The 144179-nt window shown below is 39.6% G+C and overlaps 3 protein-coding genes across 28 annotated transcripts in view; 2 read left to right on the forward strand and 1 right to left on the reverse strand.

Annotated features, from left to right (window-relative positions):
* The first annotated feature begins 32398 nt into the window (after positions 1-32398).
* PPM1B (protein phosphatase, Mg2+/Mn2+ dependent 1B) lies at positions 32399-94696 on the forward strand. 14 transcript variants are annotated; one of them, XM_030034507.1, is made up of 11 exons: positions 32508-32625; positions 48725-48840; positions 51060-51157; positions 58845-58989; positions 59467-59559; positions 63871-64029; positions 70355-71218; positions 73033-73150; positions 81978-82089; positions 85018-85075; positions 91040-92132. In XM_030034507.1, exons 6-11 carry the CDS (start codon positions 63997-63999, stop codon positions 91343-91345), a joined length of 1491 nt encoding a protein of 496 aa, XP_029890367.1. In that variant the 5' UTR covers positions 32508-32625; positions 48725-48840; positions 51060-51157; positions 58845-58989; positions 59467-59559; positions 63871-63996; the 3' UTR covers positions 91346-92132. The 14 variants fall into 14 exon arrangements, with proteins under 14 accessions (XP_029890378.1, XP_029890367.1, XP_040984147.1 ...); XM_041128218.1 differs by lacking the exons at positions 32508-32625; positions 91040-92132 and adding an exon at positions 92871-94696; XM_041128213.1 differs by lacking the exons at positions 48725-48840; positions 51060-51157 and having other exon boundaries at positions 32522-32625.
* A 12219-nt stretch (positions 94697-106915) lies between these two features.
* SLC3A1 (solute carrier family 3 member 1) lies at positions 106916-124411 on the forward strand. Its single transcript, XM_030034670.2, has 10 exons — positions 106916-107510; positions 108736-108915; positions 110612-110766; positions 111815-111940; positions 115299-115418; positions 116438-116562; positions 117874-118072; positions 118904-119050; positions 121475-121591; positions 122405-124411. The coding sequence occupies exons 1-10, from the start codon at positions 107084-107086 to the stop codon at positions 122843-122845; spliced, it is 2037 nt and encodes a 678-aa protein (XP_029890530.1). The 5' UTR covers positions 106916-107083; the 3' UTR covers positions 122846-124411.
* Positions 124412-124531: 120 nt separating this feature from the next.
* Positions 124532-144179, reverse strand: part of PREPL (prolyl endopeptidase like) — a 22891-nt gene continuing 3243 nt past the window's right edge. For 4 of the 13 annotated variants that reach the window (XM_030034654.1, XM_030034664.1, XM_030034662.1 and 1 more), the window contains 13 exons: positions 143620-143817; positions 143040-143106; positions 142173-142379; positions 140046-140169; positions 137513-137729; positions 136745-136930; positions 135108-135311; positions 134188-134363; positions 132511-132727; positions 132176-132325; positions 131078-131204; positions 129904-130010; positions 124532-124637 (listed from right to left, as the gene is read on the reverse strand). In XM_030034654.1, the coding sequence (XP_029890514.1) occupies positions 124557-124637; positions 129904-130010; positions 131078-131204; positions 132176-132325; positions 132511-132727; positions 134188-134363; positions 135108-135311; positions 136745-136930; positions 137513-137729; positions 140046-140169; positions 142173-142379; positions 143040-143106; positions 143620-143817 (2061 nt within the window). In that variant the 3' untranslated portion in view covers positions 124532-124556. Of the gene's footprint in view, positions 124638-129903; positions 130011-131077; positions 131205-132175; positions 132326-132510; positions 132728-134187; positions 134364-135107; positions 135312-136744; positions 136931-137512; positions 137730-140045; positions 140170-142172; positions 142380-143039; positions 143107-143619; positions 143818-144179 lie in introns of those variants that run through there. The other 9 variants (XM_030034665.1, XM_030034663.1, XM_041128282.1 and 6 more) reach the window with 7 other exon arrangements.

The raw sequence follows: 144179 nt of genomic DNA on the forward strand, positions 1-144179 counted from the left end.
AGCTATCTCTTTCCACTCTTAAGCAGCAAAACTCTTGCTTTTCCACCATCCTAATAGAGCCTCCTGAAACACTGTGTAGAAATCCGAGGTCATAAAGTATCTATAGGTGGAAGGTCTGGAGCTGCATCATTACTTCTTCTCTCATCTTAAGCTTTCCAAGAAATACACCCCAAACTTCCCACATGCTGTCCTGACCTTTGCACATGCGCACAGCCTTCCGGACTGGGAGCTTCGTTACAAAGAAAATCTGGACTATGATCAGTAGAGGCAGTCCTTAGAAAACAAATGCTTTTTTTCATCTTTCCTTTTCTGACTTTCCACAGTTGTTCTCAAAATCCCTCTCTCTGAGAGGGCAGCTCTCTTGAATAATATTGTAAAGAAGTATTTTTCTGTAGAGAATTCTATAGAGAATTTCTACACAGTTTGGGATAAGACATCAAGGAAAACCTAGCTGATCTATATCGATGAACTGTAGGAAGAAACTGAGATAATATCATTTGCATCAGCAATCACCTTATAAACCACTGGAAAGAATCTGGTTATACTTCATTCAAGTGTTGTAGAAGATTAAATGAAATTATCCTCATTGCAGGACTAAAGAACCTTGCTATGCTATGCTAAAACTATACTATGCCTTGAGTAACTGATTCATCATAGCAAAACCTCATCTGTGTACCTATGAATAATGTGAAATGGCCTAAAAAATACAGAACTAGGGAAGTTTTTACACTGTGAATAGCATCATAAGCACAGACTCTGTTCAAAATAGCTAACATTTTGTAACTTTTAAATGTCTCCTCCATGTTTTAAGGGTGGTTGAAATCCTAGATTTTTATGCTTAAGAAAGCTGATTAGGTTTGGGGTTTTTTTTGAAGCTGTAGCAATCTGCAAGAAATGAACAGACTTTTGTGAGACCTCCCTGTTATGTGGCACTAACACAGCTCAGTCTTTGCTTAGCACAGAATTTGTTCCATCCATATGGGACTTCTGAGTTCAGGCCCTGTGGGACCAAAAGCTTGTCTGCTTTTTTCCTGCAACTCTGTCAGTTGGTTTGATAAGGTACATCACCTCTTTCTCACAAATGTTGCCTTCCCACAGCTGCAATTACAGAGATCTCAAATTACTATGAAAGGAGCTTCATGACTGTATGTGATGTTGCAATAAGAGATGGCCAAAACTGTTCACTGCAGGTGAAAAGGGGCCAGTTTTGCCTAGCATACCTTGAGCTGAAATGTCTGACTTAAATAAAGGTTCCTTAGACAACCCTGGATATATTTGCAAATGGTGTCATGCTGAAAAACAATAATTTAGCATCAGCTCTGACAGAACAGCTGAAGGAGGTAATACGAAGACAGCATGTGGGACCTGTGCCTTGAACAACGATACCTGAGGGAATCCATGGCAAGGGACCGCTACCCAGGACTCTGGTGGGTTAAGTGCTGTAGTCACGGAGAATTACTGGTTATTACTTCAAATCTCCAAATTAATATTCTGGTTTTCTCTCTCCATGTAATAAAATTTTGTATTTTCAGAATCTGATCAAGCAGTTGTGAACAAGTATTTGTGAACAAGTGGAACAATTATCCATTGTATGTTCGACCGAAAGATTGATTGGTACATCTAACCAGCTTTTAGAGGATGAGGGGAGAGGTGCATATTGAGCTGCATTTGCTTTGTAACAAAAGCCCAGATTCCAATCACCATGTTAAAAATACACATTGTAATTCCTGGAGTTTTGGGGGTAAAGGAAGTTACCTGAAGAAATCCTTTTGTCTTTGTCCTTGTGTGGAAAAATTCAGTATTTCTGAGCAGTAGTGGTAAGAAACACTATCATTAAAAGGTCTAGCTGAAGTCAATAAAAGCTTGCAGTTTATTCAACAGCACCAGCAGTTCACTCCTAAACTCTTGGAAGCTGCTGTGATGACAAAACCAAAGCAAAGCAAAATCATGGTGTCTTGCTACTTACTGAATGCAGTGAGCAGGCTTAAAACAAACAGTACCCTGTTGCTTACTGGGCCTTAATCCCAAAAGCACATATGCATGTGCTGCTCTTCACAACCATAGACCTTCTAACTGATTTATGTAAGACAGCTTTGTGGAAATGTTTTCAGAATTAAGACCCTACATCTACTATGGATGAGCTGCAGGACATACTCTACTGATTAGCTGCACCATGGTAGAATTCTTATTGATTGCTTATGTTATTGGTGTGCTCACAATGTACTAAATGCTGGCCTTAGAAGACACAGCCCCTCCTACAAAATGTAATAGTCTGAAAAGGGATGAAACAAGGGATGCAGGGTAAGGGAGGAAGGCAGATGAAACATGAAATTAAAGCTAGACACAGTTCCAGTCTTCCAATACTTGCTGTTCCTTTTGCTCTGGCAAACTAGGGAAACTATCGCAGAACGTTTCTGACTGTATGAACAAATAACAGTTTCAAGGTATGCAAGAAAAGACTCAGAACCTCAGCTAAAACCAATATTATTTGAAGGCATCATCAACTATCTTAGAAGAACAAAATTTTTACTCCCACTGATCTAAACCTATTATACTTGCCTTCTTTTTTTCAGGTTTTCTACCCGTCATCTTCCCACTCCTTAGACTTCATTGCATAGCTATTATTTAGTAGCTTACTGAATGGTTCCTCTACTATCCATGCATTTGGTAAATATTATCTAAAATTATTCCCAGATTTAAGGACAACAAGAAGTAGAAAAGCAGAGAAAAAAATAAAACCTAAGTATATCTTTGCATCTCAGCCAACTCAGGCCCATGAGTACAGCCTATAAAAATGACCCACTCAATATATTGAACAGTTCCTTTTGCTTAGAATATAACAGATGCCAGTGAAAGGTGCAAGAAAGTGACCTTCTAATTGCTAGATCTGTCATATCCATGCATGTATGGAATGCCTCTACTTTCATATTCTGCAGCAGTGCAACATGAAGTGACGTAGTAGGAATTTCTGGTGAATGAATGGACTTACAAGAATGGATGTGGGAAACTAATAGATGTATGACATGTCAGTTTGATTCTGATGAGAAAGCAATATTCACACGTCCAAGCAGAAGTAAGAAAGGAACCACTAAGCTAGGCTTTCACAGAGGAGCAGCTACACTGCTAGATGGAATCTAATCAATGCAAGCCTGCTTACAGGGAGGTTGGCATCAAAACACAACAGCTGAAGTGTAGCAGATGGCTAGATCTGAAGGAGATGTAAACAGAGGCTGAATAACTAAGCATTGCATTCTGCAGATGTCAAAGTTTCCAGGCTGTAAAAAGTTTAGTCTAAGCGCTCTCCTGAAAGCTCTTTTTGGTTTTGGCTACCTAACCCCAAACTCTACCCACTCTCTCTCCATGTGATATCTTAAAGGCATCTGAATTGTTGTTGATAAGGAGTTGTCCCTGAAAGAGCATCAACCACAGAGGATTATCGTTTCCCTGCTCCTTGTATATGGATCCTGCCAGTACTGGGTCCTCCAGGGATTTTACTCTCAGTAGCAAGGGGATATTGTAAAGGTGGGGAGAACACTGACATCGATATGGTTAAATCATAGAGAAGCACAGGGATGGAGTGGTTAATTTCAATTTTCTGCAGATCGGGGAAGTGACAGAAGTCTCTTAACACCCTTCTCCTTCCTCGCACATTCACAGATTGTTTATAGGGCCTGTGTATGAGGAAGGTCTATACCTAGAGAATGGCAGAAAACCAGAGAGCAAGGCTGTGTGCAGGAGTCAATTGTCCACGAGGCAAACAGATTTCTGTGTAGTCCTCCAAAGAAATAAACAGACTTGAAAGCCTTATGAGTCAACCCTAATCTGTTCTACACATTTTCTGCTGCCTACTTCTTTTGTCATCTTCTCCCACTTATGACTTGCACTTCTTTTCATATCACACCTCTACTTAGAACAGGCCACTACTTTGCAGATTATAAGCACCATTCATCTCTTTCAATCTTCCCTTAAAACACTCTGCCATTGAAAAGAAAAATTGTGAGATTTCTTCACCAACAGTAACTGGTCTGTGCATCACATTCTGCAAGCAAGATAGTGAGTTGTTCATTCTCAATGTGCTTTGTAAAGAGTATGTGCATACTTGATGCTGTGTACACAGCAGTATCTTCCAAAGTTGGGTAATTCAAACTGTTAGGGCAGATGTTTTGACTAGTCTTCAAGGAAAGGACGGCAAATGGCAGTGCAGAGGGGAATAATAGCTCATACACTGAGCCACTACCCAGAAACTGATACTAAGAAAGATCTATAGGGAGAACGTCGCTTCCCAGCTTAGGAGTAGTGGAGAATGAAGTTCAATAGAAAAAATACTGTGAGAAAATTAACTCAAATTTAAAAGATTATCTTTAGTCCCTTGCTCTCATCTTTAGTTAATTGCAGTTGTTCTTGATGGGTAGGTGTATCATAAAAGCTTTTTGCCTCATTTCTACCTTGCTTTGCAGGAATTTCAACTTTATGCCCTCTTAACTTTGGGCTGCTGCCAGCAATGTAGCTTAATTAGCCTAATATGCCTGTCTCCAATCATCAGCAATGCCATGCTATGCCTTCTACTGTTCACTTTGTGAAAGGTCATCAAACAACACCCTACAGTTGTCTCTTCAGCTCCTGGTCAGCAGGAATCCTTCTCACCTCTGAAACAAGGATTTTTAGGTCTTCCTTTGGACTCTTTTGTCCCTCTCCATGGCTTAAAGATGAAGTGTATTGAAGTTACAATTGGATGCTCCCTGAAACTGCCTGAATAAAGGATAATTTTAATAGTGACTTCAGCTGGTATAGATGATCTCAAATCATGCTATAAGGATATTTATGGTACCAAAAGAGATAGGCTTTACTGAAAGAACAAAAAGTGACCATGCTTCAGCTAGCATTCAGCTTGCAGTATTAGAGTGATTTGTTTCACTTTGGCAATAAAGCTTTAGGTAACCAAATTCAATCTGAGACAGAATGTCATGGTAGAAAGTAACCATGAATGACATGGGCCAGTTCAATGACTTTGTTGGTGAAATTACTATTAAAGCTGACAGTTCGGCTCTGGGACGTGGAAAACACTATGTTGTAGCCTGGACCACAGACCACATGGGGAAAAGGAAAGTCTACATCCCTGAAAAGTGTAATTGTATAGTGTCTGCATAGACTATGGGTACATGTCATCTATGGTTTTAAATTCAGATTCACATGTAAACATTGCCAGTCGTAAAGGTCTTTCTTCCAGCCGTCTAAGTATTTTTAAATGCTAAAGGTGATCGGAAGTAAAATTCAGATCCAAATTGAAATTAACACTTTTCAGTAAAATGTGTGTGTTCAAAATGAGGTCCAAGTTCACATTCATCTCTAGCTAAATACTCTACCTTCTCATCTTGAAAGGAGGAAGATTAATGAATTATGTAATTAAAGAATTAATAGAGTTAAGCAGAGAAAGCCAATGACTCTGATTGTCTTTGAAGTTCTGGCTGTTTTCAGGCAACATGCTTGAAGCCTCTGGTCACTGACAAAGCCACTACTTTACCCTTAGTAATCCATTTCACCTCTCTTTCCTGAAACATACCATATCACTGAGACTTTCTCATTACCCAGAAAGCCCAGGTGCTACACTGATGGACACCGGCAGATTTGAGAGATCGGTTTGTCAGACATCTCTGGACCTAGTTTTGTCCTTTTGTACTCACTGACTCCTTGCTCCTCTACCTATGCCTTCCACCGCACACCTTTCATCGCAAGCTTTCTGTGGATTCCGGCTATGAATCAACACTTCAGTCTTTTGGTGCAAATTCAGTCATTCTCAACTCTAAGGCACTCACTTAGGAGTGCTGCTCTATGGGATGCTGCACACCGTTGGCCGAGGCCTGATGCAGGATGGAGGCTGTGCATGAACACTACGAATGTGAAGTCTGTTTTTGTAGTTCACCTTTGTAGACATGGGCCAAAATTGTCCTTCCTTCTGCTGCTATGGGGTGAGTTTGGCACCAGCCGACTGCTATGCTTTTCCTTAGGGAGAGCGGTATTTCAGACAGTGCTTCCTACAGGTATATTTATGTACACATAGATACATATTTATGTACATCCACATCTGTATATATATGTATAAATATATGTTACAGCTTGTTCAGATTTTTTGGGGTAAATGCTGCTAACATTCTGTTTTCTAAGCTTCAAGTGTGGCTATTTGCCATATGCAAGGAAAATGTTATGACTTTGTTTAATAAAGCAAGGAAGAATTTCCAAGCTGGTCCAAAAAAATACAGGATCTGACCCTGGCCAATATCAGATGCTTCAGAGAAAAATGTAAGGGATGCTACGGTACATATTTCTGGAATAAACTCATTAATTATACAGAATAAACCAAACGTAGCTGCCACAGTTAGGGAGTGAATATTAACCATGCATTGTAAAAACACAAAACATGAGTGGAGTCAGCTGTTACGACCCTGAGTGATTTATGGAGTTTGAGCAGGTCAACACAGTTTCCAGCTCACTCCTAACTTTCTGCTTCTGCTTCTCACACAGACATATCATTTGCCTCAGTACGGCAGCAGGGACTGCACACCCGTGTCACTAATTAAACTGCAGGGTTGTTTGTCTCTGCGTGGTCATGGTATAGCTAGCTGTTTACAACTGAAGCTTTCACATATATTCTCATAAATCTCATTCTGCTGGTCGCTTACCCAATTCTTCTCTGTGGTGTTTCTCAAACATGCCAGTTAGTTACAGCCTTTGCTTTCAGTTTCTGAAACTCCGCAGCAGGGAAGTTTCTGTACACTGACAACCAGATACCATTACACGCAGTGTATGATGAACTCCAAAACATCCACGAGCTTATCCTCTGTTGGACAGCTTTGTTTTAATATCCCTTAAAGAAAAAGTGATGGTACATGGCTTAGCTCAGAAAATGGGGTTTCCTTCCCAGAGGCTCAGAAATGCCCTGAAGTCATGTCTTTTCCCCAGTGGTTCATGTGAGTCTGTGGGACTTTCTGTTAGCTTACAGTTTCACACCAGTGAGTGGGTCGTGCCGATCAAGCTTCAGTCTCTCACTGCTCATCAGACATGTCACCAGGCCTGACTGCCACCCAAAAGTGAATTGGTGCATGTCTGCCAGGGATCCACTCATAATGGCTAACTTGCTTGATTTTACACTGCCCACAGTTACAGTTCATCGTAACACAACCATACCGTCAACTACCCAGAAAGGCAGCTCAAAGACCAAGTGTGGGGTCAGTCAAAGTGGGTGGTGAGGTGTGACTGCAAACCTGCCTCACTGGACTCTTCCTCCTTCCCACACCTCCCACACCTTCAGAAGGGGAAGGATGGAGGAGAGAGAACCCAGACAGGTCCCTTTGACTTCCCTTAGGTCTGAAGTCACTCTCCTGATGAGCATGTGCCCTGAAGAAACAATACAACTGCAGCCATTGTGGTTTGGGTTATATAATGCTGAGTTGCACAGTTTTCACCCTGCGCGCTTCTCCCAGGGGCTGCCAGAGGAGAGAACAAACCAGCCGCTCTGCACGTTGCTCCTGCACCTAGGCACTCAGGCATCTGTGTTGCTGAACACATGCTGTGCTAGGAGAGCACCTCTCAACTATTCAGAATTTATATTTGTGAATTAGTAACTATGAATAATAACTTATTTTTACTGAAGAAATAAAAAAAGCCAAATTAAAAGCGTGTGTCTGATTTAAAGAACAAAACCCCACAAAAGCTGAGAAGCATCTTTGTGAGGTCTGTTTAAATGTTTGGAGGCAATTCTGAGGCAAGCAGCTAAATTTAGTCGAGTGATTCAAGAGTTACATTAGCCTACATGATACCAGCCCTAACTTGTCTGGCAGACAGCCAAAGCTGCAGGGCCAGATTGTGAGCTTGTCTTACTTGTCTTAAGGAAAGCAATGCTAGTTGCTTTTATTCTTTTACATGTATATTATATGACTAAAATATGTTCAGAAAGAACATAGGCTATAACTAATACCAAATGCTCTTAATTTCTGACTCGCTGACATCCAAGTATTTTAAATGCTCCGCAAACACCTGGGCATTTAGTTGCAAACTTCATGTAAGGCAAGCAGGATGCTTGTACAAATAAGTACTCTATAGCACAGCAAAATTAAGATACTTGCCCAGTATTTCTGAATAAGTGAATGTATGTTCTTTGAAACAGTGGAAGGGTACTCCAAGAACTTAAGTTTATTAGAAGTTAAGTTAAAGATCTCTCCAGAAATGTTAAGTCACAGCGGAAACTTCCTAGGTGACGATTCATTTACGCCTTCCTTCTGACCTATTCTTCCTCCTTGTAAATGAGTGTCTTGTGTGGAATTGTGGACTGCTGAAAGAGCTCTTCCTGATCAACAAAACAATCCTGAAATTTGCAAGGCTTTTTGAAATCTTCCCCCATTCACCTCAGCTGTAGTCAGATTTTTCAGCCTTTCTGAGATACTGGAAGTCTCAGCTCAAAAGTTAGGTCTAGTCCTGAATCAACAAATCCTTTCAAAAGCAGGCAGAAAAGATTTTCCTTATCACAACCCATTTTTTGGTGAGATGCATCAGGAGTATCAACCTTGGGAAGTGGCTGCGGCAGTCCTACTTCTGGCATTTCTGTAAAAGTGTGGGTGATGCTAGGCAGACCTGGATGTGCAGCAGAGCTGGCTCCCAGGCTCTGGAGCAACTTAAGTGCAGAGTGGGCTTTGTGGCAGGCTGCTGTGCCCACCGTTTCACCAACTCAGTTATCTGTGAGACAAGCCATTAGCATTTCTAATTCCAGGACACTTTATCCAGACCCTAGGTACCTTGCCCTATTACATTATTAATTTCTGTCCCAGCTTTGGACACTTTCACATACCGGAGACTACGCTGTTTTGTAATTGCTTTATTAAAAGTGCAGATGAAAATCAGTTAGAGCACTACTGGCAGCAAATGAATTTCACTTAGAAGCTATTACAGTTACCAACCCCAAATTATCCTCCATCCCAGCTGGAGTGGTGCCTCAGTCAGCAATTCACCTTTTAAAGTGTTCTTTGTGTGAATAAGAGAAAAAAGAACATAATTGGCCTTTGTTGTAATTTTTATTGGTGCATTTCCAGTGGATCTTTCTGCTTAGCATTACAACAGACTAACTCAGAAGCTCAGTGTAAATGAAAGTAACCACTTGGATTAACATCACTGCCATGGAAAATGGAGATAAACCCTCAGGGTGGAGATTCAGCACTTGGCTCCTGCAGAATCTGATACAAACACTGAGAAAAGGTGGTTTCTTTCCTAAATTTTTGACAGGTTTTCAACTTGGACTAGGGCAGCTGTGGCCACATCTCTGGTGTGGGATTCTGGATGCTTTGGTCCAGAAGAGTGCTGGTGAGTGCTATAAGATACCCCAAGCACGTGAAGAGCAGTCCAGAAACCCCTCACACCCCTCACTCTGACAGATGTTTTCCCCATTGCTCCAGAGCTACCTGTTCTTGCTGTTCTTTGTACACAGGAGAGTTATCCAGAGGCTGCACAATCCCTGTTCTGGACTGGTCATGGAGGCTCTTTGCATAGGGAAGGCCATTTGGGTCTGAGGAAGCTGAGAAATGCTGTTCTCAGCCACCAGCAGTGCAGAAGGCAGCTCCATTCCTCCCTCTTCCACATGGGTATGGTGAGGCGTAGATCCCAGTTCCCTATGGTGATCACCAGTGCTAGCTGCAGAAATGCGGAGGGGCTTAAATTTCCAGTGAGTGCTCAGGATACTCAGCACTTTAGGAACTGTTAGAAACTTGAAGGTTCGGTTGCTAATACAGGACTTTTCAGGCACATGCTCCTTTTCTGCTTGCAGAGATGACGATAATTTAGAGAGCACGAAGTGCAAAAGGGAGGACGTAGCAATTCAGGGACACTTCATACCACAGCCTGTTGGAAGCCATGCTCTACCAACATCGAACTAAAAGGCTTCAGAGGTGCTTGGAGCTTGCAGGATCTGTGTCACACCAAGACAGGGAATAGGTACAGGAAACACCACATCACCCTTTTTATTACTTGCATGACTTTGACTTCAGTGGCAAAACATCTCATTCACAGAACAGGACAGTTGTAGAAAGAACAAAAAGGGGGCCAAAAGGCCTAGTACCTTGCATTTAACTGAGCAACCAACTAATCAGTTTGCTTCCTTTGGAAGGAACCGTATATTCCTGGCAAGTCTCTCCACACTCAGGGTGAAGCAGATCATCAGTAGCTGTTGTGTGCAGCAGTGATAGGAGAAGGGCTTGCAATATGGAAGTGGATCTGTCTGAGCTGTCTAAGAAAAATCATCCTTCAGGGAGATTTAACTTATAAGACTCTGAACAAATATAGTCAGGATTTGGGAGATTTCCATTTCACTGGAATGTGGTCATTTCAGTATAATTTTATTCCTTTGTTAAATGTGTTACATTCTGTTCAGTTATTCCTTGTGTTTTTCAGTTTAGATCAACTCTTACAGTGAGTTTATTCTCAAAATGATGGCATTATGTGACCCATGGCTACTAATTTCCATATCTAATTATTCAGTTTGCAACTAAATAAATGGGCTTTCTTTCTGCATAATCTTATCATAAAAATTTCATAATAATCAGCATTCATGGCCTGTCTGATCTTTGGAGCCCTTTGAGCTATGACAGTTAAGATATACCAGATTCTGGCACGCCAGAGAGCCATGTAGCTAACATCTAATTTGTCTGCTTTTCACTTCTCAGCCCAACAGCGTGTCTACAGTTTTGAGAGGAGACACTTTTTGGAACAATCTCAAAGCCATCCTTGTAACATCCTAGCAACCCATTTTAACCACTCCACCATTGTACTCCTATATGTTCCTGCTATCACTTAGCTTAATGTGGCATTTTAAAACCACAGTTTGCTTATATACCAATATGTTTTTGTGAAATATTATTTTGCAAAATGCAAAAGCCACATGATTGGCAAGAACCTGAAACTGGGATGCTTATTTAAGTACTAAGCTTCAGGTATTAATTAATTATTAATTAATTAATTAATTCAGGTATTATATTTAAGTACTTATTTCAGGTATTTCAACATACAAAGCTTTTGATGCCTTGACAGCAGTTCTTCTCTCCATATAATGAATCCAAAGAGCAGACAGCAGCTCCTGACCTTACTCTTATTAAAGCCCTGTTTTAAAGGCATGACCTGGATTTTTCTGTCATCTGTGATAGGGTTGCATGTTACCCTGCCTAAATATTGGTATTAGGAGGAGAGAACAGGAGATGCTGGGTACTTTCATCTCCTTTTCATCCTTTCACCTACCCCAAAACTACTCTGACTTTGGGGAAGGAGGAGCAGGTGTCTGCCTTCTGTAGCACTTCTGCATGGCTGCTTTACTCCACGTTGCAGAATAACAGGTCAGGTAGACAGTGTAAGGAGGTTTTGCACTGCAGAGCGTATAGATTGCAAGTGTTGGAACACCTCCCTTTATGCAAAGATGGGCAGGAACCAAAATAGTAAGAGCAACACGGGTTTCACCCCAATTTCATTAGCATGCACCTCTTCTGGCTCCACAAGATTCCATTCGCCTGAATAATGTTTGCTATCATTGGAAAGGGGTTACTGCTGGAACCAGCTTTGTCTCTTGGAAAACCCACACATTTCAAGCGCAAGAGTTAGGGGTTTTGTTTAGAATCACTGGGGAAGTTACCAGTGGCATAAGATTTTAGGGAATTCCCATTTTTCTTACAGCAGAGAGAGGGTCTATCAGTCCTCTCCTTCCGTGTCAGGACCATTCCTTGACCGATAACAGCTAGTGCTAATGCTTCCCAAGGTGTCTAGTTAGGGACAAGGTCTCACTAGGCTTCCTGTGTTGACTCATGGAGAAAGATAGACACCTTTAGAAAATGCATCAGACCTTAGGTGGACTGACTCAGTCTCACTCATGACTAACCCTATGCAGACACGGGGGCTACTACTTACCCTTTTGATCAACTCAAACATTTGCCTACAGCTAGGTGAGATGAATCCAGACCTAAGACATTATTCAGATATGAACCGTGAAAACTCAGCCAGGATCTCAAACTCAAACTGGCATCTTTCAACTCTTGTCCTGGCAGTGACAATAGAGACTCTGTCAATTTGCTCTTCAGCAGCACCTGTGCATGGGTGGTTTCAGTCTTTGGTGAGACCAGTATAAATCCACTGACTCTGCTGGCTAAATGAGGTTGCAGAAGCACAACTCTATACATTAGTTATATATAGTATAAGTAATAGAAACGTAATCGTGATCCTCTAGGTGATACGTGAGACAAAGGAGAACCCAATTAATTCTCTCCTACTCCTGGCAGTTTCTGCAGAGGTGCATAAAAGTAACAGGTGGTTACTTTTGTAATGAAATTGTGTTTGTGATTCAGAAGACAGAAACGAACAGGTCTGTCCCCTCAAATGGTAGCAGTGTTACCAAATAAGTTTCATAACAGGGTTGCCCTCTGTTAGTCCAGTAGAAAATAATTTTTTTCAGCACACTGTTCCACTTTCTGAGGCCAGCTGAGTTGTATTGTACTTGCAATTGTATCTGAGAAGATGCATACAATTAAATGATGGTGAGCAAAAATAAAGTTTGTTTTGTCTCCTTCTGTGATGTGCTAATATTTATATGAAAGACTTCCAGTTCAGTGCTCAGTATATTTCCACAATCTCCACATCTGTATTTAAAAGAGTAACTGGAATGATGATACCCAGTTGTACCTTAAAATAGTCAGGACTACCAAGGTGAAGTGTCATGAAATGACATTTAGTAAAAACTATTCTCTCGTCCACAAGCCCTGTTCCCTGCCATGTCCTTCATGCCAGTTATTGATCAGATCTTCACTCGATGCAAAAAGCATCTCTTTGAGCCCACGCTTTAAATGTAATAATAAAGTAGGTCATTGATTAACTGGAAGTATGACAGACAACTCCTCCAGTCAGGTCCTGACGTACTGTAAATCTTAAGGGAGGAAAGCAAGCGATGAATCAGTGATGTGAAAAGAAATAAAGCCCACCGGTTTTAGCCTTTTGGGAGGACTTCTCTTGGCAACATAGTTAGTAGCATTACCCTCAGCAAGCTGACGGCTATGCAAATTTACAAGAGAAGCTTTTGGGATTTCCAAAAAAAGAAACAGAAGAAACAAATGTGTAAGATGAAATTCACTTACCCAACTACAGTACCTAAGGAGTTTTTTACTTTGCAGGCAACTAACTTACATCGGCTACTCCTACTCATTGTTCTCTACATTTAGATATAATATATATAATTAAGCACTGTATAATTAAGCAGTTTTACACGCATTGGTTTCCACTGCACTGTCTTCTGGCAGCACTTCCTCAAGAGTCCTTATCCCCAGGTCCGCTCCATGGCTGCCCACTCTGTCCTGGCCTCCAAGCAAAGCAGCCGTCAGCAGGAGAGTATGTGCATCGGCACGTTCCGGGGAAGTCTCAGGCTCACTTAGCTCCAGCAGCACTGTGCAGGACAGTCCTGCACGCAGTTCTGCCATCCTACACACCTCATTGTCCCCATCTACCCATTGCCCGCAAGCAGCACAAACATCCCCTTATTCCCTTTTTCTGTGCCCTCGCACTTTCCAAGCAAAAATTGCAGCACACACAAGCCTTTCATTAACTGGTTTGCACCATTAGTAACATCTAAGGAAGGATGGTGCTCACACCACAGAGCAATTCCATGTCAGACTCTCACTGGGAAAAGACCAGAGATGTGGCTTTGACTGAGCCAGAGCTAGCCTTATCCTGACCATGCTGAGTAGCCAGTATTCCCTCTTCCCCTGCCCCCGCTGGCTTTTTTTTCTCCAAAATTGCTCATTGTGTGCCATGACTGGAGTTGCTAGATGTCAAATCTGCTCATCAATCAGTTCAGAGAGCAGAACAATGTTGGCTCAGCACTATGCACTGTGACACCCAGCAGCTTTCACACACTCGTGTTTGATGCATTTTTTTCCTAAGCATGTATAATCTGCAATTTCTACTGCTGCCTCCTCACTGCCTCTCACTTTCCCACCCAGTAAACGCTAGCTCAGCCACTCGCACAACTTTTTTTTCAGACACTAGCATTGCCCACAGTCAGTCTGCATAAACATATTGGTGTGCAAAAAGAGAAAATGAAACAACAGGCATATATTTAGCTAATTTTTATTTACAGCTATGCTCTGTGGACCTCATCATCACCCACGCATCTCAAGCCTTTCTGTCTCTCATGTCCATGTCCCCGGTGTCCTGCCAACTCCAGCCCTCCACTGTCTCTGCCTGTAGCTGCAGTAGCCTGAGCTAAGCAGTGGCTACTTTCATAGGCTTAAGGGGGAAAATTATGCATGTGAATTAACCAGGTAGCATTGACTAGTTTAAAGTCAAAGCTATGATGTTTATTTTAGATCAGAATTACACAAATATATGTATATGCATACAGTCCACAAATATACATGTAGACTTGTAAAATACTGTCAGATTCCCCACTGCCCTGCATTTTATATAGTCATTATATTAGTGCAAATAATTGAAGTGATATTAAATATTGCCAGTACTCGTCAAAGCACTTTTAGAAATTTTATTTGACATTTTATCAAACAAATAGGAAAATTAAAGGGTGCTGAAAAATAATTTAACATATTTTTGTTTGTTAAAAGTTATTTTACATAACAAATTAATTAATGAAAAACTTTAGCCCAATCTTTTTTTCCAGAGCTTGCTTGCTTCATTCCTTCCTTTCCTTCTGTTCATTCTCTCTCTCACTTTCTCTCTCTTTCTTTCTTCGTTTTTTTTTGTTTGAAATATCAGCACTTGTACCTGAACTTGACATCCAATTTATCAAAGCTGGAAAATGTAGCAGTAGGTGTGCATGGCAGAGCTGAATGTTTGATACTATCAGCAACTCTTAGCTAACAACTACCTAAATGCTACAGGCATGAAAATGATGCTCTAAATTACATTAAATGAAGCAGCATACTAGAAAATGACCAAGATTACTCAGCAGTTTCATCTTAGGAAATCCGCCTGTTGCTAGAGTAGAAAAAGCCTTTACTAGTCCCTTTCCAGCAAGGACACAGAACGACCACATATTTCCTTAGCTGAATTCATGCACTGTCTATTTAGACAGAGAGTGATATCATAAGTGCATTCAGGTATGACTTAAATCAGAACAGCACTACAGGGGCTACACAGAATTTTAAGAATAAGCATCCCAAACCCTTGGAGTAAGCCCTCCTGGAGACTTGCAATGTCACCCCGTTACCCAGTCATGGGAGCTGGGATTTCCTTGTTCAGAGTCCTATGTGAGGTCCCAAGGGGACTGAGGGACCTAGATGCTTTTTCAGATCCCCATTCAATGGCTGTGTACCTGAAGTGAGGAGCAGCCTTAACCCCAGGATATACCAAAGACCTGGGCATGAACTGATCCCACCCTTCCAGACAGCCTGAACAGGGGTGAGCAGAAACTGCCAGAGCACTCGGGATCTTCCAACCTCCACTACCCAGGTAGCTAAGACACTGAACACAGACAGCGGCTCTGTCTGGTGGCCCAGAGATTTGTTTTTAAATGCACCTGAAAGCATTTAAGGGTGGAAAGGAGATGAACACACCTGTGGTTTTCCCTCTTGTATGCCTACTCAGTGGATTACTTGCACAGTCTCCATCTGTGTAGGTCTGGCTAGAAGTTTTTAGGTGTGAGTCTGTGAACTTCAGTTTTGAGGTTTCTCCTGGGAGAACTTGTGGTGAAAGAAAAGGAAATTCCATGCACCTTCTCCAGGCTCTGATAGCCTCTGCTGAGAGATTCTCCCTCAAAGGTAACTCAAGAATTATTGTTCGGTATGTCATCTGCTGCAGCTAAGTATTAAATAATCTTTGACAAATCCTTTGTTCTGAACCTGTTGTATGGTTACCAGAGTGGATTTTCCCTACTCATAGTAAGTTTGGAAAGAAACTCCCCCTAAATTACAGAAAATGTTAATTTCAGTAGCTGATAGGAAGCATAAGGAAATGGGAATTTGCCTCATTTTTTATAATTTAAACTAGTGTTCATCAACCCACTTTAATTGTAAGGAATGCTGAAGAAAAAGCAATGTCTCAGAAGACTGTTGCTTCCAGCAACATTTGACAATGAGTTTACTAAAATAGACGCTACTTTACATTTTTGTATAAAATACAGCTTAAAATATACAAAGCATATTGAATATTGCCTTTCTGTGGGAAGACTACACGCTAAGAATATGTACATACACATATCTTTTTAGAATATAAGTGTATATTGCCTATATACTTCTACAATAATGAGTTTTTCTGCAGAAGATGTTTTCCACTCTCCACTGTTTACAGTCAAAAAGCAGCAATGTCCTACAAGATTTGACTTTGAGTAAAATATTTGAAGTAAAGCCATTATTGAATGGTATTATTGAGTGAACACGGTTGAAGAAAAGTATTTCTGGTTTTCTTTGCGTGTATTTTTTGCAATATGCTAGCTATTATTAATAGATATGTTGCTAACTGATCTTATTTACAACTTGGGTTAAGTGCTGAAGTCTTGGGGCTGTGCGTGGGGAGTTGGCAACCCTGATTGCCCAGTGAGTAAAACAGCATTGGCATTTGGTAAATGTGTCTTTGAGTTTGTCCTTGTGGCTGTACTTGAAGACTGGAAGCCCAAATCCAGCACTAAGATCCCTCTGATGCTCCCAAAACACTTTGCCTGCAGAACTTCTTGCAAAACCTTCAAGGGGCTTATGCCCTTCTGCAAGGTGTGCCTAGGGTTACCTATCCTAATGACACTAGTTCACTCCTCAATTCAACAAGATTCGCAAAATTGATGTTTCCTCATCCAGCCAAAAGGCCCTATCCAATAGACAAGTTCCAACTGTGGTTAATACCTTACAAAAATAGGCAGAGGCAGCAGCACTGGCAAGTGTACCGTCCTTTACTCATTGTATAGGAGTCAATATATAATTCACAGGAGTAAAAAAATAAACAAGTTTTTACTAAGACTACTAGCACATAGCAATAGCACATGAAGGGCAATATTAATTGCCTGAAATACTAAGTAGGTGATATAGAGACAACTTACCTGGGAAAGGAATTAGTTAGTAAACCAAAACATAATAGTTAGGAGTAAATCCAGGAAACATCCTCCCCCTGAGAATGATGAGAGAGCAAATTCAGAATGCATTTACCAAGCTATAGGGAGAACAGGAAACAAGAGTCTGAGGCCTAAAATAAGAGGTTAAGCCATTTCTATTTACACAGATTTTGATATATCTGATAGAACCAGGGCCTCTGTTTTGTAACTAGATTAGCTGATGTAGATCTGGCTACAGCTGTGTGGCATCACTGTAATAAGTGGGATCCAAGTGGATGACTAATTGTGGCAGTGGATTTGGTTTCCAGACTGGGCTGTGAGGTGGTCAGTCAGCCAAATAGCTGTGTACTTATATGCCTATGAGCAATCCTAGTCCATTCACTAGATTGTACACACAGCCATATTACTTGTGACATTTCCCTAATCTTCAGCAGAACTAAAGAAAAAGTAAATATTAGAGCTCCCGAAATTAATATGAGAAGGAGTGGAAAATGCTTTTCCTATGTAGCTGTACAAATTGGGGTATGCTGGGTAATTATATATTGTATATGGAATGATAGGCTGGAAAAAAATGAAATCTGTTTCAGAGGAAAATGAAATATTGAGTCAACAATTTAACTTTTCCATAGAAATTAAGAAAAGTGGAAGAGGAGAAAGCAGAAATAGTTTCAGCCTTACAAATGCTTATCTACTTTGTGTTCAGTCTTTCAATAAGATGCCACAATTAAAAAGTCTTTCGGAACAAAACTGACACTATTTTGCTTATTACACGGTTGGTGATGTCAGCTAAATAACTTCATTTGTCATGGCATCTTATTACCCCCTTGAAATTTTGAGTGATGGAAACGATTAAAATTGGAAGAGAGAAAAAGAAACTCCTTGTGTTTCAATCAAGTAATCAGAAATCCACCTGGAAAGTAGCTGTTGCTCAGTTGTTTGTCAGTGTAATGCGACTATGTAAATGATTTTATTTACAACCTGAGGCTTTCCTAACAGCTTTTCATATTTGTGTTAGCTTTGCTTAATGAAAATACCAAAGTAGAGAGATTTATTTTTTTTTTTAACCTCACATGTTGAGCTGAGAACACCTACAATATTTTAGGAAAGCTGGGGCTGTCATTAATGACATCTAGACAAAAAGCAGGAGGATGGCATTATTTTGTTACTGTGAAATGTTTCTAAATGTACCTTGTGGATTCATATAACCGTAGGATGGTATGTCTGCTGATGACTCATGCTGACTCACCTACTGAGCCAGAATTTACTGAGCCTTCTGTGCCCACACACAGTGATATGATTTCCAGTCTGAGTGAATTCTTTAAAATTTAATTTAGTAGGCTTTAACTACAGAGACAGATACACTTCTTCAATAGTTGCCTTAATTTGTATTTACGTCTTATTACATGTGTGTTCAGATTATGTTTTGCAGAATCCCTTGAAATCAATTTTTAAAATAATGTGGATAAGTGTAACTGTACTTTCCAAATATGAGTGTCTGTCTGAAAACACTGCAGGAATATAGAAGCAGTGGTAACTTCCTAATGCTATGGACCTAAAGGCCTAATACATCATCACTGCCTTTTTGCTATGGCTTTAGAGCAGTGCAAGTGGGCCTCAACTGCAATAGGTCACTAGGCTTAGGCAATGAATAATTAATAAAAAGACAAATTGACCTGATTCTGGTTTTATTTTTAAGACTGAAAAACATATACTACCCCACTGAAGTCAACAGAATAAAATGGTATAAAACTAGGTGTGAAAGCAATTCTTTAAATGCTACTACAAATACCTTCAGACTGATTTTGCTTTTTCTGAAATAAATAGGAATTGTATGGCAGACTTTAATGGGAACACGATCAGTCCAATTATTTGTCTCTCTCCAAGTTCTGGTCAAACTGATGCGATGTAGCAGCCTGAAAAGTAATTATTGTTGTTACAGTACAAACTGCAGTGACTGAAGAGATGAATACCAGTGAGCTTCTCTCTTGGAACCAAATAAATCCTTCTCTTCAATCTCGTACTCTTTGATACAGACTCATATATTTGTTAAATCAGGATTTATGATAGTCTCATCCTCACTCCAGGATTCTTTCCCCTCCACACAAAGACAGAGAAAAAAATATTTTGCTTGGACTACTTCTGCACGATTTGCTTTTTAAACTCTTCTGACAAATGACTAATGAATGTTCAGGCAACAGAAAATGAGAAGCATGTATCTTCCCTCAAAAGAAACACAATCAAATGCCTCAGTAAACTGATCGAGGTCTCTAGACTTTTCTCCACCTTTCCAATATTCTGAAAGAACAGTTGATGCCCCCAATCCATGTACCCTTCCCTCTTTCTCAGGGAATTTATGTCATTTCTCAAAAGTATGTCAGCTTTGCCAGTGTTTTGGGGCTGTGTGTTTTACTTCTCTTGCTCCTGCAGTCAGTCAGGCATGATTCCTAATCTGCAAGAGTTTGTCTATGATTCTGTCTTCTCATCTCTGGGATTCACTAAATTGCCCTGTCCTCTAAATCTGAAAGTGCTGGATGAGTGGATACTTCATCCCCTGTGGTTTCTGCTTCACTGACTTCCTTGTACTTTGGGTATACAGTCCTTTGTTTTGCTTTTGGAAAACAAAAATCCCAGACTTTAAGTCTTTAGTCACACCTTCCTGCCCGCATCATTGTTCACACAGGGCTTTCTTGTTAATTCTGCCACTAGAATTCAGAAGTGGTTGGTTTTGTGGTTTGAGTTAAATGTGCTTGAAAATAGAGTATAACTTCTTTTTGTTACTTCAACCCTCAGTGGTCATTAAGATTTTGTATGTAATGGGGCATGATACAAGGAGAACCACACAGCTGTATGACAAGGTTTGAATAGAAGTTGAAATACGTCTTTCTACCTCAGTCCCTGTATGTTCTGCCTATTAATGTTCCATCTCTTGCTGTTGCACTGCTAGTAAAGGTCTACATTTTATCTGAGACCATCCATGATTTCTATCAAACAGGCATGCACAAAGGACTCTTCTGAACTCCTGTCAGATGCTCTGTAGTAGAGATGCCCACTTCTGAGATGCTACACCCTTCTCTAGTGACAGGAGAGGGCCATATACTGCAGTCCATCCTTTGCTGCAGGACACAGCAATTTCCTGAAAGTTCCCTCATTACTGAATATATACAACAGGTTGCTTGCAGGAAGTTTCCCATGCTGAAGAGATGAGTGGCCAAGAAATACAGCAGCTGAGAGTAGATTAGTATTGCCAAGTAATTCAGACAGCTCACTGTTGGTCTCCTTCTTTCCAAGTAGTGCCATGGACCTGTGGGGAGAAAAGAGTGATTACTGGATTAATTGTTCTGACAGTAGCTAATTTCTAAAAGCCCTCTTTCTCAGGGGGCTCTGGTCCTTTCTGTGTTTTATTGCTGGGCAGGGAAAGGGCCTCTGGAAGAAATGGTGGTAAGAAGTAGGCTACTGCCACTACCAGAGCAAGTCTTCTTGCCTACAGCCTATTCCAGAGGGCCACAAACTGAATAAATAAACTTGGAAGTCATAGCCACTGGAGACTGAATGCCCCTGCTCTTTTCAATGTCTCTGCAAGTACTGTATCTTCCTTTCTTTTACTCCTGATTTGCAAAAAAATATAATGATAATGTCATAGCAACATGCTAGTAATTGAAAAAAGTAGCTTTTTTTTCAAGGAGTGAAAATTCCCAAGCCCCATCTAGCAATGCAAGTAAGCAGTTTACAGTGTTTCAGCTAACACTGGCCTATCTTAGATAAACATCCATGATTGCAAAGCCTGTATCCAAAGGTCCCTCTCTAGCTGAATAAACTGGCATTGAAGTTTTCTGTATCTCTATAGCTTATACACTGCTGGCATCCAGTTTTAAGCATCCTACTGTGATGTGACAGTGCCAGCAGTGTGTTTGGCAGTGTCCACTATGTACTTACCTTTGCACTTATTACACTTCAGCTGTGGAGCCTCTCAATTTTTTTTTTCCAAACACTTTATGGAAAAGCTGAGCTTGTTACCATTGAAGAGCTTTGCACAGTAGTGCTCACCAGTTGTCATTCTTTCTTTTCCAGCTTTCAGAATTTTGTTGTTCTTATACCCCTTTGCAATGGAATGTAATATTTACATTTCTTTAATCTTTTTCTAGATGCAAGATACTCACTTGGCTTATCCTGGCAGCCATACGCTCTGTGGTTCCCTGCGGCACTCTCGCTTGACTGTCTTGGAGTTCCACCTATTCTTCTGCCTCACCCCTCCTTCCCTATGATGCGTTGCATTCTCGGTAGTGCTAGAGCACTGTGTAACCTCCAAAAGATTTAATCTCAGTTGGGCACCTGCAATTGTGCAATCTCACGTGCTCAATAAATGCCGCACTGGAAAGACTTCTCCCCATAGTGTAACACTGACTCTTGCTATTTGTTAAGAAATGCCTTGGTTTCTCAGATTTCTCCCAGGTTGTGGGTATCCTAAAGGTACGTGTGCCAACTCATTTATTTGGACTTGATGCTTGCTTAGAAATAATGTTCTTTGTGCTTGCCACAGTTACTTGAAATCACTATTATTACCAGGCAAAGTTAAATAAGGAAAACAAAAAAAAGAATATACTAGCAAAGCAAGGGTTAAGTTTCTGTTTACAAAATGGAAACAAACTTAAACACACAAACAAAAAGCATAGAAGCAAGAAAATCCAATTTCAATATGTACCTTGTTTTGGCAGTCACCCACAGCTTGCCTCTGGGAACCAAGGAACCAGTACAACTGTACTTCAGGATGTACTTCTCAGTTGGGTTTTTGCCTGCCTCCACCCAAAATATGAAGGACTTCCCTACTGCAAGGGAGGGTAAACCTCAGAACACTTATCTGGACCATCTCCCTTCCCTTGCTTCCTTCAATTTAGAGAAAATTCTAATATATTGTATGGTAGTTTTGATCAACCTGAGCTATTTAGATGAATGCAAATGAAATTTGTTTATGCTTGTCTCAAACTGAATTCTCTCTGATATGCAGTGATCCTTTGACACACTGATTTCCAAACTTAGATTTACCTTCCTGCTTAGATAGTCGGTTGCATTATAATTTGATTTGGGTCTCCATTTCCCAGACAGCATAACTTCTATTATGAACCTGTTTTTCATGGCTTTTTAAGATCTTACAAATGACATATCATAAAAGTATCAACTGTACATCAGACCCTAACCTTGCAGTTTGACAAATGGATTACTTTATTCACAGGGTTCACACATGAGATGTCACTAATAATGATGATCAGTTTAGGGTTTGGAGCATTTTCTCAAATAATTTTCGTTCCTCTTACTTCCTTACTTTATAACATCAGAAGCTTTGCAACTATCATAGTAACTTCCAACTCTAATTCCCTTAGCCACAGTTAACTATAGATATCCCAGCAGTTTCTCTCAGAGTTATTTATTCCAGAGTTTCTTGATAGTTAGCAGGCTAATAAGAGGTCTTCTGGGGGCCCTTTCACCTTCAGAAATACAGCTTTTAAAATGTCAAGTACTATCACCAAGACTTTGTTGGGTTTTTTTCATTTTTGTACTGCAGAGTGTAAAATTCATGAAACTGCTCATTTCTCCAAAGTCAAACATTCACATTTAAAATCCGCTGTCCTCTTGTCACTAGCTTTAGATTATCTTTGAAATTAGAAAATCTTTTCTAATCATCTGAAATACACTTATTTAGTTGGGTAACAGATAGCCTGTTAAAAAGGTATGCATTACACATTTCACTGACTTGGTAGTTCTCCTGTTGACAAAAACAACCTTTGCAACATGCTTATTTTAACTGGCAGTCTTTTGGTGGAATGTGGGAATAGAGTTCATAACACTCATTGTGCAGAGAGACAACATGCCTATTCTTTATATTTTCTCTTTGATAACTGCAACTACTAATTTATTTTTGTGTTTCAAAAGCACCACTAGACTTTACTTTCCCTTTGAGGGGGATCAATCCTCTACTTCTTACCTGGCTTGTATTCTTACCAAGATTAGCGGCGCTCTGGCTTGAACCCAAAGGCTATGATCGTGTTGCTAGTTTCCCTTTGCTGAAACAGGAGGGAGTCAGAGCACTTGGTACCTCAAAGGAAGTACACAGCATACTTAATGTTGACACTACTATTATGGTTGGCATATTTTGATAATCTCATTTTCTCTTTGATACTGATGTACAGTAAAGTGTGAACATTATCTTTAAGCTGCAATCTGATCTTACTGAGCTTTAAGTGCAGCGAAGGGCAGTGGATTTTCTCTTCAGCAACATGAACAGCAGGAGCTCTGGAAATTGTAGTGGCAACAGCAGCTTCTGTTGTGACAGTTCTCTCGTAGGTCACCATGGTGAGAATGTATCTGAGTGGTTTTGGTTTTTTTTTTTCTGTCCAGACACTAATATAATTTCTAGAAGCCAGAATAATAGCTTATATAAATTAATACCCTTGTCATGAATAATCTTCATGTGGATATGCTAGTAAGAAATACACACATTTTCTTTTTTAGGAAGGATTTAACAATACTTTCAAAACTAAATACAACATTTACCTTAAAACAGTTGTTCTGTCTGTTAGTATATAATTGGAAAAAAACCCCACCACTATTAATCGAAAAAAAACACAAACCCTTAATAAATAACGACATGGAACCTGGCCTATGTTCTGCTTTGCTTTTTGTGAAGATTAATTATGTGCTTATATGTTTTAACATTAAAAATGTTAATTTTTATACTGTGGATGCTGCAAGACAATGCAGGGAATATATCCGGATTTAGCATGCAGAAGGCTAAGTTCTTTGCTCAGAGCTCAATATTTAGATGGCTGTAATGTGACAAAGTCTCTGACTCGGGCCACTTTGATGGTCAGGGATAGCACTTATCAAACCACGCTGCAGAAATGCAGAAAAGGAAGAACTAACTCTTTTTTTTCCTAACAACTTCATGAGGGGCTCCATTTGGAGTCAGTGTTATTCCTCTTGCCAATCATGCTTATTAGCTTTACCTCCCAGCAAGCTGGTGTGCAGCCTGTTCTTACTGGATGGGTTTGCTATTGGTTACTCTTTTAACTGAGTCACCACCAAGTGTTTCCATTAGCGAGTTCACAACCAGTCATGTCTGCAGCTCTGGCCTGCTGGGCCACTTCTGGGGTTGTGCACTGCTGGGATGGATACCAGAGAGCACTGCTTAGACATTACAAGACTGTAAAGAAAAAGAGGCCCTTCCCTTGCTGTGGCCTTACTTTTCTTGGATTATTTGATTTCTTGCCACCTTTTCTTTTTACTTAAACTGGTATTCATCAGTTGTATGCATCTATAAATTACTCTATAGCCCCTGCTGCAGTTCAGTTCTTTAGGAAAAGGTTCAGTGACCTACTGGACATACATGAAGTTTCTGTCAGAAGATGATGTTGCCCCCCACCCTTCAGTCTTTAAAATAAATAAATAAATAAATAACAAAACTTCTCAAGACCCACTTTGCTCATCGCTAGTGTTTCAAGTGTGTGTTAGGGCAACCCTTCACACTGTGCACAGTTTGGTTGCTGGTGGTTTTCCCCTCAGAAGAGTGATGGGTCACATCCATTCCAGTTTAACAGCTCAGCTGATCTTAACAGAATTCCCTCACCAGAAACATCCTTGAATAATATAAGCCACTCGTAGATCAGATTGCTTCTGCCTGATGCATTGCCCCATACTAGGCAGCTTCTCTTACCCATGGGTATATGAGAACGGTGTGTGTTATAGCCCCCTCTCTCAAGCTGCTGTTTTCCCTCAACAATGGGGTGAAAAAGAAATGATGGTGAATGGAAATGTGGGAAAGTATTTTTACAGTGTTACTGATTTTATGAAGCAACCTTTGCCACTCTCCCAGGCAATTACTTCTCATAGTTAAAGTAGGAAGGGTAAAATAGTGAATTAACAGTAATGATGATTCCATATGAATTAGGAAAATATCACAAAGATTAAGTAGGAAGCTGTTAAATTTTTGTCATTAGATTACTATTAGAGACATGCTTAGGAGAGAAGCGTAAGTGGGCAGGAAAAGGTAGCAATGGAATTGAATCAACAGTAACATATCTCAGTTCATAGCTGCATATTTCATGATAATCTCTTCAGATTTAATTTTTTTCTTTTTGAATCTCATGCTTATTTTCATATTCTCATTAGAATAGTCTGTACTATATCACATTGTATGTATACAGAATTTGAAAGATGTTTGAAAATTGAGAAGATAGTTACCAGAATTCATGTATTTTATGGAGCTTAAAAGCAAGCTTGCTAGCCAAACTTGATCAACTTCTTCAATAACATAACCTTAAAAGATAAGAACATAAGTACTTTACAGTTGATTATGCTTAAGATTTGAACTCTTTTAAAGCATTTTAAGCTCTCTCAAAATGTTCTAAGCTCTCATAAAATACTTCAGTCAAAGGGTAGAAAAAGTAATCTGAAGTCCAGGTAGTCAGTGAAGAACCAACCAGGGCAGTAATAATGATGAAGGCACAGTAGGGATGACAGGTGAGAATAGTCTAAGCAACAATTGGTATTCTAACATCAAAGTAAAATGTTTAGCAAGATTTTAGACTGCAAAAGGAGACACCTTAACAAGAAGTTAACAAAACAAATGCTTATAATTTATCTCCCATGCTACCTCCAATACTGCGTTGAGTTCTGACCTTCCCAGTAGCATGGAGGAAAAGCGTGAACATATGCTCACAACTTGATCAGGTTACTAAGGCAAAATATTGCTTGTCAGCTAGGATGCTATAGCAGTGTATAGTAGCTTAAACTAACACATTTTACTTCAGCAGCCGGACGAGCTGGGAGCATGCACACAGGCAGTTATTACAGCTTGTCTGTGGAGTAGTAACTTATTAAGCCATGCTAAGTCATGGCTTAATTACAAACTGGCTTGACAGCTTGTGGCTGTCTGTCCCTACTCAATTTAAAAACGTGAACAAAGCTCAAACGAAGGCAACAGAAATAATCATGGCACATCAACCCCTTCAGTTTGTTACATCTCAAAGCCAGCTCATGGCTGCCTGTGTGGAGCTCTGAATAAGTACTGCCACACTGCCAATTAAGTGCCTGTGTGAAGGCACTTAACCTGTTGCCCAGCCATGCTTAAGATTGCATTTGTCATTCTAATGCTGAAACTGAATGGCATTTCATATCATGCTGTGATAAACTAGAATATTCTGTCCTTCTTTGTCATCCTTTTGAAGTGACGAGCTCCCAGCTGCTAGAGGAAATTTCTGATATTAATCCCCAAAGGTTTTGCTTTTATACTGTTGAGTTAACTGCATTTCTATTTCTCCATCAGTTTAATTGTTTATGGTTTCCTAGTTCTCCTTACTTGTTGGTACCTCTGAGCACTGGGTCATTTACAAATTAATTTCCCACCACCTGCTTGTGTCAGTGCCATTAAGGAAAATATCTAGTAGGTTTAAGCCCAAAATTGATCTTGGGCAGGGTGGGGGGAAGAAAAGAGAACAACCTTTACTCAGATACTTCACCTCTGATCATTAGATTTTGCTTTATCCTCTACGGATAGTTCATCACCTCCATTAGTCTCTGGTACTGCTCTGCTAATTCCTATCATCTCCTCCGTTATCTAGAAGTTGAATGATATCATCAAGAAAGATGCTAGATTAATCTGGTAATGCCCACCTTTTGTAAACAAACATTACTCTTTCTCATTTCCTGCTATAATTACTTTAAAGAGCTTACGATGAGAAAAGTGATTTCATTTGACAGTTTTCTGACTTCTGGAATGGGCATTATCTGTTCTTTCTGCCCAGAGGCTATAGACTGTGTTTTATTTTCACCTTATATGTGATACTAGCGATTTCCTCTCCCTTTTAGCTATTAGCCATCCTGCCCTCTAACCCCATGTTCAACATCACCATCTTTACTGAAAATTGAGACAAAATATGCATTTAGTTTTAGAATCAGATGGAGACTGTCTCTAAACCCCACTTCTTCCTCATTGGAAAGTGACCTCACTTCTTTCTTACAATATTATGTCACAGCTGGATAACATCCTGCTGGTTTTCCAGGTGTCATATGTAAGGTCTAAATTAACCTGATTTTCCAGATAAATCCTCCCTTCATTCTCACATTTATTGATGTTTGAGATCTTTCCTGAACCAGATCTTTTTTTCTGTTCTGTTATATGCTCTCTGCTTATAATTCTTACCTCTTTCTTGATGCCACTGCTCTTCCACTTATGCCTTGAAGCCTCTACCCATAAACCTTTTTGCCTTGTGTGAGATATAGGATCCCAATGGAATTAGCAATTTTGGTTTTAAGATGCCTAAGGCTTCTTCCACATTCAAATTTCTGTTTTCATTATACAAGCTGATTTTATTGCCAGGTCCCTTCATTTATCACAGTTTGCCTTTCTGAAATTGAGAATGTTCTACTTTCTTTCACCTCTACCTTTCAACATACAACTTGTGATCACCTACTCCAGGGTTATTACCTACAGTCAGGCCTTTGAGGGCATGTTCCTGAACCATCCAAAAGCTTTACTTCTTACAGGCTCAGTGACAGTTTGGAGGAGGAATTCATTGACTACCACAGTCCAGAATGTCTGGCCCCAACTACAAGTAGCATGTATTCTCCAAACTGTTAACTGGGAATTTGAAATCTCACTGGCTGGTTCTTTGTATCCAAGTGGTACCATCTCTTTAAGAACAGGGAGTTTTCTAGCTGCCTCCAAAACTTCCACCCAGGGTTCTGTAACGATCTCACAGCCCTCTCCTCTCAATACACTCTGTAACCATCTTTTCCAAAAATAAATTGGAACTAAATTATGAGCTGTTTTATTCCCTACGTTTTATCTGCAGAACATTGCTTCCTTACTATAGAATGTTACTACACATCTTTATTTTTACTTCTGTATTTCCTCAATGGCAAATCCCCTCTAATCCACGTGTTCCAGTTAGGAACTCCACAAGTTGTGGGTTTTTTTATTGCAAAGGGGGGGTAGCCTGAGCTGTTTTGTGAAATTCCTCCATTTTTTTCCCCAAATGCTGGAAATAGGATAGCCACTTTTCAGTTATTTCATTTTGACACAGTAACATTACTTGTTTTTTGCCTTTGTCTGTATCTGTGCCTTTTTCTTTGCTACCCATTGCACATTCTTCCTATTCCCCATTGCTGTATTAGCATTTAATCTTCCTCTTGTTGAGCAAAACCAAGGCAAAATATTACATGAATCTTTCCAAATTTTCTCTACTCATTTCTTAATATGAAGATAACCCTATTATCTGTGGTGATTTCCTTCCTTTCTTTACAGATGGTGTAATCTAGAAGGGGTATGCAGGGAACTGGTGAAGAACTTAACTACTGTTGTTTAGTCAATTAATTTCCATGGGAAGTTACTCAGCTGAAAATCAAAGAGCTTGTTTGCTTTGCAGATAAAAAATATTCATGTACCATGAATATTTTCAGTGTCTGAGAATGCTTTCTTGTGAAACTAGAGCAGTTGCCACTTGTGGTCAAACCAGTGTGAAGGCCAGTTAAAACACCAGATGGATACATACATGCTTCCAATGAAAAGCTAACTTTTTCACAAACAGAGGTAAAAGTTGAGATAACAATGTGAAAATGCTGTCAGATCAAGTAGCTTCCCAAAGTTGCTGATACTTTGTCAAGACCTGTTTTACACTCATTCATTTGAATGTGAAACAAATTTAATTATTGAGATTCATGAACAGCTACTCCTAAAAGGACAAATCTGTTTCACCAATAGAACAATAGAACATTAAAAAAATGGGAATTTTAAAAACTCTATATGGTAAGAACTCACTTTCATTCCTCTTAAGTGCAGTATCAAATAACGTTGTTTGCAAATAACCTTTATCCTGTACAATCTATTTCCCATTTATTGGTTAGCATTTCTATTGTTCATAGTTATTTTCATCACCACTAAGAATCAGATGGACATTGCATGTATTAAAAAATGCACACACTTTCAGGCATGCACACATTACTGCCAATCCAACACACGTATGCTCACGAGCAAATATCCTTCTTTAGTAATCCTACACGAAGCTTAACTGGGGCCAGCCACGAAAAGGCACAAAATCCCTAGATTAGCCATTAACTCCACATTGCCACATACAACCATTATTTCACCTACTTATTACTTCACCCACCGACCCTGCTGCCTGTCGCTGTACTGCTTGCCTCTTGCCACACACACCTCTTGAGCAATGCCAGCATTTAGTTTTAGCCCACACAAACCAGCCAGATATGCACATTTTCTAGTGATTAGGAATGTGCTGTTCATGCTGGGTTAAGGACTCGTGTGCATGGTGTAGATTTTTAGTTAATCTCTAATGTTTAAGCAGGTCATATTTGAGAAGCAGTAGGGGATATGATTTATTACATTAGAGATGATGTAGGGTAATATTTATTATTTTGGGAAGTCAATTCTGTAAAGGTTGTACTGGTAGTGAGGTGATACGATAATGAAGTATTTTATTTTTTCTAAATTTATTATAAAATGATATATTCAGTTAGAGCTGAAGGTGAAATGAAGGGGACAAGAACGAAAGCGTCGAACCTAGAAGCAAGAAGAAAGGCAGGGTCTGAAGGTTTGAATGACAACTGAAAGACTACCTTGTAATTTCCTTCAGTATTTCTGTACATTTTTGTTTTAGTAGTCACTGTGGGAAGAATGGCTGCTACAGTAAATTAGATGGAAGAGTCAGTAGCAGCTGAGTATGCCTTGGTCATACTGAGCAAAATTATCTAATGCTACCTATGGTAACTCTCTGGCAGATAGCCAAGAAGCAAAGTAGAGGGTGTAAACAGAGAACTGATAAAATTACAGGCCAGTTCTGTACCTGGTGAAATCTGTGCAAGATTTGCCATTACTTTAAAGAGTGACAGGGTCTCAAAAAATTCCTGGTGAACCACATTAAATAAAAACTATTTCAAAAGTTCAGTAAGTATCTAGGCTGAATGAATTTTACATTCATCAACCTGAAGATATAGCAATTTTTAGCCAGATTTGTCATTGCTTTAATAATACATGAATTGTGTTTAAATAGCTATGAGATATAAGCCTGAGGAGGGAAAAAAAAAAATCCCTAGCTAGATGTATAAAAGTATCTTGAGTCCCACATCATGTGGACACTGCATAGTTAATTAGGTTGATTGGCAGCTGGGTCTGGGTACTCAAATTAGCTTGTCTATGAGCAAGTTTTCTATGACAGAAGGCTAACTGCAGTCTCAGTGTTCTGGCTGTTTCTGAACCTGCTCACAAGTGCCTGTGCTGAGGCAATCTAGGTTTCATTCTCAATCACTCTTATCAACTGGCAGAGAGCTGTGGTAAGCAGCACTGTCACGCTGGAGTGACCTTTCCCATCGTCTCGTTGCAGAGTACATGCACTTGAACCCACAGAAAGCAAAGCTTCAGCTCTTAGAAATGCAGTCACATCAGTTACCTGAGTTCAAAGCGCCTCCAGAGCTCTGTGTAAGGATTTTTCTAACGTGAGTGGTGGTGCTGATGACCTTAAAGCTGCATAGCGTTTTCTGTACTGTGGACATAATGCTAGAGAGCCTGGAAAAATAATCCCATCGTGTGCCTATGTCGAAGACTGGGAGAGAATGCCAACTCCAGAAGGGAAAGTTCCCATCTCTTTCAGGGCCAGCTCCTTTGCAAATACTCCAGAAAAGACAGATGGATAAATAAAAATCCTGCATAAACTGTGTTTCGACCTGTGATCTCAAGTCCTGCATACAAGTGTTCATTCACACTGATTGTATATAGTGTGTGGGGAGGAAACACCTCAACGGAAGGGGACAAGGGCATCAGTAGACTATCATGTGAAAATTTGCATGTCATTCGTACGGATGGTACACTAAAGTTTGGGCGCTCAGGAGTGTAAGGGAAGGACACCCCTTCTCAGTCATTAGCTTACAAGGAAAGACTATAGTGTCTAACTGCAGCCAGCAGAACTGCTGTACAGGGCTCCAGAGCAAGGCAGGAGTTGAGTCCCGTTCCTGAGCGATGAACCCCAGCTGGCTACAGCCCATTGATTGGGAAAGATGGGAATCTCAAGGGATTATGAAGCATCTGGCAGATGTTCATGTTCCTTCCTGAATAAACATTTTGTTTTGGGGTGAGAAAGAAGTTAAAGGGTAGGTGAGCCCACGTAGGGGCTAATTACACCCTCCCACGGGGAAGCTCTCGCTGGAGCTGGAGGGGCCGACGGCTGAGAGCAGTTGCCACTCGCGCCCTCCCGCAGCTGCCGTTACTTTTCAGGCGGGGCGTCCTCAGCGGGCCTGGTGCGGTGCTCGGTTCCCTCCCCCCGGGCCGGCGGCGGAAAGGAACGCCGAGGACGGAGGCACCGCCAGCCTCACTCTTCACTGAGGGAAAAACGGCAGCTCCGCCCACCGGGCCGGGACCCGCCGCCGGCCTAACCTCCCGCCTCACCTCCCCGGGCGCGTGAGGGGCAACGGCTCCCGCGGGCGGGCGCGAGGCCCCGCCCTCCGGCGACCAGGAGACGGGCCCCGTGCTCCCTGATTGGCTGGCGGTGATGTAATCGCGCGAACATACGGGTACTCCTTACCGCCCCCCGTGGGACAGGGGTGAGGCGGCGCACCTCTCCCCCTCCCCGCCCGCCCCGCGACCAATCGCTGTGCGGAGTGGCGCGCGGGCCGGGACGCGCTCTGCGGCTCCGCCGGGGCCCGCCGGTCCTTCCCCAGCGCCCGCCGGCCCCGCTTTATTGGCAGGGGCGACGGCCAATCAGGAGAAGGCACCCACCGGCCGATTCACGCCCGTTTCGCGAAGCGGCGGCCGGGGCGAGAGAGGCTGCGGGACTGGCGCCGCTGAGAGCCAATGGCCTACAGGCAAACCGCGCCGGGAGGGAAAGGATGTGGCGGGGGGAGGGAGGCTGGGAGGGGCAAGGGCGCTCGCTGACAGCCGCTTTCGTCAGTCCTGCCTAGGCTACGGGGCCGGATAAAAAACCCTGCGGAGAAAGAGAGACCGTGCGCTGGAGCCTTGAGTGACAAGAGCCGCAGCCAATAGTTACCAAAGCAGAGGGGAAAGGCCCAATCAGGAAAAAGCTTTCGGGCGGGGCTGGCGAGTGAGCGAAGAACGGATCGACCAATGACGCTGAGGAAGGGCAGAGTCAGCAGGACGGGCGGCCAATAGCCGCCGGGAGGGGACGGGACGGAATGAGTGACGGGCAGCGGCAGCCAGTAAGCTGGGAAGGACTCGAGGCGGCCCGGCCGGGAACGGCAGCGGGGCGGTGGGGGCGGGGCAGGGGGCCGTGCCCCGTCCGACCCTCCCCTCCCCTCCCTGAGCGCTCTGACGTGGGCGGTGGGGAGGGCGGGCCGAGTGGCGGCCTTTGGGACGGGGGCTCCCAACATGTCCGCGCTGCTGGCGGCTCTCGGAGTGCGCGAGCGGGCGGCGACTGCGGCCGGCGGCGGCCAGCGCGGGGCGGCCCGCGCCTGAGGCCGAGCCAGGCCCCCCGCCACCCTCCCCTCACCCGGGCCGGGCCCTGCAAGGGCCGCCTGGGGCCCGGACGCCGGCGCTCGTCCGCCGACAGGTACAGGGGTCGGGGCCGGCCGTGGGGCACGGGCGAGCGGGTCGCGTCCGCGCCGGGCCGGGCCGAGGCAGGCAGAGAGGTGGAAGGGGCCGACAGGCCGGGCCGGGCCTGGGCGCGCGTGTTACGGAGCGGCAGGGCCTGCGCGCCTGCCGTGGGAAGCGGGGGCTGGCAGCGCCGGCCTGCTCCGTGGGGCCGGAGGGGCGGCGGGCGAGGCCTGCTGCGTGTGCCCCCTCCGGGGAGCGGGCAGGCGCCGCGCAGGCCCGGCCTTCGCCTCTGCCCGCCGTGGGGAGAAAGGAGGGCCGGGGGCCGCGCTGACACGGCCTCCCGGCGGCGGAGCCGGGGCTGCCGGGGCAGGCGCAGGGGGGAGGGACGGCGGGGAGGCCGAGCCCGCCGGTGTAGCTGGGGCTGGGGGCCGGTGGGCCCGCCCTCTGTGCGCCGCGGTGGTGCGGGTCGGGGCGGTGGCAAGGGGGGCCCGGCGACCTAGGCCCCGCACGCCGGCCGCTGCCGGGGAAGGGGCGGGGAGGGGAGAGGGAGCCGGCCGGCCGGCCCGGGCCCCGTGCGGGTGGTGCGGCGTGCGGGGCGGGGAAGGGGCCGAAGGCGGCCGGCGTGCCGGTAGCTGCGTGCGGAGCGGGGTTAGGGGGCGGCGGGCCGGGCCTGTGCACGTGCATTGGCTGGGTCCGGGGGAGTGGCGGGCCGGGGGCCGACGGGGCCCGGTGTTGACCGACGGGGTGGGGTGGTGGGAGGTGGCGAGCTGCGGGTACGGCCCTGGTGTCGGAGGGGGAAGCTGTCGTTAGGCCTGGGTGCTTGCGACGAGCTGGAGGTGTGCGGAGGGGATGAAGTCACAGGCAGATGGGCAGTGCCTGGGTGCCTTTAGCGTGGAAGGGGAAAGAAGTTGAAGGCGCTTCTCTGTTGTAGTTTGGAGCTTGCTGGCACTGCGAACCCAGTGGAGGTAAACGTGGATATGCTTTTACTATAACCTGTAGCTAGTCGAAGGGAGGGAGTCGTTTTGGTGGGCTGGAGGCAGCTGGAAAAATCTGTCTGTGTGTTGTTTTGCGTGCTGTGGTAGGTAGAGGGATATGCTTATACCGTGGATGCAGATGGTGGGTGAAACCACATGTTTTGAGGAATAGTCGTGCATGAAGGCCTATGAATTTAAGAGTGGTAGGTAAACAATCTTGTGTGTGTTGTGAGAAGCAAGGTGATAAGTTGGCTGGCTTCTAAGTTGTGGAGGAGGGAGGCTTTGGGTGGTAAGCCTATGTACAACTTACAGGCACAGTGGTAACAGGTTGCTACAAGGTTCTGAACTTGTTTTGTTTGGTGGCCAGTGTGGTTAAACTTAATGTTTGAGACCTCCATGTGTAATATGAGATGGTATGTGGACAGAAAGGCATGCAGGTTCTTACTGTGTGTAAGTTGGTTTGTCTGCCGCTCGTGCTGAGCGTTGAGAGATGCCTGGCTGTTACCAACTCAGTGAGCCCTGTTTCTTGTGTGTTGAGATGGACTAGGGCAGCAAGCAATGTGGCCTGTGTCCTGGGAACAGGAGATTGAAAGTCTGGATGTTTGTTGTTTAAACCATGGGATACAAATTGGAGAACATCTAGCAAATGCCACATATTGGGGTCATGATAGTGCTGTTTGGAGAAAAGTTTGTGCATGTCCTGGGGAGTTGTAGCACTGTAGGTATCTATATTTGTGATAGGTGTCAGGCATTGTAAATTCCTGTCTATAAGAGAATCAATGCACTTTTCTTATGGGTAAATTTCCGGGGATTACCATGGATTATAAGAAGGTGAGGGGGCTTGGGTGGATATTTAGAAGTAGAAGTGAATGGTGGAGTCTTTGAAAGGTTTGTGTGCATTTGGAAAGGGGGGGTAGGATGAATTTGTGGGTATTATGCATATACAAGGTAAAGATTATGTTAGGCTATGTATACATGTGTGTATCAGGTGAATGGTATTTGTGTAAAAGGGAAACTGGAGTTTTCGTATTGCTGAGTTAGTGGGAACTCTAGTCTGTGTATGGAGAGAGGAGGCAGGCATTTTTGGCTGAGGCTGTGAAAAGTTGAAATGGTGGGGGGGAGGGACGATGAACTGGGTCCGGTGTCCCAGGTGTGTCCTGAGAAGGTGGGAGGCTCTGGGGATTCTTTGCTCCTCATGGTATGGAGAGAAGTATTTTATAGTTGTGACAGCTGGTGAAAAGTAAAAAAAGTGAATGAAGATGAGGCAATTTGTGACTGTTATCAATATTATCAGATTAAAGGTGGTTACAGAATGGTCAGGGGGTTTCTGTTAAAGGTGCTTTTTTTGTTTGTTTTGTTCTGTTTGTTCCACTGGGTAAATTGTCCATTAACTTTAAGGGTAAACTTTTGCTGAAACTAGCACTTATAATGGTGTTGATAGGTCAGCAGCTAATTAAAAGCACTTAATGTGGTGTAGACAAGCCTCATGTGTGTATGTATGGGCTCAGAGGCTCGAATGTGTCTATTATATGTATTTATTATATTCATTTTATATACCTTAACACTTTAACTGAGTGCACGTGTCCAGAAGGTATGAAGTCTTTTGAACTGGACGTATGCTTGTGTTTGAAAGAGGGTTAGTGCATAAGCATTTGAGGGTCAGAGATCTGTGAGAAGACTGTCCGTTTAGAATGGAAAGATGTTTGGCTGAGGTGGAAAGGATGAAAAATTGCATGTGTATCCCATGTTCTGTGGGTTTGTGATAGTATGTATTATTTGTTTACACAGCCCCTCATTTCTGGTTCTGCACAGATATTTAGAGGAGTTTGTTATATAGGATAGTGATTTAATTAAGGAACATAGTATCAAGATGAGGGGAACGGAATTAATGTAGTATGGAGAGGGCTGTATAGAGAGTGCATAGAACCCATTTTTCTTTTATTGCGGTAGCTGTAAGGTGGTCAATTACTGAGGTAGGGAACTAGAGAAAGAAAAGAGTAGTCTCATAGTAGCTATCCTGGATAATCCAGTTCCCTTCTTGTCTCTGGAATTATCATTGTTCACTTAAACTTTTCCAAGGGTGGTCACTAGTGTGTGCTTCTGACTTACTAAACTTGACACCCTGTCTTGCAGAAATATCACCCCATCACGATTGAAATTAAAGCTTGTGAAGTCTGTTTGTTGAACATAGTCTTTTAAGGTGCTTAGTGTCAAGAACTACCACTCTTAGAGGGGGCGATTGAGAATAGTGAGTATTTCTTACATGAATGTGTTGCCTCCATATTATAAAAAGGGAAAGGCAGTAAAAATCCACTCAATATTAGACGTAAAAACCTGTGTCTGTGAAGCATTTGTATTATAATAATGACTATCACTCTTGGAGCAGGGTTTATTTAGACTGCAGCAAGGGATGAAATTGTATATAGAACAATATTCAGAGAACACTGTCCATCCTGAATGAAGCAGACTGCAGAACACCTAGCTGAATGCTACTACCATAATGTTCCTAAGGGAGGTGCATGTAGGGTTTTTTTGTTAGTGTGGTTTTTACACAGTTGGTTTTAGTTTTTTCCCCTCCAAAAAACTCTTGAGAATTGAAATTGATCATTTGGTAGTGTCTTGGATCATCAGTCCAGTAGGAATGCTTAAATCTGCCACATAGGCCTGCAGCTGTAGCTTAGTAACTAGTAAATAGCTGTTCTTTTCCAGTCAGCACTGGAAGAAGATAGCTAGCTAACCATTGGTTTTTGCAAGCACAGTCCCTTCCAAGTGAATGGGAAGGCCTTGGTGAAAGAATCCAAACTCGAAACACTGTGTGGGTTGTAGAGAGTGATTACTGTAACAGGTCATGCATATCTTTGTGTCCATAGTTGTTTTTTTCCTCTAATAGCGATTCTTTCTGCCTGCCACCTTAATGGTATCAAGTATGCTCTTTTTTTTTTAAATTCTTGCCACCTTGTCCAACAAGTTTTCCCATCTCTCTGACTTAAGTGCTGCACTAGTGTTTCTCCACTTCTCTGTGAAAATGAAGAAGAATCCTTCAGATCTTGGCCCTTTTAGCAACCCAAGTGATTTGATCTGAATATTGGTCCTCTCAGTAAATTGGAGGAGAGCAATGGTGATTTCTTTGGAAAACTGTTAAAGTAGAAATTTTTGTTATCTTGGCTCCTTCTCTGTTTGTCACTTTTCATTCTGTGCTTCAGTTGTTTATGCTTGATCATCTTCAAGATTTGGCTTATAGATGTACAGGGTGTGAGCTGTGGCTTCTTCCTTCTCCCTGTCTGTTAGCAGTGTGAATGCAGGTTAAATGTTTTATGAAACTTCAAGAGGGGTCTGGTTTAGCCCTGGTCTTCAGCATATCTAGTATGTATATAATCTTCAGGAAATTTAAATTCAAAATCTGGACAAGTTATTGCAGGTTCTTAATTAAAAAAAAAAAAAAGCCACCCAAATTCAAATAACATCAGACTATAAAAGTCCAGAAAAGAGAAGTTGTTTGCATGGGCAATGAAAGATGTGTCCCTGATGCAAGAACAAGGATGCCGAGTTTCCAAAAAGATCATCAAAACTGTTTTTCTTTAACAGACAACCTTGCAAACTCCTCAGCTATTTGGCAGACATCTTTCAGTCTTGGGCAGATATCTAGCATGGGAAACTTTGGTCAAACTGCTTAAAATTTTGTTTTTATATCTGTATCATGTGCTAAAGCCAAACAAAAATTCTGAAGAATTAACGAGTGTCACTCCAAAAGAAAACTGGTCTGAAAAGCTTTGCATGAGATGGTAAGAAATAACTGAGCTGGTGTAGCTCATCTCAGTTTCTTGAAATGAGCAGTTCAGCTCATCTGAACTTCTTGAGACGTGATTGGCATCATGAAACGTAAGGGTTGCCAATCAGTGTAGGTTAAATTAGTCTTCTGGCTCTTAGAAAAACCTACATTGGGAGAGAAGGCACAAAGATGTTTTAATGTAGAAAGAACGATAGAAGGGAAAGCCCCATATCTCAGTGGACAACAGCCTTCCTTATAATTTAGAAGGAAGTTATTCATGCCCTGGTATTGTTCTACTAGGAAGAATAAGTCACCCACAACTCTTTTTCCCTATGCACCATTAGTTTCTCATTAACGTTACTTCAGTGTGTCATTTCATGGTGTTACTACATTACTATCTCATGGCGTAGGTTCTCCCCATCTTTGATGGGAAATAACCTTTTCATTGAGGTTTCTTTCAAATAGTACAACTAGGTGCTTAAGTCTGTGTTCACAAGTGTTAACAGGAATTCAGCTCAAAAACATTGCTTGAGGATGTTTCAGACTAGGCTACTGGAGAGCCTAAGATGGTTCTTTAGTGTGTATGGTAATGACAAGTCAATGACCACAAACTTCCAGATAAGTCACAAAGGAAAGCATCGGTCTTTCCTTGCAGTTTTCAGGGGATTAGTGTGTTAACAGAAAATGTTGTCTTCAATAATCCTACTTCTGTGTCTGCACCCCAGTGTAGGAAGTTGACCTTTACTGAATGTAGAGCAAATATGGCTCTGCAACGTTAGTATATGAATTAATTGTTTTTATTAAGGAGGTAATGAAGTAAGATGATAATGATTTGTTGAGTAGGGGAGGTAACACTTTATTGTAATGTGTTCATACAATACTGCTTTGGCCTGTTCTCACCAGCTTGTCTGTCCTGGTAAAGCAAGGTATTATTTATTCAAAACTCATGATGTTGTATTTAAAATTTTGTATAGCAAAAGAAAAATTGGTGACTGGAGAGAACAAATATCAAATGATAGAACTGTTTGTAAAGAACTGATATTTTGATTCAAGTGGAAAACTGAAACAATGAATATTATGTTCGTCAGCTTATTCAAAAACAAAAAAACCTTTTCTGGGCAGCTTTGTTGGTTAAGCTGATGTGCAAGTAATATAAAGCATTATCGAGCACATGCTCTTCCTTTCCTATTACTAGCTACAGTGGAGCCATTGATGTGGGTTATTGGGTTGTGTTTTCACTGTTATTTAAAAAGTTTCATAAAACAGTAAATGTAGGTGATGCATGAAGTGTGTAGATCTTGAGGGTTTTTTAACTTTATTCAGAGAACTTTCCTAGATGTATCCCACTAGCTTTGGATACTCCTAACTGTAAAGGGGTGGAAGCAAAAGTGGATGAGCGGTGAGACACTGCTGCTATAGTTACTCCAGGAAAAGGAACACTCAAATTCACAGTGCAGCCGTCCTTTTTAGGGCTAATGAGGTGTGCATTGGCAGCTTAAGTCTGTGGGTTTAGTTACTGCTGCTTGAGGCTCTCTTAAATGAATGGGCAGTATCTGCCACATTGATTATATTTACAATAGCAAGCAGTATGCTGCAATTGAAGGTGATTGTAGAGTGAAGCTGTAAGTTAGGCAGGCCCAGTGTCTACGGTGTGTGTACTTCATGGGGCTTTATTTTAGATGAGTTTTGGTCTGGTTCTGTGGACCGAGTATAGTCCAAACATTACTGGGTATTAGGTATTTTCCCAGAGTTTTGGTTTAGGTTAATCTGAGATGTCCACATCATGTGTTCAGAAACTTCTTTGAGATGTGAACAAAAGCACAGTAAGTGGGGTGACTCAGATTTACTTCAGAAAGTGCGCTTCTGATCCAAACTAAAGTGCTAATATAGATGTACCAACTGGGTCTCTAAAAGGCACCTTGGAGCATTGCAGAGGGTGTTGAGCTATGTGGGGGGACTGGATTCTGCCTTCTCTGTTCCCAAATTATTGTCCCTAGTTTTGAAATTGTGTATGAAAATGATTGGTGTTTAAAACTACAATAAATTCTGGAAAGTAGTTCTTTCATGGTTTTAATTCAGTTAATCAAGAATGAAACTAGCTGTGTGAGCAACAGGTTGTGAAGCCTGACTTCCTGTGGCTTTGTGTCTTGTGGTTGGATTTTTCTGGGTATGCTGTATTGTGAGCTCTGAAAGTACTTTCATGTGTTTGGGGCACTATCTGTCCTGCTGTCCTGTATGGGAAGTTGTTTTTGGTGACATAGCTGAGCTCCTGCTGCCTTTGTCCTCGAGGGGCACTAGTTTGGATGTCTTCCCTTGATGTGTTTATTTTCACAAAACTCATAGGATCTGATTATCTCTGAAATACTTACCCTTGTGTTAACTTCCGAATTGTGGCCAGTTTCAATAAAACTTGAAGGGGGGAGGGGGAGAACGACACACACTGTAGCTTGGCTTCCTAAGGTTGTACTTTATTTATTTTCCACTAATGCTATTTCTTGTTTTACTATCTTTTTATGTTTACCACTATTTAAAATTTCTTCCAGAAGAGTTAAAAGTATTTCGCCCCACATTTCAGGCAACATATCTAGAAGTAGGGAATTGTGTTCCTAATGGCAGCTTCTTAAGGGATGCTAAAAATCTCTCCTCTATAGGATAGATAAAATTCTTGTGAGTATCCAACATGCATATTAAACCACCTCCAAATAAATACAGACAGGTCTAAAATTGCCTTTGATATGTATTGTAGCCTTCTGTAATACATGCTGGTACCACATGCGGTAGTTTTGGACCATGATTCTAAGAGAGAAGTGGATGAAGGTTTTGAAAATGAATGATGCATTGAAGCCTCTGGAGTATAGCTAGATTGGATTTTGAGGGTGGTAGATTAGGAATTGGAGGGGGCAGGGATTTGTGTTTGTGATGGCCCTTGTGACCTTGAAAAGCTGCTGAAGTTGTAATGTGCTTTGACATGTTTCAAATGAGAAGTACTGTACTGAAGCTATGTGGTACAGCAGGCTGAGTTCTGAGAGTTCCGTCTTCAGTGTATAAAGCTAAAGAAATTGTTCCTTTTGCTTCTATTTTAAGTGGGCCTATACTCAAAGCACTGACTTCAGAGAGCTTCTGTAAAGGTATGAAAGGTGAATCTAGCACAGATGTTACTCAATTTCTTTCTGTGTCCTTTCTGTTCCTGCTCTCCATCTCCCTAATATAGTAATAAAATACTTGTTTTATTTGTTCTAGTTCCCAAGAGGAAAATCTCATCCTGGTCAAAAGGTACTCTGCATACCAGTTTGTGTGTAAGACCTCACTTCAGATATGGTACTAGTTGCAGGCACTGGTTTCTACTGTCTAACATTAAGTTTGATTCTCTGTGGGGCATTTGAGAAAAATTGTTTATAGCTGATTTTTCAAGAAAAGCGTACTCTTCTTTAGTGAGTGTATTCAAGACAAACATGAAGTGCTTTTCTTACTTCAGCTGTTGTAAAACTTGAATCCAGACATAATAGAAGTAGTCCAGTGACTCCCCTAGGTAGTGATCAGTCCTACATCTTAAAAGGCAAAGAAGCTCCATCTATCTCAGTAGAGCCCCAGTGCACAATACAGTCTAAGACTCTCAAATGTCTCACTTCAGGTGTCCTCAGTAAGAACTGAAGTGACACCTCTAAGGAGATTATTAACAATGTCTAATTACAGGTGGGATTTACAGGCATCTTTAGTGTTATCCAGTAATTGTGGGACTACTGTCTATAGGTGTGTCAAACTGACTTCTCAATTGTGATGTTTATCCATTTGCTAGCTTGTCATGTTTTCTGCGTCTTTACCACTTTTCCAGGAGACATACTACAGCAAGGGATTTTTCGTTTCACTTTTCCTTTTCTCTGAGATGATTGATGTCATCCTGCTCTTTTCCTTACTGATTGCTTAGTCTGGTGGATGAATTTATTGGCATCATCCAAAGTCTAGGTTGTGGCTGATTATATTACTCTGAGGAGTACTTTTTCTAAAGTAGTAGGGGGTTGTGCATAAAACTTCAAATAGTAGGGGGTTTATACATAAGCAAAATGAAAACAATCTTGTGAAAACAATAGCTAGAGCTGGGGGGAAGGGGGTGGGTAAAACCTGTTCTGTAAATTCTCCATAAGTGTACCATAATTCGAACCACCTAGAAGTTTATAGGCATTCAGTCATTTAAAAGATGCTTTAATAATGGCAATTACTGATTTTGTGGGAGGTTTTCCGGCCAACCCTCCTTTAGATTCTGTGCATCTCTTCCAATGTAAAGAAACTGGAAACATTTTAAGGTGACTCTCTCTTGTAATAGTCATTTGTGGGATCAAGGAAAAGACAAGCATACCACTTTTGTGGACGATCATGTTGGAAAGAGAATGTTTCACAACGTTTGCTGGAGTCAAATAGCTGTGCAGTCTTCTCTCCAGGCAGGCCTTGAAAGCTCATCTGTTTTCTATAAATGGTAAAAGCTATAGTTTAACATTTTCCTATGTTTTAAAATTGAAATAATAATTAGGCTTTTCTGTGATGTGGAAGAAAAGCATTGTTAGGACTCTGTCATAGTGACACTGGTGTTTTGTATCCTACTTTTAGATCATAGTAGACAATAGAATTTATTTCACTTCTGTTTCCCCCGTGGTTTGCCTTATGCTGAACCATGTCTATGCTTCTGTATGTTTTATTACTATGTTTGAGTACAAAAGTGATGGAGGTTAAGAGCTGTTGAAGATCAGTAACTAGCTTGTAACATTAAATCCAATAGGGTGACTTCACACTTTCTTAACTAGAATGCACCAAACACAAGCAATTCTAGGCCAGAGAAGAACTTCTCTAAAATATTTAATGAACTCAAAATAGTAGCTGTTGTTAACCATGACAGCTTACTATTTGGTTTTGACTATTGTTGCAGTATTGTTTTAATTTAAAGAGAAAAAGGAATGCTGTCAACGTAGAATATCTGGCTTTTGGAGGGAAGGGGATAAGGTTACAGACTGTCAAAACAATTTCTGATGATTTCTTTTTTTTAACATGAAGTGGGGCTTGACTTACAGAGTCAGAGGGGAAGAAATAAAATTCCAGTATAGTTCAGGATTCTTGAAATGAGCTTGTGCGCTGCTGTTGCCAATGGTAGGGAATAGAATTTAACATGGTCAGAAAAGTGTCACTGGAGAAAGCACTCTGAAAGGATTTTTTAAACCCTTTATTAATTTATATTTGGAAAACATTTTCCTTGAAGAATACTGTATATTCTCAGATGTATTTAATGACCGTGCTATTTTCAGTCTAAAGTTTTCCAGATTTCTGAATCTTTACAGAGGGAAAGTAGGGCTCCTTCTGGGAAAAGTACTAGTCAGTTACTACTTGAAGTGATCTTTTTTTCACTGTTGTTTTGTTTTCTTCAGGGTTACCAGATTCAAATATGTTTTGGATAAACAAATGTAGCAATTCCATAACTGAAGTAACTTTTTTTTTTGAAAGGTGTCCTAAGGTTTCTCCAGACTTGAAATGTGGTTATGTTGTCAGTTTCACAAAGAATATGAAGCTAATTTGGAAAACTTCTTGATTTGTCTCTCCATATTGTCCCTTCCTCCATAGGTCTTGTTTGTTTGTTTATTGAAGCACTGATTAAAACAGAAGCTATTGCATACAAAGCCGACATGACTGCTTAGGTCTGTCATGAATTGTCAGATTTGTGCTTGAAGCCTTTCTAAAGTAAGTAATGGTCCTAGAACACTGTATTGGAATCTCCATAATCCTTTTCTGCTATTTACCTTCTTTTTAGTCTTATGTTACTACTAGTACAAAAAGAATCAGTAAACCTGGAACACCTGTGAGCAAACTTTCTTCTGCACAGTTTATTTTGTTCCAGTTTCAGAACTGTTGCTACTTTCCACTTAGTGTTTATCCTTTCCTTGTGTCAGAGTCTGATACTGTTACTGCAGGATTGAAACTGAAGTGAGGTGGGAGAGGAAATGAAAAGTAGTGCCCTTAGTAAGGAAGAAAACTACAATGCCTTCTAAAGAACTGAAGTAATAAATTCACTGAGAACTTAAGATAATCCAGAGAATACTTGCGTAGGCAGAGCACACTATTTGTCGAGGAGTATTCTTCCTTATTCTCTTGTCACAGGGTTCTGTTTTCTGTTCATTTGTTTGTTCATCATGTGAAAGATTTTTATCAGCAGATATGCAACCTTTTATTACCAAGTTCTGCTGTCTGCCACTAGCCTACTGGAATTATTTGCCTTTTAAAGGTAACATGACTCTCTGATACTGGCATGGGTAAAAACCAACAGATACAAGTTGACTGACATCTGTATTGCTGGGTGAGATGGAGAGGAGCTTTTTTATATTAGTCTTCATTCTGTCTCCTTATTTTTGTTGATGTGTGGTTTCTTTGAGCTCATTTTCTCCTGTTGTGTCCCTTAAGAAGAGTTGGGAGAGAGTGGGAGAAGATTTAGTCTATAGTGCTTTTTCCTGAGCTGTGTAAAAAGTTTGGGATTTTTTTCACCCTGAACTGTGCAACAAGTCCTGCAGATAGTGCATGGCATGACCTATTCTTATTATGGATTTAAGGTGTCATGGAATTGGTAGACTTGCATCACTGTTGCTGAGGAAGCAGAGATTCCTGGAAGGTCTTTGGGTGACTGAAAGGATGTACTTGGTCTAAACTGCCATGTTCAGAGAAGGAAAGGAAAATTAGAGTGGGCTGATGTGACCCAGAATAATTTTTCTATGAAGAGGGGAAAAAGCAATAAAGCTTGTTTGGTTCAGCTGCCAAAGAGTAGTGCCTTCAAAACCCTAGAGACTGAACGAAGGTAAACCCAGCACAGTTAAAGAAGTAGCTAGGCTGTAATTCAGTTGAAGCTGAGTTTTTAATTCTGAATTTCTTCTGTGTTGGTTTGTTAAACCTTATGCTACCTCAGTGACAGTGCTGGGCACTAGATACATTTGCTTCCTTTGTCAGCCAGGCACTGTTGTTATTTCTTTGCAGCTGTTTAAAAACAATGGATGTAACTTCTTGGAAGCTGGCTAACAATGTACACAATATACCTTTGGTTTTGTCTCTTCATTACCAGGAGTTCGTTCCCTCTACCCAAACAGCTTTCTGCTACATGCTGCCTAGGTGGTGGGCATCTGGTATTCTTTTTAGTTAAAAGTCCTTAGAATTGTTTGGGTTTTTTTACCACTTTTCAATGTTGATAAAGTACAGAAAAGAGATTTCTTGTTAGGCTTCTGCATGCACTCAGGCATTTGCTTCTGGAACCCACTCATAATCCTGACTGTTTCATTAAGGAAGATGTTCTTGTATTATTACCTAAGTATGTTAGTACTGCTGTATTTCTGCAGTCTTCTACCTCTGACCATGTGCTCCTCTTCCTCCTCATGCTGACACTTGGCTGTGTCTCATCTCATGGTGAGAGAGAGTTACATGATGTATGTATGTTGGGTATCTATTGCTGAGGTTAATTTTCTTTTAGTTTAGCTTCTTGAATCAGCTTGCTACGTGAGGATATGAGAGCAACCACTGATGCAAAAATTGGAGTAGAAGGTACATATGGCAGGAGGAGGGTTTACAGCAGTTATCAGTTTAGCTTAGCCTAACTTCTTATAAGACTGCACCCTGAGATGTTTCAAAAGAGGTTCTTTTAAGGTATAGTTATTAACATTGGTTTTTAACACTAATGGTGTGGATACCTGATGACCTATCTTGTGAGTGGAAGTCCTAAGTTTACTTGGAATGTTGCTGCTGATGAAGAGAAGACCATATTGGAAGTCACATAACTGTGACAGTGTTGGCAGTGTCACCAGCCATGTTGCAATCCTAAAAAAGAACATGCAATTAAATGTTGACGTTAAAACCTCTATTATAACTAAATTAAAAATGCCAATCTCCTCTTTTGGATTTTCCCCAAATGCATAGCCTGCTACAGATGTTGATATGGTTCCCTTCACAGCAGTCTTTCTGGTTTAATTAAATATCAGCACTTGCTGACAAGAATATCTTTATTCTGTAGGCACATGAGAATACAACAGAAACCAAAACTTTACATAGGAGAGGTCATGGTAAGGAGTTTGTCAGAAAGTTCCTGAGTGAGTCAAGCTGTTTTTCTGTGCTTTTTGTCACGTTTTCAGATTTCCTTACGGGATAAGAGGACTGCCTCTGCTCATCTGCTATTGGCATTGTTCACTGCTTAATGTGGAGCCAAAGTATCTTATCTATTCCCTGCTTCAAGTGTAAGCTTTGGGGAGCTGCAAAGGGACTGAAGTATTTTGGGTGAAACACGAGTAATCTTATCACTGGTAGAGACTAGAGTTTGCAGTTGTTTGTCAGTCACTGACTGGTTTTTGTGTCTAGGAGGTCGTGAATTTGTTCAAGTTCAGAGGTCTTGGTAAAGTGGATTTTCTTTCAGTACAGTCCGGGAGAAATTCAAACCATCTGAAAAGATGTAAGCAATCTGAATTTCAGAAATTCTTTCTAATGTGCATAATGAAACATGTTTAAGTTTTCTTGGCCATTTGCTATTCTTTTCCACTCCTTTGTCTTCCCTTTCTCAGCCACCAGTTTCTACAATAAATTTTAGGTAGAGTTATGAACACCAAGTTTTTCCTTTTATAACCTCTGCTGTTACTGTCTTGTTGCCAGATACCTTGAAAATTAGCCAGAAACTCAATTGCTTGATGGCTGTGTTCACTTGTTGAGGCCTGCTTATTTTTATGCACAGAGTTCTTATACTTAGGCTTTGGAAGATTTGAATTCTGCAAATTGTTGAAGCCTAGAGATGCTTCCTGTTCACTGTTTCAGGCACCCTTGCTATGTTATATAATAAAGAAAACTTTCTATTTCACTTGATAAAAGTATTAAATGCTGCTTTACTTGGATAGCACTATCAATAAGTAGTGTATATCAACCTGTAGCAAAACATTTCTGGGCCCTTGAAAAAGAAGGTGACTGGAAATAGTGAGCATGGCTTTACCAAGGGTCAGTCATGCTTGACCAACCTGACTGCCTTCTGTCAAATGACTAGGTCTTCAGTTGACAGGAGAGCAGTGTTTTGTTTTTTTTTTACTTTGACCTCAGCAAGGCTTTTTAGTGTCCAACAGCATACTCCTGTCTACAGACTGAATGGGAGGATGACTAAACAAGTGAAAACTGGTTGAAGACTCATCTCAAAGGGTGGCTGATGGATTATACTCTGCTTGGACAGCAGTTACAGCTGGAGCTCTTCAAGGGTCTGCTGTGACCTGCTTTTTTTTTTTTTTTTTTAAATGTCTTTGTCAATGATCCAGAGGAGGAGGTGGAATGCACCTTCATCAGGTTTGTGGTAGACATAGAACTGGGTGGCTCAAAGGCGGGGCAGCCATCCCAAAATACTCAAAGTCTAGAGTGGGCCTGTTGGAATTTTAGGAGGTTCAGCAAGGGCACATGCCAAGGCCTGCTTCTAGGATTGGTAACCCTTCTGCAGTACTACAGACTGGTTGGGTTGTAGCTCTACTGGACCTGGTACTGGTGAAGAGTAGGCTAAATACAAGTCAGTAGTTCACCCTGGTAGTGACGAAAACAGCTTTATTCCCCTTCAGTTGCCATTTGTTGCAGATGTTCCCAGACTGCATCTGTAATACTGTGTCCAGTTTTGCTCCCCTTCTCCATACCCCCAACAAGAACAATGCTGATAAATTTAGGACAAGTCCACCACAATGGTCACATACTCCAGCTGCCTGACCTGTGAGGGGATGCTGAGAGCTGTTCATGGCCTTGTTTAGCCTGGAGAAGAGATGCTTAGGAGGGTCCCAATAGCAACCATCTGGTATATGCAAGGATGGATACCAAGAACATGGAGCCAATCTCGTTACTGAGGTGCACAGTGGGAAAACAAGAAACAGTGGTCATAAATTGAAATGGGTGGATATATGTTGAAAAATTTTTACTGTAAGGATGGTTGTTAAGAGATTATAGGAGGTAACCTGTAAGCATCTGTGGAGGTTTTCAAGACCTGAGTGGATAAAACCCTAAGCAACTGGGACTGAGTTCAACATTGACCGCACTTGGAGAAGGAAATTGAACTGGATGACCCCCTAGGTCCCCTCCACTCCGAATTATTCTATGAAGGAACACCCATGGCAGGGACCTAAGTAGCCAAACTAATCAATACATTTTGATTTATTTGGGAATTTCATTCCTTGTGAGTGGCATTTATTTCTAGTACTCCTAAATAAAATCGTTTGAACATAAACAGTTACTTGTTGACTATTTTTTATATTAAGCATTAGTTACTTGAAATCTACCTATTGAGTAAGCATGGAATAAGCAAAGTACCTTCATTGAATAAGCTCATTTAATCTAAGAAAGGAAGGAGAAATAATATTTCTCAGTGTTGAAAAAGAAGCTTTAGAACTTTACAGTGATTAGTATGTTTTGTCTCTCACTTGCCTTCACCCATTATTCTGAACCTTGTAAAACAAAGCAATTTGTAGAGCATTTGTTGTTTGAAGTTACTGAGGGGAAGAAAGATATTGGAAAAGGAAAGTAAATCTCAGTTTCTCTGAGATTGGTTCACTTCCCTCTTTGCCCAGGCCTATGAAAAGAAACTGTCATCCTAGATGTTACATGTAAACGTCTCTAAAGCGGAGAAGGCTTTAGTCAGATTTGTGCTACAGAAATTATATACTGGTATATCTAGGCATGGTAGGTTTAACTGTGATAGCCTTTCTCATGTGTTTGTGAGGAAAAACAACTTTGTTTCTTTATCATAACCAAGATAATTTTGGTGAATGGTCAGGTGTGTTTCTGCTTTTGCTTTTAAAGAAATCTGTAGTGGCTAGTAACAAGTTTCTTTGTCATGGTTTCTGTGCTTTAGAATAAGTTTGAATCTCAACTTTGAGTCTTTCTTTTCTTTCGAGTCCAGGATCTGGATATATTCTTGTAAATGATTGCATTAGTATGCCAGATTTTCCATCCTCTCTACACTTACATGTATGCATGGGTGTTTATGCAGGCTCTCTCTGTGTCATGTGGTTGTATGTATTCCTGGTTTGGAAATAGACTTGCTTACACAATTTTTGCGAAGGTGGTACACATTGACAGTGGGAGTTTTTTCGCAAGTAGTGGCCATTGAATGGTGTAGCTTAGATCACTTCATATTTTCATCTCTAATGAGTGAAAGGCATTCACATGATCTTTTGTTGCATTACCTTAGATGAGTAGCAAATTCTTGATTAACTTGGCCGCTTCCAGTGGTTCCTATGTTTTATTAGTTCCAGTCTAGAAGTTGCTATTAAGCAGTTCTTGAGCTATAGATTTTATTGAATATTGCGTTGAACTAGGAGAGAAATCGGTCAATTCTTCCATCTTACTACTTTCAGACTCACAGGCTCTTCTGCTTTATTCACCCCTAATATGCAAGGAAGAGTCTCTAAAGTGAATCTTTATCAGAAGGACAAAGATCTGGAAGAAATTTGATTTTTGTACTACGTTCAAGGTAAGACTTTCAAAATTGACAATGATCAGATGACAAAAAGCATGAATACTGAGGCTTGCAAAATGGTACTATTTCTGAGTTCTTGGCTTCTTGCATATTATGCTATTCCTGCAGAATATTATGAATATTTATTAAGTATTAAATACTTCTACATAATTCTGTGGAAATACACTAATGTTCAGAGGCATATAAGCTAGCAGTGGCTGTGTTCCTTAACTGAAATAGTTAAGTAGGCTGCTACTTGTAACTAATGTTTACTATGCAAGCTGTCTTCTGGGTAGCATAGGTGTTCCTACTTCTAAAACTGATACACTAAGTTGCATGATATAAAATGGAATGTCTTATTAAATTGGCAGTGTCTTAGTAACTCTTTTTGATTTACTTTAAGGTCCTGTGCTGAACTTGTAATTTCTCTGTGAATGCAATATTATAGCTGTTGAGTGACATTTCCAGTCAATTTCAAAATATCAGGAAATAATTGGGAGTCAGAGGGCAGGTTTGCTGCATTTTGGAAGGAATAGTAGATGTTTCTTTCAAAAAGCCATAGCTTCAAGCACATATACTGTTGTGATCTGTCTGCAAATTAAGAGCACCGGTCAAGTGTTATGAGCCATTAACATCATTCAGCAGAGTAATACCATTGCCTTCAGCTTCCATGCACAGTTTAACAAAATGTTTAATAATGTTTGTTGTGTGATTCCCACACCACTCCCAGGGAAGAGTGGAGGATGTAACAAGGACTAGGGGGATAAAACCTGTAGCAGACAAAGTAGAATTCCCTCTGGTGGGATCAGTCTTGGGGAGAATGTTGGTGGAGTGTTCTGTTGACTGGGCTAGCATCATGTTCATGGCACTCAAAGGGAGGAACTGAAAAAGTGGTTGAGAGGAATGGAGAGGCACATAGCTATCCCTTGCAGAGATGGTAGTTTGTGTCAGAAGGGGAATACAAGGCCATGGTATCCAGCCATAGAACAGATGGTGGAAACATTCACATGGAGTCACTCAGAAGGATGTAGGAGAAGTTTTGGGGACTGGAAAGCACAAGTAGCACTTAATGTAAGCAGCTGGTTGCCTAATGCTAGCCCTTCAATTTTAGGGGGGTGGAAACCTACTGAAATTGGCATTCATTGTGCTGAAGTCAGCACTTATTTGAAGGCTCAGATCAGCAGTCTTCCATTCATGTACCTATTTCTAATTTGCTGTGACTGTGTGGTTCTATTTTTTATATAGTAGGTTTTACTGAATTATCTGTGTAATCCCCAAGCTGAATGTCTACTTTTCTTTTTAAAATGCTAAATTAATCAGATTCTTGCAGTTGTCGTTCTGTAAAAGCCTGAATACTTAAGAGTATTCCTTTGTGTGCCTTGATGTATTTTTTTTTAATTTTTTTTATGGATACCTAGTTTAATCAAGACAGTTTGTTAAACCTAGTATAGAATACATGCAGGTTAAGCTTTATATGTAGTAAAGTGGTAAGACACAGATGTGAGCTTTGGAAGATAGAAATCGTTTTAAAGTATCTTGATGTGTTGTCTTGATAAATGGGATGACAGAGTAGAGTGTCTGCCCCCTTGCTACAATTAATGTGGGTTTTTATGCATCTTTGTGCTAAGATGTTCTTATCACCATTCAGTCCAGCAATGGCATGTCTTGCAGCCAACAGCATATAGGAGCAGTAACCTTTGGTGGAGCTGGAGATGGTGTCTTAATCTGTGCTATCCAAATTTGCCTGCAGCTGATGTCTGACCTGATGAGTAGCATAAAATGAATGTTGAATTATTAACGTGCTTGCTTCCCGGAATCCTTTTTGCTGTCAAGTGTATGTAGGCCTATCATTACTGCATTGACTGCCTGTTATGCCCTTAAGGACCCTTTCTAATATTGATTTCTTGAAAACTGGCATGGTCTTCTTGCATGTTAGTTTTAACATTCTTATTGATAAAATTGCCCTTTGAATTTTTGCAGGTATAGTTCGACATGTATTGTGATACTTGCATAGTGACAAAATTAAAACAGTTTTTACTCAATAGATATATCTGAGACTTCAGCATTGAAATATATGTATTGCAAATCAAGAGAGTTTAAACTGTATTGATTAAAAGTGAGTAAAAGTGATTTATTGTGAAACTGAAGTTGCAGTACTAATTGGACAAAACTTTGAGTATTTAAGCTTGCAAGTTGCCAAATGGCTGCTTCTTGCCAAGTACTCCTCTGTTTAGATGACAAGTGAAGCAGTTCAGATAGCCCCAATGCAGACACCTGAAAAAGATTCCATGTGTCCAGGCAACGATACTGGAGACTGCTGCCAGAAAAAAAGGTAATGGAAATTTGCTTCACTCTGCAGTTCCTAGAGATAATTAGACTTCAGACTTTTTCTTAAAAAGTTTCTCTATCCTGATGGAAAAGTAGAGCATGCTGTAAAAGTTCAGGGGGGAGTACTGTGTTCTCTGAAGTAGTCTGACAAGCCATCTGTGATGTGAAACCTAACTTTCTATACTATACTGTGGATTGAATAGTATGTATCATGTGATTACAGGTATATTGATCCTGTTACAGTATGGGAGTATATCATTATATATCATGTATAATCAGCTGCTCCTCTTAAGCATTTATTTATAACTGCCTTAAAAATCCTTTGAGATATGCGGTATTTGAAATGAGCCAAATCAGTTCAACTGGGTTGATTTAGGAAGGTGATAAATCTGTGTCAGCAATAAGGGAGCGACTTTCTAAGCAAATAGACCTTCTTAAAAATTTTAAGATGTCTTTACATTTCTAAGTGCTGATTCTCTTCATAATACAGTACTGTTACTGAAATAACTTTGCTAGTAGGTAGAAAAAATTTCTTAACTTGGAAGAGACTAAGGGGGGGGGAAGATGTTATAAAACTGTAATTGAGGTATAAAAATAACTATATATTTTAACAATTCCTATTTGGAGCCTTCAATTCCTGTATTATTTAAATTAGTTCTTTTGGATGATTGCGTGTAGGCTGTTAGTTGACATAACGGTTGCTTGAATTATGTCTTTCCAACTTGTGCGCTTTGCAGTAAACATTAAAATGCATATAGCATAGTAAGTGTTAATATTTGGCAGCTTATAGTACTGGTGTTCTTATCTTACTGATTTGAATGTGCTGGTGATTTTATTATGGTGCTGAAGGACCTTTTTTTGCATTTTATACACAAAAGGAGTTAAATTAACCTAGCAAGTGGTAACATGGCTAAAAAAAGCCAAAGTAGGTCTAAGTGGTTAAGTAGTGTGGTGGAGAATTTATGCTTCCTGTAACTGCCTGCACAGGAACATCAGCAGTGTCCCAAGGTTTTTTTTCATCTGCTGTGATGGCTCAGTTTTAGTTCATTTTTATCTGAAGACTTACCCTTAGAAGATAAGGGAAGAATAAGAACCTTCTTAGAGGGGAAGTCCTTCCCCTAATCATCAGTATCATATATAAAGAAATAAAAAACCACTCTTGCTATCCCTTATAGATTTGATACAACTTGATTTCTGTCATTGTCCAACATATCCACATTAGGGAATTCTTGCTCTATTTTTTGTACCTGGTGCTAACTGAAATACTGTAATTTTGATCTTTTTGCTCATTTTTCACTCCACTTTGTGGAGTTTAAACTCCTAAGTTTTGGTTATACTTGTGGTCTCACTTAGGGTTGTGTGTATTATACATGTAAGATAGGGAAAAATGTGGTTAGTTGGCATGCGTATATGGTAATGGCTTAATTCCCCTGATAGACAAAATGGGATGCTGTTGTACCTTTCAGAATCCTTTGTGGGATATTTGCTGTAAATACAGGATCTGTACAGAAAGACGTGTTGTAGAAAGCAGCTTTAAGCTTTTTTTCTGTCAGGAGCAGCAGAAATGTAAGATCTGGCGTTGAGGTTTAAAAAAACCTCCTTATTGGCTTCAGTGGTAGTAGCAAGGCTGATTCAAAAGCTGACTTGTTCTAAACGTGTTGCTAGCTACTAGATGCTAGGGTGAGATTTTCCACGCAGATAAAAATCAACTTTTGGGAGCTCTGGCTCTTAGCTGGTTTAAAAATCACTGAACACTGTTCAGAGAAGAATTAGTCAAGATAGCCTTCTGCAGAGAATCTGTTCTTCCCCTTTGTGAGCATTTCCTGTGAGAGACTGACAATGGTATTAATCCTTTGAAAACTGTAAAACTTCCTGACTATATTGTGTAGCTATAGCATCTGGCTCAGTCACATTTGCTGTCTTAGCAATTCTGTCAGGTTTCTTACCTCTTTATCCTACAGTGTTTTGAAGTCTGTAACAGTGGAGTTTATTATCCAAATATGCATACTTGCTACAGAATTAACCCTTCTGAAATCTGTTGCTTTCTCTGATTTTCCTGACAACTGGTTCTGTAAGAGTTCTTTTTGGTCTTACACTTAAGATGTTTTCTTGAAAGGCTTAGCTAGAAAGGGCTAAGTTCTTTCTACTGCATAATCAACAGAGAAAGTTTTTATTGCAAGATTACTTCTGAATTTGAATACCATAGTTTGCTAACACCTTGCTCTTCTCCTGGGGAAAGGAATGACAAACGCTGGATGCTCTTTAATACTGCTGTAGTAGATAGAGTGGATGAGACAGTTCACTTCTGTGTCAAGTGAGGTGTGGTTTAGGGACATGCTGTTTTGGCGCAGAGGACTTCTGAATAATGTGCTCTGTAATGTTATCATATGACAGGTATGGTGGATTCTTTCTCAGAATGTTTAACACCAGTGCTCAGGCTGTGATTTCTGCTTTTTTTTTTTTTTTTTTAAGCGGATGGATATTTATAAGTAATCCACCTGGATTGACTGTATTTTTTTTTTAAGCATTGATTTGAAGGCCAGATGTTCAGAAAGGCAATAAATGGACAGATGGTTTCAAACTGACTCATTAGCTATTGCTACCTAAGTATTCTAGCTAGTAAGATGATAATAAATTTACCTCATGGGGAAACACCATAGGAATATACTCAGAAGATAGGCACTTCAGTAATAGTAAATGTGATTTTATGTTGCCCATGCGTATCACCCTAGTGTGTCTGAGCTGGAATTTTGAATCCCCCTCAGGAAGATGAATGTTGCAGACTCTGCCCTTTGCATTAAGAAAAAGAAATGCAAACTCATGCAGAATATGAACACATCATCCTCAATCTGCAACTCCTGGGTTGCTGTGGAAGAAATAATGCATATCTAGAACTTTACGTACACTATAGCTATTATGTAAGATATGATAAAAGCTAGTTAAGAGACTTTTGGAAGTTCTTCTCTAGAAAGTCCTAGCAGCCCCAATAAACATGTTTGTTCAAAGTAGAAGTCCTCTGCTTACAATCTCCTTTTTTGTAGTTTTAATTGAGTTTTTTGTGAAAGAACACTAACAGATAAATGCAATACATTTTAACTCTTGAAGAAGCTCTCTTCTCCTTAGTTCAGCTAAAGATCAGATAACTGAAAATGAAGAGTTTTGTACTTTGATATTTTTACTGAAGAATGTTAGATGGCCTTTCTCTTCAGCATTCCTGAAACTGGATGTTTGAAAAGCTGTCCAGCATAACTGATTGAGAGATGATTCCATATTTCTGTGCTTGAGTTATACTAAGCGTAACTCTGATCTGTTACAGAAAAACAGAGGAGTAAGTGCTTGCCAGTGATCTCCCAGTAGGCAAATGTAGATTGCATACATGCATTCTGAATTCTAGTAAGGCTGGCTTTTGGTATTCTTTAATCTTCTGCTTGTATAATTCAGGAGAGTTTGAGTTACTCATCAGCTAGGTGAGCAGTCTCTGCTTCAGGCATTCGCTTGTACCAGCGTAACTATGTCTGTTGCTCAGCCATGTAGTGTGGAAACAGGAACGAGCTGCTGAGAGCAAATAATGCTTAAGCTACCACTGCTGCCAAGACATCTGCATAGCCATAATGTGAATTTACTGATCTAAGTCTTACCTAAAAAAGAATTGCAGAGAATTTAGGAATTTAAGAGGTACCTTGCAAATATGTATTAAAGATAGGTTTGCAGGAAAAAAGTTCAGAATACCTTTTGTAAGTTGTATCAAAAGGCAGCTTTCCAATGCTGTAGCTTAAGTCCACCATTTGTGAGGTGATATTTAAAAGTATAGACCTAATTAGAATGCTAAGACCATAGTATTATCAAGCTTTTAGATGAATATAAAATACTAGTCTAATAGTGTGTTCCTGTTGGAAATTCAGTCTTGAATAGTTCAAATGGCTAACTGGCAATAAAAGTTTGAACTGCAAACTTTGAACTGCTGAACCAAATTTTCACCAGAATCACAAGTAAATTTATTTCAAGGCATTTAGCTTTTTAAGAAGCCCTGGGTGTTATAAAATGTAGTGGAAAGATACCTTTGCACTTTTTACAAAACCATAATATTAGATCAACTGTTTCAAAAAGCATAAAGCACTTAAATTACATCACAGACTTTTTAGTTTTGAACTTTTGTTCGTTATCCTTCCTTTGACTGTTGTAATAATGAACATTTTAGTGCAGCTTCCGTGTTTGAAGAGGGGAGAAAAAAACCCCAATAGAACCCCCACACCCACAAAAACACAAATCAAGGCTTTGTCCAGTCTTGGTTGATTGGCAATGTTTTTGTAAAGAACCAAGAACTACTTAGCAAATGGAGAGAGAATTCATTATCCTTTTATCACAAAGGATGAGCAACTTTCTCTTTAGGGTGAAGGTTGTGCATTGTCTCAAGTAATTACACAGAAATTAACTCCTGCTGTAGTTTGGGCTTTGTTGTATATGTAGGCTGAGAAAGAACTACTGCATGAACTTGCAGCACAACTAGTGCGTTCCCTTGGTATGTGCTTTTATGTTCCTGGAAAAATCAGGTGACCTAATGAATGCCTACTTTGAGAGGGATGTTATCTTACATTTACTGTATGGTGGGAACATGCAGTTGGGAGGGAGGTTGCAGTATACTAGCTAACCTGTGGTAAGCTTATGCTATTGCTCTTTTCCTTCTCCCTCCTAGCATCTTTTACTTCTGCAAAATCTTTTACTATCTTCTGCGTGAACCAGTTTACAATTCTGGGGGATGATATAGGCAGTGGTGGTATTGTGATGTCACAAGGTCAGTTATGACACATTAGATTATAGCTTTTTCTGTTGATGTTCAGGGAGTGGGTTGGTTGGTTTGTTTACTTGTTTTAAAGCAGCAATGATTTGGTTATCTGTGAAAGGTCAGAGTCATAGCTGGTTGTGGAGCAGAATAAAACCCAGAGTCTTTCTGGTGCTTCTCTGACCAGAGTCTGGAAACTTGCAAAGGACAGGGTGTTGTAGTGGGTTTTGTTTGTTTTAAACATGAGGATTCAGCTTGAGGATCATTAGTATTTTGCTACCAGGGTTAAGTATGTATTTAATTATGAGGAAGAACAGCATTTGATGCCTACCCTTCTGTAAAATAATATGGTAGGGTTCTTCAGATTTCTCTAGCCTGCATAACTTTTTTACATGTGCTTACTTTTGAATATTGGGTTTAGTTGTTTAGCAGTGATTTACTTATGATGGCTTTGGCTGCATAGTATTTATCTTCTGAAGAAAATACTGTAAACATGGTGAAATTCAAATTCTTTATTAGCCAAGGAATATTTAAGTTGTGCTCAGTTAAAAACTGTTCTACTGTAGGGTACTGGTGTCTTAGTAGCAAAAATTATAAAAGTTTACTGAACTAACGTAGTCCTACTCAAATATTAAGTGTTCACATACTCCAGAGATCTGAGGAGCCCAAATAAAATGCTTAATACATCTTGCAATTTTGTTAAGCCTTTAATAGGAGCATTCAGCTTTATTCTTGTGATGTAATTTATGATTAGCAATGTGGATAAGACCATTTCATTTATGTATGTGAGCATTTTCTGCACACAAATTATTGGAGGCTGGATAGAATGGCTTGTTATCCCAAAGCTCTGTCATTAACCTAATTGTGTTTTCATATGGAAAAAAAATTACGCAGCTTATTTGCAGAAGAGTCACTACTGTGCAGAAGTAAGTAGGAGTCGTGTCCCCTCTTTGTGCAATGTTTAGTGGTGGAGTATATATCTTAAGATGTTTTGGTGTTTTGGGACACTGTATTTCTCACTTCTGAGAACTAGTGTAGATAGAATTTGTGTAAATAGGAGCATATTCTAGGATAAGATGCTCCTAGTATCTTTGAATCTGCCCTACTCTAAGCAACCTGTCTCTGGGCTAAAAGTCAGCCTTGTCTAATGAATGCTCTTACATCCTCTGTAGAGTAGAAGAGTTTGGGAAGGGTCAAGCTTCTTGCTTCTGGGAAGCATAATGCTTGTCTTCTGCTCTGCTATTGTGAGTCAGCCACTTCTAAAGGCTACTGGAGTAGCATCAGAAGAACTGAGGCTCTTGAGCACTTCATCGTGTAAGCACCCTGTACCCTCCTAGTTAAGGGGATCTTCTGAAGGTGGAAGACAGTGCTTGAAGGAAGTTGTGTCCTGGTCACTCATTCCGTGTTCATACCCTAGTCATTGGTGTATTTAAGGAGTTAGGCTGATTTGTGCAACTTTGTGAATCTGCGCTGCTTGTGGGTTTGTTTTTTTTCCTTGAAGTTCTTGGATGTGGAAACACCTTTTTTTTTTTTTTTTTTTACTGAAACTTTTAAACTTTTTGGGAGGGCTTTTGCCATATAGTCCAATACAATGATTTAGGATACTTGCAGTCTAGTTCTTTCAAAATACTTTTTCAGAGTTCATTAATGATTTAGTGGATGCCGCTTAAGGTGTACTTTCACAATACTCTGAGCAAATCTGAATCGGCAGCAGCTGCTGGTTCTGCATTTCTGGCATTGGCACTTGTCTGGTTGTGCATTTCCTAAGCTGGTTTGGAGAGTTCAAGTCACAGAAAATAATTGACTTTTTCTGGCTTAGTTTGATTCCTTGAACCATGCATCCTGTTGTGGTGCTTAAGAAGAAAGAAACTTGGGGAGAATACAGGGCTTGCACCAGTGTAATGTTACAGGCATAAAACTTACTGAACCCCTACAATTCTTCAAACAGTAGCAAAGTATTCCTTCTTTTGAGCAATATCTTGCTTATGACACGTTTTGGTAGTGGAAAAGCACTATTTAGTGTTTGGAAGAGGCAAGCCATAATGAAATGTCATAGCTCCATTCTTGGATCAGTGGGCTTAAAGTCAAGGTCTGCAGTATGGCCCCTTTATGACTCATTCAGCTCATCAGAGTGCTATAATCAGTTTAAAATCATCAGTGTTACATAGTTCCTTCTACCAGTGTACTGTCATGGTAACTTTTATAAGATGCAGTGGTTTATAAGATTAAATATGTAGTCCCTGATCCATTAAGGAATTTGGGCATTTGCATCCTGCTCAAACCAATGAGTAGATGCCCAGATGCTTTTGTAGATACACACATCTGAATTGTTAGTTATCTGCTACTTTTACAGTTTAAGCTGAATTTGTTTACTTTTATAGAAACTACTTTTAAAGAAACATAATGATTCTTATTTCAGAGGAGATTAAATACTTTTGCAACTGAAGATTATTGCTTTTGTTTTAAACTCTCGTGCATTTTTACATCTAAGCAAGCAGAATAAAGAGCTTACAAATTAGACATGCTGCACTTGGTGGGTTTAGAGTATACTCTGTCATTGGAGCAGGTGAATAAAATTAAGCAAATAGCACTGTTAAGCTAACAGGCATGCAAAAGCTATTACTTCTGTTACTGAATTTAGGGACTTGGATGCCAGGTAATAGGCTAAATGACTTTTTAAGTGCTAGTCTGTGCTGGTGAAGGAAATAGGAAAAAAATTAATCTGATTCTTTGTTAGCATGAATCTTTAATATGGTGTTTAGAAAGTGTACTGAAAGGTCTTCTGACATCCAGGTATAGCTTTAGTTCAAGCGCTTCTATTTAGGAAAAAGTTGTATTTATGAAAAAATTCATGTACAAATCTGTTGTAAGCCATCTGGAGTAGCTAACTACTTTCTTTGTTTCTTTCTAGGAAATACCAAAATAAAGCAGATGTTGTGTCCTGTACTGTTATCTCAAGGTTTTGCAAGTCATTCTGTTATGTGCTTCTTGGCAGCAGGAATGTAAACTAATTCTTTCAGCACTGAACTAGAACCTTGACTAGGTTGCAGTTAAAGGTAAGAACAAATTCTGCCACTTGGAAATTTATGAGAAGGTATAATCACTTTTACTTTGACTGTGTTTTAATTTGCAATTTGTAATTGACCAAGAATTTAACAGAACTTTCAGAACAGATTGGATAAAAGGATGTGGTGTTTTTCTCCTTTAAATGCATTTGAATTTTGCTTAATCTTATTTTTAATAGGGAGGAAATATAACTTCTTTCTGCTATGGTACAAAGCATTGTTAATAAATGGAGGGGGAAAAAAAGTGGTTTTTGAACACCTAAATGTGTGCTGACCCAGATTTTGAGGAAGGTATTGTCTCACACAAAAGACTGTACAGTGTCAGTCAGTAAAAATCACGAAGTGTTTTGCCACTGTGTGTTGAGGTCAGCTTACTGTCTGTGTGTGGCGCTTTTCCCCTCAAAGTCTGTGTTTCCTTAAATGTGCTAATAGCAGCAGTACTGCTTAAGTTACCTTTTTTTTGATCAGTTACAGAAAATATCTAAATTTTTGTTACAAGTCCACTGTTGCTTCAACTCTTGAATCACCTTTTCAAGGGTAAAAGTTGGTGTCGTCTTCCAGGTCAGTGAAAATGTTTTGGCTGCTGGTTTTCTATCATAACCTTATCTGACAATGATAGATAAGAAGATAACTCTTGTCCCACTACTCAATCACTATCTTCTAAACTAGTGTGTAGGAACTAAAAGTTAATGTTCTCTTACTCTGACTTCTTGAAAAAAAAGATAAATTAAATGCCACAAAACTGTATTAATTAAAAAAAAAAACAAACCACAAAACAAAAAAAAAAAACCCCAAAACCCCACAAAACCAAAAAACAAAACCACATTACCACAAATACCTGTCATAGAGATTGCATATGTTGGTTTGTATGTCTCTGAATAATTTATTTCTGTTTTTAAACAGGGACTATGTGTTTTGAAGACTGTCCATGAAATAGCTTTATTGCATATGCTGAATCTGCAGAATTATGATCAAGTTAAGGCCTTTCAGTCTTGATTTCACATTTTGGTATCTCTGACAGGAAGAGTTGCTTGCCTTAGATTGTGCTTGTCAATAGTGGCAGGACAAGAGATTGGCCTGTTGGTATCAAGCAGTCTAACCTGTCTTACTCTGAAGTTGGATGATGCATAGGTCAGTGACAGGTTTGTGCCTAGGAGGTAGCATGGATTGTTCTGCTGCTACAATGAAAGAAGGGTTCAAATGTGTTTTGGTTTTTTTTTTTTGTTGTCTTGACTGCATGTACTTAATTTTCAGTGATGTAACAGGTTGAAAAAAGGCACAACTCTTCTTACACTGTGCAAGTCATGGACTAATTTATGTTGGAATGGACCTCTAGCACTCATCTAGCCCAACCCTTGTGTCTGACTTCCTCAGATTTCTGTATGAATCAACGAGTCACCCCTCAATTATGTAAATAAACCGTTTAGTGTTTTACTGTGGTTTTGAAGACCTGCTGCAGAACACTTATTCTGGTCTTTCAGACCTGCTTAGGAGCAATTTATTGATGATACAAATTGGTGATTCATTGCTGCCCTAATCTCACAAAAACATGTCTGAATCTTTTAGTAAATGTTCAAAAAGGTAAGCAAAGTTGTCTTAAATGCCTAATTTAGAATAAGGGATAACTCATTTTTAGTGACATACTGCTTCATGCTAATGAGTGAAATAAATTCTTCATTTTAATACCAGTAGTGTGTTGGCTAAGCATTGGTTCTCTTTCTTCAAAATCTTAGGTGCTATTTCTATAATAAAAACCTGGCTGGTGGGGGTTAGATTGATGATTGAAAAGGAGCAAACTAAATTGAACTCAAAATAGTTGATCTCTTATTGAATTTAGAGAACCACAAAAAACGTTTCTGCATAGAAATAACTATAAACTTTATTAGGGAAGGATAGCTTTTATATAATGCTTTGTAGTAGCCAAGTGCCATGTGCATCTGTTTTGAATAGCCCAGTAAAGAAGTGAGAACATGCTTATTGGCTGCAGAAAGTATGAGCAGATACAGGCAAACAAAAGGAATTTCAGTTAATATCATGGGATATAAATCTTGTCGTAGTATGGTCAGTAGGGATTAACCAGTACAGGGCAGTCTTCCGGGTGGTATAATAAAGCCATGCTGAATTGCAGAGCTTGAGTTAAGGACAAAATGTGACTTCAGGGTTAATAAGCCTGAAGAGGTAATATCTGATTTAACCAAGTAGGCCCATTTCTCTTGGGTTCCAGTGCACCAAACTCCTACTTCAAGAAAATGGTACAAGAGCATGAATACTGGCTTATACAGAGCTATCTTGGGTCTTAAAGACTTTAGCTTTCATTCTGTTCCCGTGGAGGTGCTAGAAGCAGTAGTCTGCTTTGCACTGTCTGGGCCCAGTGTTGTTGTACTTGATGAACCGGCCTGTGTATGTGTGTGTTACCTATCACTTTTTGTATACTTAACTCTGTAACTCAGATAAACTATTTGCAGATAATGAAGGGGATTGAATTTCCCAGACTTAGTGTTTGGAGGAAATCTTGGTAAAGAAAACCTGAAGTTGTTACCTGGAAAACTAAGATGAGTGACATTAAAGAAGACATTGACTACGGCAGAGTCTGTCTGTCTTAGAACGTCACTGCATTCCTCTTCAGTTAAGTCCCTAGCTGTGGTGCCAATCTGAACTAAGGGCTGCTGGCTATCAGAAGTCACACCGGCAAGCACAGAATTATGTGTAGCTAACTAGGAAAAGCACTGCATATTTTTTTAAGCTTTCATTTGGCCACAAAACTATGAAGTTGACTTCTGCCACTTATCTGAGCGTGAAGCTGCATGGTAAATGCTTCATGACTGTAAAAATGCATCAACCTGGGCACTGATGGCTTTGTACTATATGCTGTGATTGCAAAGCTAGATGGAGAGTCCACTTAAAAGTTTTTTGCGAAGTTCATCTTGAATATTCATCTGAGATATGACATCTAACTTTCTACCTACCAAACTGCAATCCAGATCAATAAGAAGCCACAGCATAGAAGTGTGCAACTCATCCATGAGACAGATGGTTGCCATATAAGCTGAGCTTGAAGATCTGCAGTTACCTAGCTTCATTCATGTTTTAATAAGGTGCAAGAAAGCAGAATATAAAATGAACCTCTGAAAAGACCACAAGTATATGTTTTTCTGGTGTTAACAACATAGCTAAAAAGGTTATAGCTCTTAACCTAGCTCCTGGTGCTCCTTTCTTTTTTTTTCCCCACTGTCTTCCCTGTTGAAGGTCACTGCCCCCTTGGATCTGCTGTCTAAGCTTCTGGCTTCTAAACCCAGTGCAGTCAAAGTCACAAAGTTTCAAAATACTAAAGCTAACTTTGCACCTCTTCAGTGAAATAGTTCACAGAGTGAGGGCAAAAATGTCTTAGCTAGCAGTTCTGAAAAGAAAGAAATTGCTGGCACAATGTAGTGGTGACTAGCTGAAGCAGAGCAGAAGAGATAATGTTTTCAGGTATTGCTACTGACATTGAAAATAGATGTGAATCCACAGTGTTAAATTATGCCTGTGATTGTTTTGTACCTCCAGACCAGTTTAAAATAGCTGAAGTACATTCTCAAATCTTCATCTCTTTTTTAACTTGCTGGTTTAAAATAGTATGGTGGTGGAATTTGTATGTTTTGTTTGGTTTTGTTAGTTTCTTTTCCCCCAACTGTTGTAACAATAGAGATGCAGAAATTAATTTCAGAGTTACAGCTGTAGCTCCTAGGTATGTATTCGACCTGGTGATGAGGATAACTTGCAAATTTTTTTCAATTCCTGGTTTAAAAGCCTATTTGGCTTCTTTCATGTCATCCTGACAGGAAAGTTTTTTTGATAGTAGGCTCTATATTAAAGGTTTATATTGATACTTAATTTCTTTGTGTCGTATCTTTGGTCAGCTGAGATCCTTCCTAATGGTGACTCCCATGGTGACTCCCGTGGCTGCAGATTATTTCAACATACCCCACTGCCCTCAAAAAAAAAAAAAAAAAAAAAAAAAAAAAAAAAAGAACAAAACCAACAAAAAAACACCCAACCAAACCCCAACTTCAAAACAAATAAACCCCATAGTAAGTGGGCATGAATGATAATCACTGTCCTTTTATGTAATTCATTTTTAAGTAAAAGTAAAATACTCAGATCTTATTCTTGGATTCCAGTAATTGCTCTTTGACTCTGCCAGTACTTGTGGTTATGTAGTTAGAGTAGGTGTTACAGCCAAGCTTCAAGTAGAGCTCTTGCTCAAAAATTCAATAACTATTTGCCTGATGTGAATTTATGTAGTGCCAGCATTTTTAAGGTCAGTAAGTCAAAAGCAATCCCAATGGGATCAAAAGTAAAGATCTTTAAAGGTGGTTTCATGCATCAAATGAACTTACATTTAGTATGCATATAGTATAAATAGATAGCATAATGGAATTATGGTGATAGTACAATGATAGTATATTTTAAGTAAACACAAGATTAGTAAAAGATGACTTACAAAGTTTTGTCACTATTTCTTGTGTAAATTGAAGGGTACAGGGAATCTTTATGAATGTCAAAACTATCTACAGTGTGTGTAGACACATGTAAGGTGTAGAGTGTATGTATGCATATACATACTAGAGGGAGAGTGCAAGTTGGAAACAGACACAAAAGAGCTTTCTACCACAGCTAAGTTTGAATTTTTTACTTAAACCAGAAAAGTTATTTCTTCCTGAACTTTCAATAAGCTTTGAAATTGTTTGTCACAAATATTTTATTTATTTGTCATTTACATCTTTAATATCTAGTACAGCGTTTTCTCTGTTGAAACGTCATTTTTTTTATTTATAGCAGGAGCACATGTGTTTTGTAACAGGAAACTCTGGCACTGTTTCTTTTCCACAGCACTGACTTATTAAAAATGACTGGCCTGTTGAGTGAATCCTTCTGAGGAAGAGACATTTTACAGTACACTTTTATGACCTAAGCCCAAAAGATTGATGTTGGACCATTCTCATTGTATGAAAAGATATGTTATTGCCTTTGGGACTGTTGGCTATCAAGGTATTAGTCTAGTTCTGCTGTTCTCTTTGAAACTGACATGTGATCTGAAAATTATTTCATAGTGTCTACAAAAATGTTGATTATGGCTTTTAGACCTTTATAATCTAATTACATTTTGGTTGCCTTCATGACAACCAGCAAATAAATATTTCTGCCTGTTAAATACAAATCTGTGTGGAAAGGAGCATGCTTTTCATTTACAGTAGCTGCCTGTTTTCCCCTCCATGATGTAGTAGAAAATCATGGGTATCTGGAAGTGAGCAAGAACCGTCTGCCAATTTGTAAGTAGATGTTGGGAGAAAATCAGTGGGTGTGGTTGTTTTAAATAGAGAAATTAAAACTTACGCACAGACCTGATTTTAAGACCCTTTACTATATGGCTGATCTAATACCAAAGAAAGTCTTCATTGTGTAGCTGTGGGGAGAAGGACATTGATTACGAATTTTTCTTGCGTGTCAGAGGACATGGCTTTTGTCTTCATACTTCCATACCTCAAAGGGGTAGATGTCTTTGGTTTCCTGAGCCTGAATTATTGCTTATGTTCCCTGTATATGAGATAAGGACCTCATGTAGGATTTGTATCAGGTAGAAAACATCAGAGAAGAATATATGTTAGGACTTCAGAGAAGGAAGACTTGGGTTAAGTTTTTGCCCTGGGAAAGGGATGTCAGCTTTTGTTAGAGACTCACTGCCCTGAACTCTCTTGGAAATGGCATAGCTATTGATTTAAAACTAGAGGTGAAGAGTGTACAGCAGAGTGGTAGCTAGAGCCGCTGCTTTAGCAGCGTATTGCTCAGATTCAGTTTCTTCTATTGCCACAGAGGGGGAAGGGCCAATATTTTTTTCCTCTAAAGGCCTTCTGAAAGCCTTTGAGCCTTGGTGATTATTGGCATTTACCAAGTGATTGACTTTTTAAAAAAAATTTTTTTTTATTTTTCCCAGAGTTGGGAAGACTGCTGGAGGAAGGGAATCCTGGGTTTCCATTCTTGATCTGAAGCATATATACTGTTTTAAAGAGTAGTCTGTGGAGCGTGGATGAGAACTGAGGCCTTCTCCATTTCCAAGAAAGTTTTGGGAGTTACAGTAGACATGGTCTTCCAGATTTTGAAAGTTTTAGCTAAATCTTATGTGGTGTAAACATTTTCACCAGAAGGAAGCTAAATTGTTTTCTCAAACTAATGTGTTATGCAATTAAATTGCATTTTAAAATGGGATCTTTGGAATTTAAATCTCAAACGCTGAAGGGGTACTGAGTTTTTGAGCTTACATGTATATTGATTAAAACTGACTGAATTACTAGCTTACATGGGCACTTCATCTGTTCCTCTGCTGGCTGTGTTTTCTTTTAAGACTGAATCTTGCTCTACAAAGATGTTTGGGGCTTAATGCCTTAAGTCCCTCAAGAAATGTTGAGAGGTTTTGATTGTTGAGAGGAAGTATAATGAAGTCTTTGTTAATTAACAACTTGGACAGTGGAAGAGTATTCACTCTTAGCACATTTGATACCATATTGGGGGGAGTGGCCAATAAGCCAAAGAGTAGGCCTTAACAGTAGACAGAAAGATCTTGACAGGTTGGGCAAATGGTCTGATGGTAATCCCAGGAAGTTTAATCAAGTCATGTGCCTGGAATAAAGTAACTTTGTCCTTCAATACAGGCTGGGTGATAACTATCTACGAATGAGCTTTGCAGAAAAAGAACCATAGGGTCCTGGTGGACAACCAGGACAAGTGCATTGAACGTTAAGGAACAGTGTGTCTGTAGTGATGAAAATTTGGGCCACATTAGAAAAGGTTTATCCAGTGTGTTGGGAGAAGTTATTTCCCTCTGTTTGGAACTGATGAGGCTGCATCTGCAATATAGTGTGGAGTGTTGGCCCCCCAGTACAAGAAAGGCATAGACAGTGGAGCAAGTTGAGCAGAGGACCACTCTGGTACTTAGGGGCTGGAGTATGTGATCTGTGAGGAGAGGTGAGCGCTGAGTTTCTTCAGTCTGGAGGATAGATCCAGTTGCTGTGTTCCAACTATGTAATGGGAGGGTATAGAGAAGGTAGAGTTATGCTCTTCCCAGAGGTGTGTAATGAAAGACTAAGAAGCAAAGGACACAAGTGGCACTGATGGGAGTTCGGTTTTCATTATGAACGTTGTCACACGTGAACTCTTTGCACAGAGGCTGTGGAATCTCCATCATTGGAGACTGTCAAAACGTGACAAGGATCTGAACAGCCTGAGCCATCTTTGGTGTTGGATATTGTATTGATTGAACTTTGAGTAGGGGTTTGGACTAGATAACCTCTAGAGGTCTCTTCCAACATGAATCATTCTATGATTCTGTAATTTGTGAATTCTGACCTGACTTAAATGTTATGTAGGTGCTTGTGTCAAGATTGACTTGTATCTAGCCTAGTATGCTTAAAATAAGAGATGGGAAGACCAGGTTAGACCTATGATAGTCTTTGCTTTCTGTAGGATTTTTGCAGGCCAGTTTGGCTGAGTCCTGTTTTTAGGTGCTCAAGTCTTTACTGATCTAGCCTGAGATGTTAAGAGGGACAAAACTAGATGTGAGTACCAAGTTTTTCCAGTTTTTCCACTGGAACTGTATTCTTTTTGTAACCTTTCATTTTGGAGAAAACAAATGGTGTTTTGTTTATTGTGTTGTGGTTGGTTTGTTGTTGTTTTGTTTTGGTTGGTTTTTTAAAGCTGCTTTGCTAAAAAAGTAAAGTTTGGTATGATACCACAAATTTCATTAAAATATCTCTGATTTACTTAACTAATTTGTACATAGGTAAATACACAACTATCTCTAGCAGTAAACCCAGCTGTGTATGTTGGCACTGTAGATGTGGCATTTGTGCATAATGCCTAATAGGAATATGCTGTACTCACCTGTATGCCATGTCATTTGTTTGTTATTTTCTGTAACTTCCTAGTGTTTTTAAAATGCTAGAAGTTGTTACTGTTAAAAATGAAGTTTTTAACAGAACAGGTGTTCGTCTCCATTTTAAGTCTTCTTTGTGCCTACTATCACTGATAATTTTGATTGAAAACCTCAGTTTCAATGAGTCAGTGAAATCCCCGTTTCTTCCATGGTCACTGAAACGGCTTGACTTTTTCAGCTAGTCTTCAAACCAATTCCTGCCTTGTGTAGTCTGCATAATACACCCAGTGGTAGAAGGCTTTCTTCTTCTATGTGTTTGGTGTCTTTTATAGGACCAGCTGTAAGTTGATTGCTAGACTTACTGGTTTTTTACTGATTGCAAGTCAATTTCTGCATCCTTTGTTAAAGACTTGTAATATTTAATAGAATATTTAGAATATCAAGAATATGATTTTGAATAGTATGATCTTTCTTTTTGGTTTCTTACTCCTGTGCTGTAAAAAGTGAAGCTGCTTAAGACATGGGTAAAGCTAAAATGTGAAATGTGCCTCTGGTGTTTTTTTTTAAAACAGTATTTTATTTTATATATATATATATAAAACACAACACTTAATACTGAGCTCACAGGCTTTTGCAGTTAGATAGGTTTTGATCTTTTTCCTCAGTCATATGATTTCTTTCACACTTTTGATTTTAAGAACAGAAGGACATACTCAATTAAAGGAATCTCATACAAGGTCTGGAGTGTTGGATGACTTCTGCCATTTTGGCAGCATTTCAGTCCTCTATTATGTTTTTACTGGGAAGAATGTTTTTGTGTGCTTTTACAATAGCTTTATATTATGTGTAATTTGTGAATAAGTGGTCATCAGCCATTGGAATCCTTTCATGGATCTCCTTTACTGATGTTAGTTGAACTATTAAATTATGTGGAACATGTTCAGCTCTTAACTGAGAACATCAGTTGCTGAGAACACTTGTTTGTGGTGGTGTGTAGCACTGCCTTGCTTTGCTTTTATGACACCATTTGACACTGATTCTTTTTTGTTTGCTTTTTCAAAGCAAAATCAGATTTTTCAAGAGAAAGGGTTGTGAAAAGCATTTTGGCTGGGTATCTCACTAGGTAACAAATACCTCATTTCTGTTGCAGTGTGTTGCTTCCATTGATTCGCAGTCTTGCAAATATTCTTTTCAGATAAAGAAGGAAGAATAACGATGCAAATAATTCTGAGCAGAATGTAACTTACTACTTTCGCTTGCAAATTACATACAGTGTGAAGCTTACCATGCATAACATAAGGTTGTGTAGTTATTTTATCTTCATTGCTATCCCAGGTAATATAATTAGAGGCCAGTGGATGATGAATAGAGAGATAAAGAATGAAGATAATTTGTGGTTTCTTGTGTGTGGAATTCTTTAGATAATATCATAAAATTGAACTGATTGGGAAAGTGGGGGAAGTTTAGGAGGTATAGTATGTGTTTGAAAGGGCTTAATGACTTTTCAAGTTGCTAAAAGTATGGAAAGTTTTTTGAGAATGTTAGATGCGGGTTTGAAGTCATTCTGTAACTTGCTTTTTTGTATTAGATGTGCCATTATCTGTGAAATTGGTAATTCTGGTTCTGCTTCGTAAAACCCAGTTTGAGGACTATTTTTATGTTTATATGGAGTAAAATCAAATTGGCAACAACCTTTGAGCATGTTCTCTTAATTTGGTTTTGCTAGAGATTCTGCAGCTGAGGATATGTACCTTGTACATGGAATGCCCAGTTTGGAGAGCAAAAAAGGCTCAGGACGCTTTCTTTGGTGTCACACAATTCCTTTTTTCTAATAGCTACTTAAGATAATTTACTAAGTACAAGACTTGTGTGTTGTAACATCGGACTTCATAGCAAAAGATTGGTACATAGAGACAACTAACTGTTACACAAGCATAGAGTTCAAAAGAGGCAAAACTGGTGAGCAAACTGTTGGGGTCTATGTAATAGTGGGAAATCTCGGCACTTCATGGAGGTCACTGTAGCAGAGAGGTAGTGTGGAGTTTGGATTATCTGGAGGAAAGTCCTTGAGTTATAGCCTAAAAAGGGAGGTGGGGTGTGGAATCTATCTGTAATCTTTTCCTCATTGCATTGTACTATTTTTTTTCTCTCCTGTCAGAGAAAGCTGTGTATACTGAAAATGTGTTAAGATGAGGGGAATGGCAGAAGTAAGGATTTCTTAACATCTTTTTCTGACCTGGTAACAAACTCTTAAACTAGAACTAGATTATCATGACTCTAGGCTTGGTGGGTGCTAGTGTGTGAGAGACCTAGTGACTGACTGCTCAGGATCAGTCATGGCCGAATTCTCTCAAATTCTTTTTGGATGAAGGTTGCTTTAACTTTCACATCCAGTCACTAAGGGTTTCATGGGGCAGTCATTATTGGCATGATCAGAGGTTGTGGTATCTGAGTTTCTGAAGTTCTCAGAAAAGTACTATGGGATTGGTGGATTAAAGAATGTATTCTCTGCTGACTTCATAAAGTGCAAGGTGGTTTTTCAGGTCTACATAGGACAACTAAGTCTAGTACAGGAGAGGAAGTCAGAAGTCCTTTAAAGCCTTAACATAGATTATTCACATATTACCTGCAAGCTTGCTCTCTGGAGATGGTTCTTCTCGTATATTTTGAAGTAGGTCTCCAAATATTGAAGAACTTTTAACTTTCTGTGGATTATTTTCTTCCCTTAGCTCATATCTCTTGTAATTGGATACATTTTAAAATCAAGATCAACGCATTTTTGAACTTAAAATCATATGTAAGCACATGAACATCTTTTAGGCATGGTAGAAATGGAAATGTTGTTTTACAAAGGACTAAGTATAATTTAAGAGAATTCCGTGTGAAGTTTTCTTGGATGGAAGTGGGATTTGCCGCCTTGTTTCCTTTGGCAGATGGTCTACATTCCCCTATTGTCACTTCTGCCATGCTTTACGAGAATACAGAATTAGCATAGTACATGCAAAGCTAGTGAGACCAGTCAGTTCTTATTTATGAAGTATTAGATTTTCTTCATGCCGCAATGAAACTGGAAAGTGAATAGGGGTGATGTGGTTGTTATTTTTCCAGCATGGATTAGTTTATTGAGAGGACAGAATTGGCAGAGCTGCAAAGGTATGTGAACTATTCTGCCTTCATATGGAGAGCCTTTAATTTTGGTGAAGTAGCTCTTTGAGACACAACACCCCACTCAGAAAAAAACACTAAAAATGCAGACAGGGGTCTGTAAGTTCATAATTCATTTGTGTCATTTATTAATTACTTTTTTCCTCCCCATTATAGTTGTTGACTTTTGCACATATGCATGCTTTATCACTTGTTTTATAAAGAAACAACACAGGAAAGGGAGAACAAAGCTTGTATGGAGTGGTGGTTTTATAAATAAGACTTTTCTTCTCTGTTTTCCAGATTCAATATTGCATAAACATGGGTGCATTTTTGGATAAACCAAAAACTGAAAAACATAATGCTCATGGTGCAGGGAATGGCTTGCGTTATGGCCTCAGCAGTATGCAGGGATGGAGAGTGGAAATGGAAGATGCTCACACAGCTGTTGTAGGTATTCCCCATGGCTTAGAGGACTGGTCCTTTTTTGCTGTCTATGATGGTCACGCAGGATCTCGTGTTGCAAATTATTGCTCCACGCACTTATTAGAACACATCACTAACAATGAAGACTTTAGGGCGACAGAAAAACCTGGATCTGCTCTTGAACCTTCAGTGGAAAATGTCAAGAGTGGAATCAGAACTGGCTTTTTGAAAATTGATGAGTATATGCGCAATTTCTCAGACCTCAGAAATGGGATGGACAGAAGTGGCTCAACAGCAGTGGGAGTTATGATTTCACCTGAGCATGTATACTTTATCAATTGTGGTGATTCACGTGCTGTTCTCTATAGGAATGGACAAGTCTGTTTTTCAACACAGGATCACAAACCTTGCAACCCAAGGGAGAAAGAGCGAATCCAGAATGCAGGAGGCAGTGTAATGATTCAGCGTGTTAATGGTTCATTGGCAGTTTCTCGAGCTCTGGGGGACTATGACTACAAATGTGTTGATGGTAAAGGCCCTACAGAGCAACTTGTTTCTCCAGAGCCTGAGGTTTGTGAAATTCTAAGGGCAGAAGAAGATGAGTTTATCATCTTGGCTTGTGATGGAATCTGGGATGTAATGAGCAATGAAGAGCTCTGTGAATTTGTTAAGTCTAGACTTGAAGTATCGGATGACCTGGAAAAGGTGTGCAATTGGGTAGTGGACACTTGTTTACATAAGGTATGTAACTGTTTTCTCCAAGCAGCTGTTCTAAAATGATGTTCTGTTTAGGTGGGTACAGTGTTAACAGTAGTTCCTGGCCTACTCTTTCCCTTCTCCCTCTTCCTTCCCTCAAATATTTGTACCCATTTGACTATATATCCTTGCTGAAGAGTATATAGCCTCATCCTTTGTGCCTGGAGAGGTGATAGCAATTGCAAAAATAAAGATTTATTATTTTCTTAATGCTTGCATATGGTTCCAGCTCTAAACTTTGTTTCCAAATACAAAGTTTTAAAAATGAATAAATTCTGTGCATGTTGTCATGGGTTTTTTGGGGGGTTTTCTGTTCTTTCAAGTTGGGCAGTGTTCATATCCTTTGCATAAAACCAGTGTTTGCACCATCTCTTCTTCAAGGTATGGTTTGTCATCTGAAGTGGTGTCCTCAGCTCATTGTAGTAGCTTAGATGGAGAAGCACTACTTTTGCATCTGAGCTTACTTGTACTCCTCAAATTTAGAGTTTGTTCAGAGCAACTACAGGTTGATGTACAAACGTTTCATAGGTATACCATTTCCAGCATTCCCTGAGAAGTGCAACTCCTACTAGTGCAAATAGAGTTCTTTCATTAGGCCACAGACCAAACATGAAATTTTGAGGAAAATATTAAAATTCAGAATTCTAACACTAAAGGGTAAGTAAACTTTTTCAGAAATATGGTATATGCTGGAATACAACCCTATGTCATATGAGTGGTTTAAATGTTGTGGCTTTTCTGACCAAGCACTTGACCAGCCTTGTTAAAGGACAGTCACTGTAGTATACTTTCAGTAAAACTGAGCCCTGACCTTGTGTTTATTTTATAAAGTCAGATCCTGGATCTCTGCAGTTTGTAACGATACTAGAATGTTGTCCTCTGTCCTCAGGATGTGAATTGTACCACGTAATATTAACTGCAAAAGATAGGTGTCCCTATATGCTTGGTATGAAAGGGAATATAGAATAACTTGTGAGTACTTCTGAAGGAATTTATTCTAATGTCATATTCCTACTTAATTTCTTCAGGAGAAGGAGTTGTTGTGATAGGTGATAGGAACTATCCAGTAGGTTGGGTTTACACAGAAACAATATGTAGTAACTAATGGCACTTAATTTTTTTTGGTACAATTTTAAGATCTTTATTTCAAACCAGGAGTTTAAATTATGGTTCTGCTGGATCTCCTTGTAAGAGACTTAGACACTGTGCTTTGAAATTGGGCTCTGGGTTATAATTTTGAAAATTAAATATAAGCAGGAAAGTGGTATCAGAGCTTACTAGTGAAGAACTGGCATTGCTTTCTTCAAGGTGCTATGTATGTAACAGGTGCATGCTGATAAACAGACTTGTAATGAATGTAATGTCTTGTGTGAATGCTCTCAAACTGAAATAAACTAGTAGCTGGAACTAGCTATTCTAGTCTAGGATAAGTATTCTGCATTTTGTCTTGCAGCATGAGTTGTTTTTTAACTTGGCTTAAGGTAACAGTAAATGACTGTCTAATTTCTGACCTGTTTTCTTGATATTATTTTTAAACAGTTGACATGTAAATAAGTCCATTAAATATTTTAAACTTTAAGGCAAAGAATGTACAATAAAAATCAGGAAAATTAATTTTAGTGAGTATTGTTGGAGAACTTAGAGGTTCTTACTAATCAAAATACAGTTTTATTGCAAGGTTTCTTTTTTCCCAGGTATATCTATAGTACTGTATCTGGAACAAGTAAAAGTGTGACTAGAATAGAAAAATGAAAAATAAGACTAAAGATCCTAACTCTTCTTTTTTCTTTGTCATATAGGGGAGTCGTGATAACATGAGTATCGTACTTGTTTGTTTTTCAAATGCTCCTAAGGTCTCAGATGAGGCAGTGAAAAAAGATGCTGAGTTAGATAAGTACTTGGAATCACGAGTTGAAGGTAAGAAATCCATTTTGTTCACTAGAAATGATGTCATAGCCTTTTTGAGCATGAAAACAAAACCCTTGAAAGCCATCATGCCACTATATGTTGGGTCAAATTCAGGTGTGGTTGTAAGTCTGAACTTTTGCGTGTCAGGAAAAAATGCTTTTAAGCTACGTGTTTATTTTATCCTGGTATTCCACAAGCATTTTCTTAATATGAGCTTTAGGTTTGTACTTGATCTTTACAGGTCAAAATGCAACCTTGCGAAGTGTTATATCAGCTAAGTAAATTGTGATGTTGCTAATGTCTTGCTTATAAAATATTAAAAGGGATACTTGTGGTACTTGTTCCCGTTTTTTGTGAAAGTCTTTGACAAAGAAAAAGCTGTACTGGGTTTTTGTGAAGGAACAACTTATTCATCTAATAATCCAAGCTTTTTTAACTGATTCTACTTAACACAGCTGTGACTTACTTTTCACACCGACAATTTTTTTAAATGTACTTCGGTGAAAACATTATAAATGTTCAAAATACGTATGAATGCAAGAGCCTTAAATCATCCCTTTGGATTCTGAATGCTTACCAAGTATGTGTGTATGTGTGAATAAAAACCATATAATCATCTAGAACTTTCATGGAGGACTAAACTTGACTCCTAACCAGTTTCTTTTAGTCAGTGATTTTATAACTCTTCACTTATCTAAAAGGTTGAATGCAGCTTCTTCCCTTAAGGAGAAACAGCTAAAGGGAAGTTAGCTTGACTAAGAATGAAAGGCTTGCCCTTGTATATTTATTGCTTTACTGCAGTGTTCCTAATGTCAGAAAAACTGACATTTGAAACAGGCTTTCAAATTGTTGCTTCTAATTTAAAATATTTTATCACTGGTTAAGGCTGTTCTAAGGTCTGAAAACAGCTATATGTAGTGGCCTCTTGGTCTCTTCAATCTTCTCAATTATTCTACTGATCCAGGTATAGCTCAGTTTTGGTAGTTCAGGGTTGATATTGAACGTTTGCCTCTTTTGTAATACTGTTCTTATGTTGGCACAGGTTTTTGCAGCAGCAACCCAGGCATGAAAATAACTGAGTTCTTCTAACAGTTTGTCTTGCTGTTACAAATGTTGCTAGGATAATACTGTGAAGTAGCATCATTGGAGAGAAGCAGTCATCAGAGGTTTTGAAAGCCTTGTTAGGATTCTTTAAACTTCTGTAATCTCATCAGAAGAGTACTGAAGCACTGTCAGCTACTTGTGGTGATGCAGTTTATGAACCTATGTGTTGGAGCTCTAAGTTATAGCAACAGCATTGAAGGAAGGAAAGGGTTTACTGAAGGGAAAGCTGGCTGGCATAAGTTGTATCCTTTCTTGACTTGTTTCAGGCCTGGCCTAGAATATTCTGATCACTAGATACAAGTTTAACTGTGCCTGATGAAGAGGTGGTCTCTTTGTAGATGGATAATGAGCCCATGTAGCCTTCTTAAATGTTTTGTTCCAGGTGCTGAGACCAGTGGTTTAGCTTTCTACTGTAGTATTGCTGTCCTGATGGTACTTTTCTGTGTTCATACTGAGAAAATGTGATATTGGCAGTCTACAGGACTGTTCAGCAGAGTTCCATGAAAGTAGTTTTAAATTTGGGTGCCAAGGTGTTTGGGACTTTGCAGGTCAGAACCAGCATGAAGCCATCATTTTGAGACTGTAACAAGGTCTCAGTGACATGCAGCCAGTGGCCAGAGCTGTGGTTTCTGAGCTTGAGCATTTTTTTATGAAAGAACATGTGACTGACCAAACTTTCTCAACATGGATCTGGAAACTTTACAGGCACCCAAGCATAGTGTGTGTAATCTGTATAGGTAAAGTACTTAATTTCCTTTCTTATGAATATTTGATAAGCATTATTAATACAGGACTCCAGCACTATCACATAGGAGATAGATGCCACTTATGTTTCTTGTTGGTCTATTTGAATATCTGAGACACCCACTGGCTTTGTAACATGTTGTAATAGATACTGAAAGGACGTGCTTTTATTAGAAAGTGGTTCATATCCAAGTAAGTAGCATTAGGTATAAATGAGAAGTAATCCTGCACTGTAGGTCCAAGGAAATCAGGAATCTTCTCAGAGTGTGCAACAGCAAAAATCCCACCGCTAACCGTTCATAATTTTTCTTAACACTAGTTCAGTGTAAAATGCAACAGTGACATGGAAATGTAGATGCTGCCAGTGTAACGTGGTTGCTGTGGACAACTTAGTTTTGCCACTTTAGTATCAAAAATTCTCAAACTTATTTTAATGCTACAGATGACACTAACTCTAGATGCTTTATTTAATTTTTCATTTGTGTGAAACAGCTGTGAAAATCACTCATGTTCTTTGACTAGATAGCTTTTTTTTTTTATTGCACTCTTAGCCAAATGAGGTGAACTCAGAAAATTTTTTGTATTTGTCAATGTCCCAGTAATCTAGATAGTTGATGTAACAAACCTTAATTTTTAAATACATATAAGAAGGCCTTCAGGCCATGATACAAGTTATCTCTGAATGCGCTGCTGTTGTGTGTTGTGTCTCTCCCTTTTGTTTAAATGGGATCTAAATTGGAATAGCTTGCATACTTGTAGTTTCTGTTGAGAATAGAGAGCGCTAATGGTCACTTCAAATGCTAACTCTAGGCATGTTTCTCAGAACTTGGCTTGCATCCTAGGCTTCCTAGATGACACTAGTTAAGATAAATACCTGTTATCTTCCTGTGTCAGAGTAGAGTACACAAGCTGTTAATAGGCTCTGGGAGAGAGCCAGGAGCACTTACCTTCACTGACAGCAGCCAGGTGTGCACAGTGGTTTACTGGTTAGTATTCCCAGCTTCTTGGTGGCTTCTCTCTCAGTTAGCAAACAGGTGAAAAATGTATGAAACTGCAGTGTATTTTATTGCTTTAATAAGTGAATGTTAAGAAGATTAATAGAAAAGCTGTCAAAACTTCTGATCAGTGACTGGATTAACTGTGTATGATGTGGGAGGCACTATTTGCTAGTAACAATGCAGAGTTGTAGCATGATTGAGTTACTACTTTAACCTATCAAAATAACTTCTTAGCAGAAATGTATTTTAGCTATGTTGTCATATTTAACAAATACTACACACACACACAAAAAAGTGGAGAGTTTGTATTCTGAACTGATGCAGAGCCATTCTGAATGTAACTCAAAATGGTTGTTAAGTTTAAGTGCTCCAGAGAAATGGATTGCTTCAAAGCTTGGACTTCTGTTGCTTCAGCTCTCCTTGATTGCTGCCCGCCTGCCCCCCCCCCCCCCCACCCTCCAGACTGAGTTCCCTGTGTCATTCTGTGTTCTGCGAAGTGGACAGAGTGCAAGGCCTTTAAATGCCAAGTATTTAGCAAGGAATGAGAATTAGCATATTTGGGGAAATTCTGTCAAGAAGTGGAGAAAATAAAGGAAACAGACTTCAGAAATACTGAAATATTTAACTGTTTTCTAACATTTTTGCAGTCATAATAAATTCTATGATATTGTCATTTTGACACAGTCTCCTTAATTTAAAAAAAAGTAGGACTGCAATTTTTACCTTACATTTGTGCCTTGAGTATTATTACTTCAGAAATGATACAGAGAAGCTTTAACAAAATGCTTCAAACCACTAAGCAGCGTGGGGAAAATTGTATGGAAAGATGTTGGATTCTTTTAAAAAAAAGTAGTCAGATTTAAAGGTTTTAGCAGTGAGCAGAAATACTTTTAACTTTAAAAAAAAGGGGAGGCCGGGAGAGTATGATACCAAGTGTTGGAGTAGTAAGGAAAACTTTTGGAAGGTGGGAACATCTCTTTTGATCAGGAAAGGACAACTGCCATAGTCAGTTTTGCATTTGCCTTTAGACTCAGCATAGTCTGGAAAACAGTGCATAAGAGACCTGTGCCTGAAAGGTTTAAACTGCCTTTAATTCTGAAACCTTAAAGCCTAGTAGATAAGTTGTGATGTTGATAATATGGATTTGTTCATCTTTTCTAGTTATTTTCAAACGACAGAAGTTGTATTTCTTTAGATGTATTCTAAATGTAGTTTACATCTTAGGATAGTTGTCTTCAGGGAAGTATATTCATTATAATTTATTTGTAGTTTTGATGTGTTTTGAAGCTCTGTGGTAAGCTAAGCAGCTAAGTCCAAAAATCTATGTTCAGTTCCAGCAAGTGACTGTTTATAGTGAGAATCTGTAGTAGGTTTACTAATGTTTAAAATACCAGACTAGATTATGACTGTTCCTTTCAAAAGGCAAATAATGGATTTTGCACACAATAATTTAACATGAAAAACAATTTTTTTTTATTTGTTAATTCTTTAACAGCTCACAAGTTATGTGCAGTTGGTTGAGAGCCAATAACAATTTTATTTATACCTGTAGTAAAAACATTCTGAAAAAAATCAGCTTGTCTTAGAACTACTAAGCTGCAAAGATGGAGATGTCAAACATACAAGCTATGAGCTTTCTTAGATACTCTCATCTTTCAGTAAGTGACTAATTTAAATCAGGGCAACATTGGCACTTAGTATAAAATCCTTTGGGACTTCCTGAAGCAATTCTAGTTTGATCAGTGGTATTTGTTCTTAATGAATATATACACTGTTCAACATGGAATATTTTTTCTGTTCTCTTGTGGACCTTGAATTTCAAGCTGACTGGACTAACCCATCAAACTTTTTAGACAATAGGTTTTTTTCACTGCTACGCTTGGGCATTTTAAGCTCTGGCTTGGAGAGAGAGGCATTGTTTGAGGCATGCTTTTGTTGGTTTAAAAAAAAAAGTATTCAAAAGCAGTTTAATACTTACACATATAATATTTATAGTCTGTTGTTCTACATTCCTAAGTAGAATGCTGAGATACTGTGTATTTGTACAGTGAGTTGAGCTAGTAGTTCCATAAGATCTTTCCAGAGTTATTAAAAGAGAATTATTGTTTCCATACCAAAACAGAGTTTTTGTTTTAACAGAGTTATTAAAAAAACAAACTCAGCAAACAAACTCAGTGATAGTTTACTAGTGGAAGAACTGTATACCAAAGCTCTTTTTCTAGTTTAGGTCTTGAGATTGACAGAATGTGTATAACTGCACTCCAAAGCTGCCAATTCAAGAGTATTCTGAAATACTTATGAGGTTGTAATCAGTAGCTTGTGATTGAGTCATGATGGTGAGCACAGCTGTGATTCTGTTTTGAGTCACTTAATTGGTTAATTTCCAAAGTAATGCAGGTGTGTCGAACAGCAGTTAAGTTATGCTAGTTCAGTCTTTTCTTACTGCCACTTTCAAATGCTACTTTCTGTTTTGTTCTCTGTTGTGGTTTAACCTGGCAGGCAGCTGAACACCACGCAGCCCTTTGCTCACTCCCCGCTCAGAGGGATGGGGGAGAGAATCAGAAAAAAGGTAAAACTCCTGGGTTGAGATAAGAACAGTTTAATAGAACAGAAAAGGAAGGGACAATAATAATAATACATATATACAAAACAAGTGATGCATGATGCAGTTGCTCACCACCTGCTGACTGATGCCCAGTCAGTTCCTGAGCAGTGGGCTCCCAGCCAACTCCCCAGTAAAACTGGGGTTTTTATTGTTCAGCATGACATCACATGGTATGGAATATCCCTTTGGCCAGTTTGGGTCAGTTGTCCTGGCTGTGTCCCCTCCCAAATTCTTGTGCCCCTGCAGCCTCCTTGCTGGTAGGGCAGTATGAAAAGATGAAAAGTCTTTGACTTAGTCAAAGTCAGTGCTTAGTGTAAGCATTTCTCAGCAACAACTAAAACATCAGTGTCATCAACATTATTCTCATCCTAAATCCAAAACACAGCACTGTACCAGCTACTAGGAAGAAAATTAACTCTATCCCAGCTGAAACCAGGACCTATGTTTTTTAGAGCTCTGAAGTTTGGTCACAAAGAAAATACTAGGCACAGAAGTCAGTTCAGTTCTCTGCTATGTTTCAGTTTATTTGAAAGGCTGTATCAGACATGCAATAAAACACCAAAAACAAACCAATAAAAAAACAACCAACCAGAAAAAAAACCTCAAAACACACTAACCCCCCCAAATCGTAAATAGGGGCACATGTTCTGTGTAGTCTTAAACAGTCTTAATAGTAGATGAATACTCAGTTACTACAGTGAATTGGATGGTGCATTTTACATATGTGGAATATATACTGTATATAAAACTGATTTGTCATAATCTTATAGTTGGAAATCAAAGGAGATGCTGTAATGCTGTCTGGTTGGGCACTTGCATTATACAAAATAGAAGTAAAATTTTGTCTGGATTTTCAAAATGCTTATGTCTGAGTTAAGTGTTAGGCTTTTAGAGAAAATTATTGTAGGAATAAAGTAGTAGACTTTGTAGTGGACTTTCGTGGATTTGCATATATGATATCAGGAATTGATTCTTTAAGTGTCTGAATTACATTAGCAACGCAGGTATAAAATTTGCAACGCAGGTATAAAATTTTCTGCAATCATGTTTTGCATGTTCAGAGAAAAAATTAATTGCAGGGTTATTCTTAACATTATAGAGATGAAGGTGAAAACCTTGTAAATGTCTATAAATCTGTTTCTCAAAAAACATTTGGTTTTTTTCTCTAGTGGCCTTTGTCAAACAAATCCACAGTGTGTCTGCTAATTGATGTGTAACGAAAAAAGGTCATGCTTGGTCGTTTGCTTTATTCTCGGATTTTCTATTAGGAAGCTTTTTTTCTTTTTTAAGAGAGGGGACATGTTCTGGGTGAAATTATTCACCCTAATATCAGGAAAAGGGAAAGGAGATGGCCAATTCCACCAGAATTCCTGATTTGGCACCTTCTAGAAGTGGAGAGAAGGTGCTCATGGCTCAGTTTAGCACTCCCTGAGAAGTGGTTATACAGTATGAAGTAAAAGTTGTCAGTACCAAGAAATATAGAGCAATCCTTAGTTTTGATTGCTTTAATTCCCTTTTAAGAAGATTACTAAATATTAATGCAAGCATAACATTTTTTTATTGCTTACTTCTGAAGCCTTTATTCTTACTAATTCTTGCTATTTGCCTACTTTTTATATGTACAGAACCAGCTGTGCTCTTGGTATAAAAAGCAGTATGCGCATAAGACACATTTCCTGTTAGAAGTGACTCAGCAAAATTACGTTATAGTGGTACAATCTACTTCTAACTAGGTAGAACTGCACAAAAGGATGCATTGTATAAGAGAACTTGTGGCTGATTTGTGTGAATGTGTATGGAATAAGTGATCAAAATCCTAAGATTCAAGCATACATACTCAGCTGTCATTTCCTTTGCTAGCCATGATTCATTCTTAATGGATAGCTGTATGGTAATATTACATAAAGTTTCATGGAAGAATGTTTAATCACTTCTAGTAGTAGTATACCTAGTTTATTCATTGCAGAGATTGTATGGTGCTGACTTAAAATTGGGGCTTAGAAGCATAGTGCCTTATTTGTTACAGGGTAGTAAAACTATTCTAAAAGTAGAATTGCTTTTGGAGGGCTTTCCTACAGATCTTCCTGATACAGAGTAAGCAAGTACCTTGCAAGCACTTTGTGGTTTTTAATAGTCCTGAGAGAAGCCTGCATATCACTTGCCTTCTAGATAGGTGATAGACATCAAGAGAGGTTTAAATACCTGGAAACGTGGGATGCGGTATTTAAAGTAGGTAGATGATGTGCTTTGCTACTAACTTCAGAAACTCAAATTGTAGCTGCTTCTGGCTTTAGTTGCAGGGTCCAGATCACACATCCAGAATATAATCAATTGATTGTAAGAAATTTAAGTGATTTGTTTATCTTTGGATAGTAGCCAAGATACAGACTGACTGAAGACTTTTTTAGGATGGTATTTGAGAGGATTCATTCTTAATCCTTTTGTTCTGTGGCTCAAAGAAGGATTATTTTTTTTATCTAGAGCAATGTCTACAGGAATGGCACTCCATTTCTTAACTTAGTTGATTTTCAGAAAAAAAATTTGTTCTTAAAAATACATCACACACACATACAACTACAATTTACAGGTGAGTTAGTGAACCTTTTTCTGCCATGGTAGTAGCTGAATGACTAGAGGCTGATTACTGGAAGCTGGTAGTGTTATGCTTATGTGAATGTAAACACAACTATTACATGGTTGCCTTACAGCAGCTTTGATGAACAAGAACATGTGAAGATTTACTTCAGTTTAGGCAGTTATTTTCCAAGGCAGAAGAATTTACTAGCACTGGACTTGTGTGTTACTTCTGCTTTGAAAATGGAATACCATATTATTAATCATTTGTCGTCAGTTCTTATTCTGCTTTGGCCACTTGAGCAATAATGGACTATTATATATGCCTCTTTATTGCGTGATGGTCTTAGTGTTTATGCACTGGAGATTCAGGCCTTTGAGAGCACAAGGTGTTACTCACGATGAAGTATGACTGAATTTCTGGGAAGCGTTGGCTTTATGGCATGTAACTTCTGAGTATGTGTTGCAATGCAATGGGAGGGTAACTGAAACAGGCTCCTAGCTGTCGTCTTTTTGAAAGAGAGCAGGCTGTTGTCTCCAGGATATTTCATCCAGTTCACAGTCTGCTTCTGAGTTTCTCTGAGAGGGAATGGCTAGAAGTATACTGGAAAGGCAGGCTATGGATTTGAATAGCTCTGTTCCACCATGCAAAGACTGTTTACCTAAAATGTAAAGAATGTTTTCCTGTTTACGTGTAACTTTTTCTGAATGTCTTTGTTAAAAAGAGATAGTATCTTGTATTTTAGTGTCATAAGGAATAACGGCTGGTATTAATTCAGTAATCTAAGGACTTCTTCTGTTTTTAAATCAGAAATTATGGAAAAATCGGGTGAAGAAGGAATGCCTGATCTTGCTCATGTTATTCGTATTTTAACTGCGGAGAATATCCCTAATTTACCACCAGGAGGTGGTTTAGCTGGCAAGTGAGTACAGTACTGGAATTTCTTGAACTGTTTAGTTCACTGAAACAAATACTTTTATTTAAATGTGTTAAAGCTTTCTTGTTTGTAATAGCTATACTCAAATTAAAGAAAAAAGTTGGTTTTTTATATTTTAAGCTAGTTTACCTTTTGTGCTACATAAACATTTGTCACTGTTCCCATTCCAGAATGGTAAGAGGAGGCAGATTGATCATGTTCTGGTACATAACATACTAGTTTACTATTTCCATATGGCCATTTTAAAAAAATAAAAAATTCTTGGCTTTTTACTGCTTTACACTTGTTAAGAACTATCAATAATGTAACCGGAATATCAAAATACCAGCTCAATTTTGCTGATGTCATGTTCCCTCCACCACCTAGTGTCCATTATAAGTTTGGGTCAGTGCTTGTTTTCTCAGCAAACATTCTCGTAAGGAAATTGTTTTTTCTTTGTTTAGTCTTAAACTGAATGTTAGATAAGCAAGAATATTGAACTAGGATATGCGTTTTACAACTTAATCGAAATAAACATTCAGAAATGACCGTGGGGTTCTGGGGAGGCTAATGGTGATGTTCTAACAACCTATAATTTAAGGATTTTAATGAACAGAATTTAGGATTGCATAAACAATTGTTAATCGAGAATTCCCCAAACAGTGGGACCCATTATTGCTCCCTGGCATAGGTCATGTTGTTCCTGGAATCTTTGCGTTTTTTCCAAATATGAAGTACTGTCCTCTGAGCACTTGTGTATAGATCAATTTTACACTGTTCAAAGAAAGAAATACACTGTTCAAAGAAAGAAAAGTGAATTGAAAAGATAGAACTCCCAAGGGCCTGAGTTTTAAGTCTGATTTAAACTGTCCGCAGTGGCTATTGGCTGTTTCTGTGGCAGCCTTGCTTGGACTGTCTAGGTATTTTCTGTTACGTTGGTATGAGGTGCCATTGCTCTCTGTAGTACAGGCATTTGGTCAGAATTCTGCTATTCCACCATCACTAAATGTGGAACTAAATGGAGAGAACCCTTTCCTGAATGATCTGCAAAAAGATTTAGTTTCTTTTCTCTAAGAAAATTTTCCATCAGTGCTGATGGATCCCATACTAGCTCAGCCATGCCACCCTTCTAGATTTCTTCTTAAAGCATTGACTTTAACTGGTGTGCCCTTGGAGAAGTTGTTCTTCTGTGGACTTTTCATATTGGACATAATTCTTGGAAGTGTCATTGTCAATTTAATTCTGAACTTCTTTCCTGGAGCTCATTCAGACAGCCCAAAACCTTTGCGTGTGAACAAGCATAAATTGCATATATACCAGTGTCTTGAGGCTTCAAGTTGTCAGGTGTATCTGTTGTGTCTGCCTTCTGCTTGTCTTGGTGTGGTGTGTCTAGATAAATGCTGATTTCATCATCGACATATGTTGCCTGTGAACACATGATAGCATGATGTCTTTTCAGTGTTGTAGGTTAGTGGTCATCCTGAGATTTGATGCACTGTCCCTTGCATTCACTGGTCCACAAACCATTTCCCAGAGTTCTGAGTATTTATTGTTTTAAATGCTGGATCATGACTGGAAAAATATATTTTGCTGGACACTAGATACTGAAATTACCTGATTTATTGCTTTGAGAAGTGGACACACTTGCAACATTCCATTCAAAAACCTAACTCTTCTGTTTTGAATGTGCTTTTGCTTGCATGGTGTGAACATAAGAACCTAGTCATACTAGATCAGACCAAGGATCATTCTAGCTCTGTGTCCTGTCCACAGGATAGCTGAAAATAGATGCCTGGGGAAGAATATAAAACCAGGAAGATATGTAAAATACTTATCCTATCATCATTATTATGGTTTTCAGCTTCTTACAGCTGAGGGGCTTCCTGATCTTGAGGTAGTTTATGTACTCAGTGACTTAGAATTTCTCTTCTATGAAGTTAAATATGGTCAGAAGGAGCCTCACCAAACTTCTAGCATCCTCGGTATTCTGGGGCAGAAAGTTCTGTTGCATCAAGAGCCGTCACTGTCTATTTTTGAGACATTTGCTGCTGTCTTCATCTGATGCCCTTGTGCTCTTTGTTTGGAACAGTCAACAGTCGGTGCTTATCCGCATTCTGTAAGACATCATTTTTATAGATGTTGGCCACTTCCAGACTTGAGGGTTTTAGTTCATGTAGTGTTTTTTGTTGTTGTTGAAGCTGTCAGTAACTTTGATCATATTTATTATACTTGTCTGAATGTTTCCCCGTTCTTACTGTGATTTGGAGATGTAGGGACATAACCTTTTTCCTCTCAGAAGTCTGTTTATACTTTGGGTTTTATTTTTTGAGAAGCTTTTTGTCTGCCTGTGAAGGTGTGGCACTGCCAGAAAAGAGTCTAGCTGATCATATTTTGGTTTTAGTTTCTATGTTGTGAACAGACACTAGACAACACATCTCAGAGGTTGTATACTCTGGGCACCACACTTCAAAAGTTCGTAGGCAAGTAGTAACCTGTGTATATGTAATAAAAATGGGGAAAAACCCAACTGTCTTCAAGTTCCATATCCAGAAATAAGGCAAGAAAACCAGCAAACTTGAAGAATTTTGTTACAATAAGCAAAATATAGATTTAGATGTTACTCTTGGCAAAATCTGACTATGCAGCTGGAACTTCTAAAGATGTAAAGAGGCAGACCATGAGCCGGGTAAGGTAAGAAAATGTTTTGCCTTGCTTAGTCTTTACAAATCTTGACTTACTGCTAAATCCCCAAACATATTGGAAGTGAGTAAAGACACTGAGAGTGGGCTTCATCTTTTTAAGAGGCAGGTTAAAGGCAAAACATCTTAAACACTTAGAAATTATTACTGTGCTCAAACTTTAAGTTCTCAATGTTTTGAAATAATTTTTTGTTTAATTTTTTTTAAAAATTCTCCTTTTTTTTTTTTTTTTTAGGCGTAATATTATTGAAGCTGTGTATAGTAGGCTGAATCCACACAGAGAGAATGAGGGGGTAAGTTCCCATTTTGGTTGCTAAACCTCATTGTTAATGAGAACATCAAAGTAGCGTCATACATTAAGCAAAAGTGTACATCACTGCCAATAAAGTATTATAAACACAAAATATGTATTGTAGCATACAGTTCATTTTGACCTTGTTTTGGATGGATCTGATACAGAACTTTATCCTCAAAGACAGCAAACTGATACCCAATTCTGAAAGACTTTTTAAACATCTTACTGGCTACTGCTTTTTCAGTCAAACCTGTGAGGCAATGCAGGGGTTTTCTAAATTATAGTTTATTATTGTCAAAAAGTATGGTCAGCATATTCTTTACTTAACTAGCCCTTCTGTCCAGAAATAGAGGGGGCAAATACACTTCCTATTGTCTTCCGTAAGTGAGGAAGACCTTGGTACACTGAATATAAAAGGTAACGAGACTAATATTGACTACTTTTTTAGAGTTTACACTATCCTTAAATATCCCATGTGCAGTGGTCTAAGGAAGGTGTAAAGTGATTTTTGTTTACTTCAGTTCTGATTTCTAAAATGGCTTACATTCTTCTGCCCAGTTCCTAGTAAGTTGAATTTTAAATAGTATGTTGAAATATGGTTTACTGTAACTTTAAACCTGATTATTAGGTGGTTGTTAATATTAGTATAGAGAGTAATAACTGGTGTTCATATCAGTTGTGGTTAAGTGGTTTTTTTTTTAAAAATTAGGAAAACTGAAGAACTGATAAAAACATCATTGCTTGTACACATGTTGTCATTTCCTGTACAGTTTATGTGAACTAATCTCTGAAGGTACCATTCATACTCTAATAAATCTTTTGTCATATTTTTCTCTTCTGAGATGGCTACAAGGTACTCAGGTAGTCATTACAATGAATGGTGTTGGTGAGATTGTCAACTTTTATTTTAAATACTTTGAAATGATCAATTGTGTGCCTTGAGATTGCGAATATGCAGTCTCACCACAATTATTGTTGTGTTTTTCCCACTGTCATCTTCTCTTGCCTACCTGTATTTGTTTCATTCTCTTAAGTTAGAAAGCTTATGTAGGTGGAAGGGGCCACTAGTCTGTTAGAGTACAGATAGAAAAGACATCTCTAACTTTTTTATTTTTTAGTATTTGTTCCTATTTTTAGTTTGAAAGTGATAGAGTATACATTTTTCACTTAACTTTCAACAAATTGTGCAGCAGTACCCCAAAACCAGCTAGGCAAGATCTTGCTCTTTTCAGTTTCTTTAGTCCTTCAGGAAACTCTGCACCTCTACCAGCCTGCTACTACTATTATTTAGCCATAATTTTGTTCCTGCTTTTGATGTAAAGTTATTGGTGAAAGTGGTTTATTTGAAGATTACAGCTTAGGTTTTTTTTAAGTTGGTTGCTTTTTTTTTTAAAGAAAAAAAAGGTTGTCTAATATTCTAGAAATATATGCCATAGTTGCATTTATGATGCATCTTTTCTAAGTCCAAATTTACTTTTCAGTAGCCATGCAAGCTTGCTGGAAGTCCTAACATATAGTACAGCATCCTTCTGTGTATTGGCTACTTCCAGGAAATTTTTGTACATCATCCATTATAATTTAATAAAATGAGGTAACTGAACTAGATATGCAAGTTAATTATAAAAGAATATAGCTTTACCCCTTATTACCATTAATAGCTTTGACATTTATTGCCATTAGAATCACTGGATAGTTGTTTTGAGTCCTCTTAATTTGGCTTTTGCAGTAAGAAATGTGAGCAGTACGCTCCCGTCTACCTTGTAAACTTGGCCTTCTGTTGGTATTCAGTGCAAATCTCGATAATGATTTGGATGATGTGTTTTAAATACCCCGGATTAAATTGCAGTTTGATCTTGTGGCAAGATGTCATTTGCCAGTCAGTACCTTTTCTTCTTTCCATCCTAAGTGATTCTGACCCAGAGCAGTTTGAGAGGAGGATGCACCACTGGGTGAAGGATGCAATTCCTGTTTTCACTTTCCCAGCATGTAGGAGTTGTTATCTTACTGTCTTTTGAGGTGGATGAATTTAGTGGGCCTCATATCTGAGGTGATGAAAACATGACTTCTTTGCTAGTCTTATTTAGTTCCAGGTATATATGTGGTCATCTCTCAGTCTTTTGAACTGAATACTCTACTGCACAGGGTGGGTAAAAGGGAAGGAAGCTGTTCAGTTACTCAACATCAGACTCCCCACGATGTCTACGCACTGTGATAATGTTGCTACACACCTCATGTTCAAACAGGAAGCAAAGGTAGGAAGGAAACATACAGTACATCCCAGTGATGACATTTCCAAGTGAGACCAAAATCTAATAATGCCCCTGTTTAAACTAGTATGAAGCAAGAGCGGATCTTCGTATGAAAAATTATGAGCTGCAGACACCGATGCTGAGTCTGCAGAGTACAAAGGTGCACTGACTTGCACTTGGGAATCTTTCTCCAGGTGTAGTTAACAGGGTACATCTGTCTGTTAGAGCATGGGTATAATGCAGAATACTGCTGTTACTAGCTGGAAAGTCTGCCTGTGGCAGTCATCTTCATCTGATGATTTTATATAAGGCTAGAACAATTTTTTTTACCTTGACAAAATAATAGTGTAATTAATTGCTAAAATGTTAATGCACATGAGTAAAAATTTTGAAAGATGCCAAACCACACAAAAACAACCCAAACCAACCAGATTAACTTCTGCAATTGAGAATGAGAACGTCTTCCTTCTAAAGAGTCTACGTTTTAACATTGAACAATTTAAACTAGTTACCCTGAGTTACTGTGAACTGCATCCTAATAGCTTTGCAAATAAGTTCTTAGAAAGTATATAAATTAAAACCAAGGCAGTAGCTTAGAATTTTTTTTGTTATCCAAGCTAGTGATTGTAGAGTAACTTCTCCCAATTCTTCACATGTGGATTTTCTGAGAATCCTTAACATATAGCCTAAATAAGGAGATGTTGTGTAGAGTGAGAGACTGAGGAGTGAAAGAGTCCTTACTACAGCAGTATTCAGAGATCACTAGCGTGGCTTCAGGTTATAGGAGTCATAAGTTTTGTTTTGTTTGGTTTTTTTTTTTTTTTTTCTTTTAGGGCATCTCAGCAGAGTACAGGTATTTTGTAAATCCAGGGCTGGAGAGAGCCCTGCATTGGGCTCACAAGGAACAACTTTGCCAGTGTTTGAGCAGAGGGACTTCTGCTATAAATGCTGTGGCTTGTGCCTTTATAAGTGTGAGTGAAGTAATAGAAATCTGTTATGTATGAGGGCTTGGTGCTTTCAGATGTTTAAAGGGAATTGAAAAGAACTTCTTCATAGCTAAATGGTTGTTACCACTGTAATGGTAAAAAAACACCAAGTTGTTCTAGTTAACATGTTAAAGTATTACTCTTTCTCTAATGGCGCAACTTCTTTGACCCTTTTTTTATGTGTATTCCGAAGACTAGGAGGCTACTATCCAGTTAGGCTACTTGGGTGTATGTGTATCCTTAAACACAAGGAACAATGTTGAAAGTACAGTGTGTTAATAGTTTCAGTGGCAGTTCTTTAAAGCTATGTTTGAATATCTTGTTTGAAACCAATCATGTTCCTCTCTTGGTTTTACTAATACTATACTGTAGCACTTTCCTAAATCAAATTGTATGTCATAAAGGCCTGCTACAGATAATTTAAAAAATTTAAATTGACAAAATTCTTATGCCCTTAAACACTGTAAATCCTGTCCCTAATACATAGTAGCCCCTTTTGTATACATAATTTAACAGACTAGAACTTGTGTCAAAATTGAATGCTCATGTTAAATATAGCTAGCACAAATTTATTCTTGTTTTTATGGTCAGTAGCCCTAAGTATAATTAGAATATGAAGGAAAACAAATGCTAACTTGCATAATAATCATAGTTTTCAGGGTCCTGTTCTAGCCACACATCATTAGAGAGAAATCTGTGTTATAGTGTATATATAGTGTATAGTGTAGTAAAAGGGGCAGTTTCTGTCCTGCTGTTTGCCTGTGGGGTTTCTTGTCTGCTAGCACTGAGGGAGACAAGGGAAGCACAAAATAGCCTGTCATCAAACAGGGTGCAAAGCAAAGCAGGATGTGAGTTTGAATATCAAACACTAACAGCACTGTTACATCGACTCCTACTAGCATTGGAATTGTTTAGGAGTCTCAGGACGGCTATTACATTGCTTATTGCTTTTACTCTTCAGCGTTGCATGGGAGCTAAAGTATTCACTTCATTCTGCCAAAAGAATTTTTAAAGATCTGAATATTGTGAAATGTGGAGATTCAGGTTGTATGTTTGCTAATGTCAACCTCGGAGCAAAACTGATGGGGTGAAGGAACTATTGAATTTAGATGTTCTCTGAACTTTAAAAAAACTGGAATTCTTCAGCTATGCTGCCTTGTTTAATATTAGCTAGATAAATACATAAGTAGTATTTTTTTTTTTGTCAAAACCTAAGAAATAGGATACATCTGTAGCCTCATCTTGATGCCTTGAGTTTTCACTGACTTTGTGCTCATGAGGCATTAAAACAGTCCCATTTCATAGATTGAAACTACCTCCTTTAACTTGCTTCTCCTCATGGGGCTCTTGAAGAGCTATCTGAATATGAAAATGCTAGTACATGGGAGTCAAAACATCTCAAACTAAGACCAGCAAACCACACTGGAAGTAAGTCTCTATGCAACAAATTAAGCTTAGAGGGATAGCTTTATATGCAGTAACGTTAATTTTTGTGGTAAAATTGTCCCCTTTTTAACTTAGACTGTGCTAATCGGTGCTTCTATTCCAGTAACCATTACAGCATCCAAAATCAAAACCCAAGATACTGTCTTAATACTGCTATTAGTCTTGTAAATGAGTGACTGCAACACTTGTAGTTTATGAAGCTTTTGGACTAATGACAATAAAATGAGGTCAGCATGAGAACAAGGCAGTCTGGATTTTGCTTCTAATGTACTGCGAAATCTGCCAACTTCCAGAGATACAGTTGCATTTGTCTAGCTTGATAACTTGCTAGATATTAATAATTTAAATGTACTATTCCCTTAAAGCAACAGTACTGCTTTAGCACTTAAAATACCTAGTAGCAGTGTCAGAGCACTGTAACAGATGTGCAAGTCTATCACAAAAAAACCCCCAACAAACCCCCCAATTTTTTCAACTGAAGGCTTGTAGCCAAATAGGTGGTTTGCAGAGGAGACCTTCATTCCTTAATCAGTGCTTGTTACTCAGATTTTGTGCTGTAGGTTTAGATTTGACTTTAAATAACTGTTCTACCTGTTAATTTTTCTAGGCAATACACATATCTGCCAAAAATAGTGTCTTATGTTGTTCAAACACCACCACGCCTGGTGCTGATAGGTAGCTGCTTGTTTCTTTTATGGCAGCATCATGCTTGCAAAAATCAGGGACTGTTTTCTAAAACACTGAGCATTTATTTTGATGTGATGCTTCAACTAAACTGCTAGCAGTAGAGTCCTCTATTCTCTTTAAGTTTTTCACAGAACTCTGTTGCTATTGGCTGTGCAGAAATTCACAATTAAAAATGTTGACCTGATGGCTAAAGAAGCTTAAATTTTCAAATTTTTCACTGACAGCTGACCAAAGTTGTGGGGATTATCAGCTATATTCATCAAAAGACAGTTTGAATCAAGATGGGGTTAACTGAGAGGAGGTACCATGCTGACACTTGCTCAAAATAAATAGAAATGATTAAAAATGCTGGTTTAATAGGTATAATTTCTTAAATTATTACATTGTATAAAATAGGCCAACATGGATGATACTGTTCGAAGATGTATGTTGCTAATAAGGTGTTTTATATCCAAATAGAGCAAAGCTGATGTTTTCTCAATCAGAAAAAATGTTTTGGGTTTTTTGGGGGGGTTTTTTTGGTTTTTTTAATGTTGTTAGAAAATATTCTAGTTTAACTACTGATTTTTTTGGGGTCTTGAATCTTAAAAAAAGGACCCTGGCGAAGCCGAGGAAAGTGGAACACAGGGAAAATTGGTGGAAGCACTCAGGCAAATGAGAATAAATCATAGGGGGAACTACCGCCACCTTCTGGAAGAGATGCTGACTAGTTACAGGCTAGCTAAGATGCAGGGAGAAGAGTGCACTGCTGAATCAGCTGCAGCATCTACTTCAGATACTCATGCTGGACCCAGTGACCCCGTACCAGACACCCACACAGAATCTGGGAATCACCTTGCTGAAATACAGAGCTCAAACGAAGATTCAGGGATGAATGAGATGAATGATAAACAGACATAATGTTTTACATAGTGGATTTAATGCTTCGCTTCACTTGGCCTATTTTCCTTTGTTTAGATCTCAACATTTGTCATGTCTATCCTAGAAGTCTGTTTGTTTTTACTTTAGTTATTTGTACAGATTTGTTTATACAAAGCTCTTTTTTTCCATAGAAGTTCAACTACTATGGTATATTATAGTAATTGCATCTTATGTTGTGTAGCAAGCAGTTAACTTCCCATTTGAGACTTTGAATTTTTTTAAATCCTGTGACACCAACAATAGGAATCTAACATGCTAATGCAAAAATAAATTTTAAAACTTTTTCTTTTAAGCCCGTTCTTAAATAATATTGATGGTGTATGTTTGCTAATTGTAAAGTAATTCACATCTTAATTGTATCTTTTGTGCAAATTAATTGAATTATACAAATTCTTCAGTCTTTTTTTTCCCCAGCATCATATACTGCATGTTTGTATTTGAATTGTGTATAGTTTATATTACCACTAAATTACAAAAGCTATTACTTTTTAGGTTGTCACTTATTCTTCATGAAATGTGTTGGATTTTTTCCAATTTAGATTGTATCCACTGTTCACCATAAATATCTATTTTCTAGATGACTGTATTATTACTTGCCAGGTTGTAGCATAACACATATCCAGAAATTAAAATGTACTTAGATTTAGTACCTAGTGTCAAGTTCTAAGAATTTGTGTTTAAGTGAAAATAAAGAATATGCTGTGGAATAATATCTGTATGCATATTGACTCTTTCAAGCAAGTAATAAACTTCCTTTGAAATGCTATCATTCTGACATGACTTGAAACTTTTCATAGCTTCTGATATTAACTTAATGATGTTCATTAGTTTCTACAGATACTTGAGTCATTTCTCAGGTTCAAGTTAAACATCAGCCATATAAATGAATAAACTGGCTATTCTACCTAAGTTTACCTTCTACCAAATATTTTCCTTGTCTTTTGGTGTACGGCACATGTATATATGTGGATTTGGGTAGATCAGTGATAATATTGGGCATTTACAGTGGCGGTAACTAATCTGCTAATAAGTTAAATCTGGAATTCTTCTCAGCGGTCAGTTCATAACATAACACTTGCACAAAAATTTCATTGTTCAAAATAGGTACAAATATCACTGCTTTAATGAAAAAGAACCTGCGGGAATTTCTTGAGGACCAGGAGTACCTGAAGGGCTGAATTCCTTAGTATTTTACAGATTTATTTTTTTGTAGTCCATAGATGTAGTATCTACGATTTAGTACAATTTTAGATAATACTTGTTTTTAAGTCTTTATGCTATAATAGCTTTACTGGGTTCATGTTTTTATAAAAGTAAATTCCCTCATGAATTTGAGGAACAGAGAATGTTTGTGTGTGGAAGCAGGCAGGTATGGAAAAAAAGGAAAATGTTGTCTGTCTTACACTAGTATTCTACTTAATTATGCCACTGAAATCCAAAGTGCAAGAAAATGTTTTCATTTGTATTGGTGAGTAGTAATATTTCTCCTCTTCTTTTCCTGTAGGGTGCTGGAGATCTAGAAGATCCGTGGTAGCCTTACAAATCTACTAAAATGCTTTTGATTCTGAAAGGGGGAAAAAAAACTTTTAAATCTGTTTTCTTCAATACAAGGGAAAAATTCTGGTGGATTTCCAACATTTTGTGAAATGGGCAGAAAGATATTAGAATTTTCCATCATTTGTTCATTTTTGTGTTTTCTGATATTGCCACTCTTAGCATTGCCTGTACTACAGTATTCTTACCAGCCTCAGGCATACTGAGTACATCCATAATGAACTTTGGCCCTAAAAAGGAAGGAAGGAATGATTCTCTCAGCAGATCGATATATGTACCTGAGGTGCATGGGATTGTAGGTGTACTCTGAAGATATGCTATGGCTAAATGAAATGTGCAACACACAAGCATGAGAGAGTACAAGTAATTGTTTGAGACATTACTTATTTCACTTTACTGAGTTGGAAGGCTTTGCAGCTCTGTGGCTTGGAAGTAATTTCAATTGGGCAATACGCTATCAGATGTGTATTTTATTTTTTTTTAAATTTTCCAGTTTTACCTGTATTACCAGACCGTTAGGTTTCCTGCGGTGTCCAAATTGTGATACGTTGCCTACTGCTTGCTTGAAGATAAGTGTATTTGGCAATAATATATGAAGATTCTAGGCATCTAAAAACAGTAAGAATTTTACGCATGTGTACAACACACCCTTAAACTCTTGCTAGAGAAGGTCTTTTAAAACCAAACTGATGAATTTATAGTTAGTAGTGACTTGCTTTGACATCTCACAGCTGCAGGTTTTTTTAAAAAATGCTGAAAATTTGCCTTTATTATAATGTAAATTGTGATTATTTTTTTGTTCTATATGTGGTTTTCTATAGTTTTTTGATTTTTTTTTCAGCTTAAGATACAGACAGAAGTCTTGTGTAATATGGGTATAATTTTAATTGTTTGCATTATTTTCAAAGTTCAAATTATCACTTTGAGATTACTATAAATACACTTAAAATTATCTATTTTAAATTAAGGAAATATTAGAGATATTTTCATGGGTTCAATGACCTTTCATTTTATAAGTAATGGGCATGGTACAGAGTGGCTGTCATGTAAGGTACTTGAAGATTCTTAGTTTAATTCTATTTTTGCAATAACCTTGACTTTTTTTCTGACTTTGAGTTGTGCATGTAATGAGTCCAGTAAATGCTGAAAATGGGGAAGAGTAAAGTATTTATCTAAAATAAAAGCTATTTGGGAGGGGAAACAATGAATGTATCCATCTGTACATGATTTACATGCTGTGGATGCCTTGTAAACATTTTCCTATTTGTTTAAACTGTGTTTCAGCGAGGATGTAATTGCCCTTGTGTGTAGTTTTAAGCTAATGACAGTCATCAACTGGTTTTGTGTGAAATGGAATTCATGGTATTTTTCTGTAACTTTATCCCCATGGTGAGTCTGTAACAACCACATGCTCTTTCATACTGGTGCGGAAGGCCAGCTTTCCCAATCATTTTGATTCACTGTGTACCTGATTTTTTTTGGTCTAGAGAGGATTATTGCCACAGTATATTTTATTTATTCATTAGATTTTAGCCTTGTAAGTTAAAGTGTTCTAAATGATGATGTTAACAGGTATTTGTCCCTTTACTGGTTTTTTTGGGGGGTTGTTAAAAGATAGGGAATGAAGAATGCAAAATGGTTTATTGTTCAGACTGTCCGCTCTGGTCCAACCCTGTACTGATAGTACCTTCCCAGTATGATATTGTGATGTTTCATACAATACAGTGAACATAACCAACTTGTTATCTTCAATAAAGGATTGCTAAAACAGTGTAATATGCTTTATATTTTCTTGAGAGGAATTTATCAAGAAGATGCAAGTCTTCTATATAAAAAGACAACCAAATAGGATTTATGAGGGGTTTCTTAGTGATGGATTTGTGTTTGTTCTCTAGCAAATGTGGCTCTTTGTCATAATAAGCCAGAAGTCTCAAAGTGGGCTTCTATGTGGGAGACAGAAGAGTACAAACAACGTTTAGAGCTCATAGGGCTAATCCATCCCAAGTTCAGCTGGAATAAATCTTATTCCAGCTATGGGAGAGCATTCAATTAAAGTCTAAAAATTCAGATTAAACTTGACTTTTTAGTCAACTCATTTCTTGAAGTTCCTTAAAGATCTGAGGTTAGACCTATAAAGTTTTACTTTTGTACAGTGTTTATAGAAATTTCTCTAAGGTTAATGCTCTCATGTTGAAACTTCTACTTCAATTCTAATACCTTGTTCCACTGGTGAGAGTTGTTGTACTCCACAGGCTCCAGTCCTATGAACACTTACATGTGTGGGGTTTTTACATCATATGGATAGTCTCCCTGAAATAAAAGGGTTTATGCTTTTATTATATAGAAGTGAAGCATGCACATAGGTTTTTTCAAAGAGAAGGACCATAGCTTGCAAAGCTACAATGCAAAGACATCTTTTTTTTTTTCCCTCTAGATTAGTACTGCTTTCCGTTCTGTATTTTGAATTCTAATCATGGTTTTAGTTTAGTCAAAATACTGTTCAGATTTCAGCAGCCTGGGAAAAAAAATCATGCTTGTTGACTTTGTATTCTTAGTATGAGAAGTCTGAATGCTTGATAAAATTTGTTCATGTATTTGCCTTATCAATTTTAACATTTATTTTAAAATTATGTTCTCTTAAATATATTGCCACCTGCTAACTAACATAAAGATATTTCTATAGAATGTTGAGAGTGGGGAGTTTCTCTTCCACCTCAGGTCTTTCTGACATGTCAAATTGAGCTTGATTCTTTTCTTCTCATCATTTTTATGACTTCTCCTGTATCAAAGTAGTCCATGTCAGTTCTCAAATCTGCTCTCTGATAATCTTGAGCAAAATAAAGATTTGTTTTTAACTGATCCTCATTAACATGTTAAATGGAATAGGGAATAAAGAAATGGATGCAAATATAAGTGGTGTCATCCTGACCTTCTCAAAAGGCTCATATGAGAGGTTAACTACAATGAGAGTCTTGTCTTAACAGACTGGATCTTCATGTGCTTATTTGAGCCTATGCAAACCTTTGCAGGACTTGGCGAAAGGATCCATACTTTTCATGGCCCTTATGGGAATCTGATGCTGATGTTGCTAATTAGGTGGAGTTAAAAAAGAACTCCAAACAAATTGTACACTCGACATAGGTAAGATGTCAATTTTTTTAACGCATCACAACCTAGCTATTAGTGGCTACGTAGCTTCTTGGTATCATGTATAAAGTGGAGTTAAGTCAGCCACTTCATATGTGAGCTTTCTTACACTGTCAGCTATAATCACCAGCTTAAATCTTAAAAAGTAAAATTAGTCCCAGAAAACCAGTCATTTTTCTTTGGCACTTCAAAGGTTCATAGTGGATAATCAATAGGAACTCGAGCTTAGTTACAGCATTGAACCAAGCTTTAGTGGGCAATTTTTACTTTTGGAAGATGAGGCAAAAAAACAGTGCTGCCTAACTTCAGGTATCGGCTGTATTCTGGCTGAAAAGCCACAGTGCCAAGCAGTTTTTAATCTGTCAACTAATTTGGGTTTTGTTGGGCTAAAAAGCAAACTTCAGATCTAAGGATTGTCTACTGAAGGCATGTTGCTTTTAGCTCTTTATAGTTGTTTTTAGCTCTGAAATAAAAATTAAGTCAGGAGGTGGCTCCACTGGTGCAGGTGAGCAACTACATGGGATGCTCGCAGAGATGAAGGCAATTTGACAAAACCACAAGAAAGTACACAAGTCACTGAACTTTTGCAGTATAATCTAGGTAAGTATGCGGTTTATGCAGCTGAAACTCCACCTGGGGTCTCATGTCTTTGTAACCCCTTTCTCTGTGTGCCAATCTCATCTTGTCTGGCTCATGTTTATTTGGACTGTTGTACGGATCTGACTTAGCTATGCTTTGCTTGTACCATTTTGTATTCCTACCTAGCTGCTTCTCTGTTGATCAAAAGACAAGCAGCTTTTTCATTTTAGCATAGCTGCACCTCCTGTCTATGTTTAGCTCACTGCTTGAGGTCATCTCTCATTTCCATCATTTCCTTTGTTACATGCTTAATTGGTGCTGCTGTGCTTTGCTCTTGCTCTTTTTACATCTGAAAAGTCATGTTACCCTAAATACCTTATCTTTACTTCTTCAAAAACCATCTTAAAGCTCTCCTTTGCTGTTGTGCCTGGATTTAAAGACTGATTTGGATTATTGAGAACTTCCTTCTCCATTGATGAGTACTTCCTGCTTCTGTCCTTGGCTGTCCTTAGTTGTCTATATGCAGCTTGACTAGGAATTCCCAACAGAAAAAGCTTTGCTGTACTGTTGCTGTGATTAGCGACGTGAATTAACATCAACTAATGGTTGCATCAGCACCTGTTTTTAAAACTTGCCAAAGACTGATAAGGATTCAAGTCATGGGAGTGGGCTTCTGTAGGAGAAAAAACAGACATTCTCCATCAGTTTGGTAATCTTTCCCTGAAAGCAGTTGCTCTTCCTAGTAAAGGAAGAAAAACACTGTGTAGTAGGAGGATGCATTCTGAAGACCTGTGGCAACTTATGGAAACAGTGTTGTTGGAAATAATTTTTCCTGTTTTGTCAAATCTGTTTTGGAAAGGACTGTTACCCTGGGTTTCTGCTTTTTCAGACTTCGGGAATTCAAGGTGAGTTGTGGGAAAGTTTGAGGCTAGGTTGTAATAGTGTTTGGTGTTCTAGGGACTCTGCCTTTGACCTTTAAAAAGTTGGAAACAATCCAATTGAGTCTGCTCATTAAGATCTTGGAAGTCAATCTGGTCTGTAAATATAGAAATACTGATTTTTCTGGCCTTTTTCAGGCAGCTTCTGGATTCTGTTGGGTAGTTATAGGATGTTTTCAAACAAGTATTTTTCAGAGAACTATGCAAAGTTATGTGAAAATGACCAAATGGGATCTGCTTTTATCACTTTGAAAGAGCTGCAAAGCTTAAGTGAAGGAAATTGGACAGAAAATCATAGAATGAAAATTCTGTGTCTTGTGAGATAAAACACTACTTTCAGGAGTTAGTGTCCAGAACTTAGAAAGGGTACCCAAAAATGTTTGGGTATGTTATATTCCTTGCAAGAGTATTTATTTTTCCTTAAAGAGAAGCTGGTGAAAACACACCTCTCTACACTGATGTATTTTAACCACTTTGGGGCAGGGGGCTGAACATGTAGTTTAGTAAATATCCTACATTTAGAAGTTAGTTGGAAACTTTGAAGTAAATGCATACATGTTAAAGTCTGATTGCATTAATAAAAAGATATTTCCCTTTATTTTTGTAAGGAAACTTCTTAACACCATTCCCATCAAATTCATTCTGTGAATATCATTTCTGTTTTGGCAGGTTAATCACATGCAAAAAGATGGATGTCTGCTTAATTTTGGACAAATAATCTATGGTATTTAATTTATTGCTCTTAGGAGAAACTGGAGAATGTGTTCTGAGATTTTTTTTTTTGGATCCTTTATCCAATGGTCAGCTTCAGTTCATAAACACATCTAAGTTTAAAGGTGCAATACTGATTTTGGCCTGGGTATGTAAAGTGGATGTGTTTTTCTAGTGTGTTTAAAATAATGATAATAATGATATCTCAGTTTGGGGAGCAGAGAATGTGTGAAATCAAACCAAAATACTTTCTCCAGCTCTCCCAAATCTGTATTTAATTTGGAAGGTTATAGTTGTAGGAAATGCTCTGCTAATGCAAACAATATGAGAAGTGATTAGAAGTGTGGTACTTAACAACAAATTCTCAGTCTCTACTTTTGGTCATGGACACCTTTTTTCATTGTACTGGGTGAGAAATTTTTAAATGGTGAAATATATTTTACGTTCATCTCTTCACTTCTACTTACCTTAAAAACATTTAGCAAGTTCCATACTGTTGTTTCAGAGATTACAGTTACTACATTTAAATTCCCACTCAACCTATTAGAGGGGGAAAAAATGCAGAGATCCAAGTGTGTGAGTAATTGTGGCAACTTTTTTTTTTACATGCAGTTACTCTATTTCAAGTGCTGCTTCTGTGAACTAAATGAAAACCAAAGTTATATCTTGTAGATATAACTTCTAATATGGTCTTAGTAGTCCCTATGCATTGAACTGCATTAAATAAAAGCTTTTGGATGAAATTAAGGAAATGGAGAAAAAAAATGTACAAAATGGGTATTGTTATCACTGACTTAAAGATGTTGTACACCTGTCTTTCTATTCAGCCTTCAGTACTCAAATATTTGGAAGATGTTGAAATGCAAACTGGTTTTGTTCTGAGTGGATTAGAGTCCCACTGTACTCAGTACTACAGAGTCCTAGACAGCATGGCAGAGCTAAAAGCATGAGAATTATGAGAGAGTGCCTCATATAATGAAGGACAGACACTTGCTTTAATTATCCTTGGGGCAGGGGGGGAATGGGTATGTGTGATAGTTGTCACTCCACTACTTGAATGATTGGGGGGAGTGGAGGGTGGGATTTAAATGCACTGTGTGAATACTTGCTGAATGTGGGATTATGTTTTTCTCTGGTTCACCAGTATAAACAAGCTAAGTGCCTGAAACTGTTAAGCAGATATGTAATATGATATATGCCAGCTGAAGAGCCCACACAATTCTGTGGATTCATTAAGTTCAAAATAGAAAGGCTGGTATTCGCTGCAGGCAATGCTTTCTTCACCTTTCACCAAGCAAAGCTTTCACCCTCATAGCTGGATCCTTGAATGCCAAGTGATTCTGAAACAAAACTTGGTTTAGGTGGTGTTTAGAGGTTAGTACTTAGAATTAATTTTTAGCAGTTCTAACTTATGGAAAGTAAGGATTGTCTTCAATTTCAGTCTTTGTATGTTCAGGTGAATACAAAATTTGAGATTAAGTTCTGCTACCTATGTCTATGCTGAATGGTACATACATTTTTGGAAATGGCTTCTTAGAGTTGTGAAATGTTTCCTTGATGCAGAGGTCTAGTTTGTGCTGGCCAGAGAGCCCCTTCCTTGAATATAGAACCTTGCATGTACCAGCTCTTGCTGTGGAGCATGCTAGGTCAGTCCACCTGAATCGGAGAATTGGGTTTGGGTTGTGTTTTTTTTACAGAAATGTGTACTTCCAATTCTTTGGTTTCACTCCCAATGTTCACATTGATTTTTACACTCTTGTGTTCCTGTTGCTGGACTGTTATGGTCTGATGTGGAATCAATGAACTGTTGGTCACAAACAGCCATTGTAAAAGCCTTGGGATGCAATTCAGTACTACAGAGTGAAGCTTTCTGTACAAAGACCGGGGATTTCTGATCTGAACACCAAGTCACTCCTGAGTTTATAGCCATCAAAACTTCAGCAGTAGTCTTTCAGGGTTTAACACTATGCTGAACATTCCCAGCTCATACAAGGGTAAAATCAAGGTCTGGGTCTTTCACTGGCAAAGGTTTTAAAGACTAGGCTGGAAAAGAAAATTCTTTGAAAGTTGTCATTCTCTAGGACAGAAATGTGATGGATGAATGCTGTGAAGGGAAGAGTGGTAACAGTGTAAACTGAGAAGGGTGCAGTTACGTGAGTGAGCTCCATCCTGGAGAGGTAACAAACCTAGAGTTTACTTTAAAGTAAGCTTTTCTATGGACGCATGACAGTATAGTGTTTGACCCTCTGTAGGGGAGGGTATCCAGAAGGAGTCAACTCTGCGTTCTTGCAGCTATGATAACAGCAAGAATTAGAGAATAACTGTTTTCATTAAAAATAGCAGGGGAAGCTAGGCATGCTGATCACCCATGGGAGGCAGGGGCTAGGTACCTCCTTCCCCTGAAACCTACCCCTGAAATGTCACGTGGGCCAAGCAGTAGCTAATCACAGCTTTTATAATGCCATTAACTTTTAATCACATAGTCCATTAGTGGACTAAGACTATTAAAAAAAAATAACAAAAAACCTCACCAAACGACGTCACGGCATCCCATGCAGTTACGTTTTGCCACCTCCCAGGACTTCAGACTGCAGGTTGATGGCAGAAACCACATGCACGCTCAGGGATGCCCAGGATAAAAGACACTGCATCAGAAACTTGTTCTTTGAGAGCATCTCTCTCAATGGCTGCCCTCCATGTCAAGGAAGGACTTTCTTAGTGCTGAATGAAACATAGCTTTAAAGGTCAGACTATCCATCAGTCTTGTGGGAGCCACTGAGGAGAAACTGCCAACCATAGTGTTTGCCTCTTTATACGGGTGTAAAACTGGCCCTGATTCTGTAAATAATGAGTTTTTATTTAGAGGTGAAGTGCATTATGTCAGGCCAGTTCCAGTGGTAACAAACCATTTAATGAAAAAGCATTAAGCAAGAGAACTTTTTAACAATAAACATCTTCCTATACTTAGCACATTAGGGTGCTTAATCACCCCTCTGTATGGTTTTCAGTGTAATTTGTATGGTATCGAGTAACTGGCAAGCTACTTGGCATTTGTATAGCATCAAACAGCAGACTACTTAGTCAGCCAATGCATCTAAATAATTACATATAAGAAATACTTGTGGAAATTAACCCCTCGATTTTATAGAAATAACCATGGCAATCTGTGTGGAGATAGCAGCTATTACTGCCCACATACCGATTCGTTTTGTTTCCGTATCTAACACTGAGGTAAACAGTAACTGGCACAGAATATGAAGTGTTTTCTTTACTATTTAATGTTTTTCAGTCGATTCTGCTAACACAGTTGCACTGGCTAGTTACTCCTGCTGAACTATAAAATTGCTCAGGAGGGAACCATTTCAGAATTGCTTGAGAGCAAGCCAGAAGCATAATTCCTGCATACATAAAATGTATTTTAAAAGGAAAAAGTTAAAGCTCAGTGGGAATTGTTGGTGATCTGCCTCTCAAGATGAAGTTTACAGTTTCCCTTTATCGAATAATTTTAAGGCGAGCAACTCCTCAAGATGAGGAGAGAAAAAAAAATAGGTCTGTAATAAAAACGAAATACCTGTGTGGTTTTATTTTTAGTCTATGAGGGAAAAAAATATAGGAGGGGGTACCAGATTCTCAGGCTTGTTCTGCAGGGTCTGTGGTAGTTGATTGTCCTGACCTATTTTAAGCTCCTTGGCTGTATTTTCCCTCCAGGTTTTCTAGAAGAATTTTTAGTATTCAAGGTCCAAATGTCCAGCCTAAGCGTACCTGTGCTCCACTGGTACCTGCTGTGCTTCAGCTCTTCTTATGTAGCAACGGGGAGTTGATACGAAATACCATTGGAAGTCTGACTGTAAGCAGGGTCAGTCTGACTCTAAAAACCGTATGTTTACCAAGACAGCTACTTGGTAGTTTCCAGGATGGTTTATGTTCTGGTTTAACCTTAAAATAGAGTGTGTCCCCGTATCTTTGCATGCCCTGTAGCCACTGGAGGAGGGTTGAGGTAGTGCACACAGATTCATCTATGCGTGGCCTCTGGCTCCTGCACGCTGCGTTTATCTACCACAGCAGCATAATCCTCCTTTTTCAGCTGGATGCTTGGCAATTAAGACGTGATCTGTCCTACTTAAAGTATAAGTAAGCCTTTACTGTTTACTTGGGGATCACATTAGGACAAGAGGGGGTCTTCTGAAGACACAGTTCCCCCACGGGAGGGTTCGCAGAGCAGGCGTTGGCTGTTGTGCTCCTGCAAGGTGCTTGAATAAGGGGAAAGTAACAGTCCCCAAACCACATGCATGGAGAGCAGGGGCAGCTTCTGACTACTGAAATACTAAATTGGCCTTTATCAGTTGTAAGAAGTATGCACAGGGAGGGTAACTTCCCTATATATCTAGATCAAGTGCACGTGTCCACGTAGGCAATTGCCACCACTAAGTTTACTGGCTTAAAGATAAAGGTGAGGGCTGAAATACCTGGAACCAGAGTTTCAACAGTGTTTTGGGTAGTAGTGATATAGTACTTTGGTGAAGTGGGGTTAGGTCCCTGATCCTGATTCATGTGTGATTGGGGGTAAGCTGTTAACAGAATTTAAACCCTCTCCCTGTCTTTGGTTCCAGCAGCATTTGTGGGTGTGAGACTTAACTGCTTGCTACTCCCAGAAGTGAAATGATAGGACTTTCTCTAAGGGACAGGTAGGAATTTACTAAAACAAATGCGAGACACGAAGGCTATGATTTGACTGAAGAGCTGCTCTGGCAAGTGGTTGTACTTTTGTGTCCTGGCCCCTCTCCCCGCCTCCCCTCTTTTCCTCCTCTCTGTGTGGGCTGGCTGAAGCATTGGTGTGGTCTCATGGGGACCAGGTGGACTAGGAGTAGAACTGTTTGAAGAATGAAATTGGGTTTTTTTCCCAGCCAAATGTTTCCCAATCCGGTTCGCTGTGCAGCTGCTTAAATACTTCACCTGGCACATGGCAGGGGGCAATGCAAGGCAGGAACAAGCAGTCAGGGGTAAGAGTTGATTAAATTAATGCTAAATGCTGGTGAATTAGACACAAAACTGCAACTTCAGTCATGGTCATGTAGCATTGCCTATTGAGCAGCTATTTGTAATGATAAATTACATGTCTGTGTCCCAGTGATGTGCCAGAGATGTCTTCTGGGACTTGCAGAAGAGCTGATCCATGTCTCAAGTATGTAAATGCTCTGACACCCACCTTCTCTCATTGTATGCCCATGCTGCAAACTGGTAAATGTGAAGGTCCTCGAACTCGGGCTGTGTTCTTTAAAAGAGATGCTGTCTGTGACTTGCCTCAAGTTGTGCACGGTTGTATTGGGTGCGTATGGCAAAGTTTTGGTAGCGGGGGGCTACAGGGGTGGCTTCTGTGAGAAGCTGCTAGAAGCTTCCCTTGTGTCCAACAGAGCCAACGCCAGACAGCTCCAAGACGGACCCGCTGCTGGCCAAGGCCGAGCCCATCAGCGATAGTGGTAGCGCCTCTGGGAGAACAGATTTAAGAAGGGAAAAAAGTTGCAGGGGGGACAGAAACGGCAGCTGGAGAGAGGAGTGAGAACATGTAAGAGAAACAACCCTGCAGACCCCCAGGTCAGTGAAGAAGGAGGGGGAGGAGGTGCTCCAGGCACCGGAGCAGAGATTCCCCTGCAGCCCGTGGGGAAGACCATGGTGAGGCAGGCTGTCCCCCTGCAGCCCAGGGAGGTCCACGGTGGAGCAGATATCCACCTGCAGCCCGTGGAGGACCCCACGCCGGAGCAGGTGGATGCCCGAAGGAGGCTGTGACCCCGTGGGAAGCCTGTGCTGGAGCAGGCTCCTGGCAGGACCTGTGGCCCCATGGAGAGAGGAGCCCACGCTGGAGCAGGTTTTCTGGCAGGACTTGTGACCCCGTGGGGGACCCACGCTGAAGCAGTGTGCTCCTGAAGGACTGCACCCTGTGGAAGGGACCCACGCTGCAGCAGATTATGAAGAACTGCAGCCTGTGGGAAGGACTCATGTGGGAGAAGTTCATGGAGGACTGTGTCCTGTGGGAGGGACCCCACGCTGGAGCAGGGGAAGAGTGTGATGAGTCCTGCCCCTGAGGAGGAAGGAGCGGCAGAGACAACACGTGGTGAACTGACCCCAATCCCCATTCCCTGTCCCCTGTGCTGCTTGGGGGGAGGAGGTAGAGAAAATCAGGAGTGAAGCTGTGCCCAGGAAGAAGGGGGGGAGGGGTGAAGGTGTTTTAAGACTTAGTTTTTATTTCTCATTATCCTACTCTGATTTGATTGGTAATAAAGTAAGTTAATTTTCCTCAAGTTGAGTCTGTTTTGCCTGTGACAGTAATTGGTGAGGGATCTCTTCCTGTCCTTATCTTGACCCATGAGCCTTTTGTTATATTTTCTCTCCCCTGTCCAGCTGGGGAGGGGGAGTGATGGAGCGGCTTTGGTGGGTACCTGGTGTCCAGCCAGGGTAAACCCACCACAACGATGCAGTCATGGTGTGGTACCAAGTAAACCAACAGCATGGCTGGCCTTGGCTCTGCAGGCTTATGTGTCAGGTGTGATGTTACAGAGAGAAACAGAAAAAGGAAAATGAAGCACTAAAATCTTATTCAGGTGTCACTGTTAACACTTTGCTGTTTTGTCATGCAGTTGTGTCCTAGTTTCAGCTGGGATAGAGTTAACTGTCTTCCTAGTAGCTGGTACAGTGCTATGTTTTGAGTTCAGTATGTGAAGAATGTTGATAACACTGATGTTTTCAGTTGTTGCCAAGTAGTGTTTAGACTGAAGTCAAGGATTTTTCAGCTTCTCATGCCCAGCCAGTGAGAAAGCTGGAGGGGCACAAGAAGTTGGGTCAGCTGCCCTGGCTCTGTCCTGTGCCAAACTGGCCAACAGGGTATTCCATACCATGTGACGTCCCATCCAGTATAGGAACTGGGGGGAGTGGGGGCGGGGAATCACCGCTTGGGGACTAACTGGGTGCCGGTCGGCGGGTGGTGAGCAATTGCACTGCGCATCATTTGTACATTCCAATCCTTTCATTATTGCTGTTGTCATTTTGAGTGTTATCATTATCATTATTAGTTTCTTCTTTTCTGTTCTATTAAACTGTTCTTATCTCAACCCGTGGGTTTTGCTTCTTTTTCCCGATTTTCTCCCCCATCCCACTGGGTGGGGAGGGAGTGAGTGAGCGGCTGCGTGGTGCTTAGTTGCTGGCTGGGGTTAAACCATGACAAGTTGTCTTCTAGCATGAGTACATCCTTTGTATTTTCTACAAATGCAGGGAGGTTGTTCCCAGTTCCCATTAGCCTGGTAGGAAAAACTTGGAATGAGCCTGCCTGGAAACATTTACAACTCTACTGATATGATGCTATGAAGAGTCATTAGATGGGAGCCTCTTTCAAATGATTTCCCACTTTTGAATTTTCTGGCAATACTGCATTACAGGCACTGAAACTACTGCCATTATCTCAAATGCTCTGGCAGCTACCTGACCCTGCACAGGCTGAAGTTGCTGCCAGGCACTGCTTTGAGTAAGGGGAAAAGAAGTATTAAATCTGTCAGAGAAAAAGACGGTGTCTTAGCTTAGCTACTGCAGCGATAACACATTTTTGAATCATTTGAATATTGCATGCTGGATTTTTTTCAGTCATTAGTTTATAAACTTCTCTCATGGTTTTCAGCAAACATAATAAATGCTTTTTTGAGGCCCAAACCAACCTTTTCTCCTCTGCAGTTGCCCATGGGAGTTTCCCTGGGCCCCTGACCCTATGGTCATGGGCAGGTGTTTGCTTTTACATGTGATTAAGGCAGCTCATTGGCAAATGTATATTGCTTTGTGTTTCCTTTGGTATGCTTGTGCAGAGGGCACTGGCTGGAGGGTATGTCTTGGTGGATGTGGGCTTGCTGGCTTCAGGGCAGCTGGGGCTTAGGTCATGCAGATGTGTAAACCTGTGCGTGCTTGTGCAGACTTTGGGCAATGCTTTTTCCTGGCTAGAGTAGTATAAAGGGGGGAAAGAGAGAGAAGGGAAAGGTTGCTTTCTTCTAAACAAATTGGAAAAAAAAAAAAAATTAAGTGGGCAGTGGGTTTTTCTCTTGAGTCTTGCTTGTGCCTGTGCAGAGCTATCCTGTCCTGACGCAGGTATAGTTCTGGGTGTAGCAACCTGTCACATGCTGTGAATTGTAGGATCGGTATGTGCTTATCATTACTGCTTAAGAGTTGTGGGTGGGCTGGGTTGGGTTAGTTTGGGGGGGGTTGTTTTTCTAAGCTGTGAGAAACAAAGGGCAACCGGCCTTTGTATTTTTTCTTCTTAGTTTGTATTATTGCTTTGGGGCCAGAAGTTGTCAATACCTCATTCTCTTTCTGTCCATATTTAAATTACTCATTAATGCTCAGACTGCTTCAGGCAGGGGAGACCATGACCAGTCTGGAAAGCTGCATATTTACTAAATCTTTTAGTGGTAAAACCCCCCGAATTTTCCCCTGCTGTCAAGAGCAAGAGAAGTTTCGTGTACCAGAGAGTGCAACAGTAAACATAACTCTGCTTGGCTGCTATGAGCAATAGGCTTACCTCCCTGGAAGACTGTGCTTTCTTGTGGCATTTTGTTATCTTGCTGAAGATGCCTATTATGTGGAAGAGCAGGAGCACTTTGCCCTTTTTGTCTCTTTTTGAACTTTGACTAGTTGGTCAGGATTGATCATAAACCCAGATGCTAATGACGCTGCTTCTCATTTCACTGAACAAAGGTGTGTTGGCAACACTTCCTTGCTGTGGCAGGAGTCTCCAGGACAAGACCCATGAAGTAAAATGGTCGAGGAGGAAGCTAAGAGCTTACCTATGGAGCTGAGCGAGAAGGGAGGTGTGGAGAACAACGGATTTGTTCATAATGAGGCTTTTGATGACAAGGAGATGGATACCAGTAGCCAAGAGGAAATGCCAAAACCACACGTTGTTGATGCGGACCCAGCGGCTATGGAGGAGCCGCTGTTGAAGCCCTATGCGGGGATGCCGAAAGAAGTCTTGCTGAAGTTCTCCAGCCAAGCCCGGTACAGAGTCACCAGGGAGATTCTCTTCTGGCTTATAATTGCCGCTGCTGTTGTGCTTGTGTGCACTACAATAGCGATTATTGCTCTCTCTCCAAAGTGCCTTGACTGGTGGCAGGCTAGTCCTATGTATCAGATCTATCCTCGTTCCTTCAAGGACAGCAACATGGATGGGAATGGGGATCTGAAAGGTGGGTGGAATTTCCATTCTTGGTATGTGCAAAGCTGTGTGGCAGTTGTATGTGTATGTATGTGTGTGTGTATATATATACACAGGGAAAAAAAAAAACCAGAATCATCATAGAGTCCAATAGAGAAAGCCACCCTAATGGAGAAGGGAAGAAAAGTTGTATGACTAATCATTAATGGCAATTCACATTGTCATGAATAAATTTAGCAGTTGCTTGTTCAAGTTGCTAAGTCTAAGCCTGGAGTTAGAACGAATGTTTAGAGGTGGGGCTGAGAGCAGGCAGCAGCACAGTTGCCATCAGAGTAAAGTATCTCCACAAAACTGAGGTCAATCAGGAGGATGGATGGTGCTGAGCACTTATGTCATGTTATTATTGGCTGCCTTTCCACAAGGAAAACTGAGGAAAAATAAAACTGACAAAGAGGAGAGAAAGATGTGTTACTCTTTGTCCATGGTCTAAAAGTTTTTGAGCTCTTATGAATGCATTGAGAAGGGGTTCCTGATACCAAGACACAGTGTCACTTATCAGTAGCTTAGCTGAGACTTTGTTTCAGAAAGGGAAGGCTCAACACTGTAATGGACAATAAATTTCTAAACAGGAAGCGTAAGCTATAATATACTCTGCTGGCAAGTGAAGAGAAGAAACTGTTTCTGTAGTTGCATGCCAGTTGCAACATGTCAGAAAGATAGGAAAGTCTTGGGTTTAAAAATACTAGAGGAGGCTGGAGTGAGGTGCCCTTACAGAAAACAACAGGAAAACCCTGTAAGAGACTTTTCCTAAGGTAGGGAAAACCTGGGATCTTTGCACTAAAATTGTGCTTCCCTTTGGGTGGTCTGAGGATTAATTGATGTTCCTTGGAATGGGAAAGCAGTGCTGTTGCTGTGTTGTAACAAAATATAAGACCTTGTTTTCAAAAGTGAGTGTTAAATTTATTAAATGAAATTGTAAACATTTTTATAATACAGAATAGAAATTTGGTTTGATCTGATTTTTTTTTAGTTCCTGTTTTACCTTCCTTGTAAAAGTGGCTTTGAATGGTTTCCATTCTGTGATCTCATGCCATCCCTGAAGAAATGTCAAGATTGCCCTGCTACCCGAGATCAGTGAAAATGGGATGGTTATGTATCAAAGGGACCTGTGTACCATCTTTGAGCCCACGGCAAACTTATTTCAACAAAAGCATTTTGTCTTTTCTAAACAGATGATGCCCTTTTCTTTTAAATAGGTATCCAAGAAAAACTGGACCATATCATATATTTGAATATAAAAACCATCTGGATCACCTCATTCTATAAGTCCCCCTTGAAAGACCTTGGATATGGAGCTGAAGACTTCTATGATATTGATCCTATGTTTGGATCAATGAACGATTTTGAGAATCTGCTTGCAGCCATACATGACAGAGGTAAGCTGCAACTCCGTGCAAAATAACTATTAAAAAGATGTTTACTCATATTATACAGGTGTACTTTGTAGCACTAGGTAATGGTCTAAGATTTCAGTTTGTGCATCTGGCAATTCCCCCATGGTGGCGTTGAGCAGGAGCAGATGGAGGTGCCAGTGAAGGGTATGTGTTAGCTCCACAGCAACGCAAGCCCTGTGATGCCGTTTCCCACCCTTGGGTGCTGGGGTAGTGCTGGGAGTGGGACCAAAGGTGTGGGGAGCTACAACAGCAGCATCGGGCTGCTGTATGTTCTCTGAAAGGCATGGTCCCCTACAAGGGTGTTTGTGGGTGGGGGGCTGACATACTGTCTGTGGTCCCTTGTGCATGTGATACTGAAAAGCCAGTCGAAGAAACTCTCAAAGACTCGTTTTGGAGTTTTAGAAAGCAGGCATTCTTTATTGCAGTGCTGGATGCACAGGGGATAATTCCAGCTAGCGTGCATGCCACAGCTTGAGCACAAACAGGTTATATGGAGTAACAATTACATATTAATCAGACTAGTATACATATACATAAAAATTATTGTAACGGATTATCATAGTACTGCCTACATCCGATCATGCGCAATGAAGAATTCATCTGAGTTGAAGGGCTGCTTGTATGACCACTGACCCATTTGAGATTCTGTTGGCTGTCCTTGAAGTCTTTGTTCTTGTCCTTGTTCTTTGATCTTGAAGCTTAATGCAGTTTCAATCACATGTGGTCAGTTTCAACATTGTTCTCATCTAGTGTACAGGAACATCTAGTCACAAGAGCAAAGAACTGCAAAACTTATGAGTAACTACCTCTGCTAGTTAATTGCTTGGCTGTACTATTGTCTATTGTTTCAATCATAGTGTTAGTATAAGATTTCTAATAACTATTTACCAAATCTCACTTTTACAGTCGTCTAGCAGCAAACCAGTTTCCACGGCTGGTACAGAATATTAAAACCATCAAAATAGTGAGACGTACCATACAGAATGTATGGACATATGCTATCACATATGGTATGGGCATTGACAGTCTGGGGGATCAAGGCTGAGATACAGTTGTTTCTGGCTGCATTTTATGACTGGCTGCTTTCTGAAGAAAGCAGAAAGACCATTACAGGATTGGAAGGGAACATATGCTTCCTTCCTGCGATTGCATACTTGGTTGGTGTGTTTATGCCTTAGACCAAATGTTTACTCAGGTGTTTCCCCTTACGGCTCTTGGGCTGAATGGAAAATGGTTTGCCAGTCCCAAAAACATTTGGGATTTCAAAAAATGTCTAGTCTTTAGGAAGGGTGAGGAAGAACGTGTGTTCACTGATGCTAGACTGGTGAAGTGCCTTTCCCACTTGGGAGGTGAGAGACAGATGTCGAAGTCAGAGTTAGTGGAAGTGGTTCATAACAGCAGAAATCTGTTCTGATTTTTTTCTTCCCCCTTCTTTCCCTCCCCAGCAATGGGCTGCGGAGAACAGTACCAGCAAGATGTGTTGCAGCTGCTTGCAGACTCTAGTTAGTCTAACTGTGTTGGTAGTCTGGGGCTTTCTGTGGGGTTTTTTGCCTGCCTCTTTTCCCAGACCTCTGGGATGGAAGAAGCCCAAACACTTGTGATACTGCATTAAGAAAAAATGTGAACTTTGTCTTGAAAGGCTAAATTTAATAGGGTTTTTTATGGTTTGACTTTTAAGGGCTAAAGGTGATAATGGATTTAATACCAAACCACACAAGTGACAAACACCGATGGTTTCAGCTGAGTCGCAATCGGACTGGGAAGTACACGGACTACTACATCTGGCAGGACTGCACACAGACTGCTGGTTCAGTCACTCCTCCAAACAACTGGGTAAACACGGGAAAGGACGTGTGCAAATCCCAAGCTGGATGCAGGCTGCTGCATAGCAAAAGCAGCTGTAACATAATTGTCCCAATGTATGCTGGGTTATAAATGACTGTCGAGATGTACAAACTGATGTTACTAATTGAGCTAGTGCAGATTAAGACTTAAATGAGCTCAGAGGGGAGGAGTTCCTATTTCAAACAGAATTTAAAAAATTACTTTTGTTTCTTTACCTCAGTGTTAAATCTTCACTCACTGAACAAACAAAAAAGGGATAGTTGTGTGCGAGCTGTTCACATGTGCCCCCTTCTGTGTCTGGGTACTCTGCTCTAGAAACTTCAGCTCAGCTCCTCTGAAATCATAGTTGGTGGGAAGGGAAACAAAACAGTGTGTTGGCTTCCTTCTTTTTTCTGGAAGGTGATCAGGCCAGAAAGCGTGTTGCCTATTTCAAATATATTTATTTGAAATTTGAACTGATGGGTGCATGATTAGGAACTTGTGTGTTCTAAAAACTCAAGGTGGAATTAATATTTTGTACCAGCTAGTATAATTTCTCTTTAAACTTTGAGTCTTAAGAGCTATTTTAGCTTTTGGAATCTTTTATTACAGAGATGATGATAAAGTTAACATTTTAATATGCTGACTGTTGTTGGCACTTCAAAGGGATAATACCAGATTGCAGAAAGCTCTAAGTTAACTAAAGCTATTTTTAATAAGTTTTAGGAAAAACAATTCCAAAAGAAATGTTCCCACCCATGTTTTCCCCTCTATTCTGAGTAATTCCTAGTGAAAGTCTACTTTAAAAAACAAACAAAAATACCCCCAGAACATTGAACAAGAAATATATGTGGTGAAGCACAACTAAAGGGAGAGCAACGAGCAGGAGAAGGAAATGTAAAATATAAGCACCAAAATCTACTCAAAATTTAGGCCATTGATTAGGCATTTTGTGCTTTATTATATGCTTGTAATGCATCACATATTAAAGTATGCATAGGAGTAAATGTTTGTTAAATTAGGAGTTCTGATTACCCCCCCTCCCTTATATGAGCAGGTGAGTGTCTTTGGGAATTCCAGCTGGCAGTTTGATGATGTGAGAAAGCAGTGTTATTTTCATCAGTTTGGGAAAGAACAACCAGACTTAAATTTTCGCAACCTTGCTGTCCAACAAGAAATCCATGTAAGTATGTAACCCACTGCTGCTGTGCCAACAGCAAAGCAGCTATTTCTGCACTTAATTTCTCTGATTATTTGTGCTACATGATTTACAATCTAGTTGGAAGTAATTCAAGGATTGCAGCATATGTAAACAACTGAAACAAAAAAGTGTCTAGACAAACATTAAGTTTATAAGCAAAATTCAAGCTTTATGCTGTAATGTTTCCAGTATTGGAGCTACTTTGCTTAAAGTCTTTTTAATTAAAAAGCAAACAGGCAACCAAAAAAAAAAAAAAATCCAAATAAAATTGTCCTTGAGTGGAAGTATTGGCAGTGGGTGGTGTTGCAGTCCTCTGGATTTTAAGAAGATATGACTATTGCTTTTTTTGTTTAAGTCCCCTGCTCTCACAAGTGCCTGGCAAGATCTTGATGGGTTTTTGAAACAGGCTATTGCACTTTACAAGGAGCTCCCTTTCCCTTTTTCTTCCCACTAAAGACTATCTTAAAATTGCTTTGGTGCTTCAGGAGCCCTCTACTTTCCCGTCTAATCTTATTTGCAAACTGTTCATAGTTAGCTCTCTATGAATGAAACCTGTCTTTCAGCTGAAATAGCTTTTCCCACCCTTGTTTATGCTTATTTGTTTTTCAGCTCTGACAACATCCCCCTTCAGCATTTGTTAAGATTAAATGGGGGGGGGGGGGGGGCTTTTCCAATCATCCCTGAAGTGAGAGACTCTCTGTCCCTTTGTTTAGCTGCTACTTACTCCTCGGAGTGCTTCCAGCCTGAGGATTTTCTCAAATGCGGATGGCCAGAATTAAACAAATTGAACAGAAAAAATGTCTGGGCAGAACCTTGTACAGTGGCATAGATACTTCTCCCTCTGTGTCCTAGGATTGCTGTTGCTTGCTTTGAAGTTGGTGCTAGTACTCAAGTAATCCAACGTGACTGCTGTCTGGAAGCAGTTAACTGCTTTCAGCTCTAGTCTCCATCAAGAGCCAAGAATGAAGGCACTTAGGGCGTTTGAATGTTGTATCAAGGACAACAACTAATGGAAGGATTGATGTGGATGGTAAAGCAGCTCTCGAACTGAAGCCTGTGCTGAAACAGAACTGAATCACTCACTTGGAGAGAATTTTTTGTATCTGTTGATACAAGGAGCTGTTAATTAGCCAGTCAAATGTGGGAATAGCACCTTGTTTTAGCAAAGAGATATTTGCATTTTCAAGAAAGCTAGGAAATGCTGATTTGAATTACAAGGAATGCCTGGGCTTGTGGATAAGGGGAGATAGTGAGTTTCAATCTGTCCACATCTCTGATGACTTTACAGGGGAGAGAGACAGATAGCCATCACAGCACGAGTGAGTCACCAAGGTAAGGGGGTGGTGCTCTCATGAAACCTCATGCTTGTCTGCATCATGTCTCCCAGCAGACAATGTAGAATTCATAAAAATATGGAGAAGTGGGCCTGAACATGGGGAGTCTGACAATTGCTGCTTTTTTCTTTTTTTTTTTCCCTTAAAGCTATACCCCATGAGGTCATACAGCTACCTCAAGTGTTTTGATGTAGTTCCTAAGTGTTTGCTACTTTGTACTGTTGAATTTTGGTGCACTTGGCAGTAGTCTTCACAGCTGCCCAGTAGTACTGTGATGGTCTCACTGTCTGTGGGGCGTCTCCCCTTCCTGCAGGTACTGTGTGTGCATGAAGAAACAAAACACTTTTGGTCATACTTGTTAACTAAAGCATGAAATGAGACTGCTTTTGAGACTGATCCTTGAAGAATTCCACCAGTAACCTCTCTGTCTTGATACTTCCCTTAACACCATGTCTTGCCACTTCCACCTTTTTTCCTAGTATTGCACATATTTTTCAATGGTCTTGCCTAACTTTTTTTTTTAATGGTACCAGATAGATTACTGAAGCTCCAGTAGCAAATAGATGCTGCATTTCCTATGCAAAGAAATGAAATGAAAACTAGTAAGTTTGGCCTGGTAACACCAACCTTTGGTAAATGCTTATGAACATTAATTGTTCCAGCATGTTAAAGAATAATCTTTGTCTAGTATTTTAATTAAAAATCTTGTTTCAGAAGGTTAGGAGGACTGAGCAGGAAGCAAATGGACTCCTCTGGAGAAGCTCAAGACTTTGGTTTAGCAACAGGGCATGCAAGAGAAATGAAACTTAGCAGCCAGCATGTTGTAGCTTTCATGCATAAATAAAAATAGATTTGTTGTAGTGAGTACCACATTGGTATTAGATATTTGCACTGCTGATACCTTGTGTTTCTTTTGTGATGAGCACGTGCATAAGCATGAATTAATTTTTGGTGGATTCGGTATTGGACAGACACCATATCGAGAGCTCCGGTTTTCAGAATGGCTCTATGAGAAAGTACAGCTCAGTAAGGCAGAGTCTATTTGCCAAATAAAAATCTGTAAAGCATGAGTGCGGACTGGTTCTACTCCAGTCTGTTGAGGCAAGTGTACTGCATACATTTAAAAAAAGGCAATTCAATAGCTGTCTTTAAAAAAACAAAACAAACAAACACCACCACCAGCCCCCCCCCCCCCCCCAACAAACAAACAAACAAACAAAAAAACAAAACCACAAAAGCCCCAAACTTGTCCTTGGATGAAGAAAAGTATCTGGTCTAAAAGAACGCTTGCAGAAACCACTCAAGAGGAACTGAACTTTAGAGTTGTTTGTTGAAACTAGAGCAATTAAAACTGTAGTAATATAATAGCTACTGAAGTAGGATATAATTTTACTAATAGTCACTAACCTCTGAATTTGATAGTGAAATCATGAATTGATAGCAGTTAACTTGGACAGTTTTTCATGTTATTGCAAGTCAACAAATAAGCCTGAAAATAAACTAAAAACTTTCACATCAGTCAAATAAGAGAGAACAAATGTTTTAAGAGCTCTATTGTATAAAAAGAAAATTGGTGCCACGAGGTCTATGCAGAACAACATATTCTTGCATATTTGAATCCATGTGTTCTAATTGTGTGCAACCATGACAGGTGTTCACCAACATCAGCGCTTAGCACTAGCCCAATTGTTTTGATGGATGAGATGGGAAATGGCTTTTAGCAAGGCATGCCCTGGCTTTGGTCTTCTGAATTACTGGAGAAGTTACAGAGACCAGTTTTTTTCTTTTTTATACTGGATGAAATAATTAGATATGCTTGATTTAGATCTTAGTTTGACTTTAGATCGACGTGACTCACTTTAACTTCTAGTAAAATTTGAAGTACAAATTAAAAAATAAATTGTTACATATTAATACCTCCTAACAGGTTTATTTTTCTTTTTAAGTATATACTATTTTGAATGGGGTGGGCTCACTTGGACTTCTCAATTTTTACCTTTGTCTAGGATATTATCAAATTTTGGCTCAGCAAAGGAATCGATGGATTTAGTTTCAGCGCTGTTAAATTTCTTTTAGAAGCAACACATCTTCGAGATGAGCCTCAAGTAAACAAGTCCCAGAATCCAGTAATGTATATGTTGTCTTTGCTTTTTTTCCTGTATTTCCTACTGGGGCGAGAGAGTGTATGGTTTTACTCTTTCGGGTCTTAACTGTGGCTTTAGGAAGACTGGGTCAGCCGTGTCCCTTGGGAGGGAGGTGGCTCCCAGGCGCTCTGCAGAAGGAGCCCATACAAGAAAGAAGCCCCTGGGCTGAGGACGTATGTCAGTGAGATACCTGCAAGGAGGAGTGCTGTGGGCGGGAGGAGAATTGTCCATATACACTTCCCATTTCTGTTCTGACACTGTTGCTTTGAATTTTCTGTTTAAAATAATTTGCTTTTCAATTTACATTCTAAAAAGACCAGTCTTGTGATTTTAGTAGTTGATTGGTTGTCTCTGGGGAGCCCACTACAGGACATAAGCTCAGAGCTCTTGCCTGCTTGGGATTCTGTAACAGCCACTGGCATGTATTTCTTCTACATTGCTAGTAGGAATCAGAGTAAAACAAAAAACCTCGTATTGGCAGTGTGTCACAGTGAGAGGTGGCCAGACACATTCAGAAGCATGCGCTCTGTTATTTATGCTGTTTGCTTTTGCTGAAGTAGCAAACTTGGTGACATTCCCAGATAGTGCCAGCACTAAGACACCATTCCCATGTGGAGTTTGGGATCACATAAAACTGGTCAACCTCCACAAGTATCGTTGCCTTTATAAGTTACCACAACAATGTTGTCCATCTTCCCAGCCTGGTGTGTGGCCACAGCACCTGCTGTGCTTGCTGCTGCAGATGGGCTCGGTTGATTAGTGCTGCGGGTGGACTCTACCTCCTGAAGGATGGGATCCAAAATAATTAGCCCTCTTCTAACATATCTTTAGAGTTCCCCAAGTGCAGTTCAGCTCTGTGCTGTTAGTGTTGGTATGCTAAACTCATTTCAGTTAAAATTTTTCTGGACTGGTGCATTGTCTCAGGAAAGGATGGGAAGAATTTGGAGAGTTCTGAAATCTAAAATATTGGTGAACTAATGGGAAATATTGTATTCTTCAAGGAGAGTATCACAGCTTATTCTCAGCTCTACCATGACTACACAACTATGCAAGTTGGTATGCATGATATCATCCGTAGCTTCCGTCAAACCATGAATCAGTTCAGCAGTGAACCTGGCCGATACAGGTAATCATTATTACAGCTAGTGAATTTCTCTCTAATATTTATCACCCTCTTGCTAGCAATAAAATGTTTTTTTAGTAACATATACCACAAAAAGTTTTCTTCCTTAAACGCAAATAGCGGTGCATAGGCTATGCTATCTTCTCCCCAATGTGTGAAGGGAAGGAAATGAATTGGTCTCGGTAGCTCTGTGGTATCTACAGACTGTACAAGAATGGGCGACCATTCAGCTTACAGAGACACTGTAATTAATCAGCCCTGTGGCTGATTTATGGTGTACTATTAATAGTGCAGTTCATGTCAGACTCACAGTCAGAGATTGTTAAAATCACAGAATGATTGAGTTTGGAAGGGACCTCTGGAGGTTATCTAGTCCAGCCCCCCTGCTCATCAGGGCCACCTAGAGCCAGTTGCACAGGAATTTGTCCAGATGGCTTTTGAACATCTGCAAGAATGGAGACTCCACAACTTCCCTGGGAAACCTGTGCCGGGGCTTGGTCACCCTCACAGTGAAAAAGTGTTTCCTGGTGTTCAGAGGGAACCTCCTGTGTTTCAGTTTGTGCCCATTGCCTCTGGTCCTGGCACTGGGCACTATTGAAAAGAACCTGGCTCCATCGCCCTTGCACCCTCCCTTCATGTATTTACATACGTTGATGAGATCCCCCTAAGACTTCTGTTCTCCAGGCTGAACAGTCCCAGCTCTCTCACCCTCTCCTCATAGGAGAGATGCTCCAGCCCCTTAATGGTCTTAGGGGCTCTTTGCTGGGCTCTCTCCAGTATGTCCATGTTTCTTTTGTACTGAGGAGCCCAGAACTGGACACCACACTCCAGGTGTAGCCTCACCAGTGCTGAGTAAAGGAGAAGGATCACCTCCCTCAACCTGCTGGGAACAGTCCTCTTAATGCAGCCCAGGATACCATTAGCCACCTCTGCTGCAAGGGCACATCACTGGGTCATGTTCAAATTGGGATGACCCCAGGTCCTTTTCTGTAAAGGAAAACATGGAAATTGCTGGAATGGAGTGTGTGGATATGGATTCAGAAAGGCAAGACTTCAGTCAGATACTTGCAGCCTTGCATTGACTCTTGTAGATTTTTCTTCAGAAATTTCCAAGAAATATATCTTCTTGTCTCCTTGTCTGCTTTACAAAATGTTGTTTCTCTCTATTAATCTTTTTTGATGGGGAGGCAAGAAGCAAACGTAATTCTTAATGCTGTGTTATTTTATATTTATGTCCAACACCATTCCTAGCTTCCTTCTGCTCTGTGCAAACCAAGAATGAGCCAAAAGAGGTATTTGTGCACTTCTTTGTAGATTTATGGGTTCTGATGGTGATGAAAAGGAAGACATTGAGGCAACAATGATGTATTATGGAGCAGCTTTTATCCAAGAAGCAGATTTCCCCTTCAATTTCAACCTAATTAACATGAAAAATCTATCAGGCAACAGCATTTTTGAAGCTGTCAACTTGTGGATGAAAAACATGCCTGCAGGAAAATGGCCAAACTGGGTGGTAAGAATCCTAGACCAACACTTACAGGAAGGGCCTGTTCTATAGCTGATAGAAACCTATAGGTGGTAGTTCCTCTAACAGTGATAGGACCGTCCCCCCTTCGCACACATGTTGATTTCAGTGGGATCAGCAGCAGCCTGAGCCCATGGCTGAGCTGTAGTAGATACCCATGTGAAACTCTCAGCTGCTGTAGTTGGAGTCATTGGCATTGGACAGCTGGCTGGCTGTCCTGCCCTTTGATAACAGTTACACTCCCTGTGCAAGGGTGACAGAAGGGAATTTATGATCATGCCTCTCCCTCGGTGTCTAATGTAGTATGGGGCATTGGCTTAAACCACCAGTGAGGATGGGATTGGTACAATTATCTTTGGCTGTAAACTGACTCAGTGCAATAATGGATTCTGGAGACAACCTGGGGCCAGGGAACAACACAGCGGGAAGCTGAGGGCAGTTAACTTAAAACCTTGCTGGTCTTTGCTAGGGAGCATGTTTGGGATATGCAAGAGGTATTTTCAAAACAAGCACCACCTTCACACAGTGGAGGAAATGACAGAAATCTTGAGGGAACTGTAATTGTGGAAAGTTGTTAATTGTCATCTCTCCTCACTTCTGCCTCGTGTGCTGCTGGCAGGGCTTCTGTGTACTAAATTATTTGGGGCAGAATTTTGTACTGGCACCAAGATAAAAAAGATAATTGCCCTCACAGGCCTGGAGGGGGAAGAAAAAAGAAAAAGAAAAAAAAAACAACCTACTACCTTGTTGGATTAGTTAACCAATTTCACATATGCATGGAATTTTATAATGTGTTTAACAGAATGATATTTTCTTCAGGTTGGAAGTCCTAACGCTGCTCGGATTTCATCTCGGATTGGGAAGGAGTACATCAATGTTATGAACATGCTGCTTTTAACCCTCCCTGGTACTCCTGTAACTTACTATGGTGAAGAAATAGGCATGGAGAACATTGCATCAGAAAATGTAAGAGCGGATAAACTCTGATCCTGTTGTTGTTTAGTTCTGAGTAACAGATGTTTCAAAAATACGAGAACTTTTGTTTTGTTAACCAAATGCAGTCTTTCTCACTGTTTAGCTGGTTTTCTGTGTTCCCCATGGCAAAATCATTGGACAGCACATGGAAATGGCCAGGCCAGAGACCAGAACCAAGGCCTTCCTGTGTGTCTGAACTGCTAGACTGCAATCATGGTCCCTGATTTCTGTCCTCTGCCAGATCGGTCTTGCGTGGTTTGCAGTGGTGTTGCTTTGTTTCACTTCAGCAGAAGGGGCAGCAAGTGCCAACACTGAGCCTGGGCTAGTGGTTAGGAGAGGTGTGTTGCAGTCATTGAAGGTAAGAGGAATTGAGTCTCTGTCCTTCCTCCCACAGAAGTACCCTAGTCACTATGTCAAAGTCCATTATTTCCTGGCTGCTATTTAAAGGACATCAGAGTTCATGAGAGACCGTAGCTACAGTCACCATCTTCTGCTGACTGCTTTGCTCTGACTGTGTAAAGGCACCTGCCTAAGCCACAGCCCTCCACAATGTGCCCAAGCTCTGAAGAAAGGATCTCCAGAAAGGGGTGGGAGTGCAGACCAGCCCCTGCTTAGTATTGCCTGGTGGCAAGCAGAAGTGGCTTCTGCTTGTCACACAGGGGTTTTTGATTTGTTTTTTAGATCTGTTTTTCTAAAGGATTTAGGTACCTGAGCCTGGGAACCAGGTGGCTAGCTCACTTGATCATAGTAACACATGACAGGATGTTTGTTAGTTTACAGAAATTTTCAGAAGTTTATTCAAGGTCAAGGGATTAAAACAAAGTCTCTGTGCCTTTCACACTGTGCTGACCTGCATAACTTAAAAGCTTTCACGTTCAGCCCCTGTAATTTCTTGTCTCTTCTATGATCATACCTGACTTCTGTTGTGTCTCATTGCCCGAGATGCATGGGCATGACTGGAAAAAGTCATGCCCAAAAGGAACAGCTCAGCTCTGCCTCTCCTGACCATATCTGAGCACCATGAGAACATGGTCCTATGGCAAATGCTCTGGAAAGCCTCTGGTAGGAATGAGACAGACTCCAATGATGTTACCAACACTGTTGGCTAGCTTTGTATCGAAGGGAAAGAGGTACTTCAAGAAGCATGGGATCATCGCCAGGTTTGTCTGATTCAGATGAGGGGAAATGATTCTCTGGTTTAAAAGGAAATCTCATTTTTTCTGAGAAACACCTAGGTCAAAATATCTCCTGCATTTTCTTACTGCTGCTGATTACTGCTGACAGAATGATACTCTCCAGAGAAGTGGCTTGCCCTTGACACCTTGGGGTTTACTGTTTTTCAGTGGCTACCCTGTGGCTCACAGCTTTGTAACAATGCAAAACCACTCTTCACTCAATCTGGAGAAGAAGATTCCCTGATTAATGAGTGTCTTAGAAAGATGGAGAGTATTTGCTCAGGGTATAGTTTTTAGCCCCAGCATTTGAAACACTTCAGGAGAAGCTTGAAGAGGTAAAGATGAAAGGGAGCATTACCAGTGTTGAAAACTTAGGATTTTTTTTTTTTCCCCTGCTTTTCAGAACATGCTAAAAGGAGAAACCCGTTATTTGTAATGTCACAAAGCAAAGTGACAATTTCTTTTGTTGAGCTGCTGTTCTGACAGATTGTATTGAAAAGTGGCCTTTATATGAAAAATAGTTTTCATGGAAAACAAACACTCCAAGTATGTGCAAAATATTTTATGCCCTCTTATATCATTAAGTTTAAGTGTCGGATCTTTTGGCAGCTCTTCAATAACAATGAGGAAGCTTTATCAGAATTTTTCTGAATTCTTCAAAATGAGAACTTCAGACTTTTTACATTGACACTTTTTAATCAGCTAAAAGCTGGTTTTCAATAGTTTTTGCACTTGGGAATAATTTTATCTTTCTAACACAAACAATCCTGTCCAAATTATACCCCTTGCAAATGTAAGCTTGAAGAGTTCTAAGGTGAAAAGTGTGATGGTTACAAAAGAACAGACACTGAAAAGCATTTACTAGTTGTTTACTGTTATTTTAACAGCATCTCTTCTTAGGACTCATATATTCACTCACTGCATGTCTAGATATTTATCAGAATATCCCAGCTGTCATTAGTAAACTTTTATCCAACCATCTGTTGCAAGGGGAGGCAATTCTACTGGAGTCATTTGGGAATTTCACATTTTACCCAGTGATGCTGTATCCATGAGACCATCCATTCTCCATTTCAGGAACTGTCTTGATTCTTATTTTCTCTTTAGATTTGGAGCAGGATTATATCCTCCTTATTAAACCAAAGAAAGCAATACTGAAATGGCAATCATTTGAAAGATGTGAGAACATGCTATTTAAGGGATAACTTCTTAATATACTAATTGCCACTTTATTTTCTAGGTGACCTTTCCAGAGAAATCCCCCATGCAGTGGAATGGCAAAGTTAATGCTGGTTTTACTGAAGGCAACAGTAGCTGGTTACCTGTTAACTCTGACTACCAAAGTGTAAATGTTGAAGTAGGTACCTATGTGTGACAAACTAATAGTCTAAAAGTATTGTAATGTATCTATTTTTCTCTGACTTCTTTTACTTAGTGGGAATTGGCAGTAAGAACAAACTCAACGGAAGAAAAAGCACTGAATACTCACAGTTCTTATTAGAACAGGAAATCCTTGCACCAGCAAGGGGCCTACTTCATCTATATTAATTTAAGCAGACCAACTGCAATTATGATGCAGATGTGGCAATTTAGCTCTTTAACATCCTTTTAATGATTTTAATATGAAATTGAAATCTGTTTTGGTTTTTTTTTTCTTTTCATTTCTGTGACTATAGAAAGCACTGGCCTTGTAACAAGAACTTAACATAGACCATCTCTAATGTAAGTAGAGCAGTGAATCAAATAGATTTTGCTGATCTACAGTGCTGACCAGAATTGAAGACAGAAAAGAATAAGACAGGAAAAATATGAAACAAACCCTGTGACTTCAGTAGATTAGACTCAATGAAAAAAGTTCAGTATCAAGCCTTGAATGGCAGTGGCTTTCTCCCAAATAAACGGTACTGTAAGGATGCTGTGGGAGGAAGAAACAGTGCTGGCGAAATTCTGTCATGCCTAGTAACATCTGTCTCTGCCACTCCACAAATGCCAAGGAAGTGCCTAAGAAAAAGCAGTTTTTCAGTGGAATTCGCAGACAAATTTGAAGAGATAATTGTCAAAACAGAATCCTAATGGGTGTGTTCTCAGAAGACTGTGTGGGTGTGAGAGGTAAGTAGTATTTCCTACATTCAGTGCAACAAAATGACCCTCTTAATGCCTACTGTTGCAGATCCAGATGACCTGGTCCAACTCAACCCTGAATTTGTACAGAGAGCTAACTTTACTTCGCAACAGTGAGCTCCCCATTCATCGGGGGTGGATGTGCTACATCTGGAATGACAGTAATGTTTTTGTGTATGTGAGGGAATTGGATGGGTTAGACAGAGTCTTTATGATGGTTCTCAATTTTGGGCAGGAATCGACAATAGACTTGAAAGCTATAGTTCCTAACCTTCCATCTGAAGCTATTATAAGACTAAGTACTAATTTTAGCAATGCTGGTAAAGCTGTCAATACCAAACTAATTAAAACTGAAACGGGAGAAGGCCTAGTCCTCGAATATAAAACAGCAAAGCCTGTTCATGCTATGGAAGCTTTTCAAGGAAAATGTTTTGTGGCAGAAAAAGCTTGTTATTCCAGTGCTTTCAATTTACTCTACGTGAATTGTTAAGTGCAGGAGTAGAGTAACCAACTTTCATGTTAATTTAGAAAATGTTGGCTTCAGGGAAATGCTAAAAATTTTCAGTTTTCTTTGGCTTTTAAAACTTTGTGTACAAAATAAAAGTCCTGAAAAATAGAACAGATACCCAATAGTCTTGCATCTGTACTGGTGATGAAGTAGTATGGTATAAACTCCCCCTTAGCGTCTGTGGAGAAAAAACATAAACCTGTCCTGTTTAAGTGTGGGTATTTTTGCGAAGAAAAGCAACAGTTGCTTTCTGGGTGCTGCCCCTTGCGGTTGCTGGTCATTAAGAGCTCCAGTGGAATCCAAAGCCTGTGGCAATTCATACTAACTTTTTGGAAGTCTGTAGACTTGTAAAACTTATTCTAAAGGGGTGGTCCTATATTTGTTAAAATAGGTAAAAGCAAGCAAGACTAATATATAAAGTTGTGATGGCTTACCTCTTCTCTCAACTCTTAACAGCTCTGATTATCCTCAAAGATAGTAAGAAAAAGAACAAAATATAGCTAGTATGTCTAATTCTACACTCAAGACTGTGTTGCCAATTGATTCCCCCCCCTCCCCTGCTGCTGAGTCAGAATACATTTACAGTCTCTTCTTTCTTTTTCTACCCTAAGGTTGAGGTGAGGTGTGCATACATTAGTTCAGAGTAAGCAAGTGAAACAACTCTACTGAATGTCACACTTGCTCATGTTTTGTTTTGTATTTGGTGCACCTACAGTGGTTTATGTAACACAAAGGAAGGATGAGCATTTGACTTGGTGCAGTCTGTTTTGGACACGGGGGTGATCTGGGGAACTCTGTTTTGGTTTGAGGACCTTATTGGCCACATAGTGTATTTTCCACCAACTGCTTGTACCAGTTGCTGTTTCTAGGTGCGCACCATGCATCTATCTTGACAAGCAACATGTTAACAGCTTTGTGTCTTGCTCAGAGGTCAGCTAAGCTATGCATCAGGCTGCTTTAGTGGGGGTGTTGTTTTTGTTTTATCCTTTGGAGAGACTTGTGGCATCTCCTTCTGGGGCATTTGTCTTGTCTTCTGGAGGGACTTTGGCACCTCCTTTTTAAGATTACCATGCTAGTTAAGGTAACTGCAAGATTTTGAATCTACTCAGATGCAAGAGCTCTGCTAAAATTCCTGTTCTTGAGAGTCCAATTCCTTTGCAGCTTGTTCGATCCCACCATAGGATCAGTACACTATGGCTGCTGTGTAGCTAGGAAGGGCAGTAGTCATCATCACCTATGTATGGGAATTAGTTTTAGAAGACCCTAGTGAGACCTTTAAATCAAATACTTCTTGGGAGTTTTACTGCCTTGTGTAAAACATGGTCTTGGAAGAGAGGTCTTAGACTGGAAAGGCTGCCTGTACAAAGTGCATGTACTTCACATGTTAGGCTTTACGCACCAACTGTTGTGCTTCCACTCCACTTGTATAGTGCTGCACTGATGGCTTGTGTGAACAGAACTGTACTGAACAACTTGATTAATGCAGGTGGCTACTTCTGTACTATCTGGCAGGGGAGAAATTCAGCTCTTAGTTTGTATGTTTATAAGCCAGTTCCACACCCAACTTTGAATTTCTTGTTTGCCTATGCCTATAAAGCAGGGATCCAAGAGGAGAGATCCTCTGGAGGTGTCCACTTTTCACATAAATAAAAATCTGACCCGAAGTTCTTCAGGTGATCAATGTGTTTATTAGCTATTTGCCAGATTTCGTATGATGTTGGAGATGGCATACTTCCTCAAGTTCTTTGTTCAGAAAAGCAAGGTGTCTTGCAACCTAAAATAATGAAAATATTTTATTACAAAATAGAAAAATTATTTGCACTATAAACCTTCAGGTTCTTGCACAACTCTTCTAACCTTCTTCCCTTCCCATACTAATGCCAAGCAGTACATTGCCCTAAGACAGAATAAGGCTTTTCCTGAAAGAATTAATTTTGGGAATAACTGCCACAACAACCAAATAACATTTGCTAGGATTTGTTAGAATTAACAGTAATAAAATTTGTATCCAACTGTGATAGTCTGAGACTTCAGTAACAATAGGGCAGGTCTTGGCAGTATGTTGCTTTTAGCAGGCACCTTTGTACAAAGTGCAAAATGTTGCAACCTAATTGTAGTAGCATCCTTTGGTAGTACAGATCATGCATTTCAAAATGTCAAGATCAAACCCATCATCAGTCAGCGGCGAGGCCAGCAGAGGCAACGGTAAGTGGGCGGCTGAGCGGTGGATGGAGGCGGGCTGGGAGGCTCCCGAGGCCCGGGAGCGCCGGGGCAGAGCGGAGGGACCCGGCCACAGCCGGCGGCTCTCGCGAGAGAGGCTGACGCGGCGTGCGCGTTGCCACGGGCAACCGCGGGAGATTTGAGCGGCCCCGAGGAGCGCCGGCGACCAGGAGCGCGGCGAGGCAGGGCGCGCAGGCTGGGCGCGCAGGCTGGGCGCGCAGGCTGTTCGCGCAGGCTGGGCGCGCAGGCAGGGCGCAGCCCCCCGCTTCCCAGCTCGAGAAGGCTACTCAAGCGGTGGGCGCCGGCCCAGAGGGAGACCCGGCTATGGTTGCTGCCACTCGGGTGAAAGCCATTGCTAGGAAAAAAGTGGCAGCGCAGACAGAGGTGCCATGTAAACGTGCAGCTGTCCAGGTCTCTGGCTGCAGGGAGTGCCCGAGTCTATCACTGGGTGCCGGAGGGCAGCGGGGACAGCTCCCGTGTGCGGTGTGACCAGGTGGATGATCTGCTCGGCCTGGTGGCAGAGCTGAAGGAGGAAGTGGAAAGGTTGAGGAGTACCAGGGAGTCTGAGAGGGAGGGAGATTGGTGGACCCACACCCTACCATCCCTGAGGCAGAGGCAGCAGATGGAGGCTCCGCAAGAAGCGGAGGTTCCCCTGCCCTCTTGCCACCAGGCAGGAGGGGACCTACGAGGTGGAGGGGAATGGATACAGGTCCCTGATCGGGGAGGCAGGCGAATCCCCTCCCGGACTCCCTCACCTTCCCAGTTGCCCCTACGCAACAGGTATGGGGCTCTGGAACTTGAGGACCAGGTCAATGAAGATCAGGGTGTAGATGAAGCCCTACCCAGGGGGGTGCCTAGGCTCAGTCAGGCAGCCCCACTCATTCTCACATCCTCTGAAAAAAGAAAAAGGAGGGTAATTGTAGGTGACTCCTTTCTGAGGGGGACAGAGGGCCCAATATGCAGACCTGACCCATCCCACAGGGAAGCCTGCTGCCTCCCTGGGGCCCGGGTAAAAGACATTACCAGGGAACTCCCTGGTCTGGTTCGGACCTCTGATTATTACCCATTGCTGGTTGTGCAGGTTGGCAGTGATGAGATTGCAGAGAGAAATGCAAAGGCAATCAAAAGGGACTTCAGGGCACTGGGACGATTAGTGGAAGGATTGGGAGCACAGGTAGTGTTTTCCTCAATCCCTGCAGTGGCAGGGAAATACACTGAAAGGAACAGGAAAACACACCTGGTTAATACGTGGCTCAGAGGCTTGTGCCATTGGTGGAATTTTGGGTTTTTTGATCATGGGAAGGTTTACATGGCACCAGGCTTGCTGGCAACAGATGGTATCCAGCTATCTCAAAGGGGGAAAAGGATTCTTGCTCATGAGATGGCAGGGCTCAGAGAGAGGGCTTTAAACTAGGTTTGAAGTGGGAAGGAAAATAAAACTAGGCCCAACAGAGATGAGCCTGGGGGCAGCATGCCAGTGCTGGGGGTGGAATCGATAGCCCAGCTCAAATGCATCTGTGCCAGTGCATGCAGCAGGGGCAATAAACAGGGGGAGCTGGAAGCCATTGTGCAGCAGGCTAGATATGACTTGGTTGTCATCACGGAAACACGGTGGGACGACTCCCATGACTGGAGTGCTGCAATGAATGGCTATAAGCTCTTCAGAAGGGACAGGCAAGGAAGGAGAGGTGGTGGGGTGGCTCTCTTATGTTAGGGAGTGTTTTTATTGTGCAGAGCTACACGATTGTGATGACAAGATTGAATGCTTATGGGTGAGGGTGAGAGGGAAGGCCAACAAGGCAGATATTGTGCTGGGAGTCTGTTATAGACCACCCAACCAGGTTGAAGAGACAGATGAATCATTCTACAAGCAGCTGGCAGTAGTCTCAGAATCATGTGCCCTTGTTCTTGTGGGGGACTTCAACTTCCTAGATGTCTGCTGGAAATACAACATGGCAGAGAGCAAGCAGTCTAGGAGGTTTGTGGAGTGTGTGGAAGATAACTTCCTGACACAGCTGGTAGGTGAGCCAACCAGGGGAGGAGCCTTGCAAGATCTACTGTTTACAAACAGGGAAGGCACTGGTGGGAGGTGTGATGGTCGGAGGCCGTCTTGGGCTTAGCAACCATGGAATGATAGAACTCTCAATTTTTGGTGAGGCAAGGAAGGCAGTTAGCAAAACCACCACTATGGACTTCTGGAGGGCAAACTTTGGCCTCTTCAAGGCACTGGTTGAGGGAGTCCCTTGGGAGACAGTCCTGAAGGGCAAAGGGGTCCAGAAGGGATGGACATTCTTTAAGAAGGAAATCTTAATGTCTCAGGACCAGGCTATTCCCATGTGCTGCAAGTTGAACCACCGAGGAAAATGACGGGCCTGGCTGAACAGGGAGCTTTTGCTAGGAGTCAGGAAAAAAAAGGAGTGTTTACCATCTTTGGAAGAAAGGGCAGGCAACCTGGGAGGAGTACAGGGATCTTGTTACGTCATACAGAGAGGAAATTAGAAAGGCAAAAGCTCAGCTAGAACTAAATCTGGCCAGTGTTGTAAGGGACAACAAAAAATGTTTTTACAAATATGTTAACAGTAAAAAGAATCCCAAGGAGAATATTTATCCTTTAATGGATACAGAAGGGAACGTTGCCACCAGAGATGAGGAAAAGGCTGAGGTACTTAATGCCTTGTCTCAGTCTTTAATAGTGAGACCAGTTATCGTCAGGGTACTCTGCCCCCTGAGCTGGAAGGCAAGTATGGAGAGCAGAATATACCCCCATTAATCCTGGAGGAAATAGTGACCTACTACGCCGTCTGGACACTCACAAGTCTACAGAACCAGACGGGATCCATCCAACGGTACTGAGGGAACTGGCAGAGTGCTTGCCAAGCCACTCTCCGTCATCTATCGGCAATCCTGGTCAATGGGGGAGGTCCCAGGGGACTGGAGGCTTGCCAATGTGACTCCCATTTACAAGAAGGGGCAGAGGGAGGATCTGGGGAACTACAGGCCTGTCAGCCTGACCTTGGTACTAGGGAAGATTATGGAACAGTTTGTCTTGAGAGCACTCACATAGCAAGTCCAGGACAAGCAGGGGATCAGGCCCAGTCAGCACAGGTTTACGAAAGGCAGGTCCTGCTTGACCAACCTGATCTCCTATGACCAAGTGACCTGCCTACTGGATGAGGGAAAGGCTGTGGATGTTGTCTACCTGGACTTCAGCAAGGCCTTTGACACTGTCTCTCATGGCATACTCCTTGAGAAGCTGGTGGCTTATGGCTTGGACAAGTGTACTCTTTGCTGGGTGAAAAACTGGCTGGATGGACGAGCCCAGAGGGTTGTGGTGAATGGGGTGAAATCCAGTTGGCGGCAGGTCATGAGTGGTGGTCCCCAGGGCTCGGTGTTGGGCCCCGTTCTGTTTAATATCTTTATCGATGATCTGGATGAGGGGATTGAGTGCACCCTCAGCAAGTTTGCAGAAGACACCAAGTTGGGAGGCAGGGTCGATCTGCTCAAGGGTAGGAAGGCTCTACAGAGAGATCTGGACAGGCTGGATTGATGGGCTGAGGCCAACTGTATGAAGTTCAACAAGGCCAAGTGCCGGGTCCTGCACTTGGGTCACAGCAACCCCATGCAGCGCTACAGGCTTGGGGAAGAGTGGCTGGAAAGCTGCCCAGCAGAAAAAGACCTGGGGGTGCTGGTTGACAGGCAGCTGAATATGAGCCAGCAGTGTGCCCAGGTGGCCAAGAAGGCCAACGGCATCCTGGCCTGTATCAGAAATAGTGTGGCCAACGGGAGCAGAGAGGTGATTGTTCCCCTGTACTCGGCACTGGTGAGGCCGCACCTCGAGTCCTGTGTTCAGTTTTGGGCCCCTCACTACAGGAAAGACATTGAGGTGCTGGAGCGTGTCCAGAGAAGGGCAACCAAGTTGGTGAGGGGCCTGGAGCACAAGTCTTATGAGGAGCGGCTGAGGGAACTGGGGCTGTTTAGTCTGGAGAAGAGGAGGCTGAAGGGAGACCTTATCGCTCTCTACAACTACCTGAAGGGGGGCTGTAGTGAGGTGGGTGTTGGTCTCTTCTGTGAGGTGGCTGGAGATGGGATGAGAGGAAACGGTCTCAAGTTGCAGCAAGGGAGATTTAGGTTGGATATTAGGAAAGATTTCTTTCCTGAAAGCGTTGTCAGACACTGGAATAGGCTGCCCAGGGAAGTGGTGGAGTCACCATCCCCGGAGGTATTCAGAAAGCGTGTAGACAAGGCACTTCAGGACATGGTTTAGTGGGCATGGATGATGGTTGGACTCGATGATCTTGAAGGTCTTTTCCAACCTAAATGATTCTATATATGTTTTACTCATGAGGAAGATGGAAGTAAATAGCCAGTATGACAATTTTAAGCACTTAATACTCTGTAGTGCAAGACTCTGTCTGCTGGAACAATATTTTGCACAACTTAAAACCTTTCATTCAAAGCTCTCAGCACATTACAGTGGGAGTTTAACACTATTTTGAGGCTTAAGGCACAATGATGTTCAATAATCTGGCTCTGTCACTGGCTCTTTTATATCTATGAAAATATATATTGATAAATATATATAATTATGTGTGTGTATATACATAAAAACTACTGGTTTTTATATATATATATAAAAAACCAGCAGTTGCTCTTGCAACATTTTTAATATATATATGTAACCTTTGTTCCAGCAGTTTTTTTTTTCTTTTGATACTTTAAACACACATTCAGTGACTGCATGAACTACTGAGGCTGAAGTATCAATCAAGGGGACACCTCCCCCCAACATGTTACAGATGTGTGCAATAAAGGGAACATACCTCATTCATTGAATCCTCCCAAGATGAATCACAATGATTGCCATTTGCCTGGATGTCTAAGATGATACTAGGGATCCAATTTCCTGGAACAATGAAGCTAGTGATCACTTAACATTGAATGAATGAGGAAAAAGGTAAACCGGGATGTGAGTTGTTAAGGGACAGATAATTCTGTCTCCTGTCCTGACAGAATTTCTGTTGTTCCTTAAGAAAAAAGAAGAATCATATAGGGGCTTGCTGAATGAATTATTTGTATTTCTATTAAATAGGTATTTGAAAAATGTTTATATATTTAGTGTGTTTGTTCTCTGAGTCTTTTTGGAAAGGTGTGCTTTTTTCTTTCTGAGCAAAGACTGCAACAGCAATTGCAGCATCTGCTATCCTTCCTCAACTACTGCAGTTGTGCTGCTAGCAGAGAAGGGGTATAATGAAATTTAGAAAAGCTATTTCAAGATCTATTTTGGTACTGATGGTAAAAGCCTCTCCCCAGATTAGATGGTACTAGAAAATAGTAAGGCTTGAATGTACGTTTTGCTGGAAACAGTCCCAAAGTTAGTGTTTGATTTCAGGTATAAAAGTGTCTATGCCTTGGCACTGTTGTCATTCTAACTTGGACTAACACCTGCAGTTTTAGCAAACTTGGACAAGTAGGCTTTTACAGAGCAGCAAAAATGAGATTTTTATCCATGTGTTGTTCGTAACTGCAGTCTGACAGTATCAGTAGCTGGACTAGACAGTATGGGTTCACCTAGCCCTGTCCAACAGTCACCATATGTTGAAGCCTAGGAAAGACTGAGCCCAACTTGTATTCTCCCAGTATTTTTTTTTTTTTTCTTCCATCTCAGAGGGTTTCCTGAGACTGTTGTGGTTTGTCACTATTAGTATTTAACATATATGGGTTTAACTGTTTTCAGGCAGGTCTACAACAGAGACATCTGGTCCCTTTTAAGGCTCTGGAAAGTGCATTTTAGAAGCTGATGTTCATCTATTTGTCAGTATGACTGCACATCTCATCTTTGCAGATAATGGAAATTACTTCAGAGCTTTAGATACTGGATTATATTGTACAAATGAATGCATTTAAGGAGGAGTCAATCTCTATGGTGTTTAATTACATGACTACTAATATTCTGGTTTAGTTAACTCCATGTATCTGTAGCATTCGTATTCTTACCTTTCTTACTTGTTCTGCTGGCATGATCTAGTGCAGCCTTCCTAAGTTTCTGAACATATTGTAAAACTCCTGTTAGTGGTATCCGTTGATCATTTTCATATGCCGTGATAAAAACTGAAGGATAACACTGAGATTAAAAAACAAAACCAGTTAAATACTTGACAACTGATTTTTCTCATAAAGTGAGTAACAAGTTTTTCTCTATTTATCTTACTGTACTACTTGTTATGATTTATCTAAAAACACTTCTATTACATAATTACCTGCTCTTAAAAAAGCACTGTTATCACTCTAACTGCAAAAAGTACTTTGGTCTGAAAAACGACTTCATATTAGCGGATCATCTACTTGCAAAAGGTAATAAAAAACATCCTCTTCCCACTGGTAAAGGTCTGCTACATGTCTGCTTGCTGATGATTGCAATAAAAGGGGAGTAATAATAATTATGGAATGGTTCACCTTAGAACAGTAGCTGAGTTTACTTTTGCAATCTTTCTAGACATAAAAAGTAGTTGTTTTTATATAGTAAGCTTTTACTTAATGAAGCTATACAACACAGCTAACACATTACTTCAAATAAAGAGATTTCCTCTGAGATGACAATGTCAAAGCTATAGCTCTTTTTCCATTTCATTGTTTGCATCTGCGAAGGTATTTAATCAGTGGAAAATACCTCCTTCCTCCTTTGACAAAGTCTGCAAAACTCAGCAGAACAACAGAACCCCCCCACATAGGGAGAAGTTATTTCACCTGTTGAGGTTTGTTATACTATAGAATAATCTATTACTTCCTGTCAGTCCTGTAACAAAACAAGTTTTTGAAATCTATTGATTATTTAGAAGTTGGCACTTGGTTAATTTCAGTAGTCACTTATGACTCCAAGTATTGCTAAGATTATTACTGAAATAGTTTGTATTTGCATTAATGATTCATTTTAACATAAAGCAGCAGCTAAGACAATTCTAAAATACTGGGTTTTAAAGCACTGAAAAGTTAAATAGACTTTTTTTTTTTAAATTCCAGGGATTCATTTTTTGTTTTCTTATAAACTGATACACTTTATTACTGTAGTATGTCACACAGAAAGCATAGTTTTACCTGTGGCTTAATATTCTGGTATGGACAATAGCTTTTGATATACTTCATACATTTTTCATCTGCTAATGGATTTCCCCATTCTTCCTGTTCTTCAATTGTCAGTGGGAGATGAGTTTTCATCATTGTATTTAGAACATCTACAAAAGGAGCCTTAGAAGTTATTAAAAAAAAAAAAGTTGGCAAATAGGACAGAGGATCTCAAATGCCTAGGTCAAGGTTTTCTCAGAATTCACTTCCCTCATTTATTTGAATTGGAATGTTTCCAATTCTGAAACTGGTAGAATGAAACAGAAAAGTTTAATGTCATAATCCATAAAAGGTTTGCAGCACCTCACCTGTAAAACCATGGCTCTGATAAGTTCCGGATCAGTGTTGCACAGCGCTCCTGCAAGAACTCCTCCCGCACTGGCAGCTGCTAGTGCTGTGTATTTTGGCTGAGAAAATCCTAGCTGATGCAGCAGCATGATGCAAGCCTTAAGGTCATGGAGACCTTTGAGTTTATTATACTGACATCCATCTTTGTGCCAGCTAAGACCTAGCTCTCCTCCACCCCTGAAATTTAAAACAATTCAAGTTGGAATCCCTTTGGAAAATGTTAACACAGCAAAGCTTCAGATAATGAAAGGACAGCAGCAGCCACAGAATTGCAAAACCATAGTTTGCCTTCCCAATTAACTCTTCTTCTATTATTGTCTTTACCATTCTTTATGGCTAAAATACACAGCATGCAAACAAAAAAATCTGTGCATGATGATTGGTGAAAAGCCTAACTGCATAAGGGTGCTCCATGCCCTTGTGTTCTTATGTCCTGGAACTCACAGGAAAAGCAGCACTTTAGGAAATGACACTATCATTGTAGCCAATACAAAATCAGACACTAATATTATCTTTTTATACAGGAAACTATTAAAATATCTAAAACATTTTCAATAATAATATCACTAACAAACATTAGCATTTATTGAAAACAGTAAAATAGTATTCTCAGCACCACACTGAGACTCTCAGGATTTGTCTTCTGTGTAGCTTAAATTTTGAGACTGTTACAAAGTGGGTTTTTTTTCTAGTTTGTGAATTTCAAATACTACTTGAAGTGTTGTATTTTGTAATACAGAATTTTGAAGTTTATTTGTATTCCTTTCTATACAAACACAATTTTGGTTCTAAGCCACCTGAAACTTCCTTATTCAGGTTTCAAGTTTAAAATTACCTAACTGATTAGTCTGCCAAAATCTTCATCTTTGGATGAAGAATCCATCTTCATCTAGGACTGACCTGGATCTTAAAATACTTAGAGGGGTGGGAGGAAGAACAGCACAATGCTTGCCACTGAATATAGCAGACTGAATATATTTGTATGTTGAATTTGTTTTAGAAGTGGTATTTCAAACAATTGCTCATTCTCCCCATTCCTTCCCCTCCCTAAAGTGATTCTTTTGTTATCTTCTTTACCTACTGAATTATTATCTCAATGAAAATGTGAAGCCTATTGTACATAGTGGTTTGTAGCTAAACTGGAGACAGAGGATTTAGCCAATAAAAGAACAAGAGATGCAGGTTAAATGCTTAGTTGTTGCTGTAGAAGGCAAATGGCTTTCAGAAGATGCAGACTGAACATTAGTACACAATGCCCTCAGAAAGAGAGGGAGGTAGCATGTCATTGCAATTTGAACATGTTATCAAAATTTTTCTTCAGCAAAGATGAGACAAGAAGTAATGAGATTTCAAAAGATTAAAAGTTACATACAACCATTCTGTTGATTTAAGAAACCTAAATACAGTATGTGGTCTTGAAAGTATGATTTTTTTTTTTTTTTTTTCCCCTGAGGTAAATTTATTTTTTTTGTTAAGAACTACTTTGAAAAAAATCTAAAGAGATGGAAGTGAAAAGCATGAAGAATTAAGTATAGCTACATGAAAAAATTATTTCTGTACCGCTTCAGTTGCATATCAAGAAATATCTGTATATCCCACAGATTAAAATCTTAATTCCGTTTTATATTTTGACTTACCTAACATGGCAATATGCTAATATCCAACCCTCTTCAATTAACATCAGCTTCTCTTCTTTAAAGCTCATGTTCAAATCTATGCCATAAGCTCCATATACATGAACTAGAAGTGGTTTCCTGTGTAGCTCTTTAGAATTCATACTATGAAAAACTGTAATTGGCACCAAAGTTTCATCCTGGAAATGAAGGAGTATTTTACAATCAAGGACACTGCAGAAATCTCAATGACACATGGCAATGAAAACTTCAATTATTTATTTTAAAGTGTGGTTTTTTGATTACAGTAATTTTTTTCACTTAGAATGTACAAAGCACTCTTGAAAAATAAAGCGAGAGCCTGAACCTCTGCTGTGGAGGCTTATGGATGTAGAGTATAAAATTCATTTAAGTGTAACACCTGAGGAGTTTTTAAACTACCAAAGCACCCAAGTCTTCCTTCCCTTTTTAACACCAAGAGTATCTATTATTAACAAAATAGTTTACCACTTACTGCAGCAGAAACTCTTTATTAACATCTCCAATTTTTTTTAAACTCAGGCTGTTAAAACTTTCCTTTCTTGATCTATACTGTGCAGCTGGTTGTGGGGTGTTCTTTTCAACAGCTGGCATCTCTTTCATTTATCATGGAGAGTATGATACCATACATCAACCAACATCTAAGTTATACTATACTGAGATTCTTGACTCATCATGTACTGTTATTGCCTCTAGAATACCCAGGTTAACGGAAAAAAAAATCTTATCATGACTCCTTGTTCTTCTCTATAGCACTGAAGAAAACACCCACTGTTTAGTAACTATAGCACCAACTGCTCTTTTCATTTTTTTTAATCTCTATTTGCTGCCAAATGCATTTTCTTTGAATGGGTGGAGAGGAAGGGAAGAATAAAGGGAATGGGAAAAGGACTGAAAAATCTTACCTTGCTTTTAGCTAGTAAACGTGTAGTGTGACAATTCGTAATAATTGGTACCTCTTGCACAGCTTGTTCAATGAGATTATTTTCTTTAAATGAATATGCAAAACACTTAGGGGGGTGTACTGGGGAGGTGAGCTGAAAATAGCAAGTGCTGGTGGTATGTTCAGGATGCGATTCCAATTCAAATTCACAGGCCCATGTAGGTAGCTGAGAAAACATGGCATTTCAAGTGAGACACTTACACTGCTTCTGTAAATTTTGCCTAGTGTGTCCTTCAGAGGAAAAAATTTTTTAATATCAAGCCACTTATCTTCAGTTTGTCTGTAGCACAATCTGTACTTCTTTTAAATTCAGTAATGAAACAGAGAAAAAGTTAAAGACTTAGGGGAAAGGTTTGCCAAAGGCTACTGGATCAAGTTCAACAATGACATAAAAAAGAAAAATAAATCCAAATTCAGTTTAAAATGGGCATTACTGTAGATTTTTTTAAAAATTAAAACTTTCTTTGAAATCATTCTGCATTGTTTTTATTTTTTAGATCCCATTTCCCTTCCGATTTCCAGTCCTACTTCAACATGTTATACAGTCAAGTCTGTCTCAGTTGTTATGCTTTTGCTGTGAGTTAGCTCCAGTAATGCTAAGCCACTGAAAACCCCTGCCTCTTGACTTTGTTCCTAGTGCCAGCCATTGTGAAGAACAAAGCCTTTTCCTGGCACATTCACCCTCACTTACTGCTATTATATTTAAGATTTTTAACTCTGCTAAGAATAAAAGAAATCAAGATTCATTCTTTGAGAGCAGCAGGGACATAGTCAAACCCTCTGCCAGGCCTCTATTTACTTGGGTTAGGTTGCTAGAGACTTCTGAAATGGTAGCAAAAGTCCAAGTTCTCCAGAGTAACTGCAGACCCTTTCCGAATAAACAAACTACAACCATTTTCAAAAATGAAGGTTTCAGAGACCATACAGTGTACTTTGTTGAAAACGTTTTTCTGTAGCAGTTTTATAGAATGCAGCGTTGGTAGCTTGTTGCAATACACTTGTGAGTAGTTCAGATTGTATTTTTCATGCAAACAAATCAATTAAATATTTTGTCTGAATGGTCTCTGGAAATCATGGTTTTGAATTGAGTCACTTTCTGTTTTTAATCCACAAGTATTTAGCAACAACTAGAGAAGGGAAGAAATATTTTGCACAAATCGTACTGCACTATCAGCTCTTCCTATTTTTATGAGACAGTGTCTATACTTGTCTTCTGAATGTTCTAATCTTTCTTCTGTGGCAGGACCAGGCTTATTTCCTTGCTTACACTGGTAAGTGTAACCAAAAATAGGCCCAGTAAAACTCAGTAGAGTGTTTAGGGAATCAAGTCCTATTTTACTTAATCAGCTGTATTGTAAAGATCTTGACTGTAGTAAGTTGAAGAAAGAACTGACTCATAGGATAGCTGCTCTCTAAGTGCTGCAGTAAGCCACCACATGAAATACAATTAGTCACAATGATGAACTTGACAGTATTATTAGTTTCCAAACCACTTCTACTCTTGGAATTAATCTTTGCTTTCATTATAATGTTATGTTAAAAAAAAAATTAAATAGTGCTGGAAAAATATGAAGCTGCTTAAGCCAAGCTAAAACGTACCTCTATTGACTGAACTAAATGTGAAACAAAAGAAATCACATTTAAGTAAAGATGACCAGCATTCTTCAGGAACATAACACAGTGATCAGTAAACATCTCCAAGTCTACTAGCTTGGTTTTCTTTTCCAGTGCATAAACTAACTGCCAGTTCTCCATGCCACTGGAAGCCACTGGTGCCTTCATCAACTATAAAAACAAAAACCAACCTTGCATTACTAAGATGTAGTAAGAGTTTTACAAATGAGATGTACAGACACATAGGTGATCTCATGCAACATTTTTATTGCAAAAAATTATTAGTTAGTATTGGGGCGTTTTGCCTGACTAAAACTGGAGGTTTTTAAACTCCCTTTACTTGGGCAAAATGGAAAAACAATTCAGTAACATTTAGAAGCGTAAGCTCAATTCTCATAGATTAATCTATAGAAGATTATCATGCAATAAGTGCTTTCAGTGTGGCCAGCAGAACTGTAGGTGGTTTGGTTATATAGGCTGAGATCACCAACTTAAATCTTAATATAGGGGAAATGACTGTTAAAAGCATATTCATTTCTTGATGTTGCCAAAGGAGTTAGAATCAAATTGGCATGCTACACATGAGACTCCATGTGCTACTATCAGTCTTTCAATCTATACAGCTCTGTGTAAGTCTCAAATTATTTCAGTAAGGTGTGAAGCACAGAATTACAAGCCAGCATTACTATTTCTATATGATCTGCAACAGGTATCTGAACGAATCCTCTGAATCTTATTATCAGTTAAAATTACCTTATATTCTGCAAGTTCTCCGTACGTAGTAAGAATATATAACTCGTCATTTCTGTGCTCAATGTGGTAAATTACTCCTTTTGTTCGTGCTTGTACAAGAGCAGGTAACTTAAAAGGATGTCTACAGTCAATCAGCCAAACTTCCGACGTCGTCTTGCTGTTGCTGTTGATAGTGAGAAAACGTCTATCTTTTGTGCAATATATGTCCACAAAGAATCTGTAAGGAATAATTAAAAAAAAAAAAAAAAAAAAAAGCTTAAACTTGATTAGTATTTTAAAAATACAGGTTGTTTCAGAATCATGGGCTTATGTCTGCAAGGTAAGAAACAGCATGCCTGTAAGTAGGCTGGAGAAATTCCAGACTACTTGGTTCCCAAACCCACTCCTGCTGCATTTATCCTGGGATTCAAAAACCTACAATCTTGTGTGCAGAACCTGAAATATGAAAGGAAAGCAGTTCATTTGTTGCCCAACTGAATCCAGGTTTTTGCATCACTGAGATAGACTGGATGCTCACAGATGTATACAGGCTTTAAAATTCAGGCAAAACTTAGAACCTCTTATTGAGCTCATAACCCTATTTAAAAAAAAGTAATAATGGATAATTAAATTAAAATTAATGAAGGACATCACGTGGGAACAGCAGTAACAAAAGAAAAGCAAGAGCTATTATAAAGATAAACTGATAAAAAGCCTAAGTGTTACTGACCTAACTTGTAAGGGTAAGTAAGTAAGACAAAAAGACTACTTTTAAAAAAAGTACAGAAGCCTATATGAGACAAGACGGACAGTGTTGCAGTGATAAAGCTGGAAACTAGGAACTGGTTTTGGAACTATCTAAGAAACTAGGAACTATCTACTGGTTTTAAATGCTTCTAAAATCTAGAAACAGAAAACAGAATGATAGCCAGTGGCTGGATGCTAATATTAGACAAGTTCAGGCTGAAATTCAGATTCAAATTTCTGAGTCATCCTAATTAATTGGAATGTCATGTCTTGGGACATAGCAGTTTCTTTGCCATTTTGAATCTTTAAGACTGGATGTCTCTAAAAGCAAAACTGTCCAACACAAAGATCCAGAAGATTTCATCAAGAAATTGCAGGGTGGAGTACCATAATCTACTTTATACAGATCAGATACACGACTGCAATAATGATCCCTCTAGACTTCAAAATATTTGACTGGTAAAGGGAAGGATGCTTTAGATAGCATTTTCAGTGCCTTTAATTATTTGCAGGTAGAGCAACTCCAATGTTTTTGGTACTATTGTTTTTTCTAATTGCACCCTCTTGACATTGTTAGGGCAGGCACAGCAGGGGATCTAAAGTCTGCAAGGCATCAGCCTCCTGCCTCTCTAATACACACGAATTTGGTAAAAGTGTGGCAGTGCATTCAGTAGAGATTCCAACAGTTCAGCTCTGCTGACCTTACCTCTAAAAGAGTTAAGCTGAAATGCAGGTTATGCTTGTCCCCAAGGACTCTGACCCTGATATTACAAATTTTTTTTTTGTCTTTGTAGCTTTTTTTTTTAAGGAAGTCAAGAAATATTCATCTTCTAAAAAAAGAATATTTGATTGCACCTAAAATGAGCTGGTGAAATGTAGAACAGAACTGCTCAATGGCAATACAAAAGAATGTCTTGCCATCTCCGATGAACAAGTGAGTTCATTTATGAGCTGCAATAGCACATGAACCTTTAGAGTAAGTTTCTAGTAGATTTACTGTAATGACTATGACCTTCAGAATTATGCCAACAGTTTCCCTGTGGGGAAGTGTCAGGTCAGTGCAACTTGATTTTCCAAAAGTATGCATCAAATGCAACTGGAACAAAAGGATCTTATTTATTCCATCTCAATTGCAGATTTTTTTCTGTTTTTATTAAGATTAAAGTATAATTGACATTTCTTTACTGAATATGTAACTCAAATTAAGAATAATCACAAACATTTATGGAATGCTGTATGAATCTACCACATGCTACATGGCTGAAAAACTAGTTCTGCACTCAGTTTAGCAAGAGCCTTCTTGTCTTCCTAAACCACTGCTTAAAGAAAGGTTATTGAGAGGGTATTCAGTCAACAATAGTTCTATCTCTGGGAATGCTGTAATGATTTTGCTCATCCATTACCCAGAGCAAGGATTAGCCTGAACTTCTATGTTTTTCAAAAGATGTATCAGACATCAATAGCAGAGAAAACAAAATGAAATCCACAGTCTGATTTACCCTGTATGACACTGTCACACATTCATTAAAGGACACCCTGACCTGAGACTGACCTTGACATTTATAAACTCAGCTGAACTCGTGAGGTAAGAGAGGAAAGTTAAATCTCTGTTGATCACATATCAAGAGGAGAACAGAGCACGTTCTCAGACTGCATAAGGCACTACTGACAGCAGAACACAACTTAAAATTGGCTTTTACCATTTAGAATTCGATATAGAAGAATTTGTTTTCCAAACCAGTTATATTTTACATATAAAATATTCTAGAATATGTAAAGGACTTGTTATATTTTAGGTAAGTATTACCTTGCATCTTGTTCTGTATAAACTAACTTAGTATGTTTCTGATCAGTGAAAGTTGTCATAAACACGTTCTGGCATTTAAGGTTCTTCTGACTTGTGTAATACAGAACATCATTTGTAGCCCATTCTGGAAAAAAGACAAATGCATATCAAATTTGGAACACTGTATACTATTACTGGTAGAAAATGGAGCTCCATGAACACTGGACCCAATGCTGAAAAAGGTGGGTTGGAGCTGACGTGGAACTGAGAACAGCACTTCTACATCCCAGAGGCTGGGGTAAGCCACAAAAGGATTTTTCCATGTTTTCTCGGAATCCCACAGAACAAGAATCTCATAATATATTTAAAAAAAAAAAACAAAAAAAACGTTCTAGGGCCCAGGAAGAAGAAGCTCTTGACCCTGTGGGGGTTTTGGAAGTAATAGGAAAATACAGGAAGTTTGGCTGTATAAAACTTAGCAGAGAAACGGGGGTTTAGATGGAGTCAGTGAGGTCATAGAATATGAGCACTGCACCACTACATGTGACTGCATGCAAACCATTTAGAGAAAAGAGATGATGCATGTGCCCCATGGGTACTGCTGAGATAAAAATTCTCCAGTTTTCTATGCTTGTATTTGTGTTCACCAACATTAGAAATGTGTAAATATAGGAACCTTGCTATTCTGAAGTTTAGTAATCTGACTGATCCAGCCAAATTACTGCTATCTTTTCTGCTCCTATAGCCACCAGAATAATGTTTAATACATATGATATTAAAAAGTTACTGTATGCTGTCTTATGCATAAATACTAGTTTTCAGTATAAAACCCAAGGAAGTACCACACTGAAGTAATGCAAACAATTTGCTATCTGAACAGCAACGTGGCTCCAAAGTGCACAGGTACCTGGGGGTTCACTATGAAGAAAAGCCTTTAGAAGGGAAATCCAAGTTCTTCTATAGCCTAGCATTTAAAAACCCACAGATGTAAATTTTCAAGAACTTCCATTTGTCTGTCTACTATTCTGTATCATGCAGTACAAGCATACACTTTGCAAGTGGTCATAAGATCTAATTCTCTTGCTCATTATTGAGGTACCTCTGTACTTCATAATACCTCTGTACCTCACTTACAGCTGAGTAAGTTCGCAAAATGGCTATAATCTCTACCATTCTGATAGTACTTTTTTGTACTCTTATTATCTACCATAATCTGTTACATCTATGTAGGCAACAGGGAGTTGGTTTCTTAAATGTACTGATTCTTCCAGACAAACCTAGATAGATGTTCAAATCAAGTATAGTTAAAAATGTCACTGGCAACTTTGAAGGCCTAGTTTTCAACAGGCATTACAAACTTCAATTGTGCAAACACAACATTAAATTCTCGCTACTCTTCATTTTTCTAACTAGGAAGTTTTACCTAGAGTTTTAATTTTTTGCCCTGCCCAGGCAAATTGCTTACTGCACTATAGATACTTGATGACATCTAACAATATAATCCAACATATAAGATGCGGAACGTTGTATACATGCTATTGTGCTCTTTTTTCTATATTCTTTAACATACTATTAAAAAAGAAAGATTTCCTATTCACTTCAGTTTACCTGTGCTTATTTTAACAGCAACGTAAAGCTCTGTAATCTATTCTGGAAGAACTGACTGAAGGCCTGACTGGGTTCTGAATTGTGACGCACATCCTGGAGTCCAGTTGAAATTCCAGCCAAAACTTAATAGTAGGTAGCACTTGCACACTTTTCAGTGAAGCTAAGTGCCTACAGCTATCAGTGACTTCAGCTGTAGCTGTAAGGGTTTAATAACTAGAACATTTCTCAAAAAGATCTTTATATTGCAAATAATTACATCAGTAAATTTTTAAAGAAGCATATTGAATTCAACAAAAAGAATGATATGCATGACTATTCAAACGTGTATAAATGCTTGCTTTTACAATGAAGGAAAACTTGTATCATGAAAACAGTCACTTTCATCCACATCAGATAACTTGTTGTGCAGTGTGGAAGAAATTGTAAATAAGAAACAATTCAACAAATATAAAAATGTTGCTTCATTATTTTATTTGTAGACTAGCAAAAATGTTGTGTTGAAAGCTGGTATGATCCACAGGACATTTATAAACAACTTACCAAAACTGAATACACTTGGAATTACTTCTTCCACGACAGGAGAATGATCAAGTTTCATAATAACGCAGGTTGCCTCTTCAGAATTTTCACTTTTGAAGCTGATGGCCATGTATCTCTGATCTGGTGAAATTCTGATCCGTTGAATAAAGGCATCAGAAAAGCCAAGATCTTTGGTACTGAATAAAACGTCAACATTTCCTTCATCTACTACATAAAAAAGAGACAGCAAAAAAATTCCTGTAATTAAGTCAATGTAAAAATGAACGTGGTTGTTAATGCCTGTATTTAACAAGTCTGCCTGCAATATTTGCAAGCATACTACTACAATTTATTAACACTAAATATTTGTCTTGCAAGATATTTGCAAATGCACTTTGTAAAAATCAACAAAAAAATTACAGTTCCAGGAAAAAAAAAAGTCTTGTAGTTATTATTAAAAATATTTTAAAAGTGTAGATCTTGGCTTCTAGTAAATGTATTAAATTTTTAAGTTCAGATACCTAAAGCACAGTTGTTTTTACTAAATACAATTAGTAATATTTTTTTTTTTGACCCCCTCAAATAAAAAAGCATGAATGTGCTTTTCCTTTTTCAAAATGTTAGCTTAGGACTCTGAAAAGAAGGGACTTCCCTCTTTCCCCTCCAGCAACTTGCCTTAGTATCAATATATACTATTCTCTAACTATCTTCACCTCACCTTTTCAGATTCAGGATTCTAGAATTATTAATCAATCATTAAAGAATTTTATAAAAGTATTTTATTTTAAGAAACAGAGCAAATAAGCTTTAATGTAAGAAAAGTACACTAAGTGATAAATATACAACATTTTCAACAATCGTACCATGGTAGGAAGAGAGATCCCTTACCATCATCTGCTTTTGAAAGAAATATATAGCCATTCTCTTCAAAGTACACATTCTCTCCAAACCTGATCTGGTTCAATACAAAACAAACATGTTTTAAGTCCAACATACAGTGAGGCTATTTCCTTAGAATCCCTATATTCAATCATTGTTCCGTACAACACAATTGTAACATACACAAATGACAGAATATAGCACGTGTATTTGATACTGAAGGAGGAATTGCACGCGTCAGAAAGGTTCTTTCAAGGTTAGGGTACCTAAGCTACCTCTACCTGCTCTAAATTTAACAAAAGGCTCAGATCACCTCCAATTGCTCTTGTAACTTACGATGTCTTGTATTCTTTATCCAAAAGTCCGATGATTATTGTATCTTTACTTGTTTTTGCCTATGGAGGAATTAAGGTAAATACGCTATCGTAACAGGTATAAGCTGTTCTAAACACATGCTGTTACTATCCACAATTATTAAAATATTCAAAACTCCCACCATAAATTAATCAGTAAAACAGCATTTTATAGCAGGAATGGCTTTACTGCCTTTTATCTCATCACTGTACTCAGTGTATTTTTTGCCACTTACCCTTGGGCTTACTGAATTGAACGTATACTTGTGCAATTCTTCTAATTTTTCCTTGATTCTTTCTGTCATGGCTTTGTATCTTGCTGAAATGTCATTCCAGTTTTCCTGCTCTGATTTCAGAAGATTCTTGTACAAAGGCTCTGATGTTATTATGGATGTATTTTGCATCCTTTTGGAAGGGATTTTTGTTCCTTCCTGCTGAGTAAGGGAAGACAACAATGGCTATAAGTCAGCACTCTGTACTCCAATATGAATATACTGAGGCAATAATGATATTTCCTGAGCTATAGACCCAAACCCAACTTTGCATTATTACAATAGTATGTGCCATTAAAAAGAAAAACCACAATTGGGACAAGTTTTTTTTTTTCAAGTCTTCGTGATGTTTTAAGGAGACATTGTCAAATGTGTTATACTTGACACACTTACTGAGGTCTTCTCTTAAAAATTTAGGGTACTATTAATGTATGCTCTTAATTGATTATATGTAAATATGTTTGTTCTTGCTCTGGAACTAGTTTTTAATTAATTTTTTATGGAATTCTGTTATTTTTCCTTCT

This window comes from Aquila chrysaetos, chromosome 13, assembly GCF_900496995.4.
Source record: "Aquila chrysaetos chrysaetos chromosome 13, bAquChr1.4, whole genome shotgun sequence".
In the NCBI taxonomy this organism is placed as follows: domain Eukaryota; kingdom Metazoa; phylum Chordata; class Aves; order Accipitriformes; family Accipitridae; genus Aquila; species Aquila chrysaetos.

Excerpts from the sequence above, each read along its gene's own strand:
- PPM1B (XM_030034507.1), top strand. The coding sequence starts at position 63,997 with ATGTTATTGCCTTTGGGACTGTTGGCTATCAAG. Across the intron at positions 71,219-73,032 it reads TGGACACTTGTTTACATAAG|GGGAGTCGTGATAACATGAG; the intron begins GTATGTAACTGT and ends TTTGTCATATAG. Across the intron at positions 73,151-81,977 it reads CTTGGAATCACGAGTTGAAG|AAATTATGGAAAAATCGGGT; the intron begins GTAAGAAATCCA and ends TTTTTAAATCAG.
- SLC3A1 (XM_030034670.2), top strand. The coding sequence starts at position 107,084 with ATGGTCGAGGAGGAAGCTAAGAGCTTACCTATGGAGCTGAGCGAGAAG. Across the intron at positions 108,916-110,611 it reads TGCAGCCATACATGACAGAG|GGCTAAAGGTGATAATGGAT; the intron begins GTAAGCTGCAAC and ends TTGACTTTTAAG. Across the intron at positions 110,767-111,814 it reads TCACTCCTCCAAACAACTGG|GTGAGTGTCTTTGGGAATTC; the intron begins GTAAACACGGGA and ends TTATATGAGCAG.